Source organism: Mus musculus, chromosome 13, assembly GCF_000001635.26.
Source record: "Mus musculus strain C57BL/6J chromosome 13, GRCm38.p6 C57BL/6J".
NCBI classification, from domain to species: domain Eukaryota; kingdom Metazoa; phylum Chordata; class Mammalia; order Rodentia; family Muridae; genus Mus; species Mus musculus.
Window position 1 is genome coordinate 113,163,710 of NC_000079.6, and position 121,245 is coordinate 113,284,954.

A 121,245-nucleotide genomic window follows, 5' to 3' on the forward strand; every position below is an offset into this window, starting at 1 on the left:
CAAGATACCTGTACTGTGCTTGGTTCCATTCTGTGGGCTTGGGTTCCACACTGAATCAAAAGGAGAAAGTGAGCTGAACCCACTCACCCATCCTTCTCTGCTTCCTGGTAGCGCACAGTGAGACGAGCCTCCTGGTCCTGTAGTCCACCCTTCCCTGCCATGGGTCTGGTGGTACATGACACCCCCCCCCCCCGAGCTGTGAGCCAGGTAAGTCCTCCCTCAGAGGTAAGTCCTCCCTCAGAGGTAAGTCCTCCCTCAGAGGTAAGTCCTCCCTCAGAGGTAAGTCCTCCCTCAGGTTACGTCTCTCAGGCATTTTGTTGCAGCAGCAAGACAAGTGACAAACAGTCTTTCCAAGCCTGATACGCAGAGTGGCTCACCAAAACTTTCAAGTAAATAACACTACTCAATGTTCATGGGGTGTCCTGCCCATTCCAGAGCCCCAAGCACGACCAAATAAGCACGGAACTTTCTATATCCCTTGTCTTTATGAAGGAATGTTCACCTTTATGACACTTTCATCCCAGTTATTCAGGAGGCTGAGACAGGAGGATGATAAATTTGAGGTTAGCCTGGGTGGCTTAAGGAGCCTCTGTCTTAAGACTTTTGAAAAAGACTAGAGATATAGCTCAGTCGTAGAATACTTGCCTAACATGTCTAAGTTTAGAGAGGTTGACTCACCAGGGAGAAAGGTGACTTCAAGCTGTGTTATTATAGCTGGATTGAGAATTGTCTCTTCGTCATTTATCATCGCTTCACAACTTGTGAATACAGTGCGTTCTTCTGTCCAGATATTCATCTATTTCTCTAGCCATTAAAAATATTTGTTATGTAGTTACAGGGTAAGTTCTGGCTCTAAGGCACTGAACAAAGCAGCCAGAGGGCCCCGCTCTCATGGAGCTGTTTGACTAAGCATGGATCTCAGTGACATCTCTGATTTTATACTATTTCTATCTAAAATGCTCTTAGGAGTCTGTTTTGCCTAATTACCCCAGACAGTTAACTTGAGGTGTATTTCTTTTCAACTCTACAAACTTGAAGCTCAAACCCTTGGAATGAGAACAGAGGCCTTGTGTCTAAAGGCTGCACATGACAAGCCTGAGCCTGTAGTCTGTGCAGATTTCTGTGGTTTGACCTGACTGTGTGTGAGGTAGGGAGTCTGGGCAGCCCTTTCACCACTGTTTGACAAGGCAAGTGGAGGCCCATCAAAACTAGCACATCAGCCCATTCTACATTAATGCTGTGCTATTTGAATACTTTAAAAATTAAAATAGTGGGAGGGGAAGCTGTGGGTAAAATAAACTTTGGGATGGGGTGGGTATACCCTAGAGCCCCGATGTCTAGTTGAGGGGTTCACTTTTTTTGATCCCTGAGTAGTCAAAGTTCCAGAACCGTCAGATAGCAGTCATCTGGATTCACAGGCAGAGCTGAGTCCTGACTGACTGAGGGAAATGGAGCACTCCTCTGGAAGTCCTCTGGACACTTCTGCACCTCACTTTGCCTAGCTGTCACTCCAATGAATCCACTGGGAGGAGAGCTGTGCTCTCCAAAGGAGTAACCCGTTCACCGCTCATGGATATGGCCCGACTATAGCAATGGCTGTAGTTCTTGTCTACTTTTATGTGGTCGGAAGTGGAGAGCACAGATCTGGTAATCTAGTTCTTTCTCCTTCCCCTACCTTCAGACATTGTTAAATCGGGCTTTGTCTGAACAGACTCACCGTGCTGGAACTTACGCATGAATGAGGTTCCTGGCAATGTTCATGTCCCCATAACAATAATTCCTGTATGTCCCCATCGTAACAAAATGTGGACCACAGTTGTGTTTGTCTCTGATCTGGTACTGTAGCAAGCTACCTGAGATAATCAACTTGAAGAGGAGAAAGGTCCACAGTTCTAGAAGTTTCAGCCCACAGTAGAGTTGAGCAATTGTTTTGGGTTACATGATAGGGAAGCTACTCACCTGCCAGGAAGTAAAGAAAGAGAAGAAAGGGCTGGAGTGTCACCAGCATAAGTTTTGCCTGAAAAGAGAAGAGAGAAGGGAGGAGGGGAGAGAAGACAGAATTTCCACAGTCCTTTTAGATAGCGTGTGTTATACCCCACCACTTAAAGACTTCCACCATCTTTCACAGCCTTTGAGATATGGGCCTTTGAGGCCATTCAAAACCTAAAGTGTAGTATCCATATTTCTATGTTTATATGCCATGTGTAATTTTATTATTATTTTTATGCCGACAGAAATAAATAGGGCAGAAATTCTCTTTTCTTCTTGGCTCCTCCAGTGATCAGCACAGAAGGTGCTGGGAACAGAAGGGTTTGGGAAGTGTTTGTTGAATGTGTGACTAAGTCAGTGAATGAAGAATCGCTCCCTAAAAGTTACATAGTGAAGATTCCAGAATTGGCACGTTTCCGTCATTAAGATGGTTATCCTTTGGGCTGTCATGTGGGGAAGCTTTGATTTCTACAATACTGGTAGCATTCGGGATGTCGCTCCATCCAACTCTCCTTCAATAGAGTTGCTGTTATATTTGTGGATGGAAAAAGCTTCTATATCATTTCAAATGATGGTGAAATAATAGAACAGATAATAACCTCAAACGCCAGACAGCATTATTCACCAGGAACTTTACAAAAAGCAGTTCTACAAGATCCATTTGCAAAATACGCAGGAAGGGAAAAATATTTTTCAGACTCCTGACTACTACGAGTTATTTTTTTTTAATCATCTAATCTTATTTTTATTGTATAGGCGTTTTGTCTGCACGCATGTCCGATCACCATGTGCATGCAGTGCCTGCAGAGGCCAGAGGAAGGAATCAGACCCCCATAACTGGAGTTAGAGATGGTTCTGGGTGCTGGGAACTGATCCCAGGTCCTCTGGAAGAGAAACAAGTTCTCTTAACTCTTAGCATATATTATTATTATTTTTGTTGTTGTTTTAGTTTTTCGAGACCATATATTATTTTTATAGGAACAAAATTAATTGCCACACAGCAGGACATGGCAAAGATTTGTTAGTCAGGGGGGAATGGTGTTTCAATAAAATAAAATTAAATATCATTTTGTCTGAGTTAATTCTTATTTAAATAAGGTAAGGTAGAAATCTAAAGGTTATCTGGGATTTGGGAAAGTCTGGATATTAGGCTATATATAATTCTATATACGTGTCTACATCAAGGGTAGAACTTGTAGGTTCCGATTTCATTTCTGGGATTCTGTGGGATGTATCCTGTAGTCCCCCCGACTTTATCTGGGGAGGATGTCTCAAGAGTCCCAGTGTATGCCTGAAACTGTGAGCAGTACTGAGCCCTGTAACTTAATACCTTCCATCTTTATGCCCGTACCATACACTGTGGCTGTATATTTATCAGTGTGAGACACATAAGCAAAGCAGAATGCATTCCTCACCTTCTTCACAAGTGCATGGCTTGAGGATAGTCTCAGTATACACTCTTTTCCCTCTAAGTTTAGAATGGTTGCCCTCTTTTGCTTAAAGGAAGCCTTCATCCCATGGCTTATCTTTGGCATATTCCAATCGCCAGCATCACTTCATTAATGCACATTGGGTCATTAACAAAGGGTACCCAAACACAAACAGGTCATAGCTCTGAGGGTCTGATCATGGACATGGCTGCCTTGTGTCTAACAGTCAGGTAAAACCCAGAGGAGATACACAAGGAAGGGAGGAGTCAGGCCTTGTGCATGGAGATCTCATTTTCCTCAGAATGTTACCTTACGCAATTTACAACTTATGAATTATATGTGTCTAGAATTTTCCATTTTGACAGATTCAGATCATGTTTGACCATGGTGAAATGAATCCATGGAAACAAAGCCAGAGCTAGCAATAAAGCACTGGTGTGCAGTTCCCAAACATCAGAGGATTAAGTGTTTTATTGAAAGATGTCCATTGGCATGGAGGGTCACTTGTCATCAGGGTCCTTTCTGCTTTGATGTCAAAAGCATCTGGCTTTAAGTTTGCTTCATAGTTGTGGTTCATCTTTATTTCTGGAGGGCTAACCATCACCCCTGTCGTCCAAGGACTTGGCTTTCTTCTGAGTCATGTCTCTTTAAAGAACCCTTCCTAAAGGCTCCAGACATTTACATCTTATTGACCACTACAGACAGGAAGAGAGGCTTGAATGCCATCTTCTGGCCATATGTATCGTGTATCTGTGGCTTCAAATTTAATTAGATTGTTGTTGTTGTTGTTGTTGTGTTATCAGGAAAAGATGGGATGCCTGTTGAATAAAGAAACAGTGTCTGTGGTGCTGAGTGAGTGAGATAGGCCACAGCAGAGACCAAAGCAAAGCAATGCACTGCTACCCAGGGCATGAACCAAGGCCCTGCTTGTACTGTTGCAATCCTGTTGCCAAAGCAGGCACGTGCAAGTGCCTAGGAGAGGGCAGGCAGACTGCTGGCCTGCTGAAAAGCCTCATGGGCTTGTAAATCTTGGGGAATTGACCAAAGTTCAAGGCCTAACCTTTACTGAGGCAGGAAATGAAACTCGATTTTCAGTCCCCAGCCTATGAAAAGTCAAACCGTCTCTCAAAATGAAACTCCAGGGTTAGTGACACGGCTCTGCTCGTGAAGGGGGCTTGCTGCCAAGTCTGACAGCTAGCACTTGATTCCCAAGAGCCTATACTGGTGGCTCTGTACTCTCCCAAGCTGTCCTCTGACTACACATAAGGCACTGTAGCACGTGTGCCCTTCCCCACAAATAAATCAATGCTTTAAACAAGAAATGGGAGTGATCCCAGACACAGGAGTGACGTCATCAGTGTAGCAAAGCAAGGTGTTCATTAACTTGCGATGAGAGACAATGAACGAGGGGATGGAAATGTTCACCGGAGTTCTCTCAGAAACACCACAGCAGGTAAAACCAAGTAACCAGTGAGCATGTGACAGAACCAGGCAAAACCAAAGATGAGTCAGGAGGTGTACACTCCCTTCCTGGGTGACAGCTATGGTCCTCAATCTGCCCTACCTCCTTTTTATTTGGTACCCATGGTTGTTCTTCTTCATCCAAATGAGACCCAGCAACCTTTGAATATATTCTAGCAGGCTTCAGAATTCTGTGTCTCCTCAGAATGCTTTTGCTAACTCTAATCCAGGCTGTAGGGAATACTCCAAGTTCTAAGGAAAAGCCATGGCGTAAACCCCATATGCTGACTCTAATAGGCTGTTACACAGACATGTATGGTTAAAACCAGAAAAAAAGAATGTGATCCTTCCCTGGGAGACCTTGTGAATGACAAGCAGGGTTGGCCAATTTACAGTTATAACTGATTGTTACCAGGCAAACAGGGTCTCAGACCTGAGAGCCAGAACTCCTTACTAACTGGTGCTCTTTTGCAGAGAAGAAAGACATCTGGGATTCCACTACTGTTATAAAACCATAGGCAGGTGGAGGCAGGCAGAAGACATCCAGAGTCATACCCACTGCCACAAGGTGCCACTATGATGCACAAGTATCTGATGGAGAGATAGGAGAGGCCATGGTGATGTCCTGACCCATGCTATTACTGGAGGGACCCTGCCTGGGTCTGTGGCCCTGAGGCAGCAGGGGTTTGTGTCCATGTCCGTGGTCCATGTTACCACCAAAGGCCATGTGAACATCCCTGGTCTGGGCTATTTCATGGTGGCAGTGTTGATGTCCGAGGCTTGTCCAGAGCTGGACCTTGCCCTCACCTGAGCAGAGAGGAAGAGCTGGCCCTGGTGGTGCTGGTACCGACCAACTGTCAGCTGTCAGGCTGACCAACTAGGCCACCACCCAGGCCCAGATTCAGGGCATTGAGTTGGCCTACCCCAACATCTATCCCATCTGTGAACTCCTGGAGTGCACGAAGGGGCTGCTTCTACAAAGCCAAAGCTGCAACAGGATAGCCAAGAGGAGTACCAGGGAAGAGGATTCAGTATTGATAGCATTACAGAAGCCAGAGGCCTTAAACCAGACAAATCACTCATTGCAATGAACATTTGCAAGTAAAGCTGTGTGTGACACACCAAAGCTTCCACGCAAGATGTTTTTTGTTTGTCTTGTTTTCCTTTGAGGGGAGGTTGCAAGAGCAGAGAGCAGGTATGGAGAGACAGGGGGATGAGTGGAATTTAGGTGCATGATGGGAAATTCACACACACACACACACACACACACACACACACACACACACACACACACACACACACACTACAACACACTACAACACAATACAACAAAAAATTCCCCCAAATCAAAACCCATAGGCAGGATGAAATTGGGCAGCCATAAGAGACCCGCATAGATCTGCTAACCATCCCTACCCCATAGGGGTCATAATCGGTCCCCTACTCATTACACATGAGTCCCCTTCCTTCTTAAAATGGACCACTTCCTTTGTTTGGGTGAGACACTAATGTTAGTATCAATATGAATATTTGTGAGCTGTTTCTCCTATTCTCTGGGGGCAGGAGGGAAGGCAGACCACCTGAGTTCTATTCCCAGAAACCATGTTGGGTGTCACATAACCACCTGTAAACGGTGGCTCTAGGAGGCCCTGACACTTGGCACCGGAACTCACACCCTCTCCCATAATTGAAATTAAAAATTCTTTTTAAAAAATGAATTAGCTTCCATTTCCTGTGTACCAGACAATCCAGGGTTCTGAGGGAGAAAGGAAATCAAAATGAAACAAAACAAAGCCTACAGCTTTAGTCACAAATAAGTAACAAATGACTCAGCAAAAAGACTCAAAGAAATTGGCAGTTGAATGGGTTTGGTTGGTTTTGTTGTTTTTTTGTTTTTTTCAACAGGAAGTTAAACTGTTAAAGCTTAAACTGAGGGCTGAAGATTTCAAGACTCTGGGAGCTCACTCAGGATGTTCTTGGTGCTCAGCACACACCATGCTGACAAGTCTTCTGAAGTGCATCTTAGCATTCTGGGAAATTCTGCACTTTGGGAGACACCTGGATCCTTTGCCGTGGGACAGATTGATCGCACTGCCCTCCCCACCTCACATGTGAACTGTTGTAGTCAGCTTGGACTGATTGATTGAAAGACATACTTCAAGTTGGATGACTGAACAAGAATTCCTGAAAAGAAGTTGTGTCTGGATGTGAACAATAAACTCCTGGGAGAGTCGGGTCTGCAGAGACTGATGGTCTGACTGCAATCTGAGTACCATGGCGAGACGGGAGTTTTGTAGGCTCAGAGGCTAACTGTCTTATTATAAGATGTTATGAAGGTTACATATTATTTAGTTTCTTCTAGATTTTCTAATTTATCAGAAGCAACTGATTTTCTATTATTTTATTTTTTAGACATGATCTTTATTTGAGGGTCCAAGCTGGCCTCAATCTCTAGCTACTTTTGCTGAAGCCCGCCTGTGCTGGGATTCTAGGCATGCGTCATCGTGCCTGGCTAGCTGATTTACCTTTACGTCTGACTTTCAGACTCAATTTATGTCTATTCAAACACAATTTGGGGGCAAAAGGTCAATACAATCTATATTACAAATAATCTTATGGTTTTAGACAGTAATACAGTCGGTAGAAGTATGGGAAATATGGCAGAGTATATTAAAATTTTTATCTTTATTATCTTACTTTATTCTCTTTTATTAACATCTAAAAAAATCACACAAGTTCATGGGAGTATAAAATTTCAATTTCCAAGATGAATAAATCCTGAAGATCCATTGTATATGAGTACCTATAGTTGATGATACTTTATTGGATAACTAAGTCTTTTTTAAAGCACTTAACACATTAAAAGCACCTTGAAAACTCTTACCATAACTTAAAACACCCTAATAACTTGAGATGACTTGGCAGAAATCCTAACACAAACAAGGTTGGATGAGGTACCATTATTGCCTTGTGTGGATACCTCATTGCCCCTTGAGGAGTATGGATGGAGGCAAGGGAGATGTTTCTTGACATCCATGCAGACAAACACAGACGTCCACATTTTATTTAGGATGAACGAACACAGTAAAAACAAATCATTAATACACGTGAAAAAAGAGCATGGCTCCCTAACTAAATGAATTTCTGAGAAACAGAAATCCATCCCAGCTGTTCCATGCCCTCCCTATAGCCAGCTGCCTCTGAAGAGGACGCCAGGTCTGCAAGCGCATCCTGGAAAAAGAAGCAAGTGACTGGCAGATCCAGGAAAATCTCAATGTGCAATCTCAATGTGCACGTGATGGGGCAAGCTTGCTTTTGATCCAGGTCTGGTATTTCTTAGTTAATAGCGTATAGATTCCAGGCTTTTTGGCGATGCCACATTTATAGCCCTGAGAGACTAGGGCATGGAAGATGCCTTTGCAGATCAAAGGGCCACCAGAGTCACCCTGGAAAAGGAAAATGGGCAGATACTTAGCGACAAGCTGAAGATAGTTTCCTAAAGCCATCGTTATTTTCAAGTGTTTTTAACAGTTAGGGTTAGGGTTAGGGTTAGGGTTAGGGTTAGGGTTAGGGTTAGGGTTAGGGCTAGGGCTAGGGTTAGGGCTAGGGCTAGGGTTAGGGCTAGGGCTAGGGTTTGGTGGGGTTTTGTTTTGTTTTGTTTTGTTTTTGTTTGTGACTCAGAGTACCTAGCCATAGCCTTTTATTCAGAATAGAATCTCATGTAAGTGTCTGTCCTCTGTCTATGAATGCTTCGCTTTGTCTTAGCCTCTCTGTCTGTAATATGAATTTGTCTCTCTGTCTATTTTATGTCTCTGTTCTCTCTGTCCTATGTCCATGTATATGCTTCTCGTCCCTTTGGGAATCTATGAGTTCTGAGGTTTACTATTTAAAAATCAGGTAGGTATAAAGTTTTAAATTAGCCACTGAAATAGAGGAAAACCTCAAAACTGTGAATTTCATTTTGACACTTGTGGGCCTGGAATCAAATTATCGTTGAGACCAGCAGAAAAGAAAAACAGAGAGTAGTAGATATCAGGATGCCAGGAGCTGTGCCCTCCCCCCTTAGTCCTCCCATTTTGGTTTGAATCTGTCATTTTCATTTGAAATGTCATGCACATTTGAAGATGATGTTGTGCCTGTGACCATTTGCTGACTGGCGTGACTTCAGAGGATGCAAGTTAACAAAGAACACAGCAGAATTCTGTCATAAGTGAAGCACACTCCTAGAGGAGATGCTGTGGCTTTTTAGTTCAAGAGTTGGCTTTCAAATATGAGAACCAGTTAAGGATGCTCACCTTGCAGGAATCCTTTTGACCTCTGGCATCTCCTGCACATATCATGTCCTTGGTTATAACAGGTTTGTGGTTGTAGTAGCTTTGGCTGTTACAGCGTTTTCTACTTATGATGGTAACAGTGACTTCTCTCAGGGTATCAGAGGCGGTTAACAGATCTGGCTTGGTGGTTCCCCAGCCAGTCACCTGGCATTTGGTCCCATCTCTAAGATAGTTTTTGGATCCCAGGTGAAGCAGTTGGACATTCTTGTTTAGTTCTGCAGCAGTGCGAAGCTAAATGATTTAAAAAAAAAAAAAGGTAAATTATTCTTCCCCAGCCTTTTTCTGTAATAAGACCTCACTTGACTGTGCATTGGGTGTGTGGTCCCTCTGCCTCAGGGAGGTGTCCCTCCCTCTTGATAATGATCCGATGCTGTATCGTTGACTGTTGTTTTTTCGGAATGTGCTTTCCACTCTCCATGGAGATCGCTGGTGTTTGGGGAGGCGAGCTTATAGAGAAAGAGTTCCACCCTGTCTGGAGCAAACTGGCCTTTGCCCTGCATTGGATGGCTTTCTACGGACTGACATGTATAGGTCGTGACTTAGTGGGCTGGGCTGTTTCCTGCTGGATAGGCCCCTGGAGTATGCTCTAGCCTCCATTTGGACTGGACAAAGTGTGGTCTAGACTGAGTTGTAACTTCCTTCTCGTTCCCTGAAGTCACTTGGTTGTTACATACTTGGCTCTGTTACATAAACAACTGTTGTCATTTTCAGTTGCTAATGTAAAAAGCATTTGGGGGAAAAGCATTTCCTGTGGATCCTTGGGTCTGCTGACCTGTTGCTCTTCTATATAGTGAGCGGTAGTGTTGGCTTCTCTTATATAAACATATGCGTTTATCATTCTTTTCTTTCAGGAGAGGGTATGGGATAACGTGATCCTTCATAGAATATTTCAGTCACCACAAACATGGGAGGGTGCTACCGAAATTCCCTCAGTGGTTAATTAACTGATCCATCCTGTGTGAGAATATCGAAGGGACGGAAGGCGGCAAATCGACCTACCTTTATCAGCATGATGTCATGCGATGCGGAACCGGACTGAAGTCGTGAGAATGGGATGAACTTTTTAATTTCAAATGTCTGCTTCATGGGCTCATTCTTGGAAAGAGAATGTGCTCCTAAAACCACGGTGGGAGAGTGGCCTCTGGGAAACCTGAAGGGGGCAAAGAAAATGGAGGTAACACGGTGATGGCCTGACCTTCCAGTCAGAGCAAGAGATGATGCAGAGCCACTTGCATGGAGGACCAAGGACAGAGTCCATGATGGAGGCCCCAGTGGATCATCTCTGTCCGTGTGCTCCGTTACTAGAGCCATTGCATCTGTCCAACAGTGTTCTGTGCTTAGATGACTAAGGTGAGGACGAGGTTACACTGGCTCATCTGTCTGAGGAGATTCCTGTTAGGTAGCGTGGGACTGTTACATAGCAACCTAGGACACTCGAGCACATTCATAGCCGGTGGTGAAAATAGAAATGATTTTGTTTAGGGGAGTTTTGGCAGCCTGTTGAAACCATTTGCATGTTATAGATATTTCCTGTTGAAGTGTACTTCCAAAAAAGCCACTTGAAATACTTTCTGAAAATAAGAAGGTGCTAAAAAGGACAGAGAAATGGAGCCTAGTGGGAGAGTGCTTGTCTACCATGCACAAGGTCCTGTATTCAAAACACACACGCGCGCGCACACACACACACACACACACCACACACACGCACACACACATGCAAACAAGAACAAGAACAAGAAAAGAAAGAAGAAACATGCCAGTATAGTCCCCACCATGAAAAACAAAGGCAGAATTATTACAAATTTTTTCTGTAACTCAACTGGTTACATAGCCTTGCCTTAAAATGAAACTCTTATTTTTTGCTACAAGAAAAAAAAATGGAGGCAGGATACAGCAGAGATACATACACTTACACATAGATCTGTTTTCTTAAAATTAGAAGTGGGCACAGGAGTGCAAAGCAAATGAAAGGGATGGCTGTTTTGGGTTTCGAGCCTGTGCCCAGACCTGTTGTGGGAGGAAACACACACAGCAGACCTGTGACTGCCTGCAATTACCACTTCTTGGTTTCTACCAAAAGAGCTTATTTTGGGAATTCCAGCTTTATTTGTTGAAAAGTTTGCCTATTTCGAAATCGGAATGGGGATGGAATTTCTCAGGGGATGTGGATTGGATTTCCTAGGATTGATTCGAATTCAAATCCAACATGCCTGCTAACCCAAAGCTCTGGAGGATGAGGACAAGCCAAAATCCCCAGGAGCAACAGGCTAACAGGAAAGTGGGTGTGTCTGTAACTGCTCTCCCATGGACAGACAGACTGACTGACAGATGTGAGGGCCAAACACTGCTGTGGAAGGTAGACTCAGGTGAAGGGAGATGGCTGAGATTTCAGGTGCTCATTAGCTGTTACCTTGTTCTTTGGCTAGCTATTGACTTTGAAATTTTGTCTCTGCAGGGACAGGCTAAATAACCCTGCTCCTTGAATTTCAACTGTCCCACCATGGTCAAATTTTCTGCCCATGGAATAAATAAAATTACCTGAGTTCTAGAATTCTCTCTCTCTCTCTCTCTTTCTCTCTCTCTTGCTCTCTCTCTCTCTCTCTCCCTCTCTCTCCCTCTCTCTCCCTCTCTCTCTCCCTCCCTCTCTCCCTCTCTCTTCTCTGGTTTTATTTAGTTGTCTATTGTTTATTTGTTTGTTTTGAGACAGAGTTTTTGTTTTGTTTTGTTTGTTTTGTTTTGTTTTGTTTTGTTTTGAGATAGGGCTTCTCTGTGTAACAGTCTTAGAACTCACTTTGTAGACCAGGCTGGTCTCAAACTCACAGATATTAATCTGCCTCTGTCTCCTGAGTGCTGGAATTAAAGGAGTGCTCACCACCACTCATCTGATTCTATTTCTTTAAAAACAAACAAACAAACAAACAAACAAAAACCTTTTTTACACACACACACACACACACACACACACACACGTACTGTGGTGTGTGCATAGAGGTTAGAGGACAGCTTTCGGGAGTCAGCTCTCAGGTTGTCAGGCAGCTTCATAGTAAGTCCCTTTACTTGATGTCCCTTTACTCGATCCTTCTCTTTATTTCAATCTAGATATGAATTTGCACGGGAGAGAAGTAATAGCGTCAGGCTCATTAATTTGTACATCAGAAAGTTTTTCTAGGAGTGGCCTTACACATATGGAGGGATTTGTATGGAGTTTCCTAAGTCCCACCCTGACTGCCCAGTGATGGAATTACATATGGAGTAGAATCACAGTATTGCTTATAGTATGTTTTTTCTTTCACTCTCTGCTGAAGATGACTGCCAATATTTCTCAACGGGGCCCAGATACTCTTCTCAGCATAAAAGTCACTGGGCTGCATTTGTCTCATTAGACCTCTGACTGGTTCGAAGTGACCCATCTCACACAGAGAGGATACAGAACCTAAACCTTCGGGTATAGTGTTGTTTCCGTGTTGCCTGTCTCCCTCCCTCCCTCCCTCCCTCCCTCCCTCCCTCCCTCCCTCTTTTCTCTGCTTCTCTAACATCTTGCTTTTTCGGCCAGCCTGTCTTGATGCTGAGCAGAGCTCCTGGTGAAAGCCGTTCCTGAGGTCTGGCATCAAAGGCAGGGTTCCAATGTCTTGGAATCTCTCTTTGCTCACACAGAGAAAAGTTGCTGGCTGTCAGAAAGCAAAATACTCCCAGTCTTGTCCCACCATCAATACAAGAGGACCACCGTGTTCATGGCTGGTTATTGCCATAGAAGGCCACAATGACGGTACAGTTGATAACGTTTGCTAAGGTGTTGCATTCTGCGCTATGCTTTTCATACTTTTCCATCGCCAAAGCAGCAGCCCAGTGAGCTACCTGTGAAGATGATGCTCATTTTACGGACCAGGAAGTGGAGGTTCATGTGACAGGATTTTCCCTGTCCAATCACATTAAAAAATTCAGGGCAGCAGGAGGCCTGTGATTGGACAGGGGGAAGGGAGGCGGAGCTAAGAGTTATAGGGAGAGAGAAGGAGGCAGGTCAAGATGGAGGCACACTGAGCCAATGTGGCTTTAACCAGCCACAGGTAGTTACGATATCATAAGGTTAGAATAATTGGGATAAAGCTTTTATCATTTTCAATTGGTTCTGAAATTATTGTGCTGGCATCTTGTAAATTGAGAATTTATTGATACATAAATCTGATTGGTTAATTATAAGCTTCTTGACTTTTGTTTCTATGGGGTAAATGGGTGTTTTGTGGCTGAACGTGGGCTGGACCGTCATTGTGTGGGGTTGGCGTGGCAACGATCTACCAAGGGACTCAGGAGCTCGGCCCAGAGAGACCTCTGAATTGAGATGACTTGGCTGGTCTTGGCGCGCCGGACTGGCCAGCAGTAACGATGCTGCAACAGGATCCTTCTGCACACGTTTATTGGGAGAGCTTGATTGCAGAGGCGAAGAGACCCCAAGCCCAGAACTGGTGCTGCTTATATAGGCCTAAGAGAGGCGTGTCTCACACCCGAATTGGTTATGCACTAAGCCTCATTTGCATGTTCCTCATCTGATTGGCTACTCTCTCTTTGTACCTCACAGAGCCTCATTATCATACCTCATTTGCATGTCTCACATCTGATTGGTTATATTCCCAAAGCCTCATTATCATGCCCGGGCCAGGCAGTGTCTTTGCAAAAAACTTTACTGCATATGTACACATTGGTTGTTTGTCCAAACTTATGCATGGTGGCCAGCAGTAGTCAGTGCCACTCTGCAAAGGCACATGTGGCTTCCCACAGGCTGGAGCCATGTGGTCTGCCGGTTGCGGGTTTAAGTAAATTGAACCCAAGAAGATAGTAGGTTGGAGGGTCTGGGATGTACACCCAGGCAGGGTAAGAGCTCTTGATTTGGGCATGGGGTGTAGTAGTAGACCGCTTGCCTAGCAGGCACAAGGCCTCTGGTTCAATTCCCCCAAGGGTTCAAGCCCCAGAACAATAAAATAAGAAACAGTTGCATTCCTTTGCCTTTGAAACTGGAGGTGTGTGGGAGGGGTCCAGGACGGTTCCTTTACTTAGGCAGGAGAGAAGAGACTCAAGGAAGGAGGGAGGCACAGGGGTAAGAGGTTTGCTTTTGACCAGTCAAAGTAAATTATGCAAAAGTGGGTTTTTCCTTACTGTATTTCTTCTGCCTTTCTTTCCTTGTAGACCGGGCCTTGCTAGGTGTCTCAGGCTAGCCTCAAACTAGAGATCCTCCCGCCTTTGCCACCATGGATAACTGAGAAGACACGGAGGGAGGAATAGAATACATGGGTGGTGAGAGAGAGAGAGAGAGAGAGAGAGAGAGAGAGAGAGAGAGAGAGAGAGAGAGAGAGAGACTTCTTCCCAAATTTGGCTTACTTTGTCACTGTGCTGAAAGGAGGCCTGGCTTGGTAAACTGTTCCCTCAGGAGCCTTTGAGTACATTTGTGGGAAGCCACCATTGAACTGTTTCATAAATATTTTGAATTTCATAAGACTTAATATTTTTCCAAGCAGTGATCTGCCTACATTTTTACACCCAAATCTCCCTTGGAGGAAATTCGATCCACATAGTTCAGAGTTGTTTATATGCCAGCCATTTAAAATAATATTTAGCAAGATTTTTTTTTTTTAAACTCCAAGGCCCTTTTGTAAGACACCAAGACCACACTTCAGTTCTTCCTCCCTCCCTCCCTCCCTTCCTCCTTCCTTCCTTCTCCCCCTCCCTTCTTTTCTCCCTTCCCTTTCCATTATATTATTATTATTATTTTAAAGCTATTTCCCTCTTCCAATTTGTAAATGTGCTTTCCTTGAGTTTAATCTTCTAGGCAAATTTTTAAAAAATAACAATATTATCCCCTTCCTGCTGGGACTTCATACGTCATATGCCACGTTTCACACTTAGCCCCCAACCCAAATCCTCTCCTTCGCTTCTGCTTTCTACCTCATTTGTCGAGCGTCTCTACATTTAGCTCCGTGTCTGGGGAGCTGCGAGTGAGCAGGTATTTGGAGAGGCACGAACTTCGCTTTGAATGAAATTCTCTAGTGCTGCAGAGAGCAGGAGAGAAGTCTGGGTGGGTGGGGGGGAGGTGCAAGGGTGGGTGAGGATGTGATGGTGGAATCCAGCAACTCACTCTGTAGGAACAGAGGGGTTGTCGTTTCCCTGTTTCCAGGCTGCTGAGCATCCAACATGGTTCCATTAAAATGGGACAACCATACACCATACACTACCCAAAGCAGGGTGAATCAAGTCAGTTGTTTTGTTTAGCTGGTTTTGATGTATATAACAATCATATGTGTGTGTGTGTGTGTGTGTGTGTGTGTGTGTGTGTGTGTGTGCATTTATATGTATGCCTATCAATCCTTGGCTAGTCTGGAATTCAGACCAGGCAAGCCTTGAACTTACACAGATTGCCTGCCTCTGCTTCCTGAGTACTGGGATTAAAAGCATATGAAATCATGCCTGCTTATTTTTTATTGCTTTTATTCACTTTATTTTGTGTGTGAGTGTTTTGCTTATATGTATGTTTGTGTGCCACATGCATGCATGGTACATGCAGAGATCAGAAGAGGGCATTGGATACCTGTAACTAGAGTTAGCTGATGGTTGTGAACCACCATTTCAGTCTAGCCCTGGTTTTCTATAAGAGCGGTAAGTGCTCTTAAGCACGGAGCCATCTCTCCAGTCCCTAAAATAAGTTCTTAAGTGAAACACTATACTGTTGTAAGGGAAAAAAGAACTGGGAGCCAAGCTTTAAAAAGCAAATATGGAAACAGAAGAAACAAAGTCAGAATACTCAAGTGAGCGCCACATCAGGGGTCTACTGGCAGCAACCCGAGATCAGCAACCTGAGATAGATCACATCAGGGGTATCTTTGCAGCAACCCGAGATAGATTTTATACTTCATCTTAAGCTGAAAGAGACTTGGAGGTTGTCCTCCACAGTCTGGAAAGCCTCCTTTCAATATCCTAAAGACGAATACCGTGTTCTGCTTCACGTTTTATAAACCTTCTCTAACTGTGCTCCCCCAACCTCAGGAAGTGCCTGCTTCTTACTGCTGTGATTTCCAGAGTGTGAGCCTTGGAATTCTGGGGTGAAGGGTAAGGCTGAGGAAGTAAGGAGTCTGCAAATCCAGCACCAGGGCACACACTCACAGTGTCCTCTGTGATGTATCTCTGCTTACTGAACGTGTTAAATATTCTGCTGAAATATCTAAATAGAAACACCAGTTCTCAAAAGCCCACCAAAGAAGAGACAGTAACTTCCCCTTGTCCACAGGCTTCCTCTCAGCAATTTCAGTTGCTTGCGGTCCACTGCTGTAGCAAACATTACATGAAATATTCCAGAGATAAATGATACATGCAATTTAAATGACATACGAGAGTAGATTGATTTAATTGTCCTCTTATCGCCTTGGTTAATCTTACTGTACTTAATTCATTGACTAGACTTTACCCTGTGTGTGTTCTTCATCTTGGACATAGACAACCACCTGCATGGAAAAGCACAGGGGACTCACCAAGAGTAGCAGTGGGCGGCTGTTAGCACCCACTGTGGGTGGATCAGGACTCCTCCACAAATATGCTTGCTGCGGTACTGGATGGACGCCATAAATGGCCTGGAATGCGGCTGGACTTCCCTCCCTCCAATAATTTCAGTATGGAAACCTGCAAAAGTAAGCCAAAAGATTTTACACGATCCAGCAGTGACATCTCGTTCCTCTGATAGCAGGCACCATTACCCTTATATCCCTTTCTAAGACTAATAAAACAACAACGGTGCTCAATACTTAGTGTACCTTTTCCGGCTAGCAGTTGTATAAACCAAAACAGGTAAGAGGGGAAACACTGTTTACAGAATAACAACACAATCACTAAAGATTCACATCATTACACATAAGCCAGGGGTATGGGATACTTACACTCTGAAGACATATAAACGCCAGCCACCAGGGAAACCAGAGCCCATGAAGAAAACCTCATAATTACAGGGCTTCGGTGTTAAGGAGCACGGACAAACTGCTTGCTTCGTGGTTGATGAAGGAGACTGTGAAGATGGGTTTTGGTTCTTGTTGTTCTTGCAGGTTTCTCACCTCACACGTCCCAGACGTTAGATTTTTCACACCCAAGGTTTCAAAGCCTCTATTAGTCTGGGGGAAGTTCCGGTACAACGGGTGAAGGAATAAAAGATACGCAGGCCAGAAGACCCCAGAGAGGTGTAGACAGTTGAAAGCTGTTCTTTGCTCTAAAGCAGTGGCTCTCAACCTGTGGGTCACGACACCTTTGGGAGTCTCATATCAGATATCCTGCATATTAGATATTTGCATTATATAGCCAAATGAAGTAATGAAGTACCAATGGAATAATGTTATGGTTGGGAGTCACTATAACATGAGGACCTCTATTAAAAGGTCGCAGCACTAAGAACCAATGCTCTAACAGTTCCCTCAGCATGAAACGGTGCCTATCGGGTTTACTTCCCCTTTGCCTCTTTGCATGGATGGATTTGTGATGGAGAAGGACAGAGTCTCGCACAGATCCTCGAAAGCTTTACGGTGTGATTTAGATGTCACTTGAATGTCATCCAGAGAAACCCACATGTCTCATAGGATGCACATTCCTTGTCTTACCATTTCCTTTAAATGTGACCAGATTTGGTTAAATTTTAGTTACATTTTTTTTAGAGATTTAATAATGTTATTAAAGAGGAATACTGGCAACATATTTTTTACTCAAACTCTCTTTGACTCAATTTTAGTTGAAAATGACCACATGTTTACCCAGGGCCTTAATAATGTCTGTTAAAAGGACTGTATGTCATCAGTCTTCCCAGTGACACATGACAACACAATGCCAGGCCTTCTCATACACCCTCTATCCATCACACTCAGGATTCTGCAGGAGTCTCTCCATGTATGCAAGTACATACATTATAATGTAGGCTCAAACATACTTAGATAAGATTAGCCACAAGAGCCCCATTTACCAAAACTTACAAAACTTTTAATTTTTTTAAGATTTACGAAATCTGTCTTTTATTTAAAACAACAACAACAACAACAAACAAACAACCAAAACTGTTATGCTTGGTAGATGTCAGAAGAATCTTACAAAACTGTTCTTTGATAAGAAAATAAGAATGAAAGTTAATATTATTCATTATATAGCATAATTTAACTGTTATGTAAGTTGAATGCATTAAGCGATTTTCAAAATTCCCGTTCCCTGATCATTTGTATCTTCATGTCTCTATCTGTGAAGAAGGCAGCACAGCAAGTATGCAATAAACTAAGATAAACTGAGAGTGGTTCGTTTGCCCAAAGCCACAGCATTGGAACTGGATCAAATCTCCTGGTTTGCCTGCAGTAGCGTGGATGTTAATAAGCTCATTTCAGCACACGGCCCTGGTCAGCAGTATCCCATGCAGCCACAGCAAACTTTCCAAACACTGAGCGAAAGAAACACACCCAGGGCAGCGATTTCCTGCTAAACAAGGAGAGCAAAAGGTGAGATGGTGGGAGAGAGCTTGAGAAAAGTCACAGCCTTACGAAGCCAAACCTGTTAGCACCACCCGAGTGTCCCATGAACTGTCAACTGACCTCCGAGACTACTGACGTGCCCTGTACTGATCCCTCGTGTGCCTTTATTCCAAGTTTCCAGGTGGGCATGGTCGTACCTGTTCTTAACCATATTTTCTTGATGCTGGGAACAGAAGAGGGTGGGTGATTTGTAAACATGATCTGGATGCAAGCAAGATGTAAATGGTAAAAGACAGTTTTAGCATGGCGGGGTTGGAACACCTCTGCCAGCTAGCTTCTTTACAGTAAGGACTCACAACGGTATAGCTTTTTATTACAGATGGCTAAACATTTTCATCTGAATTTCCAGGGAGGTGGCTGCTCCTTCATCTTGTTTTATGGATGGAGAAACTGAAGCTAAGACTGTCTAGATTACCCAGCGAGCAGATGGCCCCTAAACCCTTATGTGCTGGCTCCAGACTTCATGTTTCCTTCAACCTGACCACACTGTCTGCCCTGTTCCCTCTGAGAAGCCCCTGGCTTAGACACTTCAGGAGGCAAGCTGGCCATGCTGAAGGGAAAAAGGATTTAGCACTGCAATTAGACATGGGTGAGATTTAGTTCAGTTGAGAGGAGAGACGCGTAACTCCTTTTTGTAGCTGACCTGGAAATTCTGAGAATCGTGTTGGTTTGTAATAATGAGTTACTGGGTTTTGGCTCTAGATCCTTGTGCTAGTTAATAGTATCATTTGTTATTGTATTTGGGATCCTGGATTTGAAGACAGTGGGCTGTGTAACACGACGAGCTGGGTCATCTCATTGATTTCTGGGTGTTGGTTTTTACTCTGTTGAGTCTGCTGTGGGGAGAGCTATGTTTGCTTTGGATGGCTTTTTCAGCAGCTGTACTAGTCTGAGCAAGTGCACGGTGCTTAGCCTGTGACTGGCTCCTCCTCACGTCGCATCCGGGTCTTGCGGTTCTCGGCTGTGTTGTTTAGCTGTCCTTGTTAGCTACTCTGATAGAAGATTGTGACACTCCTGGATTTTAGGAGAACCTGATAAACCAGCTGTCCTGGTGCTTCCAACACCACATGTTTGTCCATTGGGGGCTGTCTTTAGTGGCTCAGGCACCTGCGTGCAGATTCATAAGCCACACTGTTTAGAGACTGTGCCTCTTGAGGTATGGCTGACAAATTTGAGACCTGTTCATGACTCATTAGGAGCTAGACAAAGACCGAAACTGAAAGTCAGCATTTGAAAAGTCTCAGCAATTCAGCAAGGCTTTACATTAATTTTAAAATGAAACATAATTTGTTCAATGTTATTAAAAACTTAGGCATGTCTTCTATATGCCTTTGTTATTTAATTAATTGTTATATTCATTTGTATTGGATAAAAATGTTAGTCTATGACGGACTAAACAAGAAAACAAGTTACTGCACACACTGTTGGCCTGCCCCAGGGTAGGACTAAGAAGCGCTGAAGACGTGACTCGGAAGTAGATGAGTGTCAAAACTTTCCTGCTGATTTCCTTCCTGTGTCCTTTTCCAAAGCTGATTTTTAAAAAGAGATTTGTTTTATTTTATTTTGGTTCTGTGAATTTGTGTCTGTCTATGTGGGAGGGGTGGGCAGGTGATGCAGGGGCCAGAGGAGGTCAAAGGGCCCCAGATGCCCTGCAGCTGGAGTTACAGGATGTTGTGAGCCACCTGATGTGGGTGCTAGGAACTGAACTTGGATCCTCCAGAGGAGCAGAAAGCTCTCTTGATTGTTGAGCCATCTCTTGAGCCCTATTTTAAAATTACTTTAAATTCCATTTATTTATTAAGGTGTGCTTGTGTATGTGTGCGCGAGTGCTATGGCATATATGTAAAGGACAACTTATGGGAGTGGATTCTCTCCTTTCACCATGTGGACCCAGAGGTTGAACTCTTGGAGTCAGGACTGGTAGCAAAAGCCCTTACCCACTAGCCATTTTGCACACCACACACATACTTCAGCCTCTTTTGAAAGGATCTCTCATCTTGCCCACGACTTTGCAGCCCCCCCCAGCCTCAGATGCTTGAGAACAGCACTGGTAGAATTTTACTGCACCCCCTCTTAGAGCCCTCCATTTTGGGGGACTTGATTTCTGCCTGGTAATAGTTTAACTGATTTGTTTACTAGTTAAACTAACAGTTTAGTTAATTCATCTGGTAATAATTTAACTAATCTTGTAGCAATTACGGTGAGACTTCCCATTTAGCCTGGGAAGAGCACTGAGGTGCTATACAAAATAATGTGATGTTCAATGGTATTAAGAAAATGTAAATCCTATAGCAGGTTACAGTTCCATTGCCCACAAGGGTCTTGAAATGAATGGCCTTAAGAACAAATGCAAAAACAAAACAAAACAAAACAAAACAAGAACAAAGCAAAAAGCTAGGGCACCCTGTATAAATCAGGGCTGAGAGGCTGAGAGCTGGGTTAAGGCTTTTTTCCTAAGTCACTTAGATGTGAACGCTTTAGAAGATTGCTGTGTGCCCTCTCTTTGATAGTGAGGGTGATGAAATCTACTTCATCTTTCTCTATTTCAACGTTTAATCAGAACGCTCTTTGCATTATCTTCATTTAGCAATAAGCATTATTTTCTAATCCACCACCACTGCTTAAGAAATACGAGGAGCAGTTTAACACCCTCCACTTTTAGCCCTTTCCAAGTCACTTGTGAACTAACTGGGAGGAAGAGGAAGACGAACACTGACTGCCTTGAGAAGGTGTTGGCCTAAGCGGAAGCCACAGGTGAACACCTCAAGGACCTAGCAAATGGGATGAATGCTGGAATGGTCTGCCTGGTTGCCCGTCATCTGCCTACTTCCTTCTCCAGCCTTCAAGCTGCTACTTTATGATACTTCTTCCTGCTCTTCTTCAGGGTGGCCTTGGATTCCATTGTCTGAGTTCAAATGTTGTGAAAGAGATGAGGAAAGTCCCATAGCGGGTGGTCCCTATGACGTCACTGGACCCAAGGCAGGTCGCTCACACTGTCTTCAATATTTTTCTTAAAAGATTTACACATGTGAGAATCCTGTCAGTAGGAATGACTGCCAAGGAAGGTCTGCTGTCTTGACCTCTCATCCAAACTCTGGTTTTATTGGAACACAGGCCTTGCATAAAGGAAAGTGAACATTATTTGGGCAGAGTAGAGTGTTGGGGAGAAAACTGGGGTCAAGATGTAAAAAAAATTAAGGAAAAAATACATGGGGAAGGACTTAGTGGTGAAAGCCAGAGAACACTTACTCTTATAAGGAAGTGCAGCTCTCACACCTCATCAAAAAAGCTTCCTCTTTCTTCTCCTCCTCCTCCTCCTCCTCTTTCTTCTTCTTCTTCTTCCTCTTCCTCTTCTTCTTCTTCTTCTTCTTCTTCTTCTTCTTCTTCCTCTTCCTCTTCCTCTTCCTCTTCCTCTTCCTCTTCTTCTTCTTCTTCTTCTTCTTCTTCTTCTTCTTCTTCTTCTTCTCTTCTTCTTCTTCTTCTTTTCTTCTTCTTCTTCTTCTTCTTCTTCTTCTTCTTCTTCTTCTTCTTCTTCTTCTTCTTCTTCTTCTTCTTTTTCTTCTTTTTCCTCTTCCTCCTTCTCTTCCTTCCTTTCTTTCTTTCTTTCTTTCTTTCTTTCTTTCTTTCTTTCTTTCTTTCTTTCTTTCTTTCTTTCCTTCCTTCCTTCCTTCCTTCCTTCCTTCCTTCCTTCCTTTCTTTCTTTCTTTCTTTCTTTCTTTCTTTCTTTCTTTCTTTCTTTCTTTCTTTCTTTCTTTCTCAGCAGATGGAGACCATTACAGAAAGCTACAACTGGTCAAATGCAGAGAACAACCATATGCTGGCAGTACTAGATGATACATCTACAGCACAACCCCTACTCATAAGACTTAGGACACATGATGGGAAAGGGAGTGAAGATTTTAAGATCCAGAGGAGCAGGAAGTGGGTTGTGAGATTGATATGGAAACTAATACATGCTGAATTTTCAACAATATGTTTAACTAACAAGACCCAAACAGTACCAATACCAGTTGACATGCCAACTCAGGTGAGGGAAATCTCACTAGGTGTCACCCTTTCCCCGGCCCTACAGGGACAAGCAGAGGGGACCCAGGGCAGGAGAGAGAGGGAGAGAGAGAGAGAGAGAGAGAGAGAGAGAGAGAGAGAGAGAGAGAGAGAAGACACGAAGAATGAGAGCAAGTCAATCATACTGATCAAGCTCTGAAAACTTTATTCAGGAGTGGCAATATAAGCATAAGCAAGAGGAGGCTCCAAGGGAGGGGGGAAGAGCCCCGGGGCTCTCTGAAGGTCAGGTGGCAAACTTCAGCTCCTGGAACCAATGGTCACAGTGTCCTCTTTTCCCATAAACATTCTTACTGTTATGACCACGAGTGTTCTCTCAGGATCGTTTATGTAAGCTAGAAAATATCCATGAGGCCATGGCTGAGGGATAAATACAGAGCAGGGATGGAGGGAATGGCCAACCAATAACTGGCCCAACTTGAGATCAATCCCATGGGAAAGAGCCAGCCCCTGGCACTATTAATGATACTTTGCTATGCTTGCAGGCAGGAACCTAGCATAACTGTCTTCTGAAATACTTCATCCAACTGCTGCTGAAAACAGATTCAGAGACCCACAGCCAAACAATAGGCTGAGCTTAGGGAGTCTTGTGGAAGAGTTGGTGGAAGGAATGAGGGAGCTAGAGGGGTCAAGGACACCATAAGAGGATCTACAGAGTCAACTAACTTAGGCCTATGGGGAAAAGGGGAAGGGGGTATGGGAGAGGGCATGGGGGGAGGGGCATGGGGGAGGGCCTGGGGGGAGGTCATGGGGGAGGTCATGGGGGGAGGGCCTAGGGGAGGGCCTGGGGGGAGGGCATGTAAGGGTGGGACTGGGAGGAGAAGAGGGAAGGGGCTGTAATCAGGCTGTAAAGTGAATAAATAGATTAATGGAGAGAAAAAAAAAGAAAAGACAAATAGGCCACGAATTTGAGAGGACAAAAGGGAGGTATGGAAAGGGGTAGAAGAAGGATAGTGAGGAGGAAATGATGTAAATATAGTGTATATATATATATATTATATGTGAGATTTGAAAATCAATGTAATAAGAAAGAAAAACAGAGGAAAGAAGTACTAAGGGATAGGGAAGGAATAAACACATTGTCAACAGAAGAAGGAAACAAAGAGCTTATAATGAGTCAAGTGCATTTATATTTGAACAGCTCAGATCTTGTGAGATATGTCCCATATAAAATATGGTAACATTTCATAATAGAAATAAGTATAGTAAAAGGAGTGTAGGACTGTGAAAGGCAGCCTGTTTTCTGGTCAAGTGAGAATTACTCTGGAGACCCAGTAGAAACTCTACAAGGGACAGAACAGTGAGCCATGCTCCCAGACAGACATAGGCGCCTGACATCACAGAGCCCCCAACTCCATAATCCTGTGACTATAAGTCATGCAATGTCCCTGGCATTCTGGCTAGACTCTACCCTCACAGTTACCTGGCAATAGCCAGGTTTGCTCCTCCCCACAGTTACCTGGCAAGAACCAGGTATCTGGCCCACTATAAAAGGAGCTGCTAGGCCCCTCCTTGCTCTCTTAAGCTCTTACCTCTCATTCTTATCTCTAGCTCTCCTTCTTCCCCTCTCTTCCCCCCTCTCTCCACATGGCCATGACTGGCTCTCTCCTTCTACCTTCTCTCTTTATCTCTGCTTTCCTACAATAAAGCTCTAAAATCATAGACTGTCTTTGCTCAAGACCTGCCTTGCTTGAATGATGGGATAGGCTTTCCCATAAAGAGCTGCATCAACCTCCCAATGGAAGGCATTCCTGCACTCCAGCCACAGACAGGACCAAAGACTCTAGCCTGCATGGGAACTACCCAGCACCCCTGCCACGGACTTGACTCAGTTGGTCCCTCAGCCCTTGGGAGAAATCAGGGTCCCGGTACTCAAGTGGACAAGGAGTCGGCGAATGGCAAACAGACACAGACACAAGGGAGTGTTGTATCTGAATGTAATTTCTCAAAGCAAGCACCAAACGTATAAAACAGAATAAAAAACAAGGAAGTTAGGCAATATATCAGTCAAGGTACATTGAGATGTATAATGGCTCTTTACACAAAATAGGGAAAATGCATACAAAAAAGCTAGCAGGAGCTAGGCAGTGTTTACAACTGAGATAAGATCAGCCCTATTTCAAGTCAGCTATTCTCAGGAGCCAGGTGAAAGGGCTAATATGCCCAAGTGCATACTAGTCTATTGTTAAACCCACCACCAGTGGTCCCTTAGTAAATACCTAATTATGCTATTCCTCTGAGCCTAGTGAAAAACATGCACCAAAGAAGTTCCTTTCTACTAACCTTTTCATGAATAATACAATACTCTAGTTGCTCCTTAAACCACAACCCACCTTCTTTCTACCATTATGTAATGTGGGCTGCCATTCATGTCTATAATGAGAATTCTAAGTTTACTTTGTTGAACTAGCCCTGAGATTGCTAGCTCCTATTTGGTAAACTGCAATGCCTGATCACTGTCAACACTGGAGACATTTGGTCTGAATGACTAACATTCTTATGAAATTCCAAACCCAGGGGCAGCTCAAAGACTGCCTAGGATACTGGTGGATGCCAGGAAGCCATGCTCAATCTAACTTAGCTATTTGTCAAATCATTCCTTGGGGGCATCTATAATAAAACAATACTGAAGAAAAGCATGCAAAACTCTCAGAGACAAATCTGAAACACATCTGTGTTACAGGATGCCAAAGAACTTCCAGGAGACCAGTTTCCATGAAACTTTTTGCCTCAGGACTGCGGTCAAGCTTTTGAACTTGTCATGCAAACTCCACTGGAGTGGGTATGGCACGCCCCCTCTCCCCCTGCTCTCCTCTGCCTTTGGCCCTGGGGCTGACCAAGCTGACCCCAGGGTCCCCACTTTGTTTTCAGCTCTTCTGAGGTGTCCAGCAACATCCTGTGATGCCCAAGAGCTAGAACCTGTCATCTCTAGCCTCCGTGAGGCCCAGAGACCTCAGATTGCTTCCTCTCTACCCTATACCGACTGGGGTTCCATGGATTCCCACAGCCAGATGCCCACAGGACTACGTGGAGAGCGCTCAGCAGTTCCCCGAGTCTGCCTGCTACGGGAACTCTTGTGTGATGCGGGTTCTTTCTGACCCCCTTTATTCCCCCATGCCTGCTGCCTGACAAAGGAGTGAGTTTATCATACTGAAAGCAGTTGAATTATCTTAATGATTTCATAACAAAGTCACAGGAGGAATTTTATATATATAAATTTACCACCAAGGAAATCATAGTAATTACTATGATTGAGCCAGAACTCAATAAATAGTATTCATTCACTAATTCAATATTTCATAACTTTCACTGGGATTTAATTAACCTAGAAACTGACAATTCTAATTATAGAAGGCAGTTGTGAAGTATAGTTTGATGATAGAGCAGTTGTCTTAGTAAGATGGACATACATACATTTCCAAAGGCTATTGATTAGCTAAATAAAACAAACACACACACACACATGCACGCGCGTGAGAGAGAGCCTTCAACTTGTTCTCTTTCCTTTCTCTTCTGAATCTGGAATTACATGGTGTAAGCCACAGCATCTAGCCCTATCTTACTCTTTATCACAGATAATTCTGGCTGGATCAAATATTTTCTAAGATGGAATTGATTCGTTATAAATCTTAAATGAAATGGTAAGCCGAAAATAACGTTTAGCTAACCTGGAGTCACAGGAGCTCACAGAGGCTGAACCGATGGGCATATGCTTTTCACGCATTTTACTCTGCACAGTCATAGCATGAGCCACACATCAGCTTTAAGTCCCCCATCCTCTGAACCTTCCACCTGGAGCTAGTCCTTTTTCCATTTTCTTCTCAGATTTAGGTGAAAGCACATAGTTGCTGGAAACCATAGGCCTATCCTATTAGGTTGAGAGCAAGGTAATCATCGAACTGTAGAATTTGTTTTCCTGGCTTGAGAGATGGCTCAGCAATTAAGAGCACTTACTGTTCATGCAGAGGCCTGAGTTCAGTGCACAGCGCCCACTTTGGATGGCTCCCAACAGCATATGATTCTAGTTCCAGGGCATCCCTGGTCCTCTGCTGGCCTTGGTGGGAAGATTTACATGTAACACGTGCACATATACATGCACCCCACCAAATAAAAACATTTTTAAAGTAAAGATGCAACCCCTTTTTTGTTGGAGAAAATTTAACACTAGATTTTAAAGTAAGAATATAAAACCAAATGCTTTCTGATGATACATTTTTAAATTGTATTTTATGTTTGTGAGTACACTGTAGCTGTCTTTAGACACACCAGAAGAGGGCATCAGATCCCATTACAGATGGTTGTGAGCCACCATGTGGTTTCTGGGATTAAACTCAGGACCTCTGGAAGAGCAGCCAGTGATCCTAACCACTGAGCCATCTCGCCAGCCCTGACGATTAACCTTCAAAAAGTGATTTTAGAACAACTATTTAGCATACTTATGATTTGATCATTGAAGACTAGAAAATTATCATATCAAGGAGATTGATGCAATTGTTTATTCCCACATAAAGATTTTAATATTAGCTAAATATTTAATATGAGCATCTTTCATATTTTTCAGAGTTGTAGATGGTTTGGTTTTATAATCTTCTGTACTGAGAAGGCCACTTCACACAAGTAAGTAGTACAAACTGACAGGACTATGTGTAGGTGCTACACATACTAGAAATTAAATGAGAATTCCATCATAACCTCAAGCCAAAATTCATGTGTTTATGAATCTCGAGTGAGAAACTCCAACAGCAATTTTTAAAATCAAGCACAATGCATTCCGAAGATAGATTAATTTCCAACTTAAATCCTGGGAGACGACAGTATTTCTCGGCCTGAACAATGGCTGTCTCAGGGTGGAAAAGCCAAAAGTCTGTAGGTCTTCAGGCCACAAGGCTGGATGTCTTAGAAATCCCAGCTTCCTTCTCGAGTCCTGGAGGATTCCTGGAGAGCTGCAACAACCAAAATAATTAACTCAAAAACCATCTGTGAGGTGAGGCAAGCTATCTCTGGCAGTACTTGTCTGTGTGACACCGCGGGACGGCACTGCAGCCTTGGTTGAGTGCTGCGGAACAGCACTGTGGAACCCTGCTCAAAACACCTTGGTTCACTCAAGCTGGAATTGTTCTGAACTGTGGTGTTAATGCAGGACGCATAAAGTTTTCTGCTCTTGTACAAATTATTCAGTCATGGCAAACAGAGACTTTGTCAGTCATCCCCTTCAAAGGAGTACCCGGAAACCTGGGTTTTAATTGATCAGTTGACAACTCAGATTAGCCTTCATACCAGGAAGGAATGTTATAAGCTGAAAGTAACAGAAATGAATCATAAATAGGGACTCACAGAACAAGAGAATGTACTTTTTTCAGTAACAAAAACAACCCAGGAGGTATTGCTGCCTCCAGGCAGGGCTCCTGGGCTGGCCATTGCCAGATCCCCACGATTTCCTTTGGTTTGAAATCTGTGTGGAAACTCCCAGACGTTGTAACTCTTGCATCCAATTTGTGTCTTAATTAGATTTCTATTGCGGTGATAAAAAACACCTTGACCAGAAGCATCTAAGGGGTAGGAGGGGGTTCATTTCACATTATAACTTGTAGTCCTTCGCAAAGGGAAGTCAGCAGAAATTTGGGCAGAACCTGGAGGGCGGGACCTGTGAGCAGGGACTGAACCAGAGGCGGTAGAGGAGGAATGCTGCGTATTAACTTGCTCCTCCAGGCTTGCTCAGCTGGCTTTCTTACAACAAAAGACCACCTGCCCAGGAGTGCCACTGCCCCCGGTGGGCTGGGCTCCTCTCTATCAATTAGCAATCAGATGCCCCAGACTTGCCTACAGACTTGCCTCTAAGTCTGATAAAGAACCTTCAAAACAAAACAAAACAAAACAAAACAAAACAAAACAAAACACCTCAACTCCTGTTCAGATTTGACTCTACTTGTGTCAAGTTAACAACAGCAACAAAAATCCACCTAGTCAGAGCATCATGCGTTTAAAAGCCGGCATCGCATGGAAAGTACCAGTCGGTTGCTGGCTTGAGTGGAATCTGGGACTTCTGGGACCACAGACACATTGGGCCCCCCATGCTTGGACTACTGAAGATAGGGAAATGTGTCCTGGAGTGGGCCCTTCATGGCCAGCCCTGTGGAGTAAGATACCCTAGAGTCTAGAGGCTGGAAGTATTGCTTCTATAGGTAACATCTTTTCAAGGAGGGCATCTTTTCTACTGTCCTGGTGTGAAACCTTTGGCTCTATGGGGGCCCTAGTATCTCTCAGCAGCCACACTTTCCTTGGTTCCATCTCTATACACACCTTTTGTGTGTTTGTTTTTTCCTGAGTAAACTACAAATTTCTCAAACATTTCTGCTCTCTGGTTTAATCATAGTTCTCAGTGCGATTCTGGTTAAAAGCAGCCATCAAGTCCCATTTCATAGTTCAAATGCTGGACTGCCTTGAAATGTCCTCCTGTATTGCATTACCATGGCTACCTTTAAATCCTCCATCATGCAAAGCCTCAGGATGCAGACAAATTATAGAACAGCTCTTTGCCTGAGCAGAACTATGGATCTCTTAATGAATTTGGAATGCATATACTGCACCCTAATATCTTATGAAATTCCCAAAAGAACACTTCATCTTATCCTCTATAAACTTGCAAGAGAATAAAAGACAATTATGCCAAATTAGGCACTTAATCAAGAGATTACAAATTATGTCTACTGCCCTCCTTGAATCTATGAGGAAAATTAAAAATACACTATAATAACATTCACAGTCATTTATTTACAGCAGTTACTTCTCAACTTTAAATATTAAAGTCTTTTATCTCCTACATATATATTTTTTTTACCCCAGTAATATCAGGAACCAGAGACATAATAGAGTCATTTTGAGTAAATGTTTCCAAGGGAATTCACAATGCTAAAGTCAAAATAACATTTAAAAAAAAGCTATTCTAAATTAAGGTTTTCATTGTTTCCATCAACAAAATTTTGATGGTGAGAGCCTTCTTTTCTTTCCCGTTGTGTTCGAGACAGCAGCCATATTTCATTGTAAGAGATTTGATGCCAATAGTTGAATCCGTCTGCATTTTAATTTAGTATTTCCTTCAGACATTCTTTGAACATGTGTCAGCAGGAAAGAACATGTTTCAAAATCTACTTCTGTTCATTCCTTGCTTAATAAACAAGGTGAAGCTCTGTATATGTCTTTAACTCCCTCTATAGTGTCTGGATTTTGAAAATTAATTAATTAATTAATTAATTAATTAATTAATTAAAAAAACAGACTCAAAGGCTAGTCAACAACAAGTTCTGAAGCAGGTGAAATTTGGCCATAAGGACCTTTTTTCTTCTAGTTTCAATGTTCTTGTTTTCCTTAGCTGCCTCCCTCCCCTGTCTTCAAGGATTTGTTGTTAGACAATATCACTGATGCTAGAGAACATGTTGAAGTGTTGACTTCCAAGGGATTTCTCATTTAGAGTCCTCATGTAGTGTTTCTTAGCCATTGACAGAATCCTCTGAAGATACAGAGGAGGCATCTGAGATGAGGTGTCTGCTGGGGTAGGACAGATGGAGAAAGTTTGGGAAGGAAATGTTTGTTGCGTGTGTAGGCCAGGTATGGGATGATGTTCTGGTTGTGCGTGTTGTTGGGTTGCAGATGAGGCAAAAGGCCTTGGACTGCTCTTGCTAGGAGGATGGCTAAAAAATGTCCACACTAAATTAAAAAAAAAAAATCCAAGAAAAAGATGGCCACACTAGAAATGCTAAGGCAGATAGGTTTCTGTTTAATATGTGTATGCTTTATGGGGAGGGGATTGTAAAAATAGTTTAAAGTTTCGTCTTTATTCAGGGAATACTATATCTATCTAAAGAAGCAAAACCAACAGAGACAGTATGGGGCTTATATTCTATAGATAACATTAGCACACACACATACATACATGTACACACATGCACACATACACATACATGTAATTATGGGAATAATAAATAAGGAAACTATAGGAAGTTGCACAGCATTACATTGGGAAGAAAGGCCACCACTCAGTGACATTGCCTTTGTGGCCTTGGATTGGTTTCAGAACCAAGCCATATATATGTCTTTGATTCAGGAGTCTTAGAGGAGAGGCCTCAGGACACTCTCAATAGGATCCAAGCAAGCAGGCTGCAGCACTGGGTAACTAACCATTCCTGCTAAGAAGTCAGCCCAAGTCTAAGCCACAGACGCTTGGTGGGTCCAAATCAGAGGGTTCAAAGATCCAGAAGGCAAGGAGGGTTTAGCAAGTCATGATTCAGGAAGAAGGAAAACTTTCCAAGAGAAATGTAGGCTTTCCATTTCCAGACATCTAGAACATTCTTCATTGTGTAATCTTAAGCCTTTGATCCCCAGGATGTTGTTTTGTGACTACGCCAGAAGCAATCAGGAACCAGGGGAGACCAGTGAGAGGGGTTATGTGCCTCTTCCTCAGAGGAAAGGTTCAGAAAACTGATGGAAAAATCTGCGGGTCAAAACCCAACACAGAGTAAAATGGTACTTTACTTGAAATTACTTTTTTTTTTTCTGGAACAGATATCTTAATGCTCAATTTTAAAAGCAGTAACACTAACTATTGGCAGCAACTGACATTGTGAACTATATATTCAGATTACTAAATGAGATTACTATTCCTGTGGGAAAGCAAGAGACAAAACAAGCAGGCAGCCAACATTTTGCCAAGTGAATTTGAGTGAAGACAAGTCTCTTTAGTAATTTAGTAATGAAGGCTTAGTCCTGGTTAAAATGCATTTTATAGATGGAGAAGGGAGTCCTGGTTGTGAGTCAGTAGCAGCACAGAACACACATTGGAGTACCAAATGTGGACAGTGTAAGAACAAGACCACAGACAGTTGACATGAGCCTACAATCGTCATTTTTTTAACCATCACTTAATGACTGAATGCAATGTTCTCACCCAAACCTAAATCATATTGTTTTATTGAAAGCATATAAGTTTTTCAAGGCAACTGTTTCATTAATTTGATATAAATAGATTCAATTAATTTTTCACAGATCTTTTTTATACTCTAAATTCTTGAGTTAAGGAAATAACTCATGGATGAGTTTGGGGGAGTGGGGGACAGAATTTCTCAATTTTAATGTTTATACTCTATTTCTTTCAGGATGTTTTAAAGTCCTTCTTGGATCGCAAGTATAGAATTACAGGATCTTAAAGCTGGACGATGCCTACTTCAATCCATTCTTATCAGGAAACTGATCACACTCAGGTGTTTCAAGTGGATACAAGTTCATGAAGGGCACAGTCACGTAGCTACAGGGACTACAGGCACTTGGGGGCACTCGGGGGCACTCAGGGGCGCTCGGGGGGCGCAGGCTACAAGGAGACTATTGTTGCTGCTGTTTTCCCATCCAAGGGAGGGGCTGCAGAACGGGAGGATGAAGATCAAAGCCAGGAAAGATCTATCATGGACTTTCTCTCTCCTCCTTGTATTTTCTGCAGCTTCTTCTCAGGCCAAGCTACCAAAAGCTGGAGGGCAAGGGATTCTGGGTAATAAACAGTAAATACAAGGCACAGAACAGGGCAGAAAAGAGGAGAGACTATATTTAGGGTGGGAGGTGTCAAGTGGAATAAAACTTTACACTTAGACGGGAAACTATAAATTCTTGATCTGACTACAGAGAGGGTCCAGGTAGACAGTTTCTCTTGGAGGGTACATGACTGTATGAAGATAAAGATAGCTTACCTTGGAGAAGTGAGCTTGCCAGCCCTCCCCTCCCCACCAGGACAAAGATGACCAGTGGATTTCTCAATGTTTTAAGGGATCAGTCCTGGTCAGTTGTGATTGTGCTGGCAGAGGGCTGGTGTTCCCCAAGCAAGAATGCTGATGTGGGGATTCCGCACTGGCTGTGCCCTAGACTACAGGAGTCAGTCCTCAGCTCCCATCACATTAGGGAAGGTTACCGTCTCCCAAGAGCAGATTGCTGCCTTGGTGGGTTGTGCTGGATTTGAGGTATTGACAGATGGTCTTACCCTGTGTCATCTCTTCTCACATCATGGAAGTTGCTGGAAGGCTCTGAAGTCCCAACTCTAGTTCTCGTTGGCTTCTGTACACTGCTTTCGATGGGTCCTGGGGTAATGGTCTGTCTTCTCAGCCAACCCTGACTTGTCATATCTGGTCTGTATGGGGTATACTGTCCTTTACACTAGTTTAACTGAAGCTCTGAGAAGTAAAGATGGGGACAAGACACAGAGAGTTCTCTCTTCTTCAACCTGTTCTCTACAGTCTCATTGACCATCTTGCAGGTCAGTTCATGAGGCCTCGCCCACTGAACGTTACTCCCCTTCATTACATGGACGGCAACAAGTGAGACAAACGTTGAAAGTTACAACCAACTTATTTGACAGCAATGTCATATTTAATTAGATCTCTGTGGGCAGATGTTATCATGGAACAAACAAACAGAAGAAGCAAGCAGACATGCCCACGAGACACATAGTTGTGTAACTACACTTGACTAGATTAGTTCCTTATTTGTGGTGCTCAGTGATGTCTGTATTTATTTCTGTATGCTTTGGAAACTGTTCAGCTGTGTCTTTCATCCCTCCCTCCTAAGGAGGGCTTTGACTTTCATTCATTTTGTTTGGGGGAAGGTATTATAAAATGGGGCTCTTTGCTATGCTACTGAAATCCCCATTGTCTGAAATCCAAGTGGCTATAGCAACTAAGTCTCCGGTTGAACCTTCTTCTTGACTCAATCCTTGAAAAATTAGTTGGGACAGATTAGAGAAAGCCCCGTGAAATGAGCCTTTTCGTTTCTGAGGGGCAGTGAGCTGGAAGACTCATCCGTCCTTTGATCCCCGGTGACTTCTCTGATCCTGTGAATCTGTGTGACTCATCTCACCCAAGCTCTTGTTATTTCACTCCCTTGGAAACTGTTGGGGGTGTTATAAATAAAGCCCACTCCCGGCCTTCAGGATCTCAGCTGGCTTCTGTAGTCTCCCCAACCCCCAGGCCCTGGGCCGATATTGAAGCTTCCATATATATACACGGCTGAGTCTATTAAAATAAACCATTACTGTGGTTTGAGATAACACTGAGTTTGTATTGTGTGGACTGAGCTCTATCCACCCTCTCCTACCCCCAGCAAACTTACTCTAAAGGTTTAGTGGATAAGGACATGGCCTGAACATCTGTCACCCCAAGGACCTTCTTTGCTTCCTCTTTGTCTGGCAATGTCCATTCACTTTGGTGCCGTAAGGACACCAAGAATCATGGGCTTATAAGGAACCAGAAGAGCAGGGAAGTCTCTTTGAGTCCTAGCCAGAGCCCACATTTGTCATCAATATATTTTGAGTGATTACTACGTGCCAGGCACTGAGCTGTGAGATCAACTCGAGGAAGCAGGTGCGCTCATGTGTCCCTTTGTGCATCTGGGAGATCTAGGCTCAGATACAAACAGTACCATTAACAACTGTGCGTTCAGGCTTCACACTTGAGTAGTCTTGGCTCCAAGGCATATATTTTGTATTGGTGGATCAAATCAGTTGTTTCTGTTTCACTTTCATTTCAGACAGAGGAGTGAGTGACAGTCTTGGTGCAGTGGGGAGGGAGAGTAAGGATAGACAGATAGTGTGTCAGTTTTCAGGGACGTGCAGTAAAATGGCACTGCAGTGGCCTTCAGCATGTTGGTTTGAAAAGAGATGGAGGAAGAGAACATTCCTGTGAACTGTGCTGCTGCGAGAAAGTTGAGGTGCCAACAGCTCTTCCACTCACTGTCACACGGAAGGCTGTGGTTTTCATGCAACCCTCTGACAGTTGCCTATTTTTCCCCCCGTAAAGGCTATACTATATCATCATGACTTTCTTGGGGTCTGAGCCAAGCATTTCAAGGACTGCGATACTGAACACAGAAGTGGCTTCTCTTAGTGGAAGGGAAGGAACCTGCCACGTAGGGGCTGTGGAAGGTGAGGAGAGATGCCAGGCAAGGCTGGGTGAGGGATGAAATCTGGCCTGGAAGAAATCATTGGTTTCAGTGAAACATGAAGGCATTGAATGGACAGCCAGAAGAGGGACTCATGAAACCCAGCCACCTTGATGTTGGATTTCCAGCCTCCAGAACTGTGTGATAGGAAGGTTTGCACATAAAACCCACTCTGTAGCACTTTATTATAGGCTCCAAACTGGCTGAAACTCTGACTCACTGACTCACAATATGTCCTAATTGTTGTCGATGGAGACAAATCTTACCCTGCCAGTGTTCTTACACTGTATTTATAAGTGCTGTGTAACTCCCATAGAGCAAGATTAAGAAAAAGTTAGGAGCTTTAGAAAATATTTACTTTAGATATAAATGATTTTTATTCATCAATGGTTTTACTTAAAAGTAAATTATATATATTTAAAGATAAATGTTAAAGTTTCAAGTTATCAATTAAAAAACCAACCCACCAACCAACCAACAAATAAACAAACAAAAGCTCTGGCTGCTTTGTTAGTTGAGTCCCTGAGTTTTTTCTTAAGCCATATTCGTATAAATTGAATATACTCTAGCTGGGGTAATTTAGGGATTGAATATTGCTGAGGACGTCGTGGGTTCAGTTTTTTTCCCTTCCTGTAACCTCAGGTACTAAAGGTTTTTATTATCTGCTTACTCTAACTGCCTTCATTGTGGGAATGTACTTGATACTCTGAAGTCTTCAGTTCTCTTTATTGAGTGTGAATGGCTGACAGGCTCTCAGTACTCCCGCAACAGACACCCCCCACCCATTCTTCCCTTCTCCTCTGAGAAAGAGACCACACCCTCGTGAGTATCCTCCCTCCCCCTCCCTCTGCCCCTCCCCCTCCCTCTGCCCCTCCCCCTCCCTCTGCCCCTCCCCCTCCCTCTGCCCCCTCCCTCTGCCCCTCCCCCTCCCTCTGCCCCTCCCCCAGCACATGAAGTCACTGCAAGATGAGCTGCATCCGCTCCCTTAGGGGCCAGGACAAGGCAGCACAGTTGGGGGAATGGTATCCGCAGACAGGCAAACAGATTTAGGGACAGCTCTCACTCCAGCTGTTGGGGGACCCCATATGAAGGCAGAGCTGCACATCTGCTACATATGTGAGGGTTGGGGGGCAGGGCAGCTAGGTCTGACCCATGCTCACTCTTTGGTTAGTGGTTCAGTCTCTGTGAGCCACCAAGGGTCAGGTTAGTCGACTCTGTGGAGTCCCTGTCTTCTTCAGGTCCCTCAGTAGTCCTCCTAACTCTTCCACAGACTCCCAGAGCTCCAACTAATATTTGGCTGTGAGTCCTTGTATCTGTTTCCATTGGCTGCTGGGTGGAGCCTTTCAGAGGACAGTTAGCTAGGCTCCTGTCTGGAGCATAGCAGAGTATTATTAATAGTATCAGGGATTGGTTCTGGCCCTTGGGATGAGTCTCAGTTTGGGGAAGTCATTAGTTGACCATTCCCTGTGTCTTTATTCTATCTTTGTCTCTGCACATCTTGTAGGCAGGACACATTTTGAGTCAAAAGTTTTGTGGGTGGTTTGCTATCCTTATTCCTCCACTGGGACTCCTGACTGGCGACAGGAGGTAGCCACTTTAAGAACCATATCTCCCACTGCTAGGAGTCTCAGCTAGAGTTGCCCCCATAGACATCCTGGAGCCTCTTTTCCAGGTCTCTGGCTTGTCCTAGAGATGCACCCCCACACACCGATTTCCATTCTCTCCCCACTGTTCTCCCTACACCTGATCCCCCCACCTGCCCAACTCCTCTCCCTCTCCTTTCTTCCATCCAGTTCCCTCCCTCCTTCCACCTCCAATAACTGTTGAATTTCCCCCTTTGAAAAAGATTCAACCACCCTCCCTTGGAGGTATTCTGTCTTTTAAGGAGAAAGAAGTTGGAATTATTTCTGGTCAGAGATGGATCCAATGGACAACTTTGATGCGTTGAGCCCCTCCCGCTTATCCCCCTTTCAAACAGCATTACTCAGTGGCTTTCTCTTCAGCCTCTTTATAGTTCCCTTCAGGTATTCCCTGGCAGGGTCAGGTACCCTACATTTGGGGGGGGGGGGGTTGGGTATAGAAAATGGTGGTAACCTTAAGGTTTTGTCATGTTAAATTAAAAAGATAAAGCATTAATATTGAAAAACAGCGAGTGTCAGCACTCAACGAGGCAACCGTGTGCAGAAATGGCTGGCCTCCTTCAGACCAGCTTTCCAAGCTAGACCACATAGAAGTCTGATTTGCCACCTTGAGGACTATTGGATCCCATTCACTCCCAAGACCACTGTTTAGTGTTTCATTCAGCGAGTACTTCCTAAATATATTTACAGAGGAAGGCAGGCTCAGCATGCTGTCTGGGGAACGGCAGTGTGGACTCAGGCTCCTGGTCTACTGAGAGAGACATAAATGGCATTTGTGTGCGTGCTTTGGAACCGAAAATGGGCTATTAAAGTCGAGTTTTACAGCACATGCGTCTTAACCCCGAAATTCCTCAAGTCAGATCAAGTTAGGATGATGGTTTTCAGGCAGCTTGCAAGAGTAAGGTCTTGGATTTCACAATGTAACGCTCTAGAAGGAGATTAAAGATAACATGGAATGCCTTTTACTACTAAGCAAGCCAGTAACTACTGGATTTCATTGAACCTAAGATGTGTGTTGTTTATCTGTGTGTCTGTTTGATGAAGAAAAATATTCACTCAACTGCACCCTAACACAATACTTTTATATTGCTGGATCTTAAAACAACCAAACAAACAAACAAACAAATGCTGTTTGTCTTATTAGGACATAGATTTTCTTCTATTATTTACATGATACTTGTAATCTCATAAGAAGAAACATAAATTTAGCAACAGTTCAAACATTCCTGAGATGACTAATATTCATACCGAGCCTTCTGAATTAATGTCTCTATTTATTTTTAAGTAGACGATCTCCTGGCTACAGGGTCAGAGAACTCCTTAAATGGGAACTCCATTGGTACCTTTGAGACTCTGTTCTGAGGGATTGACCCCCATTTTGAAGATTTTAAATGTGCAAATGTTGCCAATGAAAGTATGAAGATGTACTGCACAGTCAGCGACATATATCAAAAAATTGTGAGTATAATATAATTAAAAATCTACGTGGATCTCTTATTGACAGACTTTCCCTGTCAGAAATCCCCAGAGTGATCCCTGGATTAGCCCTCCTAAAATGAAGAAATATGATTGAAAAAAATTATTAGTTTGGAGGGTTCTCCAAGTGTGGAGTTTCTAAGAATTAATTGGTTCATTTCTTTAAAAACTTCAATCCCCAGCCCTACAGCGGGCATGCCAAGCTGGAATCCTTGGCTATTTCTGACAAGTTCCCCAGCTTGCTGCGATGTGGATAGCCTGCTGGCTGAGACAGAGTGCACTGGAACACCCTTGGGTGCTGTGTTGACCAAGAGTTGAGATTATAGTCCTGCAAATTTCACAACAACTATGGAAGCAGGCAGAAGGAAATGCTCTTTTCCTTTCATTTTTTTCCTTTTTTTTTTTTTTTTTTAAATCACAACATAGTCCTTGGTCCTTCATTATGAACATCTTAGGAGTAAGTGACCCAAGATATTTTGACATTAAATTAAAGCATAAGTCTGAAGCTGCCAGTTCATCCTAAGTTAATAAGAAGTGATTTTTATTTCTCCTTTTCAAGTGGTTGGCTTTGGACCTGGGTATTTAAAAAAACAGTTGTTTTTTGTTTTTTACATCAGTCATTTATTATGCCCATGTCATGCTGATGACTCTCCTCAGGGTGGCCCTGACTAACACTTTACTACACTGTGAAGGGGTCAGTTCAAGGTTAAGCAAAGGAAGTGCCACATTATTAGAGAGACAAAATAGCCCAAGTGTTCCCTATGACTCTTGTGTTAATCAGAAATCTCCGTCTTTCCAAAATTCCTAGCAAAAATTCCAAATATCTTAGTAGCAGCCTCCACTGTGACTCATTAAAGCTGCGCTTTCTTGTGTCAGATGGTTCTAACGTTTAGCTGATTCCCAGAGCCTACATTAATGCTTCAGTCATTTAGGAAAACGATGGTATTAAACACAAAACAAACTCTCTTAAGCTAAGACAGAAAAGTTGGGTGTTTGAATGAGGTGAGAAAGGCCTCTATGAGATGGCTGAGTCTTCCCGGGGGAGAATTCTGAGCAGGTCACCGTGGCCTTCTGTGAACTCTTGGATAAGGGAGTGATCTTGCAGAGACTGAGATAACTGGAGGGATGAATGGGGCCTGGGAGGGATGCTCATTGCCTCATTGCTTTTCATGGTACCATTTGTTTTGTAAGAAAAATATGTTAGAGTTGAACTTCACTTTCACACTTTCCCTTTATCTTCACGTCACCTCTTTGTGAAAGGGGAGGCGTTCCTATTTCTTATGCCTTACTGAGAAAAAGCAGAGAGACTTCATGTCTAAGGTCAGAGCCACACGGCCGTTCAGAGATACATGGCTGTTCACATCACATCTGTTCTGTGTGTTAGAGCAGCCTTTGTGGGTTTTGGATGTGGGTCTATATTTGGATGTGCAGGGTCACTATGTGACTGGAATCTCTTACAAGATAAACCCAGATATATCAAAGACTGGATCACATCTGTCCCTCAAAAGCTGTGTTGAATATTTGCTTCCTACTGTAGCGACACTCAAAGTTGTGACTTTTGGAAAGTGACGGGGCTTGGTGACTCTGACTCTCCCCGTGGGTGAATGAGATATTGGAAAGTTGCAGAAACTTGGAGAAAGAAAGCTTTGTTCTTGAATTGTGTATTTTGCATACCTTTATCCCTCGCTTCCTGGCTGTCAAGGGGTGAACATTTGTCTCACCCTACGCTCGTTGTCATCATGTTCTGACTCACCACAGGCCAGGAACAATGCAGCCAAGTTGCTAGGGGCTGAAACTATAAGTCAAAGCAATCTTTCCTCTTTTAAGTGGATTTTCTCAGGTATTTTTACCACTGAGAAAGAACTTAACACTCAAAGGCAAAAAAAAAAAAAAGAAAAGAAAAGAAAAGAAAAGAAAAATCTAGTTGCTGGAGAAACTTACCCTGACTCTTTAGGTTAAAACCCGTCCGAAATGGGGACAAAGGGAGGCGTTTTGAACAGTCACGGTTCTTTATATGCGTCTGGGTCTAGACCTTATGCCTCTAAACTAACTCTAACCTTGTGAGAAAAGTTAAGTTCTAGATTGTTCTGGGATCAAAACACCAACAGCCTGATTTCCTTGTTGTTTCCAGAGATTCCACAGGTGTTAAATATCTGGATGGGGTGGCATCCAGAGATCCCTGCTTGAGTGAACATATAGTACAAAACTCAACCAGGGATCTCTGAGCTCTTTGCCCAATAGAACGAACATCCGTATTTTTCCACGTCCAACTCTTAGACTTATGAGTTCTTGAAGGGCTGCTTGCCCTAAACCACTGTGATGGTTCTTCAGCTGTCTACAGTGCTGGTCAACCCACGAGGACCAATCAGAGAGACAGCATTCCTGCAAAAAGCCTAATTAAGACGCTTCACTTCACTTGAGTCATCTATGTAGGCAGATATCGTTCTTGAGAATAGTCTGAAAATTGCATATAGTCTTGAAAAAATGCATTTCTCCAAAATCAAGACCTGGTAACTGTAGAGATCAGCTTTTGGGAAATATTTGCTCCGATATATAAGTTCACTTTTGATGAATGAAGCAAAGCTTGGGTGGGGCAGATAGCTTAGTCAGTAAAGTGCTTGTCACATAGTCATGGGGTCCTGAGTTTGATCCCAGCACTCAGATGAAAATCTGAACATGGTGGTATATGATTCTAATCCCAGCATTGGGGATTGGAGACAGAAAATTCACGGGGTAGTAAGCCCAGCCAGTGAGAGACCTCATCTCAAAAGAAAAGGTGGGCAGTTCTGAGGTGTGGTTACCAACGTTGTCATCTGATCTTTCTATGCATTTGCATACAAAGGCACCTGTGTACACAAAACCCCTATACACTCAGCACATGCAGACACATACATGCGCATGCATAGTTACCCAAAAAGAATAAAGCAGATTCCCAGAAACTAGACTCTTGATCATAATGGTCATACATTTTCATGGCTCCTGCTCTGTTTAGTCTTCTTAGACCGTTGTTGGGGAACTGAAGTGAGATCTAAACCATCCGGCATGTGACTTGCTTCTGATCACAGTTTGTTGGTACTTAAGATATCTCTAGAACCCCCGTAAGCTGTTCCTGTGCCCTTGACTTAGACAACTGACCTGTGGCCACCATGACTCAGCTGCTTGGCAGCTGCGCTTCATGAGAGCTCTCACGTACTTCCAAGACTGGAATATCAAGAGGAAAAGGTAGAGTAAGATACCCAGGAGCTGACGTGATTGGATCACAATCTAGTCTGACTCCATTTTAGCACCAATGGCTTCTTTCTTGAAGCTTCTATCTCCTTCCTTTGGGGGGAACAGCTTTGTTCTGTAGGTCAGCTCAGCCTGCTCCTCTCTTTGTATAGAGTAGAATGCAAAGGGATGGAATCGGTGGCTGTGCTTACGTGTTTAGTAGGTTCTGCTGTGTGCTAGACCTTGCGTTAGGCACTTGCGGGAATGTTATAGCTGGTATCAAAAGAGGGAGACTTTCAGATGCCCGTCTCTACACACAAAGAAGTTAAAACCAATTCTCATATATCCGAAATCTACTCATGAGTATTGCCAGTTTCTCCTTAGCAACATTTTCCTTTCAGTTTGCCTTTGTAAGATAAATCAAATCAACACTATCCGGTAGAAAGAGTTTATTATGAGGGTACCTTGGTTCTTGACCATGAACACACAGAACAATTCCCACTAGATGTTTGTTTCTCCAGAAGTAAATCCTCGGTATTTTATCACAAGCAGTCATGACATGTAAAATAAAACACAGATTATCAGTGCACACTCCATCAACTTATTTTCTTGGTTAGCACCATGGGTTCAAGGAAAGAATCGCAGTGACCTTTGAGGTGTACAGGATGTCCTGGGCTGAGAAGCTCTGAGAAGCTCTCAGGTCAGATCGTTTCTTGGCGAGCTTCCAGAAGACCACTTCCTATCACCTTTGGATCCAGAGGTGATTTGGACTGACACATTGGAACTTGAACTTGCATTTTTTAAAGCGGTGAGAGTGTGACTTTTCTTACTCTTTGACGGCTAAATAACTCACAGGCAGAGCAGGGCTGGGATGTGGCAGACTCCAGCACAAAGTCAGTCAGCCAGGCAGACCTTAGACACTCAACAACAGCCTTGTCTTGGCCTTAATTGTTCTTTGCTGGCTGAAGATTAAAGTTGGCATCTTGACTGCAGATAACAAAGCCGTGATCTCCTAATGGCCTTTGTGTTCATTGATCGTTTTCCTACTTGAAAAGTTGGAGAAGTTAGACATATATATATATAAAAATTCCATCAGTATTTCTGGGACAAAGGGTATTGTGGGATCTTAGACGGAAGTGGTGATGCGTCTCCCAAATAAATCGTTAGCTACTAATGCCTCGAGATAGTGCCATCATAGATGAACTCTGTCCATCCTACTTTCAGCTGTCTTCTGTGGACTTTGTGGTTTAGTGATATAGATTTGGCACCCTTAATGTCCAGTGCATTTACCAAATATGGTTATCATTTGAGTCTTTATTTGTCCTAAACGGTGGGAAATATTTGTGGTATCTATGATTTTCAAGTGGTAAAAGTCCATTTTGTGACTTATACTGGCACAGTTCAGTACTTTACCCACCTGGGTCATTTGTCACCTATACATAGTTGATTTTGGAGTTTCTATTCTACTCTATTCTCCACAACTGTATTCTCATGGCTGAAGTCCTAACTTGAATTATTTACTGTGTGATGTTAGACCAGTTACTAAACCTCTCTAGGTATCTGTTTTCTCCTCTTTAGGATGGATGCAAGAATAATACCTAGTTCCCTTGTTGTTTTAAAGTTTACATATGATAAACTGTGTAATGTGCTTAGTTTGGTGTTTGTACCATAAGTAAGATATTTATAAAAATTAGGCATTATTGCCACACTCCCAGTTAACCACTTCTCAGAAGGTGACGTTCAACAAAAGCTGAACAGGAAACAGTTTAAATCATGTACCATGCAGCTAGCATCATTGTCCACTGCCTTGTAATTGGGTTGCAATGGGCAATGGGGTGGCTCTGACCTTAGACTGAGATAATTCTAGTCAACCTCAGACAGTATGGTAGTTGTCATACTTAAAGTTTCTATTACTGTGAAGAGACTCCGTGACCATGGCAACTCTTATAATGGAAAACATTGAATTGGGGCTGGCTTACAGTTCAGAGGTTTAGTTCATCATCACTATGGTGGGAAGTATGGCAGCGTGCAGGAAAACACAGTGCTGGTGCTTGGTCTGATGGCAGCAAGGAGAGACTGTGTTCCACATTGGGCATAGCTTGAGCGCATACAACCTCAAAGCCTACCTCCACAGTGACATACTTCCTCTAACAAGCCACACCTACTCCAACAAGGCCACATCTTCTAATAGTGCCATTCCTATAGTCAACCATTTAAATACATGAATCTATGGGGCCATACTTATTCAACTCACCACAGAAGTCACGAGCAAATTCTTAAATCTCCTTTTGATTCCGTTTCTTCATTCAAAAAGTGAGACATGATAATAGAAGCAGCTTCCCAATATTTGGTGGGGGCTCATGGGAGTTAATAAAATAATTAAGAACAACTCTTTGACAGTTTCCCAAAGACAAATCCGTCTTCCCCCTGATATGTGAAATGTAGGAACGAAGACATAAAAACAAGTGGAAGGCTATTAGTATTGGATATTTGTGAATGGAAAGGGGAGACCGGAAGGAAGAAAAAGCAAAAATAATAGGACCCATAGATTCACGCACCACTCAGACCTCAGCAGAAATTTTCTTAGTGTAGTGGACTGTGGGTAACACAGAAACTCACCAACAGTAAAAGAATAGAGAATATGCATGGAGCGCTCAGCCCCAAAAGGGACATCTGTACCACATCCCTGTCTCCTAAAGTTCAAGGACTGTTGTAGAAGAGGTGACAGAATGGTTGTAAGAGTCAGGGGTCTGGAAGGATTGGAGTGAGACAGACAGGACCACTGTACTTGGAGTTATGTCAGTTATGGTTGCCTGTACAAGATCAAGCCAGTCAATGTTTGAGTATGGAGGGAGGGCAGGCTCATGAGTCCCTCCCCCAATCCCTGTAGCTGAGGAGCTACTGACAATTGCTGACTTCTTGTGGAAGGAGGGTTAGTTTTCTTTAAGGATGTGGCCCCTGGTAGGTTGACCAGAGTCTGGGCAATGGTCCCATACCTATGAGTATATGGGCAGCAAAGTGGGGCCAGAGGCTTTCTAACAAAACAAAAATCAATCAATCAAATAAACAAACCAAAAAGTAGAATTTGGGAGGCATTGGGGAGATGAGGGATAGATTTGTGAGGAGTTACATGGGGGAATAAGGGGTGAATTAATAAAGTTTTTTTTTAAAGATTGGGCAATCAAAGGATTTAATATGATCAAAGTATATCACGTGTATGGGAATGTCAAAATGGATTACTTTGTGTAATTAACTACATAGTGAATGGTTTTATATAATTAATATATCCACAAAGGATAGCACTAGGCACATGCCATGTACAGAGTAGACTTTAAAATTATCACAAACTACGAAGGTCCCACCTGCTGAGTATGTTTGCTCCTGGAGAGAGGAGTACAGAATATTTCAGGTTAGAGTGTCATGAAATTGGGAGCTAATGTCTTGCCTTCGTTTCCCACTTCCCCAAAATGTACCCTGGCAAAGCCTAAAGACCATGTCACATCCAGTAGCTTGGATGCGTCAGCCTTTAGAGGCCTCAAGGCTTTCAGAGGTCAAACACTCTAAAGCCATGAGCTCTCAACAGAAGACGAGGAGTTCTGTGGATGCACCACAGTCAGTTTGTGACAGACAGGAGTTACCCGCTTCGCTGGGTCATTTCTTTACCAGTCGGTAGTGACTTTATCTTTTTGTTGACAAATTGGGTTGGGAGCTAAAAATGGAACACAGCATTAGTGTGAGGACTTTTCTGTCTGCTCTGACATCTAGCATCCCCTTGTTGCACAAGCCTGGCTACACAAGGTCCTGGGCCAGCCAATACTTTGAGAGGACTATTGTTTTCCTTGGTGGGGCCACACTGTGTCCCTCCATAGCATGAAGACCTTGTTTCCTGGTGGGTAATGTTTTTCCTTCCCCATGACTTGCCTTTCTGGAGCTGTGTTCCGATTTCCCTGCTGGCTCACTTGTTTCTTTGGGCTTACTGCCTTGTTTGGGAAGTTTGAAGCAAGAGCTCCGATAGATGCCAGGAGGTGAGAGGAAGGACCGGGTGGATGCAGTCATTGGACACACAGACTTGGTGATGGATGAGCCTTCTCGCCAGGGGGTTTGGGTCAGGAGCAGTCCAACTGACAAGTTTTTCCAGAACTGAGTAATTCAGTAACAATGCCGGGACAACCTTCTCTCTCTCTCTCTCTCTCTCTCTCTCTCTCTCTCTCTCTCTATTGATTAAAAAAAAATGCTAAGCTGTAGCATATCTGACTAAACACAGCAACAGCAAGGACAGACTTGAACATGGATAGCATAAATACTTTAGAGATAACAACAGAGGAGGAACTTGTGAGGAAGGAAGAAGTCTTTAAAAGGCTTCTATCCAAATATTTTCCTTCTTCTAAGTCTTGAAAAAACACAATATATAACTATTTCTTCTTCCAAATGATCTCATAGCTATTTATTGAGGAAAATGCCAAATTATTATTATTATTATTATTATTATTATTATTATTATTATTACTATTATTATCATCATCATTTACTTGATAGATGCTTCTGGCTTGATTTATGTCTATGTCAGTCTCCTCCGTGCTAAGGGACTCTGAGACAAAGCTACATCCTAAGTGTTATGTTGGTGTCAGAGCAATTCCTGTGCAGTAGGGGGCTATGCTATGCAACCTTCGTTATTCCCCCTTCTCAGATGTCCTTGAGTCTTTGAGACGGATGTGAGCAGAGTTTTTCAGCCCTCATGCAAAACAACCATCTAAACATAACAGATGACATCAGCTTGGGCTTTTCAATTCCTGGATGGCAGCAGCGTGTTAATCCAGCCTTCATCCTGGATTTCATAAACTAAAACAAGAGAGGCTGGCAAGAGCACAGCGCTGCTGCTGGGTTGAGGAAATTGATGACGGGGAAGCATGCGGGCAACACAGTGTATAAAACTCATAACCGTGTAGGCTGAAGCTCAGCTACTACTTTGGACGGCTGCTTCCCTCCAGCAAAGACCACGACGGCAGGGAGCTGAGCAGGAGCCAGCTGCGAGACATGAAGAGCCTCTTGCTGCTGACCACACTCCTGGTACCTCTGCACCTGGGCATGGCCTGGAGCGCCAAATATGCGGTGGATTGCCCGGAACATTGTGACAAAACTGAGTGCAGAAGCAGCCTGCGTTGCAAGAGGACAGTGCTGGATGACTGTGGCTGCTGCCAGGTGTGCGCCGCGGGACCTGGAGAAACCTGCTACCGTACAGTCTCAGGCATGGACGGGGTCAAGTGTGGTCCGGGGCTGAAGTGTCACTTTTACAGCGAGGAGGATGATTTTGGTGACGAGTTTGGTATCTGCAAAGGTAAAGAGCGACTCTTTGCTTCCCACCGTGCAGGGCTCCCGGAGGGTATTTAGTCAGCCTGAGGAGGTGCGTGTTCCTTCCTCTGAACAACCAGGGAGGATGCTTGGATGCAGGTGGTGTGCTTGATAGAGAGAAAAAGGATATCTGCCGGGAGGTTTGGAAAGCAGCGTGCAGAAGTCACAAGGGCTGCAGCATCCCGTTCACTGCATGCATTCAGATTTGAGAAGGGAAGTTGCAGTTGGTAGCTTGTGTGTCTTCTTTTTCTGAGAGGCTTTAGAAATCTGACAGGTAGCCTGTTACAAATGCTTAAGGTGTCTGTTCCCCTGGAAGCCAATGATTCCAGAGGTCCTCCTGAGATAACCTCTTAAAGCTGTTTCTAGCTCCCCAGATTTCACCAGCCTTTGATCTTGAAAGAGTTCACCGGGAGGAGTGCCTTACTCAGGCTCAAGTATTTCTGATGAGCACTAATGTGCTTTATGGCATAAGGTGGGCTTAAGTCAGGCAACAAAATAACTCATGCTCTTGCAAGAGGGTCCCCTGAAGTATAAAATAAGCCTAGCTTAACTTTTAAAATGTTTCTGTTAGGCAGAAAGTAGCAGATGTTGTAAGACAAGCAGAAATAATAGTAACCTAAAAGTCTGTTTTTTTTAAAAAAGGTGACTCTTTTATAGATTTAAAGAAAAGAAGTGAAATTATAATTAAGACAGAAACCAGAGCTAAATGATGCCTTGATTTGTCTGTGGAATTTATTTTCAAACCTAGTGACTAAATTAATATTTTTAAATGAATAAAAATAAAAGAAAAGGTTATTTAAAAGTCTGCATACATAGATGCTATATAATCTTATCACAATATGCTATCATGGTTAAAAAAAAAAAAAAAAAAAAAACAGCGTGCTCATTCCTGTATCCAGTTGTGTAATACAAAGAAGCTGCCGAAATCGGAAAGCCAAGTTCTGAGAAATTTCTAAATAACTCAGATTCAATACAAGTGCAACCCTTCCTGGATGACATTCTTCTAGTATTAAGATAAGCTCACCAATTCTCATTTTAGAAAACAGTTCATAAATTAGTGATCTTTTAGCCTGCAAAACCAGCGAAAGGCTCAGACATAAATTCTAGAAACATTTTGGAGATGCTATTCTTTGCGTAGATTTTTTTTTTTTTTTTTTTTTTTTTTTGATTAAGACCAACAAAAGGTGGACTAGTAAGGAAGTATTTTCTTCGGTGAACACACATATATACGTTTCTTTCAACTGAGTAGGCTTTGTATTTTCTGGAAATTACAGGGCTTATCTGCCAAGAGAAAAAGCACCTCACATAAGGAAATTAGGGAGGAAGTGGTTAACGCAGTCCTGTCCTATGAAACAGCGAGCGAGCGAGCGAGTGGCACATGTGGGGGAACGGATTTTTCTTTGGCATAAAAACCCCTTTGTAAATGTGGTTGCGAATGGACAGTGCACGGGGTAAAGCATCCAGCTGCGCGGCAGCGGTTAGTGAACTATGCTATTAAGAATCTATTTTGAATTGCTCTTTCTGGCATTCTCCGAAGAGCCGGTGGGTTCAGTTTGGAACTGTTTTCTTGCTGCTGGGAATCATAGGGCGTATTCACCACCTCCTGGAGTTAGTTCCCATTGCTGCAGGTGAATTCCCTCCTCCAGCCACATGAAGACAGCTTGTATATCCAGATGTGTAGGGTTTCTTGTTTGTTTGTTTGTTTGTTTGTTTTTAGCATTTGGATGTCTGATCCTGTGTTACTTGCTAGCAATCGGGCAGACATCTCTTATTGACTGTTCTGATCAGCACTCAGCGCGATAGGGGCCTTGAACCTAGAACGGGGAAGTGGGCTAAGATTTCCATTTTGAGCTTCTCTGAAGACAGTCACATCCCAGCCCTGTGCTTTTCTTCCAGAGAGTTTTCCCAAATCTGTCTTAAGAACTTTTCTTCCCGGGGTAAGGAGGACAAGTAACATCGGATCCTTTAGTAAGGTTCCTCCTGTTGTAGTGATCCCCAACCATAATGTTACTTTTTTGTTACTTCATAACTGTAATTCTATTACTCTTATGAATCACAATGTAAGTATTTTTGGAGACAGTGGGTTGTCAAAGGGGTCGAGACCCACAGGTTGAGAACCGCCATTCTATATAGATTCCGCTGAGTTACACTACTGAGTGAGGAGATACTGCTGTGCCACAAACTCAATCTTATGATAGCTGATAGGCCTCTTTATTTCATTGCAATATGTCTTCGTCTAAGTATTAATTACTGATTATGAATTATTAGGCTCTGGAAGAGCTCCTCGTTGTTGGTAGGTGTGCAAGCCCCCAGCTGTGTATACCCTGAGGTTTCTTGCTCTCTTTGCAGAGACCTTGATCAGTGAATCTCTTAGCAGCTGGGGAAGCTACTGAAGCCTAGTGCTGTTCTGAGAGATAAGGAATTTTGCAAGTGTGGGAGCAGACTGGGGACTGGTTATTTCGTGGTCAGGTGGGATGACAGGCCTCTTAGCTCTTTAAAACAGTCAACTGTCAACTACTGTAGATTAAGGACACACTCATACCCATCAAACTAGTTCAGGAGGTAATGCTTATATCTCTTTAATTTCCCGTCTTCATGTAGCTGTGCTCAAGAAAACCTGTGAGAATCCCTGTCCTGTCATCTGTGCAGAAAACAAATAGAATAAAGGCTGGCCCAAGGGTGGGGCTGGCAAGAAACCTCGGTGGGGAAAAGCACTGTTGGCAATCCTGACAACCGAGATGTGAGCCCCAAAACTTGCAGTGGAAGGAACCAACTCAGCAAGATGTGTTCTAGCTTCCATACATTTGCTGCACACACACACACACACAGGTCCACAGGCACATGTATGCACACATTCCTGTATACACACACACACACTGAAAAAATAAATAAGGAAGGAAGGAAAGAAAGGAAGGAAGAAAGGAAGAAAGGATGAAAGAGGGACTCTTCTAAGGAGATAACTTAAGCTTAAGCTTCAGATCATGATTAAGCCTGAGGCAGGTGATGTCTGGTTTTCCTATGTGGTTTTCCATGTATGCCTCTAACTTTCAACTTTCAAACCCTGGCATTTTTGATGCGTGATTTCTGCTCACCAGTCAATGTCCAGGAGACTGATTCAAATCCTAAGGTTATAACCAGGGCTGGGAGGATGGAGCCCTGTGCTTAACAAGCAACACTCTCTCTGCCCTCAGACTGTCCCTATGGCACCTTCGGGATGGAATGCAAAGAGACTTGCAATTGCCAGTCGGGCATATGTGACAGGGTGACCGGAAGATGTCTGGACTTTCCCTTCTTCCAGTATGCAGCAGCCAAATCTCCCAGCAGGACCTCTGCCTCCCACACAGGTAAGCTAAGCCCTAAGCGGTGATCGGTGTCAGTCTAAATGAGCTTGTTTTCCTCACGGGGAAAGCCAGGCAGTCCTTGAGTTTGGTAGCTTTTGCTATTTTCAAAACAAATCTCATTGATAATTCTGAGGATTCTCATAAAGTTTATCACATTTGAATGAATTAACGAAGACAGATCCGTCATTAAAAAAAAAATCTAACCAAGATAGGCAAAGTTCTTTGAACGACTTAATGATCTGTTTTATGGACTCACTAGACAAAACTATTTCTCTCCCAACTCCACTCAGAACGAGAGCAGTGAGGTATTTGTTGGATCAGCTCTAAGAGCCAGAGTAGAAGATACAGAACATTTCTCCTCCTCCTGCCTCCTCTTCTACCTCCCCTCCCCTCCTCCTCCTTCATCAAAAGGAAGCAATAAAATGGAATAATTGTGGGTTTCTGGATTTTGGAGCTGGTAAGAATTAATCCCTGTGGTGAGATCCAGGCAATAACAAAACTCCAGCCATGCTTACATGTGGCTGACAGGTCTGGGCTGTGTGGCTGTGCACGCAACCCTCCCTCCATAACTAACAATAAAATAAAAAGACAGGGCTCATGATCATGCAGTTATAAGGGCTCACTTGGAGACCCCTTAAACTCTCAACATGTAGCTACAACAACTGCCCATTAATATCAATAAACCATACCTCCTCCAGATGGAACTCACTCAAATCCATTTTCCGCAGGGTGCGCTTCTGGCCCTTTGCCTGTGAGATTTTGCAAGTGCACTTTTGTTTTTTGCTGTTGCCTCCTTTGGATGTTGTGCTTTTAAGTCAATTCATAGTGTTAAGTATAACTGTGGTCATACACAACAAATCTTAGCTTACCAGATGAATGGCTTCGTGGACATTGGGTTAAATCACGTGACCTATCTTTGCTGTTCTTGACAAAGCAAAGGGTGGAGGTCTTAAGACTTGAATAGCTTTTTATGTGAGTTTCATATGACACATGCCTTTAGGATTTCAGAGTATCTAGAGTTTCATCTCCACCACCTCCAGCCAGTTCTAGAACTTTCTAATTAGCCCAGGACTCACTGGCTTCCCTCTTCCTCGTGTTCTGTCCAGTGCCTGGAAACTATAAATGGAAACCACCAATCGCACTCTCTCAGATCTGGGAGTGCTCTGGGGCAATTGTTTACAAGAAAGATTTGAGATCTATTTTCTCAGTTTGCCTTGCAGCCTCAAGCATTTTCAGCTTCCCTTATCTTTTCTTTTTCTTTTTAAAAATCGAATCAGAGTCTTACTATGTAACCTTAGTTGGCTTGGAACTTACTGGGTAGGCCAGGCAGGCCTCAAACTCATACTAATACATGCATCTCCCTTCTGAACGCTAGGAGTTAGACCTGTGCCACCATTCCAAACACTTGTTTTGCTCTCTTAAGACCATGGTTACAAAGGACTGTGAAGAAATAACCTTTGAGCCTTCAGTGGCTGAAGTTGGCACCTAAATCTTTCTGAAGGGCAGCATTGAATTGTGCTGCAGAACTTTGTTGTTTTTGTTTCAGTTGGTTGATTTGTGTGGTCTTGGAGACCAAAGCCAAGGCATTGTGTACACTGGATGAGTGTTCTATTATCAAACTACCTCTCCAGGGCTTTGTTGTGACCCTTTGGTGGTACCTGGGATGGAATGTCTGTGAGGCTGTGGTGGCTGCTTGCAACAGTCTCCCTGATGGGGACTCTTGATTGGTGTACCTAAGTCCCTCCTGCTATGACCCGTTGGCAGTTTCTCTTTGCTTATGCAGCCTCACTCATATGAGATTGCCACTCTCTTTAGTTTGCTTGCAGATGGTGCTGATGTCTTGGCTACTATATAAAAATTCTAGAAGGTTTTATATTACTTATGGATGGTCATTATATACTAAGCTACACAAAAATATTTACATCAAAAACTAGGAATGGATATTCTTACTAGAAATGTAAGGAAATCAGTTGGTTTTCTTTCCTTTTGGATATTTAAAAATCTTTTATTCAGGTAATCTTAGTGAACCTCAGGTTCACAAGGGAGGGGGAGGGTATCTGAAAGATACAGACAGGCTGCTCTGTTTGCCTGCGCCTTATCTATTTGGGATTTGCCTCTCTGCGTGCCAGAGTCCACAGGGAAGAGCATGGCTCCTCAATCTGCCATAGGCTTCATATTAGCACCTCACAAGCCAATCTGAGCCACCCTTTGAGAACAGATCAAAGAACTCCCAAGCCCGACTCTCATAGCTTCTCCCAATAGCATGGGATCTTCTTCAAAGTGCTACCTGCTGCGAGCTAGCTTTCTTTTGGCAGGTGAGATTCCAAATCCTACCCACCTCAGCTTTAAATGTTGTTCTCTCTCTCTCTCTCTCTCTCTCTCTCTCTCTCTCTCTCTCTCTCTCTCTCTCTCTTCCTTCCTTCCTTCGGCAGCCAGTGTCCAAGAATGAAAACTCACGGGTTCCACCCTCTCAAGCTAGCAATGCCCCTATTTAACCTATTTATCTGCCACGCCGCACTAGTCCTGCTCAATTCTTTTTCATGATGTACACTGTGAACACAAACTTGTCTCGCTCCTCTTAGAAGTAGAGTCCACTCTAAAAAGAATTCTAAATCTTATAAGCCTTTCCCGTACGAAGAGCAAGCTCTACCTTTAGAAAAGAGAGCTGCCTTCTGGAGTGATGCCAAGAAGTTAAATCATCTTTCATGAAGTTAGTATAAAGTTCCTTTTAGAGATTTATTTTTGCAGCATCTGGCCATTCCCTGAGTATGTGTTGAGCACCTATCATGTTCCAAACATTGTTATCCATGCTGAGGACACAGGTGAGCAAGTGGAAGAGACAGCAAATGCAAGAAGCCCTGCTTTTATTAAGCTGGTGTTTCAGGGATGGCATGAGATAATGTCCGGGAGCAGTACATGTGGACCATAGGGGGAACTGTTGCTAGGTACACATAGAGAAATGATGTGAGAATGTTATCCTGGCTGGAAGACTCATTCAGAGCTATTCAGTAGAGTGAATGGAGGATCTTGAATTGAAGATTTATCTTAAATTCAACCAAAAGATAAAACCAAAATAAAACAAATCCACACTTGATCTTTAACTTACAGATGTTACATGATTTGTGTGCCTTCCGATTTCAGAGCGTGACTCAGCATCCGGAGATGGCAACGCTGTGAGAGAAGAGATTGGAGAAGGGAACGCTGCTCGGCCCTCCGTGATGAAATGGTTAAATCCACGCTGATCCTGGCTGAGATTTGCCAAGAGAAGGCTCCATTTTAGTGACCAACATTCAGCCAACATTTTAAGAACGGTCTAGAACATAGGCTGTGGACATGTAATTTATGGAGATCAAGTGTGATTCAGAAAAAGAATGTAGGCTACATACAACCCATAAGACACATATGACTGAACCCTTTTAGGTATTTGCTAAATATTTAAATTCATATAGATCTGCTAAGTGTGTGTGTGTGTGTGTGTGTGTGTGTGTGTGTGTGTGGTATCACCAAGGAACTTGAGATGGCCTTGCTGTCGATGAGTAATCCAATCAAAGCTGAAGGACCGACCGGTGGTTTCATTGACCTGGGTGCACATTCTTATTGTGATACAGGTTGAAGAAGAGTTGGGAGCAGGAGACAGTGGGATCGTTGTGAAAGTAGGGGTTATAATATTTGTGTCCTCCTTGTAGTAGTTTAAAATTTTTTTATTTTGTCTTACTTGGAGGCGATAAAACAAGACCAGAAAAGCCTTGAAGGAAGTGAGATATTGGAAGCTGAACAACTGCTTTGAATGGAAATGCTGTTATTACAGCTCCTTGTATCTGATGAGAATGGGGGCGGGCAGAGGAGGTGGACAGAGGAAAGAGTATATATTATATTCCCATCACTTCTCATCTCTGGTTTAAACACTGTGGGCCTTGAGACAGATGTAGAAAGTAGTTTGCCCTCCTGAGGGACAGAACAGGGTGAAGGTGAATATTTATGTATTTTTATAAACAAATCTTGTAGTTTAAATATTTCTCCAGCACCCATATGTCTCCCCATCTTAGAAAAGTTACCCTAATGTTGCTTGTTTAAAATGGGTTCTCAAATACTCATATATGGAAAATGTGTTATTAACAATTGCACTAATAGTAATAAAATGTAGTTACTCCAGGTGTATAAAATTTTGAAAATTTTTTTAAATGCTATATCTTGAGTGAATTTTAAATTTAAATCAAAAATTAACTTTTTAGACAGTTTGAGAAAGGAAAGTTAACTTTCATTAGGAAATGTGTCAGCTTTAAGGTATAGTTTATTTTCATTTTTTAAAATTCTTTCTAACTTGATTGATGAATGGACCTGAGTTTTTACCCGGAGGACCTTAGCACAAGAAGAACTGTTGTCCTGCCAATGCTGGGAGATATTTGCAGAGTATTTTATTTGGAGTGAAGAACTTATTTAAGAAGTATTTGCTTATTTCCTTATATTTTATTCTCAAACCTTGCCAACAGAGTTGTGAATGTACTCGTGGGAAGATCCGTGAATGTAAGCGCAACCGGCTGTTAGGTTTTGTCTTAAAAGAACGGTGTATTATTGTTCAATAAAAATGGCACAGCTGTTCCATGTTGACTGGTTTTCTTCTAAATTTTACTCAATCAATAAGAGAGCTATTTCACATTAGAGGACAAACCCTTTAATTGAATTTTATGCTGCAGATGCACTTCTGCAACAACAAGAGAGAGAGAAGATTTCTGTCTTTGGTCAATTCAGACTGTGACCTTCCTGAAAAGTGAGTCCCTATATATGCTGACATTTTTACAGTTCTGTTCACTCTGGGCTTTTTTTTTTTTTCTTTTAAACTTCTGTTTCTATCTCTATCTCTGTCTTACTATCTCTCTTTTAATTCTAGATCAACAAAATCCACATTTTAGTATGTTAAGTTCTCTATATAGTATGTAGTATATGCAGTATATGCTATATAGTATGTAGTATATGCAGCATATGCTATATAGTATGTAGTATATGCAGTATATAGCTATGAAGTATATGTAGTATATGCAGTATATAGCTATACCAGTATTATCAAGGTTACTGAGTGATGATTCTGTTACTGTGATTCAGATACTGAACTCAGCAAAAAGCCTTGCCTTATTTTTTTGTTCCTCCTTGGAAGGCAGAAAAATTTCCATGAACTAGCCACTACACTTGATTCCAGGTTCATTGAGAAAACGTGAAATAACCATCCCATATGTCTGTTAACTGAAAGAAGGTCACAGATCTTCGAGTGTCCACTTCACTCCGTTCATATGTCTGCTGGTTACTTATAATTAACATTAGCATTTTATTTTCATTTACTTCCCAATGTTTTTCAAAGTAGTTGTGCCTTTTAAAATGAGGACAAAGGCAGATCTTTCAGTACCCCTGGAAGGAGGGAGAAAACCCCCACCCTGAAGGCTATGAGGATCCCACCCGAGAATGGCACGTGTGACTCAGCGTTGACGACAAGTTACAGAAGCATTTGAAGTGTGCTGATCCAATAGGAGGGAAAACTCTGTATATTTTAAAGACCCAGCTGCTCTGAGTTTTTCTAAATAGTGGAAATTAAATGTGAGTTAGAAATCGTTAACATTTTAAAAGGATATTTATATTCTTCCTAAATTTAAAAAGTGAAAATCTACACCAGCTCCTCCCCTGTCCACAAAGTTTCACGATATTCCCTTAGGGAGTGATGTGGCTCAGGTGACTTTCGCTGGAAATCTAAGCCCAGAGTTCAGGACCTTCAGTGTGACCCTAGATCATAAAATCAAGTAAGAATGGACTTGTCTCCTCTAACTCCAGCCGTGCTTTCTAAGGGCCCAGGTCATGACCTTTACCCTGCATTCTAGAATTCACATATCCTAAGTTGTCCTGTAGTCTTCCGGCTAATTCTGGTGGAAGGGTCTCGGAACTCTTTGGATTCGTGGGAAGACACAGAGAACCTCAGCAGTGCAAGCAATAACGTTAGGACAGCGCTGATATCAGTCTGGCTACACTTATTCTTATAAGTCGATTCTTATAAGAGGCAGTTTGGCAGGACTTCTTGTGTCTACTCTGTTTTATTCTTCCTTTTAGATGGCCATTTAGATGAAGGTGGGGGATCCACACATCTAACCCAACAGCACACAGCTATCTCCTTTTTAGTTACCCTAATCATTTACCTAGCATCCCACTTAAAAAGGGTGTGTTACATAGAGAACCATTCCTCCTCATAAGGTAGACCCGATTTTAAAATCTGTAGAGCTTCTTTTTGTTTGTTTGGTTTACTATTTTTAAAAAGAGGGTGAAAACTGTCCAAGTAACATGAAGCACAGAGTTACGACTCTCAAAAGCTAGCATCTCTGGAACCTTCTGGAGCCTTCGATAGACCACATGTTGCAGATTCAGTAGGATTTCAATCACTCCTGGGTAATTCAAGATTCTAGAAACTATAGTTTGAGAATGGCCGATACAGGAACATTTAGATGCTTAGAAATGAAATAAGCTATAACGCAAACCAATCACGAATTGGTTGCTCTATTTTCTAAGCAGTTAGTATACCTAATTTTTGTTGTGTTTTGTTTTCGAAGCAGGGTCTCACTATGTAGCTTTGACTGTCCTGGGGCTCTCTGTGTTGACAAGGCTGGCCTTGAACCCACAGAGATCCTCCTGCCTCTGTCCCCCAAGTGCTGGGACTAAAAGCATGCATGAACCACCCCTCATGGCAAGGGATACCCAATTTTAAAAACTATGGAGTGTTTTGTTTGTATGTTTGTTTACTATTTTTTAAAAGCGGATGAAAATGTCCAAGTAATTTTAAACTCTAGGGGTTTAAAGAGGGTGAGGCAGAAGCATCTCAGATTTGAGCAATGTCTCAGAAGTAAACAAGCAGATGAAAACCAAGATGTTTGGGGGGCCTTTAAGGATAGATAGGAGATCATCAAAGAGGATGGGGTGGAAGATGAAGACTCAGGAAGCTAGCAGATGATGTGTTCTTACAGAAAGAAAGACATGGAAGAAGAATGGCCAGGCGCGTCATGTGTCCCCCATAGAAACAGCTGAACTAAAATGGCCTCAGGGGATTGGAGGGGAGCAGACGGAAGCCTGTCTGAATGGTGTGGATGTGTGACAGATGAGCGCTTTTCCCAGAAGGCTGTCTAGGAAGGTTGGAAGGCGGTAAATCTACAACAGAATGGCAACTTTACTTAGTAGCAATTTGTTTCTTTCTGTCCTACCCAGTCAGTAGCTGAGAGCTGGCGTTCAATGTGCAGGATCATCAGTGAGAAATGATGGTAAAGATAGACGGTGATTTCAGTGAGACAATTCAGTGGAGTCAGCTGAAGGGTACCACCAATGAACTGCGTGGCAGCGTGGTGCACAACTGTAATCACCGCCCTTGGTGGGCTAAGTCAGGGGGATGGATGGTCAGAAGTTTCAGGTTGGTGAGAGCTACAGAGTAACACTCTATCAAAAGCATGGAAGCAAGCGAGCAAACAAACAAACAAAGAGAAGCCAAAAGAATATTGTATATTTGTTGATAAAGCTCATATTATCATGCCATATAGTAACCCTAAATTTTGTGCAAGAATACGTGTATGGACCAGTCAAGAGACCAGTGATGTTTGTTTTATTCTTTATATCTTTATGTATTTTCTAAAAAAAAATTATAGAGGTAGTTTTTTTAAAAATTGGGAAAAGGAATAAGATTATCTCTAGTTGTCATTATTAAGATTTGATCCTTCAAGAGTTTTTTAGATGTATTTAATCACCTGGGCACTGGATTATGAAAACAATAACTTTAATCCAAATGAATGAAGGTATTCACATAAAGACATCTGCATACCCTATAGCTCTCTGTGGAAGCAGATATTGTCTTAACAGAAGCAATCCTGAAGATCCTCAGAAAGCGCACATAAAGGTCTTTGGACCAAAGTGCACTTTAAAAATGACAGTCCACCTTTTGTACCTATGCTATCTGCTTCAAGCAGGTGGCTCAGGCCACTAGGGTTTTTGTATTTCCTGACACCTGTGGAGTTGGTAAATATTTCCTGTTTTTGTTGTGTCTAGAGAAAACAGGAATTAACAAGTTGGAAGTGCTCATCAAACACCCATTGTGGGTGACCTCGATGTGGGCAGTTTTCAGTGAGAGGTGACACTCAATTTCTTAAGATCTATCCTAATGATTTCTCTTAAGAGAAAAGCCATTGTTAGAATAATTCATTGAACTAAATGGCAGAAGAGAAGGTTTATGTACAGGGGTGGCACCTATCAATGCATGGGATCTACCTAGAAAGCTAACTATAACTGTGACCGATGGAGCCAGCAAGCAATGAGCATCCTGCCTGTAGCTCTGAGCTAACTACACAGTTAGCACATTTTTAAAAAGACAATTGACATCTAAAAGTTCTTCAGGAGGGCAGGAGGGCTGGAAGTTTTGCCTCAGAGTCAACAAGGCAACAATCTACTGAGTTGCTTGGTGACCTCAGGCGAGTTGTTCAGCCTTCATTCCCTCCATGACCTCTTTTCAAGGTGTGGACAACGACTGACTGACAGCAGTGTTGCAATAATCTCTACACACGCTCTGTACAATCCAGTGACTCCCACCATCGTGCCTCCCCTGTAGCGAACCTGTGTTACTATGGAAGCCAATCTCATTATTTCCTTTAAGTTCAATGTATTCGCTGCTGCAAGACTGAAACATTTAAAGTGTCCCACACATTCCATTTACAATCAATAGAAAACTGACTTCAGAGCAAAAATTAAAGCTATCCATTAAAGGTTAATAGCCCCAAGTCAAAATTCAGTTAACTTTGGTAGAAACGCTCACAGTTCTACAAAGGGGTGACTATTTTTAAAAACAAATAATAGTGTTTTATTTAGTTCTCCAAACAATTATTAGCATATGCCTCTGAAAACAGAACCAAAAAAAAAAAAAAAAAGTACAATGCTTCGGGGAATGTGGGGAGCCCTGCAGATGTGGCCCAGGTCCCTGCGCGTTATTTTTAGTTTTTCTATTCCTGCGTTTTATTTCGGGACTTTGCTTGCTTCCTCTGTGGCTTCCCCTTAGCTTATTCAGAGGATTCTTCCTAATATAATGCATTCTAAGCTCCGTTTAGAAAAGTCCCAGCTCTTGAAGGAAACCGAGGAATGCTGGCCTGTTCAGGAACTCCTGCCTCTCTTGGCAACGGTGAAGGGTTGTTTTTTTTTTTTTTTTTTGTTTTTTTTGGTTTGAAAATAACCCAGGAATTCTCTCACCTTGGTTTACTTTCTACTTATTTCATGCACCGGAGCTACCTCGAGGATTCGAGATTCGAGAGATAAGTAGATGCCCAAAGCCGTTCTCATGGCTAACAGGAGGGATTTGAAAAGGAACCCTGTTCCCAGTCGGTTTATATCAAAACAGCCCGTGGCTTTAGCGGCTTTAAACATAAGGAGAGCGGCCAGTGAGTCTGAAGTTATTTAATCCTTTAGTAGTGAGACAGGTGACCTCGTTAGGGGAGCATCCACTATGCAAGACACAACAGTTGGAGAGTTGGAGGTTGGTCCCTGACCCTACAGAGATACTGAGAAGGTGGGACAAACCGGAAACACTAGAGAATGTAATAGCACGCCGAGTCGGTTTTTATGGTTCTTTGGTGGCAAGTAAAATGAATCAAGAAAGGGAAAATACTGACTTCCACTCACTTCTACAAAAACAAAAACAAAAACAAAAACAAAAACATAATTTATTTGTAGGGTGTGGGCTCACAACATGGAAAAACTGGCCTGTTGAAGAGGCTGGCTTGGGAAATCAGGGCTGAAGGGAGGTGAGGGGCAGATGGCCCCCATACTCACTGAGTGCTGACCGCCTGGTAAACACTGCTCTGTGCTCCAGCCTTTCTGACGCTATTCCCTGGAAAGGTAGCCCATTTTAGTGATCAGCTTAACTGAGACGAATGCACTTCCTTGTAGGTAAATTACAGTTTGGGATGTGTCCAAAGCCTTTGAGAGCTGTGTCTGCCAATTACAAAAGAGAGAGAGAGAGAGAGAGAGAGAGAGAGAGAGAGAGAGAGAGAGAGAGAGAGAGAGAAGAAGAAGAAGAAGAAGAAGAAGAAGAAGAAGAAGAAGAAGAAGAGGAGGAGGAGGAGGAGGAGGAGGAGGAGGAGGAGGAGGAGGGGAGAGAAGAAGAGCTAGTTAGGAAGGACTGGCTAAGTTAATGCCTTCCCTAGGGGGAGCTATCCTGAGGATAGGGGTTCGGTTCGGGGTGTACCCCTCAGTAACTTTAACTCTGAAATTCAAAATACAGGACAAGTGTGAATTTTTTTACTTGCCTTCAAGACACAACAGGTGAGAAAAGTGGGGTTAGAAATTTCCCTCAATTCCTCTCTCTCTCTCTCTCTCTGTGTGTGTGTGTGTGTGTGTGTGTGTGTGTGTGTGTGTGTGTGTGTGTGTGTGTGTTCTTTTCCTTGGGTACAGAATCAGCTGCCTCCCTTGGTGCTCTGTGTGTTTTTAAGTGAGGAGAGAAAAACGTGCAGGCAGGACTCCATTTCCTGGGGAAGAACCTGGGTCAGGGCACCCGGCAAATCTTCCCAGACCTCGTTGTTTACCGGCCAAGGCTCCGGAATGCTAAAGCGTTGGGAATCTCTTCTTAGGGAAGGTTCTCTTTGTGGCTTTTGGAATGACACACCTTCAGTGTGATGAAGGGGACTCCGCTCATTATGCTGTGGGAAAAAACTTTTCCCTTGATGACTCGAAAACATTGGGCTTGTTATTCTGAAAAAGCCAAGCACATCCTCATTCCACACAAACAATGTGACACAGACCTGGAGGGAGGCCAAGGTTTTCTATGAATAGAACCCAGCAGAGAGCCTCTCTTCCCATTTGCAAGGCAACCCTGGAAACCCAGGAAAGAGAATGGATTGCCTGCTGTTAGGAGGTAGAGGTGGAGAGGATCCCCACTCTCCTCCCACACACTACTGGACCAGAATCCTTTCTTAACATAGATAGCAAGGGCACTGTGTGTCAGGGATGATGCTGGCACCTGTCAGCAGAGGTGGATGCGTCTGTCTTTGAGTTGCTCTTGCACAAGATGGATTTCTAAGGAAGAAAACTAGGGTACTGTCCCTCTTCTTTATAAGAGAGGCATTCTGTGACCCTAAAGAATTCCTGATAACATGGATAGTATCAGCTCCTACATATGTTAATTTATGTATATGTATATGTGTATGTGTATGTGTATGTGTATGTGTATGTGTATGTGTATGTGTATGTGTATGTGTATGTATATGTATATGTATATGTATATGTATATGTATATGTATATGTATATGTATATGTATACACACACATACACACACACACACACACACACACACATGTCTGGTACCTTACATTAAAAGATGTGACACATGTGTGTGTGTGTGTGATTTATAAATTAGGTATAATAGGAAAGCAAAGACAATGAATTTAATAAAATAGAATGATTGTAACAGTATAATGCAACAAAGAACAAAGTAGCACTCTTGCACTTTGGAGCCATTACTAAATACAATAATGGGTGCTTAAATATAAAGCATGGTGACACTACAGTTCAGCTCATTAAGTCAGCTACTGAGTGATTAGTGGGCAGGTAGCATGCAGCATGGACGAGCTAGAGCAAGGGGTGATTTTTATCCTGATGCCCAGGATGGGCTGGGACGGGGTGAAGTTTGGTCCTAGGGCTTAGAACAACATACACTTTAAAACCTATGAACCCTTTATTTCTGGGATTTTCCATTTAATATTTCCAGGTTATGGATGTCTGTAAGTTATTGAAAGAATGGACAACAGCAAAAAACTGTAGAAAAGGAAAGATGGAGCTCACACAGAAACAAGATGGCCTTCTGGTTTGAGCAGCATTGTGTTTTTTGGGCATGATGCTTTTGTTTGAATTTATTGGTTGCAAAGAACAGAAACCCACCTAAAACCACATAAAAACAGAGGTTACAGTAAGATGGGTAGGGGCCTTTATAAAGATACAGAACGGAAGGCATGCATTGCCCTATGGGAGCTAAGATGACTGCTTCTTTCTCCCTCTCTGTGGCCCTTCTGTTACCCTCTTTATATTCACTGTCCCCTTCTGCCTATCAAGTGAGTTCTGCTTAAAAATAACAGTAATAATAATAATAATAATAATAGGACTTGAAATATTGCTCGGTGGTGGACTGTTTGCCTAGATTACACAAAGCTTTAGATTCAATCCCCAGCACCACAAAAATGAAAATCGTAGTAATAAAAGATCAATACTACTCACCATAGTTGCTAGCGATTACTGTGTACTTGGTCTGCACATGCTCTGAGTGCTTTGCATGTACTCATCTGTTAATTCTCATGACATCATGAGGCTGTCTTTATACCCATTTTTTTTTTCAGGTGGGTATACTGATGCCTTAGAATAGCTTGCCTACGACTGCAGTGTGTAGCCAGCCCCATGATCACGGAGAGAAATGACTGACGCTTCCTGATGTACTGTGTTGCTAGGCGACAATGATGTACTGTGTTGCTAGGTGACAATGATGTAATGTGTTGCTAGGTGACAATGATGTACTGTGTTGCTAGGCGACAATGTTTGGCAAGTAAGATATACTGAATTTACTCTCAGCTTAATGATGTTCTCAAGTTACCATGGATTTACCTGAGATGCGATGCCAGTCAAAGAAGAGAAGCATCTTGATTGGCTCACAAAGCACAGGCGGGTCCAGCTGGCCACAAGCTTGGGCTGCACCCAGATTCTACAATACATTATCAGCATCTCTTTTATCCCCTAGGTCTCAGGACTAGGTGAAATAGGGGATGACATCTAATCTAATAACCACAGAACCTCTCTGGTCACTGCAGAAGAAATGTTCTAGAGCGTGGTGTGATTGGGCAGACTCAGTGCCTGCCTGGGATGAAGAGAGGGGTTGAACTCCCACAGAAAGAAGGATGCCCCCAAACAACTGGAGATTGCAGAGCTGTGGGGACAGAGAATGCTGATCCTGTTGTCCCCAAGCTTGTCTAGATCTGCCAGTCTCTGGCAGAAGGAGAGCAGGCACCACTGATGAATTTCTGGTTTATTTTTATTGGAGCTGCTACCATTTTGGGGCTCAGTTTAACATTCTTGTGCTCCAAACTCATCAAATGAGCAGAACCCTCTCTAGCCATCCAAATACTCTAGTTACGGGGTTCTCTGATGCCTACTTAGTCTTTATTATTAACTTGACTGGATTTAGAATCACACCCTTGGGAATGTCTCTGGGAGAGTCTGGTACCTTACATTAATGAAGTGGGAGACCTTCCCCAAAAGTGGGCAGCACTGTCCCACAGCTGGGGTCCCAGAATCAGTAAAAAGAAGAGAGCAAGCCAAGTACCACGGTTTGTCACACCCTCTTGTTTCCTGACTGAAGAAAAGATGTGACCAGCTGCTTGCAGCTCCGAGGCCACGATTTTCTTCACGTTGAACTGTCCCCTTCATCTGCCAGCTGAAACACATTCCTCTCTCTTCAAGTTACTTTGTTACTTATTTTATCACAAAAATAAGAAAAGTATCGACCACAAGCTCTCTCTACTTTCTGACCAGAAAATTGAGAAATCCTGTCTCCCCCTAGACTCTTTCCTGCCCATCTTGGGATTTGTTTGACTCTCGTTTCTCTTTGGTTTCCAAGACTTACAATATGCTTTGTTTATTTTGAGTTTGCAAGTCAAGTTCCTTCACACTCACTTGTGGTTTCTCTGAGTGTTGCCTCCGTGTGGGCCTCGGTATTGGGTCAACATTGAGCAAGTTTGGGCCTGAAGCTGTTCTGTGCTTGGCAGAGTGTTGACACATCTCAGCCACAGTCATGGGAGGTGAGGAGCTTGCGGCTGTGGGAAACATTGACAGGGTATGCTGGAGGGCCATCAGAAGCTGAAAAGAATGGATATAGTGTCACAGTGCTGGCCTGAAAGCCCCAACCTTCTATGAAGCCCATTTGCTGAATGGACTGCCAGGTGTGCCTGCTGGGATGTCTCCTGAAGACAATCTTTCTCTGTGGCTGCATGCATGCAAATGTCTTTAGACCCAGCTCCCTTGTCCTGGTTTGGAAAGCTCTGGACGGTTCTCCTGTCTTTAGGACTCCCAGCAGGTTCCTCTGAGGCACTGTGGAGAGAGTCATGAACCGGCTTCTCCTTTATCCTTCTCCTTCCGTTCCGAATGTGGTACAACGAGAGGACCGCCCATTAAATCACCTGCTTGTCAAATTTCAAATTAGAGTATGTTGGGCAACCTTTCCAATACTGAGATACTTAACTCAAGAGAGGAAAGAGTGATATTTTTGTTCGGTGTGTGTATGTGTGTGTGTGCGCGCGCGCACGCGCACAGTCTCGTTTGTTTTCTGAATGGTTTCATTCCAGAGTCTCTTGACCCTCTTGTTTTAGGTCTGTGATAGTCTTGAAGATCATGTCAGGAGAACGTAATGGAGGAGGCCTGTGTTTCTCAAGAGCAAGGTGGCTGAGGTCTTGGTATGCACTTCAAGGGCATGACCTGACTTCCTTCTAAGTCCCACCTCTTAAAGATTTCACAACAACTTGGGAACCAAATCTGTATTTGGGACCGAAACAAAGATGAGCTTTTATGGATTATTCAAGATCCAAACTACAGTATTTTACATATCAGGGAATATAAGTTGAGACCATGCTGGAGGGCAGACTTCTTTGCAGAGAACATACAGGGCTGCAAATACTGCCATTCTGTGTTCCTTTGCCTGGAATATTTTTTGCAGCTTGCCCTTCTGGCTACAGGGGGCGCCTTTGTGCTATTCATCAGCTGAGAGAAACCACCTTGATAATTTATTCGTATAGTGGCTGAGTTGCTCTTTTGCAACGACCATTAAGCATCCAAAAAGTGTGTTTTGTCAACCCAAACTCCAGATCTCCAGGGAGCAGGCCTCTTACTTAACTTTGGGTTAACTATAAAAGAGATAAAAATATGTTGGGGGACGGGGGAAGCAAGACCAAAGTGAAATATAGTGTCTTGAATTTAAGGGAAAAGTAAACTAGAGTTGTGCCAGCTTGCAATCCCACCAGCAATGGAGGAGTGTTCCTCTTTCTCCACATCCTTGCCAGCATCTGCTGTCACCTGAGTTTTTGACCTTAGCCATTCTGACTGGTGTGAGCTGGTTGAACTGAGCACACTCCCCAGTGAAGGAGCTGGAGAAAGGACCCAAGGAGCTGAAGGGGTTTGCAGCCCCATAGGAGGAACAACACTATGAACTAACCAGTACCCCCAGAGCTCCCTGGGACTAAATCACCAATCAAAGAAAACACATGGTGGTACTCATGGCTCCAGCTGCATATGTAGCAGAGGATGGCCTAGACAGACATCAATGGGAAGAGAGACCCTTTGTCCTATGAAGGCTCTTTGCTCCAGTGTGGGGAAATGCCAGGGCCAGGAAGTGTGTGGGTTGGTGAGCAGGGGGAGGGGGGAAGGGATAGGTGGAGGGTGTTTTTTGGAGGTGAAACCAGGAAAGGGGATAACATTTGAAATGTAAATAAAGAAAATAGCCAATTAAAAAAAAGAAAAAGAAAAAGAAACTAAAAAGAAATTCCATAGGTAGTGACCAGAGCTCAAACCCTTCCTAGTTCTTGTTTGGTTTTTGTTGTTGTTGTTTTTCATTCAATCTGAAGAGAGAAGGGGGTGAAATGGAAATAACCTTTGATATCTAAAGGTATTGCCTAAGATGGTGGGAAGATGGCCAAGAAATCCACTGCTGTTTGCAACTTAGGCACAGAGAACATACATTTCTCAGGATCGTACACCTGACTGTTGCTATAGCTAGCCACGGCACACATGGGCTTTTGGTGAAAGATTGACAGTGACCAGAAAAAAGGCACCACAACTCCATCAAAACCTGAAGAAACCCTGGATGGAATATCCAAAACATCAATGTGGGGAAGAAAAAAGAAACAAGGAAACATTCTCTATGAAGAGGACTTTAAGATAGTGAACTGGTTTCAGAATTACCTCGAATTGTTGAATTGTTATTTCTTTGTTCCCAGACTAAACAGAACTTAAGCTTAAAGACAGGGAGGTCATTGTATGTCCCCTTAAAGAATTTTTGGCCTGTGTTTCACACATGTTGGAAGACACATACTTGTGTAGCTATGAATGAATCAATTAATTAATGACTCATGTCTCTACTGATCCACCCTGCTTTCTTGCACAAGCTGTCTGCCAACTGATTGAGTGACCCTCTATATTTACCAACACCTTTTGTGAACCAGACAAAGATGGCAGAGAGAGAGGGGGGGGGCAATGATGCAGAGAGGACAAAAGAGTAGGAAGAGTCTGAATGGTGGTGGGTACACGTCTACCAGGGACTCAGACTCACAGAAGAGAGTCAGGAAAGTTGACCTGAGATTTCGGAGGAGTCTGGTTTGGAAGAATGTCTGCCAGGGAGGAGGCAATGAGACAAGAACAAAAGCATAGGAACTTGTGAGATCAGTGCACATGGGGGCATTTTGTGAAATTTTACATGACAAATGAATCCAGGAGGGAGAGAAAAGTAGAGGAAGGCTCAATAGGAACTGCAGAGAGCCGTTGGTGCTGTTCCCGTGATGGGTGATGACTTTCTTCAGTAGCACACAGGAGCTAAGGATGACATGCTGGTGATGATGAGCTACATAAAGGATGAAGAATAGAAAGAAACAGGATGACTAGTTCTGAACGCTGTTGTTGTGACTTTCATGTGATAAAAACATATTTTTAAATTTTTTATTGGATATTTTATTTATTTACATTTCAAATGTTATCCCTTTCCTGATTCTCCCCCACCCCCACCCCAGAAACTTCCTATTCCATTTCCCCCTTCCTCCTGCTTCTATGAGGGTGCTTCCCCACTCACCCACCCACCCACTCCCACCTCCCTGCCCTTGCATTCCCCTACACTGGGGCATCAAGCTTTTACAGGACCAAGGGCCTCTCCTCCCATAGATGCCGGACAAGGCCATCCTATGCTATATATGTGGCTGGAGCCAGAGACTGACATATACAAAGGCGGATGCTCGCAGCCAACCATTGAACTGATCACGGGGTCCCCAATGGAGCAGTTAGAAAAAGGCCTGAAGGAGCTGAAGGGGTTTGCAACCCCATAGGAAGAACAACAATATCTACCAACCAGAGCTCCCAAGCAGAGATCCCAGGGTCTAAACCACCAACCAAGGAGTACACATGGAGGGACCCATGGCTCCAGCTGCATATGTAGCAGAGGATAAAAACATATTTTAAAGGTGTTTATGTGACACAACCAACAAGAATTTAGTGACCAGTTGTATACAGGGCAAAAGAAGGGTAAAAATCTGAGGATGGATTTGAGCTTTAAAGTTGGATGCTAGGAAGGTATTTGGGAACTGAAGATGAAATAATACTTCCTGTCTGAGACACAAGGAAGTGTACATGGGCCATGGAGCAGGAGATATTTAGAAGTATGGCTTTGTCACTTGGGCACAATATAAACCTGAACTGGAGAACGGGCTAGAAAAGTTGTTGCCTGATGTTAATTTTACTTTCCCCCACTTTAAATGGATGAAAGCATTGGCAGTCTAATAGAGAAGTTATTTCTCCCCTTATCATTTGCTAGTGTGTTCGAGCTTTGCTTAAATACAGATGCCCAGGGAAGATGGCAGTAACTGTGGTCATGATGAATGATGCGCTTGTGCCACCCATGATCACTCGGTTCTGTTGGTCTAAGTTGATCTGAGAAGGACAAATCACACAAGTCTACCAAATTAATCACAAGGATTATTTACTAGAAGTTTGGTTGCAAATAACCATGTGAAGGGCTAGAAAGACATCCATATGGATGGATGTCTGGGAGGCAGAGAAGACATCTTATGCCAGGCCCCGGACAAAGGCAAACCAAAGAGAACAGGAAGCAAAAGGCTTGAAAGTAAAGGGAACGAGGCAAGGCTGGCCAACCCGCACAGAGATTCCACCTGCCTCTGCCTGAGAAGCAGACATTAGAGATGTGTTCCCTTAACACTTCTGGCTTAGAATGTGTTGTTGTTGTTGTTGTTTTAACTCTGCAGAAATGTGAAATAAGCAAAATTGAAGAAAGATTTTTTTCAGACATGTTTGACATCAACTATTAAGGTAAAAATAAAACTTGCTTTCGAGAACTGCTCATTTTTACCTGATGGAGTGTCTGGAAAAGAATGATAATATTGGAAGAAGTCTGATCAAATGTTCCACAGACAGACATATTCTAAATTTCCTCTTCCTATCCTACTGTTTAAGTGGAAGATCTTTGGCATATATTTTTTTTGTGGACCTCTAAACCTGTCATTAACTTTATACTTAAAATATTCAGCCTGGTATTTACTTCATAAACAGCGGATTGCCAGGCCAGTGCTTTCTTTTGTGTTTAATTTTAAAACAGAAAATATTTATAACACAATACTCAAGAACCAAAATTGCTATTGTCAAACCACATTGTCACCAACGTTTTTTAAAAGTCTCCAGAGATAACAAAAATTTATTAGAAGAAAAACTCAAAAAAATTTAATACAAAGTTATTCACTATAAATTAAAATGAGTTCCTATTTCATGGTTATGATAGTCATAAGACTTAAAGTGGGGTTGTTTTTTGTTTTGTTTTGTTTTGTTTTGTTTTGTTTTGTTTTGGTTAGTTGGCTGGTTTGGTTTGTATTTTAGGAAAAATTGCAAGCATGCTTGTTGTTGAAATCATTACAGGCTTCTGCCAAACAGCTCAATATGACAACGCTTAAGTGATTGCTTTTGTTGCAAACACATATCTTGGCAAAATTTAGGAAGTGTCAGATTAAAAACGACAAAATAAATATCCTTATGAATAGTCTTCATGAAATGGAAGACAGGTAATTGTGCTGTGCAAGGCTGTTAGAGCTAAGGTTTGGTTCTGTAAGGCAATCAGAAGCAAGGAATCTGTGCCCCACAGAAAACAAGAATCAAAGGACAGGGTAGGCTTAGGACATGGCAGGCTTAGGACAGGGCAAGCCTCTGCATGTCTGAAAGGATGCTGAGATCTCTCTCAGGGGCTGTGGTTCATGAAATCTTTGGGATTGGGGGAACCTGCCAACATTGTCCAGTGAACTAAGCTGGCCTTTGGCTAAATGGCTGGATCTCTAGTCTCTGGGGGGAAAAACAAACAAACAAACAACTCCTGTGCAAGATTCCTGTCCTACACTAGGAGCTATGCAGAGCAGGTGGCACCTAATGGAGAAAATTGAAAAACCATTAATTGAGAATGTTATGCCGAGAGGAAAGACAATGCAAAATACACCCCCCCCCACACACACACACCATTTTTCACTCAACAATATGGCTGAACATCAGCATCCTAAAGCATATGTTAAAAAATAAAATAAAATAAATGTATACTTGTAGTGTAATTCTACTAAAAATTCTAGAGTTTTTTTTGGTAGAAGCTGAGGAACTTGCATAAACTTAAATCTTTAAACAGAAATAATACATGTGTGCAAACAGAAAGATGGGTGTTCAGAGCAAAGAATTGGGACAATGAGCTAGCTAAAAATCCCAAAAATGTAAATTATGATTTTAAAATATAATATCCAGGAGTGGAAATAACCCTAGGCTGGATTCAGATGTAGAATTATGGATTCATAGATGGTTCTTGAAGAGTCAGCAATGAAGAAGCTTAGGGAGACAAAGCCTCAAAGAGAAGAAAGAGTATGTTGAAAATTGTCTTTCTATGATTGGTGTTGAAGATTGGAAAGGAACAGTGAAGAGTCAAAGGCTAAAACAAAAAGATGTTATGTCTCAGGTTGAAAATACACTTTAAGGTGTGAAAACAAATATACATTTAGATACATTATGGTTAGATGGCAAAATACAGCAGACAGAGAAGAAAATATTTTCAAAGTAAAAGATGTTATCAATGGAAATGTTACTGATCTACTTACTGTTCTGGTTGTAAATTTCTTGCTGAAAACAGAATATGGCACTAGAAACAAACAAACAAACAAACAAACAGTGCAAAAGAAAAACATCAATCTATAAGATTTGTGTTGTTTTTGTTTGAGACAGGCTCTTTCTATGCAGCCCTGCCTCTCCTACAAATCTCTGTGTATGTAGATCAGGCTGGTCTTGAACTTAAAGCTCTTCCTGCCTCAGTCTTGACTATTGTACTACAAATATTCTCTGTTTTGAAATTAAACACAAAAGAAAGCACTGGCCTGGCAATATGCTGTTTATCAGGCTGAATTAACACTGGGATTAAAAGTGTGAGCCAATATACCTAGCTCAATAAGCCTTTTTATACCCAGATCAACTATCAATGGGGGGTGGTTTTACCATTTCAGTCATACAAGACTGAAGGAGTTTACCTCTCATAGATCCTCAGCAAATGAACTACCATGCATCTGCCCCAACAAAAGGAAAAGGAAATATATGGAAATAAAGACAAAACCAATCATACAAACTCAGGTTTTTAGAAAGTTGAGAAATTATTAAAATTTGTATGAAAATGTTTGTTAATTGAATGTTTGTACATACATATTTTAAAGTAAAACTAAATTTTTAATTAATTAACTTTGTATTTGTTGGCAGCGCGGGGGGGGGGGGGAGTGGGGGGGAATAACAGTTGCCAGGAGCTGCATGTAGAGATCAGAGGACAATTTGCAGGGAACAGTTCTCTCTTTCCATTTTGTGGGTTCTGGGGATCAGATTCAGGTTATCATGTATGTACACACACACACACACAAACACACAAACATATAATAAAAAGTGAGAAAAAATAAATTTAAATTTCTTGGTAATTATAGTAAATGTAAAAGAACTATCCATTTTTCAGTTAAAAGGTACATAGTTGACAAAAAGACAAATCTAGTTGCCTTCTAAAGTTATGTTGTAACGCAAAACTATATAAAAGAATGAAATTTAAAAATGGGAATACTATATTTAAGACAAAGTTGGAGAGTAATATTTGGGTATTCATAGTTTTAAAGATATTATTTTTCACAGACATGTACTTGTATTTACAGAATGAAATATTATAAACTGACAGATACAGCTAACCTATACTAGTAATTAACCAGAATAATTAGACGGTCTCTCTCTTTAACCACTTATTCGAGTTTTTGGCCTATGAACTCCCATCTTCTGAATCATTATGAAATATATAAGTTGCTGTAAATTACAATCTTCCCTTAGAACTATAGATCAATGGAATTTATTTTTCCTCTCTAGCTGAATTTCATGTGCTTTATATTCTTTAAAATTTAATATAATTGTGAAAGCCTTTCTGCATTCTCACAGTAACAGTTATTTCCATTAAAATAATATGGTTTTGGGTTCACAATACAGAAAGATAAACTGCTTACTTATAGAGGAATGCAGATATACTTTGTCAAAATGGTCTTTGAGTGATTTAGTTTTTAACAAAATTTACTTGTTTAAACAAATTTAGTTTTTAACAAAAATGGATATAATTAGGAAGACTAAATCAGAAGCTGTACTGGTCAGAGTCCTACTGGCACACCATTGTTCCCTGAGAAGAGTGTCTTATAATCTGGATATTAGGGGAAGCACAGTTCATATCCTAAAACAAATAAGTATCTGGCATGGTGGTTTGCCTTGCAATCTGTGTTCCTCTGATGCAGATCCCAAGAGAGAGTCTTAATGTAAGTATGTACTAGAGGAGAGACTGGTAAGGGGAAGAAAGAAATAGGGTCAGGAAAAGACACTGTTAGAATGTGTAATCAGACTGGGCATAGCTTGGGACATCTGGCTCCACCCAGATGTTGGAAACCTTATGAAGTATATTGTCATGAAAGTATTCCTGGAGAGGAACAGAGCAAAGCATTTACCTCCAGGAACAGACCATAAAATCCATGACAAGATAATAAACTCCCCTCCCAAAGAACAGCCTGGGGATAACCACAAGAATGGGGAAATATCTTATCCCAGTGAGGGTCATCTGTGGTGGGCAGTCCCATCTTATCCTGTAGTTAAATGTTCATGTCATAGGCATGCAGACCACTGGCCACCTGGTATAAGCCAATCAGAAGCTGACCCCTGTAATCTTCCCAGCACCCACCAATGAAATTTTAGATTACCTAACCAACTCTCTAAATATATAAGAACTAACATAGTAGCCAATCAAAGTTATACTGATGTCGCTGCTTTGGCTCCTACCAATCACATTAGAGATTACCTAATCCTTCTAGAGTGTTCCTCTGGTTCCTTATAGGAAGGCCTGTGTGCCTTTGTCTGGGGTGGCCATTTTGGAAAATGGTTGTTTCTGCAGAATAAACACTCTTTGTCTTTGCATGCTATCTGAGTCTGGGGTCTTCCTTCAGCAATTTTCAGACCCTTATCAGGGGAAAGAGGATATTGCTTGGCATCGCTCACTCATCTCAGCCTGCTTCTCCAGTTCTGGGCCCTCTGTCTATTCTCATCTTTACAAAATGCATAATAAACTATATTATTTCCACTGCCAGTAAAAGTCTCCAATGATTCACCGAGACTAACAGACGGCTTCCCTTCCTTTCTAGATCGCTTCTCTCTATGTAGCCTGGCTTGCCTCAAAATCATGATGATCTTCCTGCTTCAATTCCCCTAACTCTAGAAAGCGCTAGGATGACAGGCATGAGCTGCCATAGTTAAAACTGAGTATCGTTTTATTTGGTGGTGCTGTGGAGATAGAAGCCAGGACCTTTCCTATCCTAGGCAAACATTCTCCCACTGACAATGTCCCTGGTCCTTTCATATTCTTTTCTTAAAAATGAAGACTCTTTTTTCTTTTCATTCATTCCTTCTCCTCTTCCTCCTCCTCCATCACCACTACCACCAGTACCACCGCTACTGCCTCCTCCTCTTCCTCTTTCTCTCTCTTTCTTTGTTAGTTTGTTTATTTTGGCAAGGCAGGGCTTCTCTGTGTAGTCCTGGCTGCCCCAGAACAAACTCTGTAGCCTAGGCTAGCCTTGAATTCAGAGACCCACCTGCCTCTGCTTTGGGAGTGCTGGGATTAAAGGCGTGCGCCACCATTGCCTTGCAAAGGTTCTTTTCTTATATTTTTATCTGTTATCATCTTAGTAAATCTTCAAATACATAGTAGTGTATAAACATAGGTATTTATGAGTATATTGGCATGTGCAGTGTATGAACGTAAGTAAATATATATATATAATAATTAGCTCTTTCTTCAGATTTCTACAGTATAAATATCTCACCATGAATGATTTCAAATTTAAAGTCCAATCTTGCTGATCTTGGATTTAAGGAGAGTCATGTCTTTGGCTCTCATGAGCTGAGGGAAGCTGTCTCTACCTCACTCTCTCATGTATGTTCTTATACATGTATATACACATATGTGCATGTCTTGTATATTTATCAAGCATGTCTAATATTTTTGTTGGAAGAATTTGTCAATGCACACTTAATTCTTTTCCCAATATTTGAAGCACATTAGAAAAAAAAACTTTGATCTCTCAGCTAAAACAATCAAAGACAGCATTGATCAAGAAAGACTCTGTCAACAGCAATGGCATGTGCTATAAGATCGAGAATTGACAAATGGGACCTAATGAAACTCCAAAGTTTCTGCAAGGCAAAAGACACCGTCAATAAGACAAAAAGACCACCAACAGATTGGGAAAGGATCTTTACCTATCCTAAATCAGATAGGGGACTAATATCCAACATATATAAAGAACTCAAGAAGGTGGACTTCAGAAAATCGAACAACCCCATTAAAAAATGGGGCTCAGAACTGAACAAAGAATTCTCACCTGAGGAATACCGAATGGCAGAGAAGCACCTGAAAAAATGTTCAACATCCTTAATCATCAGGGAAATGCAAATCAAAACAACCCTGAGATTCCACCTCACACCAGTCAGAATGGCTAAGATCAAAAATTCAGGTGACAGCAGATGCTGGCGTGGATGTGGAGAAAGAGGAACACTCCTCCATTGTTGGTGGGATTGCAGGCTTGTACAACCACTCTGGAAATCAGTCTGGCGGTTCCTCAGAAAATTGGACATAGTACTACCGGAGGATCCAGCAATACCTCTCCTGGGCATATATCCAGAAGATGCCCCAACTGGTAAGAAGGACACATGCTCCACTATGTTCATAGCAGCCTTATTTATAATAGCCAGAAGCTGGAAAGAACCCAGATGCCCCTCAACAGAGGAATAGATTCAGAAAATGTGGTACATCTACACAATGGAGTACTACTCAGCTATTAAAAAGAATGAATTTATGAAATTCCTAGCCAAATGGATGGAGCTGGAGGGCATCATCCTGAGTGAGGTTACACATTCACAAAGGAACTCACACAATATGTATTCACTGATAAGTGGATATTAGCCCCAAACCTAGGATACCCAAGATATAAGATACAATTTGCTAAACACATGAAATTCAAGAAGAATGAAGACTGAAGTGTGGACACTATGCCCCTACTTAGAATTGGGAACAAAACACCCTTGGAAGGAGTTACAGAGACAAAGTTTGGAGCTGAGATGAAAGGATGGATCATGTAGAGACTGCCATATCCAGGGATCCATCACATAATCAGCATCCAAACGCTGACACCATTGCATACCCTAGCAAGATTTTATCGAAAGGACCCAGATGTAGCTATCTCCTGTGAGACTATGCCGGGGCCTAGCAAACACAGAAGTGGATGCTTACAGTCAGCTAATGGATGGATCACAGGGCTCCCAATGGAGGAGCTAGAGAAAGAACCCAAGGAGCTAAAGGGAGCTGCAACCCTATAGGTGGAACAATATTATGAACTAACCAGTACCCCGGAGCTCTTGACTCTAGCTGCATATGTATCAAAAGATGGCCTAGTCGGCCATCACTGGAAAGAGAGGCCCATTGGACACGCAAACTTTATATGCCCCAGTACAGGGGAACGCCAGGGCCAAAAAGGGGGAGTGGGTGGGTAGGGGAGTGGGGGAGGGTGGGTATGGGGGACTTTTGGTATAGCATTGGAAATGTAAATGAGCTAAATACCTAATAAAAAATGAAAAAAAAAAGAAAGACTCTGTCACCCTGTCTTGAAAAACAAAAAAACAAAAAACAAAAAAAACAAAAAAAAAATGAAAGAAAGAAAGAAAGAAAAGAAGAGAAAAAGAAAAGAAAGACTCTGTTCTCTCTTACTTCCAACCCTCAAAATATGAAAGAGAGCTTTTTATGTAATTTCTATGTTACAATATATTATTTTTAGTTTTTTTTTTTCTAGACAGGGTTTCTCTGTGTAGCCCTAGCTGTCCTGGAACTCACTCTGTAGACCAGGCTGGCCTTGAACTCAGAAATCCGCCTGCCTCCCCAGTGCAGGGACTAAAGGTGTGCGCCACCACCGCCCGGCTAATATATTAGTTTTATGTGTCTTAATTTTTATCATTAGGAATCATTTTATTTATTTTTTAAAATAAAATTTTGGATCAGTCATGTTTGGTTTTACCTAGGTTAAGTGTTGTAAAAGAGTTACATATTCTAACTAGTCCTTATAAAAGACATAATAACCTGGTATTTTATTTATAAGCTATAAGCCTAGATTGGACAGATGCCATGTTATTCTCACCTATATTCAAACCATATGCACCTTGTTTCTTGCTGTTTGAGTCTTGCCTGGGTTGTTCCTGCTCCATCAGCCTTCCTCAGGGTGTATTTCTTCTGGCCACAGGCCTCATGACAACTGTCTTCTCTTTTCATCTTCTCTCTCCTTTCCTCCCACGGTCTCTCCCCAGACCCCTCACTGTATTCTTAGGTCCCTCCTTTATCTCTCTACTGCCAAGTCACAAGCTATAGCCCTTTGCTAACCAATAGCTTTAAATTGGGGAGTAAGGTTTACAGAACAAAGGCTGGTGTATATGAGAACTCACTTGTCTGGGTACAACCAGATCTTAGGGTTCAGAACTTAGCTTTTGTATAGATAACAGCACCAGACCAACCCCCAATTAAGTATCTTCTTAAAATATGACACGTAGAGAAAAACAAGACCCGAAGGCTATTGAAATGACTCAGAGGTTAAGAGCAAGTATTACTCTCATAGGGGACCCAAGTTTGATTTGTAGCACCTATGTCAGGTGGCTCACAAATGCTATAACTCTGGCTCCAGGGGCTCCAACACCTCTGAGGGCACTCAAACACACGTGGCTATAACACGCTCACACAGACATACATACACATATATACAGAAAAGCAAACCAAAACTAAACTAAACTAAACTAAGCAAACAAAAAATCCAAAATATTTGTAATGAAATAAATAAAATATAACTTCCTGCTTTGATTTTGGGTCCAAGTTCAGTTTTTTCTTATTCAATAGATTTATGTTGGTGGTATGGGCCTTCCTGTGAGTAGCAATTAATATGTCAGAAAGACAGAGTGAAGTGGACACTGGAGAGGTTGCCCGGTGGTTAGAGCACTCGTTGTTCTTGTACAGGACCTGAGTTTGGTTCCCAAGATCCAATTCATCCCAGTATATAAGGCTCGCTCATGACTGTCTGTAACTTCAACTCCAGGGGATCTTACACCTTCTTCTGACATCTAAAGATACCTACACTCACATGCACATCCTCACCCACAGATACTGGGTACTGACATGCAATTCACACCAGGAAATTGGCTATAGATAAACAGTTCTTCTGAGTATTCCCACATGTTAATAAGCCAGGCACGCTTATTCAAACAATTAGCTTTGTAAACAGAAGACTAAATCAAAGTCTAATACTTAGGAACACACACACTAAATCGAGAGAGAGAGAGAGAGAGAGAGAGAGAGAGAGAGAGAAAGAAATGATTGACTATTGATAGGAAGACCTCTGGCAGCCTTGCTGGGCCCAACGCTTGCTAACATGGTTGGATAAGCATACCGTGTACCTTGGTGGTTTACTCCAGGCTGGGCAAAAGCTTTCATAATTTTCAGTGTTGTATACACATTTAAAGTTTCCCTCAGAGTCAGGAAAATTGAGAGCACGGGTAACAGCCAGGGACTGAAGCTTAAGCGAAGGATTGCAGTTCAGACAAACGATTGGAGCATTTCCTTCTGTAACTCTCTTGTTCTGGGGAAGAGATAACTTGCTTGTCCATTCGGGCACGGACATGCTTTGATTTCAAGAGTGTCACCATTCCTACCAGGAAACTGAATGTAAGTAAATTGTACTTCTATGTATTCAAATATACTATTAAGTTGGACACCCTTACTCAAACAATTAGTTTTGTAAATAGAAGACTGAGCCAAAGCTCAGTATATAAGGATATCTTTCCCCCAGAGTCTTCTAACACTCTCTGGACTTCAGCAGACATGTACTTACGGTTTGGACTGTTGACAAGAGACTAGGAAGTCCCAGTGCTAACAGCCTGTTCTCAAATCCTCTCCTGTCCCCATTGCTTAGAGCAGGGATCTCACCCTTACCCCAAATGTTGTGCTACCATGTTTATCACAGCAGTTACAGGTGTGTGGAGATGGTGATCCCGTGACCTCTTTTTTTTTAAAGATTTATTTATCTTATTTATATGAGCACACTGTAGCTGTCTTCAGACACACAAGAAGAGGGCACCAGGCCAGGCAGTGGTGGCGCACGCCTTTAATCCCAGCACTTGGGAGGCAGAGGCAGGTGGATCTCTGAGTTCAAGGCCAGCCTGGTCTACAGAGTGAGTTCCAGGACAGCCAGAGCTACACAGAGAAACCCTGTCTCGAAAGATCCCATTATAGATGGTTGTGAACCATCATGCAGATCATGCAGTTGCTGGGAATTGAACTCAGGACCTCTGGAGGAGCAGTTGGTGCTCTTAACCACTGAGCCACCACTCCAGCCCTCCCTTGAGCTTCTCTGCAGCTTCTGTCAAAGGCAGCCTCACCTGTCTACACACTGTGCTGTACAAACATTTGTTCTCTGTATGTGCCACAGCAGGGGAAAAGGAGACCATTAACAAGGTCATGAGGTTAATTATCAAGGTTTAATTAAATTCCAGGTGTGTCCCCTGTTTGACATTGAGACAACATATTAGTGTTGTCATGCACAAAGTCCACACTTAAGAATCAAACAATTACAGCCCCATGCACGGTGGTGCAAGCCTATAGTCCCAGCAGGTGGGAAACAGAGGCAGGCAGATCTCTGTAAGTTTGAGGCCACCCTGGTCTACAAAGCAAGTCTAGGACACTCAGGGCTTGTTATACAGAGAAACATTGCCTTGAAAAACAAACAAACAAACAAACACACAAACAAACACACAACAAAACAATCAATTTAGTCAAGCCCCCAAAATTGCTCTTTCCAGATAGATCTCCTAATGTTATAAGTATGTTTACGGTTTATGTTGGGCAGCGTTCCTAGCCCTGAGTTCCGTGGAGCCTGTGGCCCACAGGCAGCACATGTCTGTCTGCACTGGCCTTTGAAACTTTTGTCAGCTTGCTCATGCCCTCTGCTTCCAGACTGATCTTCTAGTGCTCTACAATCTCAGGGCTATACTACACAGGGACTCCCCTCCCTCCCTTTCTCTCCCTTCCTCCTTCCTTTGTTCACATGGTGCTCTATCTCCCTGTCTCTGTCTCTGTCCCTCCCCCCTCTCTCCCTCCCTTCTCCTTTCCTTTTCCCTCCCTCCCTTTCTCTCCCTTCCTCTTTCCCTTGTTCACATGGTGCTCTATCTCCCTGTCTCTGTCTCTGTCTCTGTCTCTGTCTCTGTCTCTGTCTCTGTCTCTCTCTCTCTCTCTCTCTCTCTCTCTCTCTCTCTCTCTCTCTCTGTACGACCTACACATACACTCTTTGGATCAGTCCAGTGACTGCCTTGGCCTCCTTTGCTTTCCCAGCATCTTGTGACTCTGCAAAACAAAAGCTTCCACTTCCGCTTCCTCCTTGACACTGTCTGCCGCTGAAGCACTCTCCTTCCTGTGCACTCACAAGACATTTGCCACGTTTGCTTGTTACCTTCCCAGCCATTTGCCACATTCTGCCTCTGATGTTAGTTATTAGTGAGCGGTGGCCGTTTGGTTTATCTGTTTCCCTGCTCATTGGATGCAAATACAAAGGGGATAAAATTAGCACTCTTAATATTATACATCTACCATGTGCCAGGGCTTTGGGGGGGGAGGGGGGCTCTGTAAGTCTGACAGTGTGCAGTCTTCACAGTGTCCTCTGTGTGAGAGAAGCATGTTGTAGATGGAGAAGCTGAGGAACAACTAGGCTGGCTGCCTCTAGGCTAGGGAGTTTAATAAAGGAAGAGAGAAACTGCAGAGCAAAGTCCTGCTGGGTGGCTCTGCTGCTGGGCCTAGTGCTCACCCCATGCCTAGATCTAAGCCTGGAAGGGAGTGGGTGGAGCTTGGTGGAAGCCTGGTTTGTGATTTTGCTTCATGCACTGCTTCAGGTGATGGTAAAACCTTGGCAAGAGATCTGATCCACGGACATGAAAATCCTTCTCAGCAGAGAACGCCTCTCCCTAGAATCAAACCTAAGGCGTCCCAGGAACAAAGTGGGTAGATGGAAGCTATCTTTTCTTTGCTTGAAAAAGAATCTTCAGTTTAATACCAGGACCACATGTCTATAAATTAAAAAGATACTCTTTGGCTAAGTGCATGCCCTCCGCTCTTCCTACTCAGGCACTGTTTATCTTGTAATGGTTACATTCTGTTACTGTGCCTTGAGCAAAGGTTTGAAGGCAGTACTTAGATTAAATTAAGTCAGTCATTAATTTAACGGGGCAACTTTTTTAGCTACCGTGCCTTAGGTGGAGGGGCTGGTGGGGGTAGGGGGAGGTAACACAATATTTAAGAGGTAACAATATTTAATTTGCTGTATAAGCAAAAAGTGATGTCAAAATCATCTGAACATAAACAGAATTTTCAAGTTATTAAAAATGATTGTATCTAATATCTATGCCTGCGTGTTTGTGTTTGTGTTTGTGTGTGTGCATGAGTGTGCCAAAGGAGGTCAGAGGACATCTTCCAAGAGTCAGTTTTCCCTGTCACCCATGGCTCTGGTGATCCAACTGAGGATTATCAGACATATGAACCAAGTGCTTTTAACCTGCCAGTTTCCTGGCCCAGTCAATAGAATCTTTGCACAACCGACTCTCTTATACTTATATATATGGTGTCCAACTCAACTTGCAACTGCTTGACATTTTAAAGGAAAGGAGACGGAGAAAGAGAAGGAACGAAACACTGTTAACCTGTCTAAGTCGGCACAGTCCCTGAGGGACGTGCTAACAAATCATCAAACTGGTTTATGCTCTTTATTCAGAATGAAACTTGAGGGCGGGAGATGAAAAGAGGAGCGATCAGGTCCAAGAGAGTTCCTAGCACTGTAGCAAACAGAAACCGAGAGGTCTGCAAATGTGAACTTTTAGCTGCAACTTTCATTAATAAATAATCACCTGGAAGGTTCAGCAGCAGGTGAAGCTGCATCCCGGAGCATCACGCCCAAAGGAGCTCTGTGAAGGGATGGGATGGGGCTGTTAATATTTAGAACTGTCCGTGATGGGAGCTCTAGCTTTGTGTGTCTGATGACAATTGAAAGTGGGCAGTTGAGAGAAAGAAGGAAGGAAGGAAGGAAGGAAGGAAGGAAGGAAGGAAGGAAGGAAGGAAGGAAAAAAAAGGAAGGAAGGAAGAAGGGAGGGAGGGAGGGAGGGAGAGGGAGGGAGGAAGGAAGGAAGGAAGGAAGGAAGAAAGAAAGAAAGAAAGAAAGAAAGAAAGAAAGAAAGAAAGAAAGAAAGAAAGAAAGAAAGAAGAGATGGGAGGGGAAAAGGTAAGGTAGAAGGGAGGGAAGGAAAAAGAAACTTTACTATCATTTACTTTTAGTAAATCTAAATTTAAATAACCATAGTTGGCTGACATCTTGGACAGCAGAATTCTGGACTGTCATGGGCTCACATGAACTAGCATACTGATAGACAGGAGGGGCTTATAAAAAGCTGTGGTGATTTCCTGAATGCTTTTGGGGATAAGGAGTCTTACTGCTTGGTTAAAAGTGGCCCTTGAATAGACCGTGATAAATGCACATTAGACTAATGAATGGTACAGAAAGACTAAATAACTTGGGCATATTTTCTGTGTGTCTGAGGTTTGGAAATTCAGTTTTCTACTTCAGCCAACGAGAACCCATAGGCCCATGAGTGACCTAATAGATGATCTGGCAGGTGAAAATGTAAACTTTGGATACAGGTATTTCAGAGTTCTTTTTTGTTTGTTTGTTTGTTTGTTTGTGTTTGTTTTTGTTTTGTTTTGTTTTGTTTTTTGAGACAGGGTTTCTCTGTGTAGCCCTGGCTGTCCTGGAACTCATGCTGTAGACCAGGCTGGCCTCGAACTCAGAAATCCACCTGCCTCTGCCTCCCAAGTGCTGGGATTAAAGGCATGTGCCACCACCGCCTGGCCTTGTTTCAGAGTTGTTAATAATCAAATGCATCTCATCAATAAGTCTCCTGTTTTTATCCAGTTTTTACCTCAAGACAAGTCTCTTCCAGGACTGTGGGATTTCTTTGACAGAGCCTGTTCACTGAGATAGGGATCTGAGGCGCGTGGGAAAGCTATGGAAACAAATGAATGATAAGCAATTGTCTGTCTACACAATCCCACAGTGCTTGGCCTTGTCAGAGGGTTCAGCCCTTCACAAACACACATCTGCAAGGTCCCCAGAAGAGATCCCATGACTCTGATCATTGTCACGTGCCTGTTTGTTTTTTCCCTTGAGAAACTGAATGAGTGAAAAAAAAAAAAAAGATCACAAGCAAACAAAAGCATCAATAACAGGAAGCCGTTGGTGAGAAATACCCTGATGTTCCTGTAAATTCACGTCACTAGATTCCCCAGGGACAAAGGTGCATGAACTGCAACGGGTAAATAATTATGATTTAATACAGAGACCGTGCAGTGTTGTTTATGGTAAGACAACAAAAACGAATTGTTTCTCGGGCGCAAATAAGCAAATAATAGAAACATATATCAATATGATCAGGAAGTGGTGATGTTATGTCTAGGTCAGCTGCTGAGAACAATCTGTAATCTATCAAAGTATCTCCTCTGTGATCACAAACTCGCACGCTGGGACCTTAGGGAGAGACACGGTTGTCTACTGGTGCTTTGAAAGCGCAGAGAGGCAGCTCGCTAGTCCCGGAGATTGGGTGGGAAAGACACTGGTCTGCAGGCTTTAGGCACAAGGAGGAGAGAGGGGCAATACAAAATTTTCCCATTGTTTTTTTTTTCACGGCCTTAATCATTTTATTTATTTATTTTTTAAATATTTTTTATTAGGTATTTTCCTCATTTACATTTCCAATGCTATCCCAAAAGTCCCCCATACCCTCCCCCCCACTCACCTCCCCACGCACTCCCACTTTTTGGCCCTGGCATTCCCCTGTACTGAGGCATATAAAGTTTGCACGACCAATGGGCCTCTCTTTCCACTGATGGCCGACTAGGCCATCTTCTGATACATATGCAGCTAGAGTCAAGAGCTCCGGGGGGTATTGGTTAGTTCATATTGTTGTTCCACCTATAGGGTTGCAGTTCCCTTTAGCTCCTTGGGTACTTTCTCTAGCTCCTCCACTGGGGGCCTTGTGATCCATCCAATAGCTGACTGTGAGCATCCACTTTTGTGTTTGCTAGGCCCGGGCATAGTCTCACAAGAGACAGCTATATCTGGGTCCTTTCAGCAAAATCTTGCTAGTGTATGCAATGGTGTCAGTGTTTGGAGGCTGATTATGGGACGGATCCCTGGATATGGCAATATCTAGATGGTCCATCCTTTTGTCTCAGCTCCAAACTTTGTCTCTGTAACTCCTTCCATGGGTGTTTTGTTCCCAGTTCTAAGAAGGGGCAAAGTGTCCACACTTTGGTCTTCGTTCTTCTTGAGTTTCATATGTTTTGCAAATTGTATCTTATATCTTGGGTATTCTAAGTTTCTGGGTTAATATCCACTTATCAGTGAGTACATTCTTTTGTGATTGGGTTACCTCACTCAGGATGATGCCCTCTAGGTCCAACCATTTGCCTAGGAATTTCATAAATTCATTCTTTTTAATAGCTGAGTAGTACTCCATTGTGTAAATGTACCACATGTTTTGTATCCATCCCTCTGTTGAGGGGCATCTGGGTTCTTTCCAGCTTCTGGCTATTATAAATAAGGCTGCTATGAACATAGTGGAGCATGTGTCTTTCTTACCAGTTGGAACATATTCTGGATATATGCCCAGGAGAGGTATTGCTGGATCCTCTGGTAGTACTATGTCCAATTTTCTGAGGAACCTCCAGACTGATTTCCAGAGTGGTTGTACAAGCTTGCACTCCCACCAACAATAGAGGAGTGTTCCTCTTTCTCCACATCCTCACCAGCATCGGCTGTCACCTGAATTTTTGATCTTAGCCATTCTGACTGGTGTGAGGTGGAATCTCAGGGTTGTTTTGATTTGCATTTCCCTGATGATTAAGGATGCTGAACATTTTTTCAGGTGCTTCTCAGCCACTCAGTATTCCTCAGGTGAGAATTCTTTGTTTAGCTCTGAGCCCCATTTTTTAATGGGGTTATTTGATTTTCTGGAGTCCAACTTCTTGAATTCTTTATATATATTAGATATTAGTCCCCTATCTGATTTAGGATAGGTAAAGATCCTTTCCCAATCTGTTGGTGGTCTTTTTGTCTTATTGACGGTGTCTTTTGCCTTACAGAAGCTTTGCAGTTTTATGAGGTCCCATTTGCCAATTCTCGATCTTGCAGCACAAGCCATTGCCGTTCTATTCAAGAATTTTTCCCCTGTGCCCATATCTTTGAGGCTTTTCCCCATTTTCTCCTCTATAAGTTTCAGTGTCTCTGGTTTTATGTGGAGTTCCTTAATCCATTTAGATTTGACCTTAGTACAAGGAGATAGGAATGGAGCAATTCGCATTCTTCTACATGATCTGCAAATTCATCTGGAATAAAAAAAAACCTAGGATAGCAAAAACTCTTCTCAAGGATAAAAGAACCTCTGGTGGAATCACCATGCCTGACCTAAAGCTGTGCTACAGAGCAATTGTGACAAAAACTGCATGGTACTGGTATAGCAACAGACAAGTAGACCAATGGAATAGAATTGAAGACCCAGAAATGAACCCACACACCTATGGTCACCTGATCTTCGACAAGGGAGCTAAAACCATCCAGTGGAAAAAAGACAGCATTTTAAACAAATGGTGCTGGTACAACTGGTGGGTGTTTTTTTTTTTTTTTTTTTTTAACAAGGATTTTGATTGGAAGGCCATGTCATGGCCATGGGTATCTGTAAATCCCAGCAAAGCAAGGACTGTGCTTCACCATGGTCTTCTCTGTTCATTATAACTGATGTTTTATGTGTTGCAACTGAGAAAACCCTCAGCTTATTGCCCTCTTCCATCCTTCTTACTGCCAAAAGCCTTAAAGTCCTGGTTGGGCAGCTTACAGGGAAACCAAATGACCGTGGAGGCTTAGGAGCGGTGCAGCGCACAGACAGCCAACCTGGACTTCTCGCCTGTGACCTCTGCTCTCCTAGGCGGTAGGACAACATCCTCAAAATTCATTCTCTATGTCTCTAGAAAGTTGTATTTCGTTTTGTTTTCCCTTTGTTTTAATTTGCCTATGTATGCAGCTGAAGCTGCTGTCATCTGGATCACCCCCTCCCCCGCGTCCTCACCCCCAGTCTTTCTTCCACTTATTAACGGATCCCATGGTGAGCAGAGTGTTGCAGCCTTCCGTGGATGCCCTCATCCCGATTTTCGGAACCTGTGACTATGTTACCCCTTTGTACATGTGATTAAATTAAGGACCTAGAACCTTGTAAATTATGAAGGATTTCTGGGTGAGTTCAGAGTAATTTCAAAATCCTCTTATGAACCTCAGTAATGAGACAGTAGGAATAAAAGCAGGGAGATCTAAAGATGCCATGCTACTGGCTTTGAAGACAGGAACCATGAGTCGTGGAATTCAGGTGGCCTCCCGAAGCCGGTAAACTTTCTTCCCTAGAGCCTCCACATGGCTTTGATTTTGGCCTCAAAACTGTTGGTTTGGATTCTGACACATATAAAACTAAAAATAAAACAATAATAAACTTGTATTGTTTTTGATATTATGTTTATGATAATTTCTTGCAGCAATAAGAAACTGATTAAAAATTCAAAAAAAATTCTATTAACCAAATGTACTGGATCTGTGAAAACTGTCACTTGTTTTGAGTCTTAACTTGAGAAGAGTAGGGTGCCTATAAGAGTGACTTTGGGGCGCTTGACAAACAGCAAGGTCAAGATCCCATCCTCAATAGCTTAAACTCAGAGAGTCTGGGGTGGAGGTAGAGGGCTGGGATCTCATACGCCTGCCAAGTGGTTCTAATCACCTGCAAAGAATGGGGATGTCTTGGAGGAAAGTCACAGAGGGACAGCTCCTCTGCAAACCCTCTTGACGTCTGAGCTCAGGGAACACGCTTTTGATGAACAAATTATTTCACTGTTAGCAAGGCAGTAAAAAGCCTAGCCTAATATTTAGGTCTTAAACATTGCTTTAGATTTCTGTGTCTACCTGCGCATGGCAGATCTCCTGGGTATATGTATCCAGGTCTCACTGTACACTAGGTGTACCTGAGAATGGTTACTCTCTTGAAACAATAATTCTGAGACTTGGACAAATCTATCTCAGTAAACACAGCTCCTACCCCGTCACTGTAGGTACCAGGCTATTTTACACAGGGGTATTACTCAATCAATTAAAAAACACACACAAATAGGGGAGAGGTTCCATTATTGCCGATTTTATGCTAATACGTTTTAACCTTTGTACGTGCAAAAAATGGAAGTCTATATGGAGTTTAGGAAACTCTGAGTTGCACAGTTAGGAAGTTTGAGGCTAACTCTGTCTAATCCAAAGGACATCTCCAAAGAACACTAGATGGGGTAGGTGTGGTGTTGGTGTGATCCTGGACAACTCCCATTTTGGCAATGTGAAAGGCTTATGAGATAGTCAGCAATGTCCTAGGTCCTCCACAAATGGGCTTCTAGAAGTCTGTGGGTCCTTTGCTTTAGCACTTCCCCCATGGTATTCTTCCCCAGAAACTCTCTGAGGAACACAGACAACCTTCCTGGCCCCAAACAGTATCACTGTGTGTTCACGCATCCATCCTGGAGAGAGGCTCCTTTCTGCAAACCGTCCGTGGAGGTTGAGTTAGGAAGCCTCATAGTGCACCACAGCCAGAGACAACAAAGCTGGGACGTTAGTTTGCACACATGCCTCTCAGCCAGAGACGAAGGGCCCTGGCACACTGCAGTCGCATGAGGATGCTGGGATGCAATTGGAAGAACTTTAGCAGCTTCCAGAGATACTTGGGATTTTTTTTTCTTTTCAGAATTGCCAAGTACAACAATACACAGTAGAGGTTTTACATTTGGTTTGTTTTCAGCCATTGGATTGGATACAGACTGGATAGAGAAAGTACTCATTGTACTCAAGAATACAATGTTTCCATTAGGTGTTAAAAAGCAATCATAGTATAATTAAGCAAAGTCTAGCTCAAGTCTTTTGAAAACCACCAACTCCCATCGGCAGGAAGTTGTTAGCAATTTACAAGATCTACTCCCTATAGATTTTTGTTCTGAAATGACATGAGATTACTTCCAAAAATTTACACCAATAATGGAGGATTATTGGCGTTTGCTGTTTTGCAATACTTGTTTAATGTAGATAAAATGGCTATGTTCCTCTTGGGAGACAATTAAACAACAGGTATTCCCAAGTAGATCCCCATAGCCAACCCACCATTGTGGATATCATGCCCCTTTCTCACTGACTCCATTCCCATCCCCCTTTCTACCAGATGTGCCTGGAACAGTTCTGATCAATGAAATGTCACTGAACTAACGAATGTTACTTTGGGTCAGGCCCACAAGCCTGCTCCCTACAGGTCCTCATTTTCTTTCCTATGTCTTTCCTGATGGACATGTCTCTGAGACCCTTGAACGCTAAACCACAAGACTGAAAACACCTGAATCTTTGGAAGACACCCCTGAAGGCCACCTGTTGACCACGGCCTTCTCCCATGCCAAGCCTCGGTCACTTAGGTTTGTTTGGTAGCACAGGGACCATTCCTTGCCCACACAGTACCACCCTGCACAAATGAGGCGCCTTCTTGGAGTAAAGATTGATTTGGAAATGAAGCACTGAAAGACAACACTGGGACAATCTGCACGTTTTCTGGCAATGGCTGAGGACAGTATCGATTCCTCCCCTGGACAGGGAAAATCAAGGCAGCAAAACCTTCAGGGAAAGGAGTATGTGACGGTCAGCTACACAAAGGATGCTTTCTTAGTGCTTATGCACTAAGACTCCAGCCTGCTCCTTCCGGTTCGGCACTCTTGTCAGCCCCTTGTGTGGCATCTGCAGGTGGAAGATGTGGTACAATGTTGTCCATTATTCTGATAGAAATTGCTGACCCATGTCTGACACTGTACACATCACTATCTAGCCTGCGCTGACCATCCTTGGAGAGAGGACCATATGGGTTCCCCAGCTTAGTCCCTCGAAATCCATCAATATGTCCTGGCTGCAGCTTGAGCGTCATGGATGGGGAGACATGAGTCCCAACTTAGGCAGGGCCAAGCCTTTGTCCTGGAAGCAACTAGGCACCCAGAAAGCTCCGGAAGAGAGCAGAGGGCTGGGTGGGGGTTGGTTTTGTCTTGACTTCACAAAAATATCAGCTCTGGGACTGACTTGGAACAGTGCACCTGACAACATGCTCCTAGACTCTGAGACAGGCCTCCTTTGCCTCTGACCATAAACCACCTAATATTTCAAGAAGACAGATGTAATCCCATCTCTTAAGTCTCTAAGCCAATCCTTGTTGGGACCTAAATTATGAATCTCCTAAAATTAAATTAAAGCTCTAATAGTAACTCAGAATGTGGGTTTTTTGTTTTTTTTTTTGGTTTCTTGTTTGGTAGACTTTAAAGAGATGATTAAGTTAAACTAAATCTTTGGGGTAGACTCTAATCTGTTCTCTCTGGGATCTTCATAAAAAGGGAAGTTTGGGGTGATAACAAGACATCAAGCACACAGAGGAAAGACACTGTGAGGACCCAGTGAAAAGGCGGCTGTCTGAATAGCGAGGAGAATTGCTCTCGGTAGCCCCTGAACCTGCCTGCACCTTGATCTTGAGCTTCCAACATCCAGAGCTATGAGAGGGCAACGACTGTGGTTTAAGCCATGCTATTTGTGGTCCTTTCTCACAGCAGCACTAACACCCGGATGCAGGCCTTCTGCATTGCTCCAGCTTCTTGGGGCACAGGATATAATAGAGACAACAGGGACTAAGTTCTCTGACATTATTTTTCCCAGAGCAGATGAAGCGTCCTTGCTTACTTGCAAGCCAGAGAGCCTCTGGTCTAGGAAATTAAAAAAAAAAAAAAATCTCTTGAGCCCATTGTTACCAAACGTTCTTCAAGTAGGTTGTAATTCAGTTTGTCAGGTTGACTGTTAAAAAGAGAGACATTTCCCAATTGTAACCTGGAGCCCGAGTGCCATCGACCACTCTGGAAGGACGGCAGACCACACAGAAGAGGCCTAGGCATTGTTCAGTCACTCAAGACACATCTGTGTGAAGGCTCTGGCCATGACGAACACAGCAGACCAATAAAAGTGGCAAGTGCTGTCTCCTAGCCTAACATCTGACCCCGCCCCTTAGGCACAGCCTTGATTCCGTTTAACAGACGAATCGAGGTGCTGGTTGGTTGAGCGTTCACTTCTGAGAACATTGTTTGCAATTTCATGGCTCTCTGTCTTCTCCCATGAAAGCAACTCAGGCAGGCTTTTCGTTATCTCTATATTTAGAAATCACTTGATGTTAAAATGTGATCATTTCTTTCCCTACTCGATTTCTAAGACCTTGCAGTGAAGGACGGAATTGACTTAGTTCCTGGTAGTTTGGAAATGTTTAAATTCTTTTCTTCCTGCTGTCTGCCTGTTGGTGGCATTAAATGCATGTTACAGGTAAGGAAAATGAGAAAAAGGTTAATAAATTGAGGTAAGTATTTATTTATACTTAATAGTTTCTAAGTGGCCACCTCAGACTGCCAGTGGTAACCTTTGGCTCCTGAATTTTTTTTCATACTATTTACTTTAAAAATGGCTATTAAAAACTCCAAATATTTACTGTAGGGAGAAAAGCCACAAAACCATATTTATTTTATATTTGAGGGAAAGTCAGGCTGAGAGAAGACAAAGTTGCTCAAATCGCCTCACACTCCTGCGACACAGAAGAGACTTGGATGGCACGTGCCTTCCCCTGTAGGGAACCATTCCGGACTTCCTGGTCAGCAGGATGGAAGTCTGCGCCAGGTAGTAAACAAGCCCATATTTGGTGGATGGCCCGCCCTTAATCCCTGATTGGCTGAGCAAGCCTGCCTGGTGAGGTGATGTGACCTGTGGTGATTGGTGGGGGCGTGGTTGTGGCTGGAAAGAAAAACACTTGTAACTAGAGAGGCTGGGGGATTTGAAGTAAGTAGCTGCCTGAGTAAAAACTGCATTATTAAGAAGAACCGGTGGTTGCGTCTTTCTTGCTGGTCAAGTGGGACGCGACATTCCCCGGTACACCTTGGCCATCCTCAGCTGGGCAGGAGGGCCCCAGACCACTAATATCTTCCTCCAGGACATATTCATTATCCTCAGCTGGGCTTCCTTAGTCCTTGAAGAGTTTAGGATTTTTCAGGGTAGTGTGAGCTTTTCAGTATTCAAAACCCAAAGCCAAACCCAAGTTAAATAAAGTGACGTAGGCTTCCAGAACACCACACTTCCATGATTTCTTCCTATCTTAATTCTTGGTCCTTTTCATGTTTCTCTGCTGAGTTTCCTCTTAATGTTGGAGTGTCCATAGCTCAGTTTCTGGATGTTTTCTTGGTCTACACTAACAAATGTAATCATCTCTTCCAGTCCTGTTTGTTTAAATGTGACATCTGTACAATTCAATACCTGCTTGGACTTCTTTCCTGAGAGGTCAAACTCACCTCCTCCAGACTCATGTATCTAATTGCTTAAATGACGCCAACTCTTGGATTTCTAGTAGACCTCTCAAAATAGCTATGCTTCAAACTGAATTTCTGATTACCCCCTACCCAACCAGGCTTAGATAAGAAAACAAAAAGAACACTATAATTTGCAATATGAGAAGCGTCATGGGCACTGGAAGGAATAAGGATGCAAAGAAGAAATGCAGTGTCCAGATAGAAGTGATCAGGGAAGAAGAGGTGCTTGCTGCCCGGCAGTCAAGAGCCATGCGTGTTTTCACAATGAAACTCATAAGCGTACACTGTGGGTGGTGCCATGCTGTGGGTCTGAAGCCGCTGGATTCGTGTCAAAATGACCAGGAGTGGGGCGCCCTTGCCAAGACCTTCTCGGAGTGAGGAAAAAGAAAAAGAGGAGAGGAGAGAGGGAACATAAGGTGGGAGGAAAAGTTAACTCTTGAAGATGTGTGTAAGGAATCTTGCCTATGGTTTCTTACTCCTGTAACCAGCTTCTCTGGTCTCCTATCCTCAAATGTGTTGGACTGTTAACTTCATCTGGTTGGTTCAAATCTACACATAGCCCAAAGGACTGAGCTCCAGGGCTTCCATATGTGTGTGTGTGTGTAGCATACATATACATATATATTGCATATATATAATAGACATATATTGCATATATATTATGTATATTGCATATATATATATATATCATAGATAGAAGCCACAGTAACTTTAAGAAGTACAGGAAAAAGCATTTGCAACAGTAGTTTTTATGTTCTGCTATTCCCTGAGTTCTGTAGTAGTTACTAACTAACTCCAGTTTCCTTGTGGTCTTAAAGGTGTTTATCTGTATGTCTCATCTACCTAGGAGGAAGGAACCAAAGTGGTTAGCCTATCTCTCTCTCTCTCTCTCTCTCTCTCTCTCTCTCTCTCTCTCTCTCTCTCTCTCTCTCTCTCAGATGCTAACAAGGGAAAGAAGAGATGACAGTTGACTTGATTGAATGTCATTATCAGTACAATAACTGGATCTCTAGGAGATAAGTGATGACATTCTCCAGGCAGAGGGCCTTTTGTACGTTGCTCTCAATGGGAGGTCCTTAGTTTGCTTTGGAGACAGCAGACCTGTGGCTTTTGGAAATGTGGTTTGTTAGAGAATGTTTGGTGAGATACATCATCCTTTTGGATGCAAACCAGTAACATAGCACAGCTCCTATACTACATGATGTATTGATCGCCTCTGATTTTCCTAGCAGAGTTCATCCATGCTGAGACAGAGCGCATGCCAAGTATCAGAGAAAGACCAAGAGACTAAAAATGTCTCAGACCTGCCCTCCCTTTGCCTGTACTTCCTCCAAGTTGAGACAATTTGATTTGATAGTATAATCCTTCTTATTAGTCCACTCTCCTGTTAAATTATAAGCTCCCAGAGTTTTATACAAGTCAGCTCTCTGTGTTCCCAAGATCTGGCATTTTATTTTCTACACAGGACAGATGCTTAAGATGCAAAGAAATATAACAAGGTAGATTGATAAGTTATTTTTTTAAAAAATTCAGAAGACAAAAAAAAAACTGATGTAAAAATACAGGAGAAGAAATATATGCAGAGAGAAACAATGTACATTTTAATATTTTGACTTTCAGAGCCGTTCCTTCTACCCTGAATATAATGCACATTGAGTATGAATGTGGTTTATCTGGATATTAAATTCAACAGTTCTTTATACAGAAACAACAAAACCCCCTAAGATGGTCTGTTTTTTTAAATAAAGCTTTTCCATTTAAATTCAATTATAAAGTTTATGAACACACCCTGAATAATTAGTAACTTTTTTTGGTTTGTGGTAGGCCATCAATCAAAGGCTGTACCTAGTACAGCCAATCTTGGCTCTTCTCAGCCTTTGTCACATTCGTGATCTGTAGCTCAAATTGAGTCCCACTAAGGAAAAGGGTAGTCCATATTTTCCCCTAATAAATAAAGAAACCTGTTTAGACATGGAACCGTAGCTAAATTTGTTCCATTGTGGTTAGAAATGTAAGTTTGGCAGAACATATTCTCATTTTTATGAAATGCAAAACCTGTGGGCACAGATGCAAGTGGCGTGTTTTAGGGTTACCTATAGGTGACACATATCTCAACACATCTCCTTTTTCGATTTATCGTTATGTTTCAAACCACCATTGGCTCTTGTACTTTTTTATATCAAAAGACAGCCCAACATAAGCACTAGGGCATCGGTCAATATTCAAGGGTAATCTAAAAACCTATGAGCACAGTTACCCATTGGTAGATAAAATGGCCAATGTCTTCCTGAGCCACTCAAAACCATCCTTAGAAAAATACTCAGAGGTAGGAATTTTATTTGGAATAGAGTGATTTCTAGAAGCAGAGAGGAAGGAGAAGTCAGCCCATGTCATAAAATGGTAGGAATTCTTGCTCTTGGCCCTTGGGCTGACCTCTTGCTGAAGATGAAAGACCTAAGGTCCAAGATCCACCAAATGTGAGGTATCCACCAGAGAAGGCTGCATGGACACGGTTTAAGCCAATAGGAAGTCTTTATTAGCTAGCTGGCAACTGCATTGGTGTTCGGGACCTCAGTGTAGTCCCAAGACTTTCTCAGGGTGAGCTTTTAAGCACAAAAGCCATGTTCTGGGTTAACATACTTCAATTAACAGGAACAGCCGGAAGCAGGACTACAGAGGCCTGTCCATTTAAAGGCTTTCCCAGAACTGTGGACTTGAATGGATTGGGCTTTTGTTTTAGTGTTGGCAGGTGATGTTGTCTCTGTGCTGAGTTTTACAGCCTGGATGGTCCTTCCATCACCGAGTCAGTTGTGCTAAGGTCTTGGGGACCTTCTAAGTCTAGGACCTTGTTATACAAGGAATGGTGAGGCATGCATGCCAGAATCATTTCTTTGAAGCTGGATACTTGTTCCCTGGCAGACATTCCTCATTAAATGATTAAGGGTTTCTCCTATGGGACATTTAATCTGTATATCCCAAAGAATACACAGAGTTCTCGTGTCATGGGAGAAGGCCCCAGGCAGAGATCAAGAGAATGAGGCAATTGATGGAATCATAATGAAGGACTGTTCCCTGCAGTCCAGGTGAACGTGAAGGGGCAGAGCATCAGCAGGGTCTTCATCCAGTGGCGCATCCCACGACCTAGAGCCAGAATGTCCAAGAACAAGAAAGAGATCCGGCACAAGTTGATTTAGGAAGAGGATGAAGAGCAGGACATGAACAAAGGCTGGGATGATGCTCTGTGGATGCAGAGCTCTGAGTGCTGGAAGCTGTGGATTTGAGGACCTGGGAGACAGAAGGAGAGGGTGGAGGTCATGGTTCAAGGAAGGAATCTCCATCCTCCCCTGGCCTGTTTGGCCTTTCTGAATTTTAAGAATTCAATTAAGATACTGGAAAAAAATGGGACTGTGCATAGTCTACAAGGTTGCCCGAGTCATCTCATTGTGACAAAGCTGTTTCTTTTATCAGCTCCATGATTCATCAGTCCTTATTAGCTTGACTGGTGCCTTGCTATTTTGGTGCATCTGTGTGGGCAGAGCACAGGTTTTTCCACATAAGGGTTAGGCCCAGGCACAGCAGCAAAGTTGGGCTGTGCTCCATGTCATACTTAGTTTTTCCTCGCCCAGTTTTTATTTTAAACTTTTAGGATGACCTGGGCCCTTTGAATGTTTGTTTGTTTGTTTGCTTTATTTGGTTTCTATCTAGAGTGTTTCTTGTTGCTGTTGTTTTTGTTTTGTCAATACAACTGTATGCCACTTAATGCCTGTTTTAAAATTCTACCCTAGGGACTCCAGAGATGACCCAGTGGTTAGAGCACTGACAGCTCTTTCAGAGGCCCCAGGTTCTAGTCTTAGCGTCCACACGGTGTCTCATGTCTGCACCTCCAGTCCCAGGAGATCTGACGCCCTCTTCTGGTCTCAGTGGGCATTGCATGCATGCAGTGCACCAATAAAGACACGGAGGAAACACTCAAACTTACAACAATAAAAAAATGAAGCAAAAGAAAAAAAAGTTAAGTTACACCCTAATCCTATCAGGCCTTCTTTATCTCATATATAAAAGGTCGCTGTAGGCTCCTAAGTTGCCCTGGATCTCCATTCATTACCACAGCTCCTTTCTACCTGTCCTTCACTCTGCCAGGTTAGCTCTTCCTCGGGAGTACATAGAGAGTTGCATTCTCTAACTCAAAAGGATTCGTTCATCTTCTACTGAAAAACAAGTAAAGCACAAATGTGCAAGCCTGGAAATGGAGGGGTTTTACGCTCCCACACCCCTATTTCAACCGTTTAAAACACTTCCCACGCTGTCCGACTTTCTTAACACCCACGGCCAATGTAGGTCCAGCCTGCAGAGTTTGCTCAGATAGCAAGTTCTTTTTCTCAGGTTCATGTTGAAACCTTGAAGAATTTTATGCAGGAGATTCACATTTCCACCTCCTTCTGAACCACTGCGAGTCTGAGCAACACTGGATCAAATATCCTCACAATCAGGTTGACATGAGCGGCAGCTGCCACTTTCGCACCGTCCTGAGAACGTCAGGGTGTCGGTGGGGGCTGATACGGCTATTCAGATACGAGATGGTATCTATCTGAATAGACGCCATCCAAAATATCCCATCATTTGCTGATCATAAAAATAATTAGAGTAGAGACTTCAGTGACAAAGAACATGGATTAAATAGAACCGTCCCAGGCGAGTCACTGAATAAACAGAGATAGCAATAATCCCTGAGGAGCTAAGAATCTGATTCCTAAGCATCCATCCCCATGACATGCTGTTCAAAACGCCCAAATGTCAACCAAAAGCAGCCTATCGAAGTTGTCCCAAGAAGCCTAGACTTGAGCTTTACATTGCGAAGACTTTAAGTAAGTTGTTGTTAATAGTTCCAAAGAACTAAAGGGAATAAGGTCTAACCGACTGTAAATGTGTTAGAAGAATCTCTCACTAGGGGCTGTTACAGTGGTTAAGAGCACTGACTGCTCTTCCAGAGATCCTGAGTTCAATTCCCAGTAACCACGTGGTGGCTCACAACCACCTGTCATGGGATCTGATGGCCCTCTTCTGGTGTGTCTGAAGACAGCTATAGTGTACATATAATAAAAATAAATAGATAGATCTTTTTAAAAAATCTCTCACCAAATAGCGAATAACAATAATGAAACAGAAATTGTGCAAGACTGAAATGTAAACTGTCAAAGTCCAGAAACACAACGACAAACCTGAGAGGCCCTAGAAGGCCTCTGTGGAACAGATCTGTGGAACACCAGCAGTTAGCTGGAAGAGAAGCTCCGGTAGATGTGTTGAAGGACTATAAAATTAAAGGGAAGCCCAAAAGCTATGTCACCAGTTTATACGGGAGTAGAGTAGTTGGTTCTGAGACAGAGAGAAAATTCTGCACTCTGTAGGCATTTTGATCATCTGAACACCATCCCATCTGTCAGGAAGAGACAGGGGACAGTTTCCACTCTGGACCTAAGTGGCTCTTGGAATGGAGAATTGTCATCATCGTATGAACTGGAGCAGTTAGCTACAACTCCTACACTGTTTAACTTCCACAGTTTTTATTCTCTATTTCCATTTTCATTGCTTTAATAGCTCCAATGTCGATAAAAATGAAAATATTTACCAGAGTCCCACAGCCTGACTAACTTTTAGTGGAACTCTGACCATGCCAGATGACAGGCTGCCTCAGAATGTACAAATAATTGGACAGACTTGAATCTTGCTTTGCCCAGGCAGATCCCAGTTTACATCTGGTACAACTCAACTAGGTCTTATTATTCGTAGTATTTCCTTTCCTTCTCAAAAGTATCTCATGGAGATGCTTGGTCATGCCATCGCCCAACACAATGCTTTAATGGCTCCTGTTGGCAGTGTCTAAGGCCAAAGGGATGAAGAAAGGAAGACACCGGAGCCTGGTTCGTGAGTGCATGACTTGTCAGAGTGAGTCATGTTTTCATAGAGCCTGAAGAGTCATTTGCACAATCGATATTTCAAGAATTATGAGAGCTGTGACATTTTGTATCTAAGTCCCCTGGTAGAGAAAACCTAAACTCCAGGAAATTTATAGGAGGAGATAGATAAGCTTCAGACAATGAGAATAAATAGTGAGGAAAATAGTACAGAATAGCAAAGAAATGAATCAGCACTGAATCACAGGCAAAATAATAATAATAATAATAATAATAATAATAATAATAATAATAATAATATTGCCATTGCCATTTCAAGGATATGAACCAATGGAGAAGAATGAGAGACATGGCCCCTGAAGTGTTTGGCAGTTGGGAAGCCCAAAGGAAAGGACTTGTATTTTTCCCCAGGAAATGCTTTGATTTGCGCGGTGGTGTCAGATTCTTTGTACCATGTGAGCTCATCTCTGCCGCTTAGATTAGAAGCAGGGACAGAACTTTGGGTCCTCAGCGTGGGATGCTGAGACACAGAACAGTTCAGAGGTGCTCTTACCCATGGACTGCCTTCCAGAACCCAGGAAAGGCTTCTGGTAGGGACCCCATCTCTGAGAGGCTTTGATTAACTTCAGTTGACTCTTAGTAGTTAATGTAGGTTTATACTCTGTGTTCATAAAATTTAGGTGTTTATATATAATGTCAAAGTCATTTTTCCCCAATATTTTCCAAACTTGTTATATAGTTGAGGCTTGTCTTGTATTTCTGATTCTCTTATCTTATTTTCTCAAGTGTTGGGGTTACAGGCATGGTCCAGCATAGTGTTTGAAAGTGTAGAAACTGACTCTTACACTTTTTTTAAAAATGGAATTAATATAATAAAATCAATTTGTGCATTGTTTCTAAAGAATCGGGTTTATGTATCCAGGGTTTTTATTTAATACCTATCCTGCCATTTGTCAGAAAACTAAGGCATGATATCCTGAATTTGGGGCAGGAAGAACATCAGAGACAGTTCAGAAAGAAATTAAAACATGATGCCCCATCCACCTGTCTCCCTCATTCTTGGTGGGAGACCCAACTCATTTAGATAGCCATTTTTGGGGGAAAAAGAATATTAGAGAACTCTGAACCTCCAATTTGTAATGATCTATCTGTAACTCTTTTGTATTTTATTAAGCAATGGATTGATTGATTGATGCTCTGTCTTCATGTACATGTGCATGCCAGAAGAGGGCATCAGATCACATGACAGATGGTTGTGAGCCACCACGTGGCTGCTGGGAATTGAAATCAGGACCTCTGGGAGAACAGCCACTCTTCTTAACCATTGAGCCATCTCTCCAGTGCCCCGTCCCTAGTTCCCCCACCCAACACCCCACCCCAGCAAACCATGGATCTTAAAGAACTCTAAAGATGCCAGGTGACACATCACAGCAGAAAGCTATCCAACCTCTTTTCTGTTGACGGAAAACACAGGTCATAGAGTTACTTGGAAGTAAGCGGCTCACAGTGGGGACCATCGTGCTAGAGATGAGAACGAGCAGCCTTCTCTAAGGACATGTCCCTAATGACTTTCCCCGGAAAAGTGCACCACTTCCTAATAACTTCATTGTTTAGGGATGAATCTTTTATCTGTGGGTCTTAGGGGAATATATATAAGATCCAAACTGTAGCAAGGGCTTGTTAAAGAACATAGAAAAACAAAGTTTGAGGTCTTGTCTGTTGACTTAAAGGTGTAGGAAGGGGCATGGAGACTTGCAGGTGATGCCTTAGGCACTCTCAATCTGAGATCCCTTTGCAGGGGGTCAAAGGACACTTTCACAGGGGTCACACGTCACCTATCCTGCATATCAGATATTCTCATTGTAGTTTGTAACAGTAGCAAAATTATGTTATTAAGTTATGAAGCAGCAATAAAAATAATTTTAAGGTTGGAGGTCACACAACACGAGGAACGGTATTAAAGGGTCACAGCATTAGGAAGGCTGAGAACCACATGACAATGTAGACTGTGGTGTGTTCACATAGTTCGGGATGTAATGGCATTTCCAAATATGGCAGCAATCACTCCCTTCTCTCCCTGGGTGCACATGATATTCCATCCATCAAGAGAGGTGGGTATCTCCTTTCTTCCCTCCATGAACTTGGGATGACACTGTTACATGATTTGAAACACAGAATCAGGAAAAATGATACTTAGCCAATTCTAGGTCTAGCCCTAAGGAGGTTAGACAACTTGATTTTCCTTCTTTCTTTTTTCAGTCAGACTTCATGCTGTAAAGGTGCACAGGCTAGACCACTATGAGAAGAATGAGTGTGAAAAGATAGAGAACACAGGGAGGGATATGACTGAAGCTGTCTCCGATCTTCTAGCCCAGGCTATCCTCCAGGTGAAGGGAGCTGAGTCAGTCACCCCAGTCGATACTTTGAGAACTTCAGTCAAGTCTTTTTTTTTTTTTTTTTGAGACAGGGTTTCTCTGTGTAGCCCTGGCTGTCCTGGAATTCACTCTGTAGACCAGGCTGGCCTCGAACTCTGCCTCCCAAGTGCCGGGATTAAAAGCGTATGCCACCATGCCCGGCAAGTCTTAATTCAATGTCCCATCCATTGACCTGTGAGAAAGAAAGCATCAGTACCATTTTATCCATTGATGAGGTACTCTGTAGAGCAACAACTCCTTTTTCAATGTGAGGTATCTCATAGCAGCCTCTGAAGGGAAGCCACTCTGGCTTCTCTTGACACGAAGCCCCCGAATGACGGCAAAAGTAACCAAAGCCCACAGACCGTTTCCCTCTGCTTCTGAAATTGCATCTTCCAGCGATGGCATTCATTTAGCCCATCTGAGGAAACTCCCAAATACGTATCTCATCCAGTTTTTAAAGATACCTATTACTCTGTCTTTGCTTCCGGACCTCTCCTAAGAGCTCAAGGTATAGGAGGGGCCGTGTGCTGATGGAGTTTTGACCTTAATGGCAAAGGCAGAGAAGAAATTATTAATTCAGTTGGTGTTGTAAAGAGAGATGTACACGGAGAAAGAACTGGGGAAGTTTAGGTTGTCACATAAGGATGAACAGAAAAGGAAGAAAGGGTTGTGGGGAGAGACGGGGGCGGTGGTGGAGGTGTTGCGGGGGGTTGCAGGGTTTGGGGGTGGTGGTGGAGCCAGGCAGGGGCATCATGAAGAACTACGGGAATCTTCACTGGGAAAAAGGGCACGGGTCCTGCACTCCAGAGGTACTGTGCTGTCAGTCTTCCGCCGCACCGCGGCCCTGTACAAACATTCCTTATCTCTACTCTCCTTCCAGAATCAATGCCTATTTGGAAAATTGAAATAGCTGCATGCCTGTTTCCTTTCTATCCATTCTCATTTCCTTTCTAGGCTCAGTTTTTATCCCTTTCAACTTTCTCCCATCAGGCCATTGCCCGAGAGTGCTGCTGAGAGCGTAAGCTTAGCCATTCTTCTCCCATGATGCCTTTTGGAGTCTTCTGCGTAGACACACTGGTGAATGGTTTCCCACTGCTGGGTTTCTAACTTACTGCCTGACTGCAGATCCGCTCGGCAGCTATATGCACTGGAATCTCGCCAGTGCTTGGCTGAACCTGGAGTCTGACAGCTGCGTTTGGAGTGCCACGCTCAGAACACGTCTCTCTTTCGATGAATAAGCCTTCCAGGCGCTCAATGGTGGGCTGATGTGTTGCGAAATAATCTTGTGGTTTTGGACAGAGGACAAAGGACTACATTTTATGATTCCAGACACATGACCACCTTAACGGTACAGTCAAATTTCCAGGCAGATAACCAGACCATCTTCAGGGAAAGCTAGGTGTAACAGGATAGTCACCCCATCATTACGCTGTGATGGCTTGTGGTTGGCTATCCAGCTGAGAAACTATTAGAAGTATATTGAGCTTTTGATGCTGCCAGTGAGTGTAGTGTAGTAAGTTATTAAGATGTTCCAACGAATAAATTAATAAATTTCAGAACATATTCCCTGGCTTATTCCACTCTAACAACCGCTGTGGTTGTTGTTGTCGTTGTTATTGTTGTCGTTGCTGTTGTTGTTGTCAAACACCTTAGAATGTAGTGAAGATTTCCCCTAGTCTTGATGCAAACCAAGTGAGAGCTATTACATTCCCATGGCTAACTGAATCCACACTTCCTTTCAGCCTCACTCCTGTGTAGTCTCCCCTTCTCTCTTCTGAACAATTCCACAAATATTAGCACTTTTGATGGTTAAGAAACTGACAGACACCCAAGGAGGGGGTCAGATGCAACACCAGCCAGAAAGCAGTTAGCTGATTGTAAGAGGAGACTCGAGGAAGAGAGGCAAACCCTAAGCTGTTGGCAAGTTAGGATCTCAGTGCCCTGATCATTCCTGGGAAGGGAGGGGCAGGTGCTCTTGCCACTGTCAAACGCTGAGCTACTGAGGGGAGGGTGACGGATAGCACTGACTGTACCCTCAGCTCTTCCTGAGCTTCTTGGCCAGCAGCATAAGAGACCCATTGCCATCATCCTAGGGATGCCAGATCAGAGGAGCCATCCTCTGGGTTTGATGGCCTCAGAGTTTGACTCTCAGCTGTCATTTCTTCCTACCAGGCCTTCAAGGGGGTGCTTAATTCTTTCCCAGCAAGTTCCCTGGAATGTAAGGATGGCAAAGTTAAAGTGGTTTGCACAGAGTCAGCATCTGATGTAAGTCACTAATTCTCAGTGTCATGTTCTCCCTCTAAGGATATTCCTCAATTATATGACTTGATACAGATCCGCTGTGATCACACACACACACACACACACACACACACACACACACACACACACACACACACATCCACAGTCTCCTCCTTAAGTCTTCAACACTAATTAAGTTTCTTGACCAGTAGAAATCATCTTCTTTTAAAAACAAGAACATGAGCCAGCCCCAGTGGTACATACCTGTAATCTTGCTCTTAGGAAGTTGAGGCAGGAAGATGGTGAATTAGGCTATACAGTAAGGCCTTCAGTGAACAAAAACAAACAAACAAATAGAAGGGATTTTTTCCCCCTTTCTTCTCTCGGTTCTTTTTAGATAAGTCTGTAAATTTGAAAGCATTCATCATGTTTTGATATTTTCCTGGGCTGGTAAATAAATAAAAAAAAATAACGAAGATAGAACATTTTCTGTCTGTAGGGGCCTTAAAATTGAATGCAAGATGCTGAATTAAATAGAGCAATACACCATGAAAAAAAAAGGTTATGGAGTGATCTTTGACGGGGCGGGGGGGGGGGATTGTAGTCAAGGAGACCACAGAGCTCCCATGAGTAATGGAAGCCCAGGTAGACTGAGGTAGGTTGAAGCCAAGAGAAGGAAATTCCATTTGGGTCAACGATGCTTCTTCTGTTTTCTCTAGCTCTCAGGTATACTCTCCATTGGCAGTTTCACTTGAAGTTCACCAGTCATAAAGTTTTATCTCCGTCAAATACTCCAGCAAATTAAAAGAGCTGTGTCTGAGCATCCCTCTGCAGAGCCCTCAAAAATATTTGGGGATTTCAAGTCTCCCTAGACTCTTTGGCTATTTCTGGCCAGATGTTGAAACTTTGTTGGACAAACAATGCTTGTTCAAGAGGCTAAGGTCACAATCAGGTTGTTTTGTTTTGTTTTGTTTTGTTTTGCTTTGTTTTGTTTTTAGAAGAGCTTAAACAGCCAAATAAGCAGAAGGCGTAGCCCTACAGAACCCAAAGGGCTTAGGTAAGTGAGAAGATGCCTGTAAGTGAGAAGATGCCTGTTATGCAATTTGCTCTTGTTGTCTCTTCTGTCCAAATATACAGAGCCTCTTTTGTAACACAACAGCCTTCTATTTCATTTGACTGGATAAAGCCAGCTTTGTACAAGGAAATTGAGAGCTTGTCAACTGAATTTTGCCTAACCCCACTAGAACACAGACTAAACCGCCATTTCTGTTTCTTTTCTTAGAAGTGAGCTCTAAATTCGGTTTTATTTCATAGCATGCACTGGGCATGGGACTCGGTCAAAGATGACACTTTAAGGTACCAGATTTTCATCAAACAAATGGCGCCCCCAAGTGGCACAGCTTGTTTCAAGATCCAGCATCGTTCGGCGGTTCCTTGGGAAACCAGTCTTTTCCTTTTTAGAATGATTATTTCTGATTGTGTGTACGTGGATGTGTTTGTGTATGGGTGCCAGCCGGAAGCCAGAGGCACCGGATGCCCCTGGATCAAGAGTTAACCGATGTTTGTGGTCCACTTGACGTGGATGCTGGGAACCCGGCTCAGCAACCCTGCAAGAACAGTTAGTGCTCTTAACTGCTGAGCAGTACTTCCAGCCTTTAAAGTCCTGATTCCTAGAAACTGGAGAAATTATTTTGAAACAAGCACATCATCGGTTAGGTCTCTCACCACCATCACCTCCGCCGCCGCTGCCGCCGCCACCACCACCACCACCACCACCACCACCACCACCACCACCACCACCGCCACCACCACCGCCGCCATCATTACCAGCATTTTGTTTGCTGGCTAAGCATCCTCCCTATTATCAAGCGACATCTCCAGCCCCAATGGTATATTATTCTTTAAGATGGCTCTGTGAATTCTTCAACTTTAGCTTTTAGTTTCTGGAGAGCTTGAGATGTTTCTTCCTCCTCGCTGCCATGAGAAAGTAGCTTAGATTCAAACGCTGATGTTAGTAGAGGCATCTAAACTTTTGATATGATATCATCTACAGATGTGTTGGGACATATTCACAGCTATTGCGGGATGCAGGCAGCCCAAAGGCTGAAGCATGGACAAACCTGATTGGATGGTTTCTCATGTGAAGGGCTAGGCTAATCTAGAATAAACATTCCCAGTTGAATTAACACGTAGGCAAAGAGAGGACGCTAGAGAAAATGGGTAATAATTTGAATCAGCATGTGCAGGCCTTGGTCTTTCTGCAACACGTGTGGTCTTAGGAAGGAACAATGGCTTTTGCGTATGTGGGTGGTAAACGATGCTGAATGCCTTGATTTAGACTGCAGTGCCAATGATGGAGTTACTGGTGGAATGAAGAGGCACGTGAGCTGTTCTTTCTCAAGGCTGACTTTGAACATCAACTCTCTGAGGCAGCGCAAGTTGATGGAAAACCATCCAGCAGACCTCCGTTCTCCAGTGGACTGGGAATGAAGTCAGTGGTAAGATGGAGCAGCTACGGGGTGTGGCTACTCTCATTGCTACTCTAAGGAGAACAAGGAAGTTGCCGCTGTGCTGGCTAGACCTGTACAGGTAGCCACGCTGATATAGCAGACAGCATGGAGGGCCTATGCTTCATGCTTTAGTAAATGTCTAAATGTGTGTTTGAGGGTCGGGGGTGGGGGTGGGGAGAGAAGGACAGCACCCGGAAAGGGTAAGACATACTTAATAACTCTTGCAAAGACAATACTCAGCTGCACTATTCACGTTGTCCACTAGAGGGCGGGCCTACTCAGTATTCCCCATCTGGAATCCCAGAAGTAGATAGAGTTCACTGTCTATACAGAGTATCAGGGTTCCTGCAGGAAAAAATATCCTAATATCTCCGACCAGATATCATTCTTGTGACATGAAATCTCTATCTTGCACAGTGCAGAGTATTTATCAATATTTTTGACCACGAAAAGCCAGCAGACATGACAGTAAATAATCTCCAATTGCTAATTATATTCTGGGGAGGAAAAATTACCCTTAACCGACAATCATTTGCATATTGTATTTCAGACTTGTGTATTAGTTATTCGCTGTTATAAGGCTCAAACATCTCTTTTCTCAAGACTCTTGTTTAGCCAAGAGCCAATGAGCAAAGCTGTAAAAAGACACAAGTCTCCACAATTTCCCAGATACAGGGGGTCTGATTAGGGCTGTCATATATGATATGGGGTTACATCCTGTTGGCACTCACTATGTGCTCTCTGTGTCTTTCAGAGTCTTCCTCCAAGAGTTCAGACCACAGGAAGCAAGGTGTTTTGTAAATTGACTTTACACTAGGGGTTGTGGTCATTTGGAATTTGACATCAACCACTGTGTTGATGGATGTGTGCATTTAAAATGAGGAACTGGCCTGGAAGAGAATATTGTGTAAGAAAGTGAGTCTGTAGTGTAAGAACTGCAGGGCCCGCAGAATCTGAAGACAGAGCTACTAATAGTATTTATCCCAGAGAGCCACTAAGTGAATTAAACACTGTACACGTGTCTGGAGAAACGTGCATACTTTTGAAAGTCTCCCACCCACAACACACACACACACACACACACACACACACACACACACACACACACACACTGTTTCTCAGTGTAGCTCTGGTTGCCCTGGAGCTTGTTCTATGGGGCCAGCCTCTCCTGGAACACAGAGATCCACTGATGGCAGATGGAATTAGAGGTGTGTGCCACCAGGGTCTGGCCCAGCATTGAAATGTCTTTTGTTGTGAGGGAGTTTGGCAGTTTGGAGACAAAGTTGCAAGGTCGACTTCCAATTAGTCTCCATTGAAAGGAAGATGGGTGCTAACCATGAGTGAACAATATCATGGTTTGTTTCTATTTTAGCAACAGTCAGTGCCATGTTGTCTGTGTGTCAAATTGATTAAAGATGTTTATATAACAGAGATTACGGTAGTATGTGTTACCACAGAAACAGAAGGAAAAAGTGAAAGCAGCTAGGTGTGTACCTCGAGTCCCCCCACTGCGGATCAAAATAAGCTCAACAAAAGCATCAGCTCACGGACCTTAAATACACACCATAAAGTATACCCACACCACAACCCGTAGACACTTCATGACTACCATGTATAACATTATTTCAGTATTCATTCTAGTAGTGATGCATACCTCATTAATTCATGGACATATAACTGACTACGTTGGATTCTAAATGGCAATCTAAATCTCCATGGATAATTCCTTGTCTCTAATCTTTAATCATTATTAACAACACTTCAATCTATTCAAGGCAATCTACTTAAAAAAAAAAAAAAAACGTAGGTTACAGCAGTCAGAAAAAAATAAAACTAAAAGCCACCCAGAAACAGTCAGAAACCCATGATCAGCACTGCCTGTCCTTATGTTTAACACTGTGCTGGCTTTATTCAAAACACAGTTGCACAAGGGTATCAGCTCCAGGGTCTTTAAGGACTTCACACACTATATACACATATCTTGCGCGTGCCCTGACTCGCCAGCAAGAACGACGCTGCAACAGGATCCTTCTGTACACGTTTATTGGGAGAGCTTGATTGCAGAGGCGAAGAGACCCTAAGCCCAGAACTGGTGCTGCTTATATAGGCCTAGGAGAGGCGTGTCTCACACCTGGATTGGTTATGCATGGGTTGTGCTTACCACCTCATTTGCATGCCTACATCTGATTGGTTAACTTGTCTCTCATCTGATTGGTTAACTTGTTTCTCATCTGATTGGTTAATTTTGGTTAATTCTCAAAACCTCATCTTGGCAAAAAAACTTTACTGCCTATGTATGTGTGGTGGCCAGCGGTAGCCAGCACCACCCTGCAATGGCACATGTGGCTTCCCACACACACATAGTACGAAGAGTGCTTAAACAGGACCTGGAACTTCTACAGAATAGAAAACCCACCCTTGCTTATTTGCATAAAATGCCGCCCACAAAGTTAAATATGTCTTAGTGGTTATCTGGAGGCTTTATAGTAAAATCCTCACTAGTGTAAATCCTGCATCAGACACAGAGACAAGATAGAGGACTGACCCAGGGCAGGATTTTTTAAAATTTAGTTTTAAAACTTGCATTAATGGGCGGGGGTGCACGCCATAGCATGCAGGGGATGGCGAGGACTACTTGTGGGGTCAGCACTCTCCTCCCACAGTGTGGGCCCTGCAGATCAAGTCTGGATCATTGGGCTTTGCAAAAAGTGCTTTTAACCACCAAGTAGTCTCACCATCCCAGAGGTGAGATGTTTGTTTGTTTGTTTTTAGAGCAGACAAAGTAAGTCCAAATCTCCCAGGCCAGTGTTCCACGTCGCACACTTGGCAGGTCTCTGTGCTTCTCATAGCATAGAGAAAGTAGAGGCTTCTGAGCTCCGGGCCCTGTACCTGGAGTAGTGAACAGACTCTGGTTAAGTGCACCTCTGCTTTTTTCTTAGCAAATCCCTCCCTGCGTTTGGATGTTGTCCAACTCTCTCCTCCCTCTTCCTTTCCCCCTCTCTCCCCCTCTCTCCTCCTCCCTCACTTTTTTCCCAGACAAGTCCGAATTCTAGAACTCCCTTCCCTAATCTTAAGATCTTTTTACCCTACAAGAGATACTTGTCAAATCCCAACTCTTTGGCGCGGTCCTTACACCTGGTCTTTCTTCCTCTTAGCAAGCCGTCTGTCCATTCTGGGCATGACAATGACATTTCAGTCTCTGGACGAGGTAAGGATGCTTCTCCCATCTAGGGTGGTTCTATCCTTCAAATGGCATTATCAGCCTTCCTCTATCTCTTGTTCCACCTTTCACGAAACCTTTCAGCATCTCTGAGCACTCATAATAGACCTCTTCATGTAACTGTATCCAATACATCTCATTCTCTCTCCATCAGGACTACCTCGGGGTTAGGAACGCAGCTGCGCTCTACTTCCTGCAGGTGGCACCAGAGACACGTGGATCACAAGCAGGCGGGAGAGGGTTGTGGAAAAGCCAGCAGGCCTCAGAAATGTCTGAGGGAGCACAAACTCTGGTAGCTGGGGCTGGGGCTGGGGCTGGGGCTGGGGCTGGGGCTGGGGCTGGGGCTGGGGCTGGGGCTGGGGCTGGGGCTGGAGTAGGGCAGGCAGGGGTCCGGCAGGGCATGACTGAGAGGTGTTCTCCCTGGGACTCTCCTCTCACCCAATTGCAGGGAGAAAGTAGGACTTAGTCATATATGTGGGTTGAAGAAGGGGAAAGCAAAACAGGGATAAATGGGTCTTTGGAAAGCTCAGCTCAACAATTTCCTCTCTTCTCTGCATTTCTGAGAGATCCCCAAATGTCTCGTGTGGCTTCTTACGTTTCTTTATCCAGAAGGCAGCTTTGTGTTAGCATGCATATTCAGCAGAATTGCTGCTTTCCCTAACGAGGCCTGGGGCCTGTTGGTATTGTGTCTGAACCCCGGGCTCTTCAGCAGGGGAGGGTGCTGGAGACAATGTCTAGTTGTCCTATCACCGAGAAGTTCACGTATTGAATGCCATAAGCTACACAGGAGTGTTGTGACTCAGCGCCGGGCTTCTGTGTGGGACCTCCATGCAAATCTCACGAGTGGGTCTGTGGGAAACAGCCCACCATTCAGACCAGCTATGTGGATTTTCACCACATATGGTATACAGGTCCACATTCCAGCCAGTGGCCTGGAAGATACTCAATTCCGAGACAATATAGACGGAAGATAGGGTGTCTGACCCTTAGAATTTATCAAAATGGGACGATTAGGACAATCCCCATCTTGGCTATGAAGAGAGTCATCTTTGTGTGCTCTGGGCTACTGCAAGGGCTCTGTAAAAGTTTAGGTACAATGAATGGCCCAGTGATTCAAGTCATTGTGGAATGTCAGACCTGGGAGGGACTCTGAGGACTACCTCCTTTTATGAACTAAGGCCTTGGGAATGCCAGAGGTGGTTTGACCTCTATAATGCCATAAAGCCATATGATAGCAACATTTTCTGCATTCCTTCAGTGGGGAGCTATTTCCTGGTGGCGGCACAAGAAGAAGCGATAATCAGGTGAGATATGAAGGCTTCTGCAGCCAAATTCCTCAAGTGTATAACATACCATGAGCTTTCAGTGTTCAGTCTCTCTGTCTCTGTCTCTCTGTCTCTGTCTCTCTGTCTCTGTGTCTCTGACTCTCTCTGTCTCTCTCTCTGTCTGTCTCTCTCTCTGTCTGTCTGTCTGTCTGTCTGTCTGTCTCTCTCCATATGATTTCTGACCTCCTTCTCCTCCTTTGTCCCTACATGCTGCTTTTTCTGAGGAAACTTAAAGCCCGTGACCGTGTCCCCTGGGTAAGTTGAAACCGAAACTGAAGTTCTTAGTGCTGGTAAATGACACATCACCGATATGAACTCTGGATTCTAAACATGGTGAAAGAAGAGACTAGTGATTCTTAACGAAAGGACTGTCGTGTAGGAGGTGAAACACAGTGACGGACGGACACTTGCTACCCTTGCAGAAGACCTGAGCTTGGTTCCCAACACCCATGTTGGATAGATCATAACTACCTGTAGCTCCAGATCTGATAGCCTCATCTGACCTTTGTGGCTACTTGCACACACACACACACACACACACACACACACACACACACACACACTAAAATAAATCTTAAAACAAATCAAAACAAAAAGACTGTCCTATAGCCAAAAGTGGCTGAAATAATAATTTGATGTATTTTCATTTTCGCTTCATGAGCAGCCAACCAAGCGGGTCGTCGTCTTTGCATCTGTGAATCTCTCTCCTGATCGAGGTTTACACCTCTTAGTTTATAAAAGCTGAGGGGGTTCTGTCTATGTTCTTTCTCCTTGAATCCCTTGGAGAGCCAAGGAACAAAGCCAGAGCAGAAGCAGAGGGACCAAAACAGATTTCTCTTCAAATCAAAAGAGATTACCATGAAGTAGGGATAATGTCTAAGAATGACAGGACAGAAAACATCATGACCATTACCACCACCACCACCATCATCATCACCACCACCACCACCATCACCATCATCATAAAAGGTGTTGTGAAACATAATTAAAGCTGACCCCGAGGAAGGTGACAGGGACCTTACTGCTAGACTAAAATGGGCCTAGCCAAGGGTGAAAGACCCGCCTATGGGCTGAGCTCAGGTTCACAAATGCTTCAGCCTCAATCAGAGAGAATCCACTCCTGTCTGTGTGGTGCGGTAATATTTTTAAATATGTAAATTTCTAGATCTTTCCACACTTGGGTACTCCATTCTCTTCTTGGTAGTTTTAATGTCTTTGAAAAGTATAACTTTTTACTTTTTAATATATGTGTGTTCATGTGCTTCTGTGTGTGTGTGTGTGTGTGTGTGTGTGTGTGTGTTCATGTATATGTGTATGGGCAGGTGAGAGCACACACGTGAAAATGTACATGGAAGCCAAGGGGCAAACCTGAGTGTCATCTTTATAAATGACATCCACTATCAGATTTAGGATTGGTAAAAATCCTTTCCCAATCTGTTGGTGGCCTTTTTGTCTTTTTTTTTTTTTTTTCCATTTTTTATTAGGTATTTAGCTCATTTACATTTCCAATGCTATACCAAAAGTCCCCCTTACCCACCCACCCCCACTCCCCTACCCACCCACTCCCCCCCTTTGGCCCTGGCGTTCCCCTGTACCGGGGCACACAAAGTCTGCGTGTCCAATGGGCCTCTCTTTCCAGTGATGGCCGACTAGGCCATCTTTTGATACATATGCAGCTAGAGTCAAGAGCTCAGGGGTACTGGTTAGTTCATAATGTTGTTCCACCTATAGGGTTGAAGATCCCTTTAGCTCCTTGGGTACTTTCCCTAGCTCCTCCATTGGGAGCCCTGTGATCCATCCATTAGCTGACTGTGAGCATCCACTTCTGTGTTTGCTAGGCTGTTGGGAGCCGCGCCCACATTCGCCGTTACAAGATGGCGCTGACAGCTGTGTTCTAAGTGGTAAACAAATAATCTGCGCATGTGCCGAGGGTGGTTCTTCACTCCATGTGCTCTGCCTTCCTCGTGACGTCAACTCGGCCGATGGGCTGCAGCCAATCAGGGAGTGACACGTCCTAGGCGAAGGAAAATTCTCCTTAATAGGGACGGGGTTTCGTTCTCTCTCTCTCTTGCTTCTTGCTCTCTTGCTTCTTGCACTCTGGCTCCTGAAGATGTAAGCAATAAAGCTTTGCCGCAGAAGATTCTGGTCTGTTGCGTCTTTCCTGGCCGGTCGTGAGAACGCGTCTAATAACAATTGGTGCCGAATTCCGGGACGAGAAAAAACTCGGGACTGGTGCAAGGAAGATCCCTCATTCCAGAACCAGAACTGCGGGTCGCGGTTATGAAGTGTTCCCACAACACAGACTGTTAAGAAGGATTCAACTGTATGAATTCAGAACTTTTCAGCTGGGGAACGAGAGTACCAGTGAGTATAGCTTTACGAGGTAAGCCTGGCCTTGAACTTTCTAAGGAAATTCAAGACAGTCTATCAGAAGTAAAGTGGAATATGTTTGGCCTTGAATTTTTTCTGGTGTTAGGAGCCCTTTTGTTCCTTTTCACATGTTATCAAGTGGTTAAGGCAGGGCGGATTCTAGATGAAATTCAGGACAAGCTATCAGAAGTAAAGTGGGGAGAGAGAGTAGGAACAAAGAGGAAATATGGTACACAAAATAAGTATACAGGCCTTTCCAAGGGTCTTGAACCCGAGGAAAAGTTAAGGTTAGGTAGGAATACCTGGAGAGAGATTAGAAGAAAAAGAGGAAAAAGGGAAAAGAAGAAAGATCAATTAGCGGAGGTCTCTAGGAAAAGGAGCCTGTGCTCATCGCTGGATGGGCTCGGGGAGCCAGCTCTTAGTAGCTCTGAAGCAGATGAAGAATTCTCCTCTGAAGAAACAGACTGGGAGGAAGAAGCAGCTCATTATGAGAAAAAAGGGTACCAGCCAGGTAAAGTGCTAGCTAATCAGTTAAGGAAGCCAAAAGCGGCTGGCGAAGGCCAGTTTGCTGATTGGCCTCAGGGCAGTCGGCTTCAAGGTCCGCCCTATGCGGAGCCCCCACCCTGCGTAGTGCGTCAGCAATGCGCAGAGAGGCAATGCGCAGAGAGATGCGCAGAGAGGCAGTGCGCAGAGAGGCAGTGCGCAGACTCATTCATTCCCAGAGAGGAACAAAGGAAAATACAACAGGCATTTCCAGTCTTTGAAGGAGCCGAGGGTGGGCGTGTCCACGCTCCGGTAGAATACTTACAAATTAAAGAACTCGCCGAGTCGGTCCGTAAATACGGAACCAATGCTAATTTTACCTTGGTGCAGTTAGACAGGCTCGCCGGCATGGCACTAACTCCTGCTGACTGGCAAACGGTTGTAAAAGCCGCTCTCCCTAGTATGGGCAAATATATGGAATGGAGAGCGCTTTGGCACGAAGCTGCACAAGCGCAGGCCCGAGCAAACGCAGCTGCTTTGACTCCAGAGCAGAGAGATTGGACTTTTGACTTGTTAACGGGTCAGGGAGCTTATTCTGCTGATCAAACAAACTACCATTGGGGAGCTTATGCCCAGATTTCTTCCACGGCTATTAGGGCCTGGAAGGCGCTCTCCCGAGCAGGTGAAACCACTGGTCAGTTAACAAAGATAATCCAGGGACCTCAGGAATCCTTCTCAGATTTTGTGGCCAGAATGACAGAGGCAGCAGAGCGTATTTTTGGAGAGTCAGAGCAAGCTGCGCCTCTGATAGAACAGCTAATCTATGAGCAAGCCACAAAGGAGTGCCGAGCGGCCATAGCCCCAAGAAAGAACAAAGGCTTACAAGACTGGCTCAGGGTCTGTCGAGAGCTTGGGGGACCTCTCACCAATGCAGGCTTAGCGGCCGCCATCCTCCAATCTCAGAACCGCTCCATGAGCAGAAATGATCAGAGGACATGTTTTAATTGCGGAAAGCCTGGGCATTTTAAGAAAGATTGCAGAGCTCCAGATAAACAGGGAGGGACTCTCACTCTTTGCTCTAAGTGTGGCAAGGGTTATCATAGAGCTGACCAGTGTCGCTCTGTGAGGGATATAAAGGGCAGAGTCCTTCCCCCACCTGATAGTCAATCAGCTTATGTGCCAAAAAACGGGTCATCGGGCCCTCGGTCCCAGGGCCCTCAAAGATATGGGAACCGGTTTGTCAGGACCCAGGAAGCAGTCAGAGAGGCGACCCAGGAAGACCCACAAGGGTGGACCTGCGTGCCGCCTCCGACTTCCTATTAATGCCTCAAATGAGTATTCAGCCGGTGCCAGTGGAGCCTATACCATCCTTGCCCCCGGGAACCATGGGCCTTATTCTCGGCCGGGGTTCACTCACCTTGCAGGGCTTAGTAGTCCACCCTGGAGTTATGGATTGTCAACATTCCCCTGAAATACAGGTCCTGTGCTCAAGCCCTAAGGGCGTTTTTTCTATTAGTAAAGGAGATAGGATAGCTCAGCTGCTGCTCCTCCCTGATAATACCAGGGAGAAATCTGCAGGACCTGAGATAAAGAAAATGGGCTCCTCAGGAAATGATTCTGCCTATTTGGTTGTATCTTTAAATGATAGACCTAAGCTCCGCCTTAAGATTAACGGAAAAGAGTTTGAAGGCATCCTTGATACCGGAGCAGATAAAAGTATAATCTCTACACATTGGTGGCCCAAAGCATGGCCCACCACAGAGTCATCTCATTCATTACAGGGCCTAGGATATCAATCATGTCCCACTATAAGCTCCATTGCCTTGACGTGGGAATCCTCTGAAGGACAGCAAGGGAAATTCATACCTTATGTGCTCCCACTCCCGGTTAACCTCTGGGGAAGGGATATTATGCAGCATTTGGGCCTTATTTTGTCCAATGAAAACGCCCCATCGGGAGGGTATTCAACTAAAGCAAAAAATATCATGGCAAAGATGGGTTATAAAGAAGGAAAAGGGTTAGGACATCAAGAACAGGGAAGGATAGAGCCCATCTCACCTAATGGAAACCAAGACAGACAGGGTCTGGGTTTTCCTTAGCGGCCATTGGGGCAGCACGACCCATACCATGGAAAACAGGGGACCCAGTGTGGGTTCCTCAATGGCACCTATCCTCTGAAAAACTAGAAGCTGTGATTCAACTGGTAGAGGAACAATTAAAACTAGGCCATATTGAACCCTCTACCTCACCTTGGAATACTCCAATTTTTGTAATTAAGAAAAAGTCAGGAAAGTGGAGACTGCTCCATGACCTCAGAGCCATTAATGAGCAAATGAACTTATTTGGCCCAGTACAGAGGGGTCTCCCTGTACTTTCCGCCTTACCACGTGGCTGGAATTTAATTATTATAGATATTAAAGATTGTTTCTTTTCTATACCTTTGTGTCCAAGGGATAGGCCCAGATTTGCCTTTACCATCCCCTCTATTAATCACATGGAACCTGATAAGAGGTATCAATGGAAGGTCTTACCATAGGGAATGTCCAATAGTCCTACTATGTGTCAACTTTATGTACAAGAAGCTCTTTTGCCAGTGAGGGAACAATTCCCCTCTTTAATTTTGCTCCTTTACATGGATGACATCCTCCTGTGCCATAAAGACCTTACCATGCTACAAAAGGCATATCCTTTTCTACTTAAAACTTTAAGTCAGTGGGGTTTACAGATAGCCACAGAAAAGGTCCAAATTTCTGATACAGGACAATTCTTGGGCTCTGTGGTGTCCCCAGATAAGATTGTGCCCCAAAAGGTAGAGATAAGAAGAGATCACCTCCATACCTTAAATGATTTTCAAAAGCTGTTGGGAGATATTAATTGGCTTAGACCTTTTTTAAAGATTCCTTCCGCTGAGTTAAGGCCTTTGTTTAGTATTTTAGAAGGAGATCCTCATATCTCCTCCCCTAGGACTCTTACTCTAGCTGCTAACCAGGCCTTACAAAAAGTGGAAAATGCCTTACAGAATGCACAATTACAACGTATTGAGGATTCGCAGCCTTTCAGTTTGTGTGTCTTTAAGACAGCACAATTGCCAACTGCAGTTTTGTGGCAGAATGGGCCATTGTTGTGGATCCATCCAAACGTATCCCCAGCTAAAATAATAGATTGGTATCCTGATGCAATTGCACAGCTTGCCCTTAAAGGTCTAAAAGCAGCAATCACCCACTTTGGGCGAAGTCCATATCTTTTAATTGTACCTTATACCGCTGCACAGGTTCAAACCTTGGCAGCCACATCTAATGATTGGGCAGTTTTAGTTACCTCCTTTTCAGGAAAAATAGATAACCATTATCCAAAACATCCAATCTTACAGTTTGCCCAAAATCAATCTGTTGTGTTTCCACAAATAACAGTAAGAAACCCACTTAAAAATGGGATTGTGGTATATACTGATGGATCAAAAACTGGCATAGGTGCCTATGTGGCTAATGGTAAAGTGGTATCCAAACAATATAATGAAAATTCACCTCAAGTGGTAGAATGTTTAGTGGTCTTAGAAGTTTTAAAAACCTTTTTAGAACCCCTTAATATTGTGTCAGATTCCTGTTATGTGGTTAATGCAGTAAATCTTTTAGAAGTGGCTGGAGTGATTAAGCCTTCCAGTAGAGTTGCCAATATTTTTCAGCAGATACAATTAGTTTTGTTATCTAGAAGATCTCCTGTTTATATTACTCATGTTAGAGCCCATTCAGGCCTACCTGGCCCCATGGCTCTGGGAAACGATTTGGCAGATAAGGCCACTAAAGTGGTGGCTGCTGCCCTATCATCCCCGGTAGAGGCTGCAAGAAATTTTCATAACAATTTTCATGTGACGGCTGAAACATTACGCAGTCGTTTCTCCTTGACAAGAAAAGAAGCCCGTGACATTGTTACTCAATGTCAAAGCTGCTGTGAGTTCTTGCCAGTTCCTCATGTGGGAATTAACCCACGCGGTGTTCGACCTCTACAGGTCTGGCAAATGGATGTTACACATGTTTCTTCCTTTGGAAAACTTCAATATCTCCATGTGTCCATTGACACATGTTCTGGCATCATGTTTGCTTCTCCGTTAACTGGAGAAAAAGCCTCACATGTGATTCAACATTGTCTTGAGGCATGGAGTGCTTGGGGGAAACCCAGACTCCTTAAGACTGATAATGGACCAGCTTATACGTCTCAAAAATTTCAGCAGTTCTGCCGTCAGATGGACGTAACCCACCTGACTGGACTTCCATACAACCCTCAAGGACAGGGTATTGTTGAGCGTGCGCATCGCACCCTCAAAGCCTATCTTATAAAACAGAAGAGGGGAACTTTTGAGGAGACTGTACCCCGAGCACCAAGAGTGTCTGTGTCTTTGGCACTCTTTACACTCAATTTTTTAAATATTGATGCTCATGGCCATACTGCGGCTGAACGTCATTGTTCAGAGCCAGATAGGCCCAATGAGATGGTTAAATGGAAAAATGTCCTTGATAATAAATGGTATGGCCCGGATCCTATTTTGATAAGATCCAGGGGAGCTATCTGTGTTTTCCCACAGAATGAAGACAACCCATTTTGGATACCAGAAAGACTCACCCGAAAAATCCAGACTGACCAAGGGAATACTAATGTCCCTCGTCTTGGTGATGTCCAGGGCGTCAATAATAAAGAGAGAGCAGCGTTGGGGGATAATGTCGACATTTCCACTCCCAATGACGGTGATGTATAATGCTCAAGTATTCTCCTGCTTTTTTACCACTAACTAGGAACTGGGTTTAGCCTTGATTCAGACAGCCTTGGCTCTGTCTGGACAGGTCCAGACGACTGACACCATTAACACTTTGTCAGCCTCAGTGACTACAGTCATAGATAAACAGGCCTCAGCTAATGTCAAGATACAGAGAGGTCTCATGCTGGTTAATCAACTCATAGATCTTGTCCAGATACAACTAGATGTATTATGACAAATAACTCAGCAGGGATGTGAACAAAAGTTTCCGGGATTGTGTGTTATTTCCATTCAGTATGTTAAATTTACTAGGGCAGCTAATTTGTCAAAAAGTCTTTTTCAGTATATGTTACAGAATTGGATGGCTGAATTTGAACAGATCCTTCGGGAATTGAGACTTCAGGTCAACTCCACGCGCTTGGACCTGTCGCTGACCAAAGGATTACCCAATTGGATCTCCTCAGCATTTTCCTTCTTTAAAAAATTGGGTGGGATTAATATTATTTGGAGATACACTTTGCTGTGGATTAGTGTTGCTTCTTTGATTGGTCTGTAAGCTTAAGGCCCAAACTAGGAGAGACAAGGTGGTTATTGCCCAGGCGCTTGCAGGACTAGAACATGGAGCTCCCCCTGATATATGGTTATCTATGCTTAGGCAATAGGTCGCTGGCCACTCAGCTCTTACATCTCACGAGGCTAGACTCATTGCACGGGATAGAGTGAGTGTGCTTCAGCAGCCCGAGAGAGTTGCACGGCTAAGCACTGCAATGGAAAGGCTCTGCGGCATATATGAGCCTATTCTAGGGAGACATGTCATCTTTCATGAAGGTTCAGTGTCCTAGTTCCCTTCCCCCAGGCAAAACGACACGGGAGCAGGTCAGGGTTGCTCTGGGTAAAAGCCTGTGAGCCTAAGAGCTAATCCTGTACATGGCTCCTTTACCTACACACTGGGGATTTGACCTCTATCTCCACTCTCATTAATATGGGTGGCCTATTTGCTCTTATTAAAAGGAAAGGGGGAGATGTTGGGAGCCGCGCCCACATTCGCCGTTACAAGATGGCGCTGACAGCTGTGTTCTAAGTGGTAAACAAATAATCTGCGCATGTGCCGAGGGTGGTTCTTCACTCCATGTGCTCTGCCTTCCTCGTGACGTCAACTCGGCCGATGGGCTGCAGCCAATCAGGGAGTGACACGTCCTAGGCGAAGGAAAATTCTCCTTAATAGGGACGGGGTTTCGTTCTCTCTCTCTCTTGCTTCTTGCTCTCTTGCTTCTTGCACTCTGGCTCCTGAAGATGTAAGCAATAAAGCTTTGCCGCAGAAGATTCTGGTCTGTTGCGTCTTTCCTGGCCGGTCGTGAGAACGCGTCTAATAACACTAGGCCCCGGCATAGTCTCACAAGAGACAGCTACATCTGGGTCCTTTCGATAAAATCTTGCTAGTATATGCAATGGCGTCAGCGTTTGGATGCTGATTATGGGGTGGATCCCTGGATATGGCAGTCTCTACATGGTCCATCCTTTCATCTCAGCTCCAAACTTTGTTTCTGTAACTCCTTCCATGGGTGTTTTGTTCCCACTTCTAAGGAGGGGCATAGTGTCCACACTTCAGTCTTCATTTTTCTTGAGTTTCATGTGTTTAGGAAATTGTATCTTATATCGTGGGTATCCTAGGTTTTGGGCTAATATCCACTTATCAGTGAGTACATATTGTGTGAGTTCCTTTGTGATTGTGTTACCTCACTCAGGATGATGCTCTCCAGGTCCATCCATTTGGCTAGGAATTTCATAAATTCATTCTTTTTAATAGCTGAGTAGTACTCCATTGTGTAGATGTACCACATTTTCTGTATCCATTCCTCTGTTGAGGGGCATCTGGGTTCTTTCCAGTTTCTGGCTATTATAAATAAGGCTGCTATGAACATAGTGGAGCATGTGTCCTTCTTACCAGTTGGGGCTTCTTCTGGATATATGCCCAGGAGAGGTATTGCTGGATCCTCCGGTAGTACTATGTCCAATTTTCTGAGGAACCGCCAGACTGATTTCCAGAGTGGTTGTACAAGCCTGCAATCCCACCAACAATGGAGGAGTGTTCCTCTTTCTCCACATCCTCGCCAGCATCTGCTGTCACCTGAATTTTTGATCTTAGCCATTCTCACTGGTGTGAGGTGGAATCTCAGGGTTGTTTTGATTTGCATTTCCCTGATGATTAAGGATGTTGAACATTTTTTCAGGTGCTTCTCTGCCATTCGGTATTCCTCAGGTGAGAATTCTTTGTTCAGTTCTGAGCCCCATTTTTTAAGGGGGTTATTTGATTTTCTGAGGTCCACCTTCTTGAGTTCTTTATATATGTTGGATATTAGTCCCCTATCTGATTTAGGATAGGTAAAGATCCTTTCCCAGTCTGTTGGTGGTCTTTTTGTCTTATAGACAGTGTCTTTTGCCTTGCAGAAACTTTGGAGTTTCATTAGGTCCCATTTGTCAATTCTCGATCTTACAGCACAAGCCATTGCTGTTCTGTTCAGGAATTTTTCCCCTGTGCCCATATCTTCAAGGCTTTTCCCCACTTTCTCCTCTATAAGTTTCAGTGTCTCTGGTTTTATGTGAAGTTCCTTGATCCACTTAGATTTGACCTTAGTACAAGGAGATAAGTATGGATCGATTCGCATTCTTCTACATGATAACAACCAGTTGTGCCAGCACCAATTGTTGAAAATGCTGTCTTTCTTCCACTGGATGGCTTTGGCTCCCTTGTCGAAGATCAAGTGACCATAGGTGTGTGGGTTCATTTCTGGGTCTTCAATTCTATTCCATTGGTCCACTTGTCTGTCTCTATACCAGTACCATGCAGTTTTTATCACAATTGCTCTGTAGTAAAGCTTTAGGTCAGGCATGGTGATTCCACCAGAGGTTCTTTTATCCTTGAGAAGAGTTTTTGCTATCCTAGGTTTTTTGTTATTCCAGATGAATTTGCAAATTGCTCCTTCTAATTCGTTGAAGAATTGAGTTGGAATTTTAATGGGGATTGCATTGAATCTGTAGATTGCTTTTGGCAAGATAGCCATTTTTACAATGTTGGTCCTGCCAATCCATGAGCATGGGAGATCTTTCCATCTTCTGAGATCTTCTTTAATTTCTTTCTTCAGGGACTTGAAGTTTTTATCATACAGATCTTTCACTTCCTTCGTTAGAGTCACGCCGAGATATTTTATATTATTTGTGGCTATTGAGAAGGGTGTTGTTTCCCTAATTTCTTTCTCAGCCTGTTTATTCTTTGTGTAGAGAAAGGCCATTGACTTGTTTGAGTTAATTTTATATCCAGCTACTTCACCGAAGCTGTTTATCAGGTTTAGGAGTTCTCTGTTGGAATTTTTAGGGTCACTTATATATACTATCATATCATCTGCAAAAAGTGATATTTTGACTTCCTCTTTTCCAATTTGTATCCCCTTGATCTCCTTTTGTTGTCGAATTGCTCTGGCTAATACTTCAAGTACTATGTTGAAAAGGTAGGGAGAAAGTGGGCAGCCTTGTCTAGTCCCTGATTTTAGTGGGATTGCTTCCAGCTTCTCTCCATTTACTTTGATGTTGGCTACTGGTTTGCTGTAGATTGCTTTTATCATGTTTAGGTATTGGCCTTGAATTCCTGATCTTTCCAGAACTTTTATCATGAATGGGTGTTGGATCTTGTCAAATGCTTTTTCTGCATCTAACAGATGATCATGTGGTTTTTGTCTTTGAGTTTGTTTATATAATGGATTACATTGATGGATTTTCGTATATTAAACCATCCCTGCATCCCTGGAATAAAACCTACTTGGTCAGGATGGATGATTGCTTTAATGTGTTCTTGGATTCGGTTAGCGAGAATTTTATTAAGGATTTTTGCATCGATGTTCATAAGAGAAATTGGTCTGAAGTTCTCTATCTTTGTTGGATCTTTCTGTGGTTTAGGTATCAGAGTAATAGTGGCTTCATAAAATGAGTTGGGTAGAATACCTTCTACTTCTATCTTGTGAAAAAGTTTGTGCAGAACTGGAGTTAGATCTTCTTTGAAGGTCTGATAGAACTCTGCACTAAACCCGTCTGGTCCTGGGCTTTTTTTGGCTGGGAGACTATTAATAACTGCTTCTATTTCTTTAGGGGATATGGGACTGTTTAGAAGGTCAACTTGATCCTGATTCAACTTTGGTACCTGGTATCTGTCCAGAAATTTGTCCATTTCGTCCAGGTTTTCCAGTTTTGTTGAGTATAGCCTTTTGTAGAAGGATCTGATGGTGTTTTGGATTTCTTCAGGATCTGTTGTTATGTCTCCCTTTTCATTTCTGATTTTGTTAATTAGGATTTTGTCCCTGTGCCCTTTAGTGAGTGTAGCTAAGGGTTTATCTATCTTGTTGATTTTCTCAAAGAACCAACTCCTCGTTTGGTTAATTCTTTGAATAGTTCTTCTTGTTTCCACTTGGTTGATTTCACCCCTGAGTTTGATTATTTCCTGCCGTCTACTCCTCTTGGGTGAATTTGCTTCCTTTTTTTCTAGAGCTTTTAGATGTGTTGTCAAGCTGCTAGTATGTGCTCTCTCCCGTTTCTTCATGGAGGCACTCAGAGCTATGAGTTTCCCTCTTAGAAATGCTTTCATTGTGTCCCAAAGGTTTGGGTACGTTGTGGCTTCATTTTCATTAAACTCTAAAAAGTCTTTAATTTCTTTCTTTATTCCTTCCTTGACCAAGGTATCATTGAGAAGAGTGTTGTTCAGTTTCCATGTGAATGTTGGCTTTCTGTTATTTATTTTGTTATTGAAGATCAGCCTTAGTGCATGGTGATCTGATAGGATACATGGGACAATTTCAATATTTTTGAATCTGTTGAGGCCTGATTTGTGACCTATTATGTGGTCAATTTTGGAGAAGGTACCATGAGGTGCTGAGAAGAAGGTATATCCTTTTGTTTTAGGATAAAATGTTCTGTAGATATCTGTCAGATCCATTTGTTTCATCACTTCTGTTAGTTTCAGTGTGTCCCTGTTTAGTTTCTGTTTCCATGATCTGTCCATTGGTGAAAGTGGTGTGTTGAAGTCTCCCACTATTATTGTGTGAGGCGCAATGTGTGCTTTGAGCTTTACTAAAGTTTCTTTAGTGAATGTGGCTGCTCTTGTATTTGGAGCATAGATATTCAGAATTGAGAGTTCCTCTTGGAGGATTTTACCTTTGATGAGAATGAAGTGTCCCTCCTTGTCTTTTTTGATGACTTTGGGTTGGAAGTCAATCTTATCAGATATTAGGATGGCTACTCCTGCTTGTTTCTTCATACCATTTGCTTGGAAAATTGTTTTCCAGCCTTTCATTCTGAGGTAGTGTCTATCTTTTTCTCTGAGATGAGTTTCCTGTAAGCAGCAAAATGTTGGGTCTTGTTTGTGTAGCCAGTTTGTTAGTCTATGTCTTTTTATTGGCGAGTTGAGACCATTGATGTTAAGAGATATTAAGGAAAAGTAATTGTTGCTTCCTGTTATTTTAGTTGTTAAAGGTGGCATTCTGTTCTTGTGGCTGTCTTCTTTTAGGTTTGTTGAGGGATTACCTTCTTGTTTTTTCTAGGGCGTTGTTCCCGTTCTTGTATTGGTTTTTTTCTGTTATTATCCTTTGAAGGGCTGGATTCGTGGAGAGATAATGCGTGAATTTGGTTTTGTCGTGGAATACTTTGGTTTCTCCCTCTATGATAATTGAGAGTTTGGCTGGGTATAGTAGCCTGGGCTGCAGTTTGTGTTCTCTTAGTGTCTGTATAACATCTGTCCAGGCTCTTCTGGCTTTCATAGTCTCTGGTGAAAAATCTGGTGTAATTCTGATAGGCTTGCCTTTATATGTTACTTGACCTTTTTCCCTTACTGCTTTTAGTATTCTATCTTTATTTAGTGCATTTGATGTTCTGATTATTATGTGTCGGGAGGAATTTCTTTTCTGGTCCAGTCTATTTGGAGTTCTGTAGGCTTCTTGTATGTTCATATGCATCTCATTCTTTAGATTTGGGAAGTTTTCTTCAATAATTTTGTTGAAGATGTTTGCTGGACCTTTGAGTTGAAAATCTTCATTCTCATCCACTCCTATTATCCGTACGTTTGGTCTTCTTATTGTGTCCTGGATTTCCTGGATATTTTGAGTTAGGATCTTTTTGCATTTTCCATTTTCTTTGATTGTTGTGCCGATGTTCTCTATGGAATCTTCTGCACCTGAGATTCTCTCTTCCATCTCTTGTATTCTGTT

General features: G+C 43.0%; 2 protein-coding genes and 1 long non-coding RNA gene across 3 annotated transcripts; 1 reads left to right on the top strand and 2 right to left on the bottom strand.

The window, feature by feature from the left end:
- Positions 1-7,920: 7,920 nt before the first annotated feature.
- Gzmk (granzyme K) lies at positions 7,921-17,256 on the bottom strand. The gene is made up of 5 exons (NM_008196.2): positions 17,128-17,256; positions 16,726-16,873; positions 10,214-10,364; positions 9,176-9,445; positions 7,921-8,326 (listed from the first exon to the last, which is right to left on the bottom strand). Exons 1-5 carry the CDS (start codon positions 17,186-17,188, stop codon positions 8,165-8,167), a joined length of 792 nt encoding a protein of 263 aa, NP_032222.1. The 5' UTR covers positions 17,189-17,256; the 3' UTR covers positions 7,921-8,164.
- A 7,473-nt stretch (positions 17,257-24,729) lies between these two features.
- Positions 24,730-62,258, bottom strand: Gm41069. Its single transcript, XR_873971.2, has 3 exons — positions 62,055-62,258; positions 59,618-59,779; positions 24,730-27,749 (listed from the first exon to the last, which is right to left on the bottom strand). It is a non-coding gene; the product is annotated as a predicted gene, 41069 (long non-coding RNA).
- On the top strand, positions 45,950-54,395 carry Esm1 (endothelial cell-specific molecule 1). The gene is made up of 3 exons (NM_023612.3): positions 45,950-46,434; positions 49,640-49,792; positions 52,931-54,395. The coding sequence occupies exons 1-3, from the start codon at positions 46,134-46,136 to the stop codon at positions 53,029-53,031; spliced, it is 555 nt and encodes a 184-aa protein (NP_076101.1). The 5' UTR covers positions 45,950-46,133; the 3' UTR covers positions 53,032-54,395.
- Positions 62,259-121,245: the final 58,987 nt, after the last annotated feature.

Bases quoted from the DNA above. Each gene is read 5' to 3' on its own strand.
- Gzmk (NM_008196.2), bottom strand. From the start codon at position 17,188: ATGAGGTTTTCTTCATGGGCTCTGGTTTCCCTGGTGGCTGGCGTTTAT. The intron at 16,874-17,127 runs GTAAGTATCCCA...TTACTTTTGCAG, and splicing joins CGTTTATATGTCTTCAGAGT to GTTTCCATACTGAAATTATT. The intron at 9,446-10,213 runs GTAGGTCGATTT...TAAATCATTTAG, and splicing joins ATGACATCATGCTGATAAAG to CTTCGCACTGCTGCAGAACT.
- Esm1 (NM_023612.3), top strand. From the start codon at position 46,134: ATGAAGAGCCTCTTGCTGCTGACCACACTCCTGGTACCTCTGCACCTG. The intron at 46,435-49,639 runs GTAAAGAGCGAC...CTCTGCCCTCAG, and splicing joins CGAGTTTGGTATCTGCAAAG to ACTGTCCCTATGGCACCTTC. The intron at 49,793-52,930 runs GTAAGCTAAGCC...TTCCGATTTCAG, and splicing joins GACCTCTGCCTCCCACACAG to AGCGTGACTCAGCATCCGGA.